The 144,179-nt window shown below is 42.6% G+C and overlaps 3 protein-coding genes and 1 long non-coding RNA gene across 8 annotated transcripts in view; 2 read left to right on the forward strand and 2 right to left on the reverse strand.

Annotated features, from left to right (window-relative positions):
• Positions 1-10,706: 10,706 nt before the first annotated feature.
• pgap6 (post-glycosylphosphatidylinositol attachment to proteins 6) lies at positions 10,707-30,469 on the forward strand. Of its 3 annotated transcripts, none has more exons than XM_090194607.1 (13): positions 10,707-11,051; positions 12,773-12,956; positions 13,429-13,633; positions 13,874-13,998; positions 19,090-19,355; positions 19,441-19,754; positions 19,839-19,932; positions 20,919-21,033; positions 21,281-21,414; positions 25,839-26,017; positions 26,597-26,743; positions 27,463-27,579; positions 29,548-30,469. In XM_090194607.1, exons 1-13 carry the CDS (start codon positions 10,925-10,927, stop codon positions 29,836-29,838), a joined length of 2,298 nt encoding a protein of 765 aa, XP_090050733.1. In that variant the 5' UTR covers positions 10,707-10,924; the 3' UTR covers positions 29,839-30,469. The 3 variants fall into 3 exon arrangements, with proteins under 3 accessions (XP_090050733.1, XP_090050734.1, XP_090050735.1); XM_090194608.1 differs by having other exon boundaries at positions 10,722-11,051; positions 29,461-29,949; XM_090194609.1 differs by lacking the exons at positions 20,919-21,033; positions 21,281-21,414; positions 25,839-26,017; ... (1 more) ...; positions 27,463-27,579; positions 29,548-30,469 and adding an exon at positions 20,178-20,254 and having other exon boundaries at positions 10,821-11,051.
• Positions 30,470-42,091: 11,622 nt separating this feature from the next.
• LOC149978375 (uncharacterized) lies at positions 42,092-42,478 on the reverse strand. The gene is made up of 2 exons (XR_016485474.1): positions 42,357-42,478; positions 42,092-42,254 (listed from the first exon to the last, which is right to left on the reverse strand). It is a non-coding gene; the product is annotated as an uncharacterized LOC149978375 (long non-coding RNA).
• A 5,683-nt stretch (positions 42,479-48,161) lies between these two features.
• Positions 48,162-115,527, reverse strand: rgs11 (regulator of G protein signaling 11). 3 transcript variants are annotated; one of them, XM_090194612.1, is made up of 17 exons: positions 115,016-115,527; positions 108,882-108,978; positions 103,085-103,135; positions 102,860-102,966; positions 99,693-99,744; positions 95,511-95,569; positions 94,700-94,776; positions 94,523-94,604; positions 86,598-86,666; positions 85,180-85,203; positions 84,998-85,059; positions 80,511-80,624; positions 79,489-79,604; positions 78,810-78,897; positions 77,448-77,586; positions 77,109-77,191; positions 48,162-48,878 (listed from the first exon to the last, which is right to left on the reverse strand). In XM_090194612.1, exons 1-17 carry the CDS (start codon positions 115,076-115,078, stop codon positions 48,743-48,745), a joined length of 1,419 nt encoding a protein of 472 aa, XP_090050738.1. In that variant the 5' UTR covers positions 115,079-115,527; the 3' UTR covers positions 48,162-48,742. The 3 variants fall into 3 exon arrangements, with proteins under 3 accessions (XP_090050738.1, XP_090050739.1, XP_090050737.1); XM_090194613.1 differs by lacking the exons at positions 102,860-102,966; positions 103,085-103,135; positions 108,882-108,978; positions 115,016-115,527 and adding an exon at positions 102,629-102,803; XM_090194611.1 differs by lacking the exons at positions 86,598-86,666; positions 94,523-94,604; positions 94,700-94,776; ... (4 more) ...; positions 108,882-108,978; positions 115,016-115,527 and adding an exon at positions 85,623-86,498 and having other exon boundaries at positions 85,180-85,208.
• Positions 115,528-125,101: 9,574 nt separating this feature from the next.
• ints15 (integrator complex subunit 15) overlaps positions 125,102-144,179 on the forward strand; it is a 20,583-nt gene continuing 1,505 nt past the window's right edge. Inside the window, exons 1-9 of the mRNA XM_036973599.2 lie at positions 125,102-125,243; positions 126,392-126,458; positions 126,610-126,717; positions 127,039-127,153; positions 128,949-129,055; positions 133,484-133,652; positions 137,634-137,911; positions 140,057-140,282; positions 140,365-140,404. Of these exons, the coding sequence (XP_036829494.1) occupies positions 126,399-126,458; positions 126,610-126,717; positions 127,039-127,153; positions 128,949-129,055; positions 133,484-133,652; positions 137,634-137,911; positions 140,057-140,282; positions 140,365-140,404 (1,103 nt within the window). The 5' untranslated portion in view covers positions 125,102-125,243; positions 126,392-126,398. The remainder of the gene's footprint in view (positions 125,244-126,391; positions 126,459-126,609; positions 126,718-127,038; positions 127,154-128,948; positions 129,056-133,483; positions 133,653-137,633; positions 137,912-140,056; positions 140,283-140,364; positions 140,405-144,179) is intronic.

Below are 144,179 nucleotides of genomic sequence, written 5' to 3' on the forward strand. Positions count from 1 at the left end.
AGCTGCCTTTAACTCTACTAACCCAGTTGTCAGATGATAACCTAGCTGGTGATAACCTAGCTGCCTCTAAATCTACTAACCCAGTTGTCAGATGATAACCTAGCTGGTGATAACCTAGCTTCCTCCTCTAACTCTACTATCCCAGTTGTTAGATGATATCCTAGCTGCCTCTAAGTCTACTAACCCAGTTGTTAGATGATAACCTAGCTGATGATAACCTATCTGCCTCCTCTTACTCTACTAACCCAGTTGTTAGATGATAACCTAGCTGCCTCTAACTTCACCAACCCAGTAGTTAGATGATAACCTAGCTGATGATATCCTTGCTGCCTTTAACTATACTAACCCAGTTGTCAGATGATAACCTAGCTGGTGATAACCTAGCTGCCTCTAAGTCTACTAACCCAGTTGTTAGATGATAACCTAGCTGATGATAACCTAGCTGCCTCCCCTAACTCTACTATCCCAGTTGTTAGATGATATCCTAGCTGCCTCTTACTCTACTAACCCAGTTGTTAGATGATAACCTAGCTGTCTCCTCTAACTCTACTAACCCAGTTGTTAGATGATAACCTAGCTGATGATAACCTAGCTGCCTCTAACTCTACTAACCCAGTTGTCAGATGATAACCTAGCTTATGATAACCTAGCTGCCTCCTCTAACTCAACTAACCCAGTTGTTAGATGATAATCTAGCTGCCTCTAACTCCACTAACCCAGTTGTTAGATGATAACCTAGCTGATGATAACCTAGCTGCCTCCTCTAACTCTACTAACCCAGTTGTTAGATGATAACCTAGCTAATAATAACCTAGCTACCTCCTCTAACTCTACTAACCCAGTTGTTAGATGATAACCTAGCTAATAATAACCTAGCTACCTCCTATAACTCTACTAATCCAGTTGTTAGATGATAACCTAGCTGATGATAACCTAGCTGCCTCCTCTAACTCTACTAACCCAGTTGTTAGATGATAACCTAGCTGATGATAACCTAGCTGCCTCCTCTAACTCTACTAACCCAGTTATTAGATGATAACCTAGCTGATGATAACCTAGCTGCCTCCTCTAACTCTACTAACCCAGTTGTTAGATGATAACCTAGCTGATGATAACCTAGCTGCCTCTAACTCTACTAACCCAGTTGTTAGATGATAACTGAGTTGCCTCCCTAACTCTACTAACCCAGTTGTTAGATGATAACCTAGCTGATGATAACCTAGCTGCCTCTAACTCTACTAACCCAGTTGTCAGATGATAACCTAGCTTATGATAACCTAGCTGCCTCCTCTAACTCAACTAACCCAGTTGTTAGATGATAACCTAGCTGATGATAACCTAGCTGCCTCTAACTCTACTAACCCAGTTGTCAGATGATAACCTAGCTTATGATAACCTAGCTGCCTCCTCTAACTCAACTAACCCAGTTGTTAGATGATAATCTAGCTGCCTCTAACTCCACTAACCCAGTTGTTAGATGATAACCTAGCTGATGATAACCTAGCTGCCCCTGACTCTACTAACCCAGTTGTTAGATGATAACCTAGCTAATAATAACCTAGCTACCTCCTCTAACTCTACAAACCCAGTTTTCAGATGATAACCTAGCTGATGATAACCTAGCTGTCTCCTCTAACTCTACTAACCCAGTTGTTAGATTATAACCTAGGTGATGATAACCTAGCTACCTCCTCTAACTCTACTAACCCAGTTGTTAGATGATAACCTAGCTGATGATAACCTAGATAACCTAACCTCTAACTCTACTATCCCAGTTGTTAGATGATATCCTAGCTGCCTCTAACTCTACTATCCCAGTTGTTAGATGATAACCTAGCTACCTCCTCTAACTCTACTAACCCAGTTGTTAGATGATAACCTAGGTGATGATAACCTAGCTACCTCCTCTAACTCTACTAACCCAGTTGTTAGATGATAACCTAGCTGATGATAACCTAGCTACCTCCTCTAACTCTACTAATCCAGTTGTTAGATGATAACCTAGCTGATGATAACCTAGCTGTCTCCTCTAACTCTACTAACCCAGTTGTTAGATGATAACCTAGCTGATGATAACCTAGCTGCCTCCTCTAACTCTACTAACCCAGTTGTTAGATGATAACCTAGCTGATGATAACCTAGCTGCCTCCTCTAACTCTACTAACCCAGTTGTTAGATGATAACCTAGCTGATGATAACCTAGCTGCCTCTAACTCTACTAACCCAGTTGTTAGATGATAACTGAGTTGCCTCCCTAACTCTACTAACCCAGTTGTTAGATGATAACCTAGCTGATGATATCCTAGCTGCCTCTAACTCTACTAACCCAGTTGTTAGATGATAACCTAGCTGATGATAACCTAGCTGCCTCCTCTAACTCTACTATCCCAGTTGTTAGATGATATCCTAGCTGCCTCTAACTCTACTATCCCAGTTGTTAGATGATAACCTAGCTGATGATAACCTATCTGCCTCCTCTTACTCTACTAACCCAGTTGTTAGATGATAACCTAGCTGTCTCCTCTAACTCTACTAACCCAGTTGTTAGATGATAACCTAGCTGATGATAACCTAGCTGCCTCTAACTCTACTAACCCAGTTGTCAGATGATAACCTAGCTTATGATAACCTAGCTGCCTCCTCTAACTCAACTAACCCAGTTGTTAGATGATAACCTAGCTGATGATAACCTAGCTGATGATAACCTAGCTGCCTCCTCTAATTCTACTAACCCAGTTGTTAGATGATAACCTAGCTGATGATAACCTAGCTGCCTCCTCTAATTCTACTAATCCAGTTGTTAGATGATAACCTAGCTGATGATAACCTAGCTGTCTCCTCTAACTCTACTGAACCAGTTGTTAGATGATAACCTAGCTGATGATATCCTAGCTGCCTCTAACTCTACTAACCCAGTTGTTAGATGATAAAATAGCTGATGACAACCTAGCTGATGATAACCTAGCTGCCTTTAACTCTACTAACCCAGTTGTCAGATGATAACCTAGCTGGTGATAACCTAGCTGCCTCTAAATCTACTAACCCAGTTGTCAGATGATAACCTAGCTGGTGATAACCTAGCTTCCTCCTCTAACTCTACTATCCCAGTTGTTAGATGATATCCTAGCTGCCTCTAAGTCTACTAACCCAGTTGTTAGATGATAACCTAGCTGATGATAACCTATCTGCCTCCTCTTACTCTACTAACCCAGTTGTTAGATGATAACCTAGCTGCCTCTAACTTCACCAACCCAGTAGTTAGATGATAACCTAGCTGATGATATCCTTGCTGCCTTTAACTATACTAACCCAGTTGTCAGATGATAACCTAGCTGGTGATAACCTAGCTGCCTCTAAGTCTACTAACCCAGTTGTTAGATGATAACCTAGCTGATGATAACCTAGCTGCCTCCCCTAACTCTACTATCCCAGTTGTTAGATGATATCCTAGCTGCCTCTTACTCTACTAACCCAGTTGTTAGATGATAACCTAGCTGTCTCCTCTAACTCTACTAACCCAGTTGTTAGATGATAACCTAGCTGATGATAACCTAGCTGCCTCTAACTCTACTAACCCAGTTGTCAGATGATAACCTAGCTTATGATAACCTAGCTGCCTCCTCTAACTCAACTAACCCAGTTGTTAGATGATAATCTAGCTGCCTCTAACTCCACTAACCCAGTTGTTAGATGATAACCTAGCTGATGATAACCTAGCTGCCTCCTCTAACTCTACTAACCCAGTTGTTAGATGATAACCTAGCTAATAATAACCTAGCTACCTCCTCTAACTCTACTAACCCAGTTGTTAGATGATAACCTAGCTAATAATAACCTAGCTACCTCCTATAACTCTACTAATCCAGTTGTTAGATGATAACCTAGCTGATGATAACCTAGCTGCCTCCTCTAACTCTACTAACCCAGTTGTTAGATGATAACCTAGCTGATGATAACCTAGCTGCCTCCTCTAACTCTACTAACCCAGTTATTAGATGATAACCTAGCTGATGATAACCTAGCTGCCTCCTCTAACTCTACTAACCCAGTTGTTAGATGATAACCTAGCTGATGATAACCTAGCTGCCTCTAACTCTACTAACCCAGTTGTTAGATGATAACTGAGTTGCCTCCCTAACTCTACTAACCCAGTTGTTAGATGATAACCTAGCTGATGATAACCTAGCTGCCTCTAACTCTACTAACCCAGTTGTCAGATGATAACCTAGCTTATGATAACCTAGCTGCCTCCTCTAACTCAACTAACCCAGTTGTTAGATGATAACCTAGCTGATGATAACCTAGCTGCCTCTAACTCTACTAACCCAGTTGTCAGATGATAACCTAGCTTATGATAACCTAGCTGCCTCCTCTAACTCAACTAACCCAGTTGTTAGATGATAATCTAGCTGCCTCTAACTCCACTAACCCAGTTGTTAGATGATAACCTAGCTGATGATAACCTAGCTGCCCCTGACTCTACTAACCCAGTTGTTAGATGATAACCTAGCTAATAATAACCTAGCTACCTCCTCTAACTCTACAAACCCAGTTTTCAGATGATAACCTAGCTGATGATAACCTAGCTGTCTCCTCTAACTCTACTAACCCAGTTGTTAGATTATAACCTAGGTGATGATAACCTAGCTACCTCCTCTAACTCTACTAACCCAGTTGTTAGATGATAACCTAGCTGATGATAACCTAGATAACCTAACCTCTAACTCTACTATCCCAGTTGTTAGATGATATCCTAGCTGCCTCTAACTCTACTATCCCAGTTGTTAGATGATAACCTAGCTACCTCCTCTAACTCTACTAACCCAGTTGTTAGATGATAACCTAGGTGATGATAACCTAGCTACCTCCTCTAACTCTACTAACCCAGTTGTTAGATGATAACCTAGCTGATGATAACCTAGCTACCTCCTCTAACTCTACTAATCCAGTTGTTAGATGATAACCTAGCTGATGATAACCTAGCTGTCTCCTCTAACTCTACTAACCCAGTTGTTAGATGATAACCTAGCTGATGATAACCTAGCTGCCTCCTCTAACTCTACTAACCCAGTTGTTAGATGATAACCTAGCTGATGATAACCTAGCTGCCTCCTCTAACTCTACTAACCCAGTTGTTAGATGATAACCTAGCTGATGATAACCTAGCTGCCTCTAACTCTACTAACCCAGTTGTTAGATGATAACTGAGTTGCCTCCCTAACTCTACTAACCCAGTTGTTAGATGATAACCTAGCTGATGATATCCTAGCTGCCTCTAACTCTACTAACCCAGTTGTTAGATGATAACCTAGCTGATGATAACCTAGCTGCCTCCTCTAACTCTACTATCCCAGTTGTTAGATGATATCCTAGCTGCCTCTAACTCTACTATCCCAGTTGTTAGATGATAACCTAGCTGATGATAACCTATCTGCCTCCTCTTACTCTACTAACCCAGTTGTTAGATGATAACCTAGCTGTCTCCTCTAACTCTACTAACCCAGTTGTTAGATGATAACCTAGCTGATGATAACCTAGCTGCCTCTAACTCTACTAACCCAGTTGTCAGATGATAACCTAGCTTATGATAACCTAGCTGCCTCCTCTAACTCAACTAACCCAGTTGTTAGATGATAATCTAGCTGCCTCTAACTCCACTAACCCAGTTGTTAGATGATAACCTAGCTGATGATAACCTAGCTGCCCCTGACTCTACTAACCCAGTTGTTAGATGATAACCTAGCTAATAATAACCTAGCTACCTCCTCTAACTCTACAAACCCAGTTTTCAGATGATAACCTAGCTGATGATAACCTAGCTGTCTCCTCTAACTCTACTAACCCAGTTGTTAGATGATAACCTAGCTGATGATAACCTAGCTGCCTCCTCTAACTCTACTAACCCAGTTGTTAGATGATAACCTAGGTGATGATAACCTAGCTACCTCCTCTAACTCTACTAACCCAGTTGTTAGATGATAACCTAGCTGATGATAACCTAGCTACCTCCTCTAACTCTACTAATCCAGTTGTTAGATGATAACCTAGCTGATGATAACCTAGCTGTCTCCTCTAACTCTACTAACCCAGTTGTTAGATGATAACCTAGCTGATGATAACCTAGCTGCCTCCTCTAACTCTACTAACCCAGTTGTTAGATGATAACCTAGCTGATGATAACCTAGCTGCCTCCTCTAACTCTACTAACCCAGTTGTTAGATGATAACCTAGCTGATGATATCCTAGCTGCCTCTAACTCTACTAACCCAGTTGTTAGATGATAACCTAGCTGATGATAACCTAGCTGCCTCCTCTAACTCTACTATCCCAGTTGTTAGATGATATCCTAGCTGCCTCTAACTCTACTATCCCAGTTGTTAGATGATAACCTAGCTGATGATAACCTATCTGCCTCCTCTTACTCTACTAACCCAGTTGTTAGATGATAACCTAGCTGTCTCCTCTAACTCTACTAACCCAGTTGTTAGATGATAACCTAGCTGATGATAACCTAGCTGCCTCTAACTCTACTAACCCAGTTGTCAGATGATAACCTAGCTTATGATAACCTAGCTGCCTCCTCTAACTCAACTAACCCAGTTGTTAGATGATAATCTAGCTGCCTCTAACTCCACTAACCCAGTTGTTAGATGATAACCTAGCTGATGATAACCTAGCTGCCCCTGACTCTACTAACCCAGTTGTTAGATGATAACCTAGCTAATAATAACCTAGCTACCTCCTCTAACTCTACAAACCCAGTTTTCAGATGATAACCTAGCTGATGATAACCTAGCTGTCTCCTCTAACTCTACTAACCCAGTTGTTAGATGATAACCTAGCTGATGATAACCTAGCTGCCTCCTCTAACTCTACTAACCCAGTTGTTAGATGATAACCTAGGTGATGATAACCTAGCTACCTCCTCTAACTCTACTAACCCAGTTGTTAGATGATAACCTAGCTGATGATAACCTAGCTACCTCCTCTAACTCTACTAATCCAGTTGTTAGATGATAACCTAGCTGATGATAACCTAGCTGTCTCCTCTAACTCTACTAACCCAGTTGTTAGATGATAACCTAGCTGATGATAACCTAGCTGCCTCCTCTAACTCTACTAACCCAGTTGTTAGATGATAACCTAGCTGATGATATCCTAGCTGCCTCTAACTCTACTAACCCAGTTGTTAGATGATAACCTAGCTGATGATAACCTAGCTGCCTCCTCTAACTCTACTAACCCAGTTGTTAGATGATAACCTAGTTGCCTCCCCTAACACACACACTTTACATATATGTTTCTATTGTGTTATTGACTGAATGTTTGTTTATTCCATGTAACTCTGTGTTTTTCTTTTTGTCCCACTGCTTTACTTTATCTTGGCCAGGTCGCAGTTGTAAATGAGAACTTGTTCTCAACTGGCCTACCTGGTTAAATAAAGGCGAAATTAAAATAAATAAATACATTCCATTTGTACTGACTGGATGAGCTAGCCTGGGAATCAGTCTCCTTAGCTAATCCACTCCCTGTACTCCCTGGGTGTTTCTCAATAGGACCCACTGGAGCCCATTCCATTTGTACTGACTGGATGAGCTAGCCTGGGAATCAGTATCCTTAGCTAATCCACTCCCTGTACTCCCTGGGTGTTTCTCAATAGGACCCACTGGAGCCCATTCCATTTGTACTGACTGGATGAGCTAGCCTGGGAATCAGTCTCCTTAGCTAATCCACTCCCTGTACTCCCTGGGTGTTTCTCAATGTGCATACTACCTGCTCCACACTCTCATCCTCCCTACTGTATTACCTCACGCTCCATCGCCCCATTCACTGAACCTTATTCCAGCCAGGACAATGGGAACAAGAGAGATGAAACAAGATATACATAAAGCAAACGTTTTACTTCAGAATTATCAGCTACATCTGTGAATCGTAATCTATCTAGGCAGCTAGATATGTGAATCGTAATCTATCTAGGCAGCTAGATATGTGAATCGTAATCTATCTAGGCAGCTAGATGTGTGAATCGTAATCTATCTAGGCAGCTAGATGTGTGAATCGTAATCTATCTAGGCAGCTAGATGTGTGAATCGTAATCTATCTAGGCAGCTAGATATGTGAATCGTAATCTATCTAGGCAGCTAGATATGTGAATCGTAATCTATCTAGGCAGCTAGATGTGTGAATCGTAATCTATCTAGGCAGCTAGATGTGTGAATCGTAATCTATCTAGGCAGCTAGATGTGTGAATCGTAATCTATCTAGGCAGCTAGATATGTGAATCGTAATCTATCTAGGCAGCTAGATGTGTGAATCGTAATCTATCTAGGCAGCTAGATGTGTGAATCGTAATCTATCTAGGCAGCTAGATGTGTGAATCGTAATCTATCTAGGCAGCTAGATATGTGAATCGTAATCTATCTAAGCAGCTAGATATGTGAATCGTAATCTATCTAGGCAGCTAGATATGTGAATCGTAATCTATCTAGGCAGCTAGATATGTGAATCGTAATCTATCTAGGCAGCTAGCTAGTGTTTTTACTTTTATTTTACCGTTATTTTACCAGTTGACTGAGAACACATTCTCATTTACAGCAACGACCTGGGGAATAGTTACAGGGGAGAGGAGGGGGATGAATGAGCCAAATGTAAACTGGGGATGATTAGGTTAAACAGCTAGTTACAAATTACCTAAAACTAATGTTTTGCAAGGTAGAAGTCAATTATTCGTGGCTAGCTAGCTAGCCAGTTAACCCTACTGACTTACTATGGACTTACTGTACCCATTCACTCAACCTTCCTTCCCCTAGCCAGGACAATGGCCATAGAGATGAAACAAGATGTACACAAAGCAAATATTTTACTACATAACTATCAGTTAGCAATATGTAAATCATAATAATGTAGCTAACCAGATAGTATAACAGGCAAAAATGATCTATAACCAATGTTATCCAAGGTAGATGTCAATTATATGTGGGTAGTTAGCCACAAAGAATTGTTAGCTATCTGGCTAGCTAACAGTAGTAGCTAGCCAGTTAGCTCTATTGACTTACTATGGGCTTATGACCTACGTACACTACAGTGGGTATTGTAGGCAGGTAACCGTGCCAAAATTAACACATCATGTATTAATTAACGTAGCAAGATAAAATATTGTAGTTAGGCAACATTTGATTCTGAAGTCGGAGTGTATTTTCGCTCGCTTCAGCTCAAATAATGGCCGCAGTTGATTTCAAGAGAATGTGCATAATATTTACATTACGTCATATTTCTTTGCATACTTTCCGTTGAAGCTTGCATGCATGCTTCAAAATACACTCCACAAATTTCTTGTTAACAAACTATAGTTTTGGCAAGTTGGTAAGGACATCTACTTTGTGCAGGACACAAGTCATTTCTCCAAAAATTGTTGACAGACGGATAATTTCACTTATAATTCACTGTATCACAATTCCAGTGGGTCAGCAGTTTACATACATTAAGATGACTATACCTTTAAACAGCTTGGAAAATTCCAGAAAATTATGTCATGGCTTTAGAAGCTTCTGATAGGCTAATTGACATAATTTGAGTCAATTGGAGGTGTACCTGTGGATGTATTTCAAGGTCTACCTTCAAACAGTGCCTCTTTGCTTGACATTATGGGAAAATCAAAATAAATCTGCCAAGACCTCAGAAAAAAAGTCTGGTTCATCCTTGGGAGCAATATCCAAATGCCTGAAGGTACCATGTTCATCTATACAAACAATAGTACGCAAGTATAAACACCATGGGACCACGCAGCCGTCATACCGCTCAGGAAGGAGACGCATTCTGTCTCCTAGAGATGAACGTACTTTGGTGCGAAAAGTGCAAATCAATCCCAGAACAACAGCTAAGGACCTTGTGAAAATGCTGTTCGAAACAGGTACAAAAGTATCTATATCCACAGTAAAACGAGTCCTATATCGACATAACCTGGAAGGCCACTCAGCAAGGAAGAAGCCACTGCTCCAAAACCTCCATAAAAAAGCCAGACTACGGTTTGCAACTGCACATGGGGACAAAGATCGTACTTTTCAGATAAATGTTCTCTGGTCTGATGAAACAAAAATATGACTGTTATACCTTAAGTCATGCCTTATTGAAATGGATTTATTGATCATATCTGTGGGGAAAAGTTTGGATGTTGCCACACACATACCTACTTGTTAACAAAATTAAGGAAGTTTCCTTTAAAATTATTCATATATATTATTATTATTAACAATATGTGAAGAATTTTAAGGATTTTAAGGATAACAACTCCTTTTGTAATTACAGTGTTGCATCTTTTTGGGCATTGTATTCATGTAAGAAAACTGTGGCAAGACATCAGTAGGATTTCTAATTGAACACATTTATGAAGATTTTACACTATTGTGGAGAGATGTATTGTTTGGATTCTTTACGTAAGATAAGATGAATAAGATGAATAAGATGAAACATTTTTATGTAATTAATTTCATTCTTATTCTTCTGGCCAAAATTCATATACACAAATGTAAATTTACAAACAAAAAAACACATTTTGTTACCCTACAAAAAGAAATTGAACTGTATTTTAAGACAGTTAAATACTCTACTAACAAAAAAGCTGTTAGAACTGTAAGTGTATGTATGTCCCTTAAGGTCCTTGCGTAATTGTAATGTGATATTGTACCCCCTAGCCCCAACCCCAGTCCGCCCCAACCCCGCCCCTAGATCGATTGTCCATTGTATATAATCTATATGTACTTTTGATCCCTCATGTACTTTCTGTATTGATTTGTTGTTAATAAAAAAAAGAATAATAAGAATTTAAAAAACAACAACTCCACCGGACTTCCTGGAACCGCGCAAGGCTTTGTGGGGCTTGTAGACCAACTCCGTCCGGGTCAACTCGGGAGCTGCTAAACCCGGTATGAGATGTGATGCTTTGGAGGAAAATAAACGCGTTTTTGTGAGAGAAAAAAACAACAACAACATGGAAATTCACTTCCTGCCAAGTTTGCTGGTGTTGTCTTTCATAGCCACCGCTTTCGGCGACGGTAAGTCATTAGAAACGACAACATTTCCCCGAGCATTGCTCTGGTAGCTGACGTTAGCTTAGCCAGCTGTGTTGTTGGGACGTCGGAGTGGATCAAATCAAAGTTTATTTGTCATGTGAGCCAAATACAACCGGTGTAGTAGACCTCACAGTGAAATGATGAATACAACAGGTGTAGTAGACCTGACAGTTAAATGCTGAATACAACAGGTGTAGTAGACCTTACAGTGAAATGCTGAATACAACAGGTGTAGTAGACCTCACAGTGAAATGCTGAATACAACAGGTGTAGTAGACCTCAGTGAAATGCTGAATACAACAGGTGTAGTAGACCTCACAGTGAAATGATGAATACAACAGGTGTAGTAGACCTCACAGTGAAATGCTGAATACAACAGGTGTAGTAGACCTCACAGTGAAATGCTGAATACAACAGGTGTAGTAGACCTCACAGTGAACTGCTGACTTACAGGCTCTAACCAACAGTGTAATGTTTAAGTACAAATAGGCATTATGTGAACAATAGGTAAGTAAGAAAATAAAGAACAACAGTGAATAATAACAGGAGAGGCTGTATACAGTAGAGAGGCTATATACAGTAGAGAGGCTATATACAGTAGAGAGGCTATATACAGTAGAGAGGCTATATACAGTAGAGAGGCTATATACAGTAGAGGGGCTATATACAGTAGAGGGGCTATATACAGTAGAGGGGCTATATACAGTAGAGGGGCTATATACAGTAGAGGGGCTGTATACAGTAGAGGGGCTGTATACAGTAGAGGGGCTGTATACAGTAGAGGGGCTGTATACAGTAGAGGGGCTGTATACAGTAGAGAGGTTCTATACAGTAGAGAGGCTGTATACAGTAGAGGCTGTATACAGTAGAGGTTGTATACAGTAGAGAGGTTCTATACAGTAGAGAGGCTCTATACAGTAGAGGCTATATACAGTAGAGAGGCTATATACAGTAGAGAGGCTGTATACAGTAGAGAGGCTATAGACAGTAGAGAGGCTATAGACAGTAGAGGCTATAGAGAGTAGAGAGGCTACATACAGTAGAGAGGCTATATACAGTAGAGAGGCTATAACAGTAGGGAGGATATATACAGGCTATATACAGTAGAGAGGCTCTATACAGTAGAGGCTATATACAGTAGAGAGGCTATATACAGTAGAGAGGCTCTATACAGTAGAGAGGCTACATACAGTAGAGAGGCTATAGAGAGGCTCTATACAGTAGAGAGGCTATAACAGTAGAGAGGCTCTATACAGTAGAGAGGCTACATACAGTAGAGAGGCTACATACAGGCACCGGTTAGGCGGGCTAATGAGGTAGTATGTACATGAATGTATAGTTAAAGTGACTATGCATGTATGATAAACCGAGAGTAGCTGCAGTGTAAAGAGTGTGGGGGGGGAACACAATGCAAATAGTCTGGGTAGCCATTTGGTTACATGTTCAGGAGGCTTATGGCTTGGGGGTAAAAGCTGTTGAGAAGCCTCTTGGACCTCGACTTGGCGCTCCGGTACCTCTTGCCATGCGGTAGTAGAGAGAACAGTCAATGACTGGGGTGGCTGGGGTCTTTGACAATTTTTTTTGTGTGTGTGTGTGTGTACGACCCTCCTATGGACGGTGGTCTCAGAGCCGTGTAACTATCACGCCGGACTGTCTCCTCTCGGTGTCTGTGGACTTAAGCTTTAATATGTGTGTCCCTCTAGGTGGTGAGCTGACGTTAGTTCAGGAGTTGTCCTCCAAGCCGGCCCAGAAGCTGTCAAGATACGGTTGGTATGGCAACATCAGGCTGACCATGTTCCATATCCCGGACGACACTGTCGTCGCCCGCTGGCTGTTCACTGTAACCAGGGGCAGCGGTTTCAACTGTGGAACACACAACGTCACCATGTAAGTCTATGACAGTACTGGTTCAACTGTGGAACACACAATGTCACCATGTCAGTCTATGACTGCTTCCTTTCTATTGTTTCTAATGTTGACTGTCAGGGACTCTAAAGCTCAGCGCTGCTCATTGCTCAACATGGGAACTCTGTGAACTTGGTCTCTAGATGTGTCTCTCTCTCTCTCTCTCTCTCTCTCTCTGGGGGCAACACATGACAGCCCTCTCTCTCTGGGGGCAACACATGACAGCCTGTCTCTACCGGCAATAACATGTTTCTACTAGGTGTTCTCTATCTAACCCTACACTTCTCCCTCCATCTCTCCCTCCCCTCTCGCTCCACCCCTCCCTCCCTCCCTCCTCCCTCCCTCACCCTCCCTCCTCCTCTCTCCACCCCTCCCTCCTCCTCCCTCCCTCACCCTCCCTCCTCCTCTCTCCACCCCTCCCTCCTCCTCCCTCCCCCCCCCTCCTCTTCCTCAGGTACATGCGTTGGGGAGCTCCTCCAGTCATTGACCCAGTAGGACGGCTGTTTCCTAACAACACTGTGACATCACCAGTCCTCTCGCTCAACCTGCCCATGACATCATCACAAAGCAACACAACCTTTAACCTCTCTAACCCCGCCCCCGGAGACTGGTACCTGGCAGCTCACCTGCCCCGAGACGATGGACGCATCGAACACAAGGTGAGGAGTTTTTATAGTGTGTTCTGTGTGTGTGTGTATTGTGTGTGTGTATTGTGTGTGTTTATAATGTGTGTGTTCTGTGTGTATTGTGTGTGTGTATTGTGTGTGTGTTTATAATGTGTGTGTTCTGTGTGTATTGTGTGTGTGTATTGTGTGTGTGTTTATAATGTGTGTTTGTGTGTGTAATCTGTGTATTGTGTGTGTGTGTATTGTGCGTGTTTGTGTATTGTGTGTGTGTAGGGATTCCCGTCCTGCTCTTACCTCTTCCAGCCCCAGCTGTCAGTCAGGAGAGCAGTGGACACACCCATCCTCCAGGCCACGCCCCTAACCCAGAGCGCCTCCCCTGACAGACCTGCACGACTCAGGTAAGGACCGTTACGCTAACCCTAACCTCTGACCTTAACCCCTGACCCTGTCACAACTGAAAGCCCGTTGGGCTAATGTCTCTTCTGCCAACCTTGATCCCAGTTCCCGCAGGACTGACAGCTGTGTTGACATGACAACTGGGTCAGAATTCAGAACCTGTTCATTGGATCATGCGACAAAAGTATTCGTTTCGATGCAACCGAGATGCAGATGAGTTGCAGGGGGATGTTTCTCAAGAAGCAACTCGGCTGCTTGGACCTGAAGTTGTGTGAAAGTTGCTTGATGTAACTCCAGCTTTAGAGAGCAATGAGGAAGAGATTTGAGATTTGATTTGAACAGTCAGCATCATGATAAAAACCAGTCACACCTGAAAGTCTGTCTACTATAACAATACCCTATGTCTCTCTCTCTCTGACTGTCTACTTCGGTCTAACAACCCAACTAGCACATTCGCTCCCTTGGAAGTTGTGGGAACGTGTGTTTTTGGTTCGCATTGGTTGTGGGAACAAAGCCATACGTTTCCTGACTGGTAAAACTGTTTTTTAAACGTTCTGAGAACAGAAGTTAACCTACCTGAACCTGTACCTGAACGTACATTTTTAGGTTGCACAGAGGTTCTTTGAACATTTGACTCTGTTTCCCTGAAAGTTTTCCTGGGAATATTTTAGAAATATTTGAATATTATTACACTAAATAACTCAATAATAAGCATAACATTCACAACATTTTGAATGTTTTCTTAACGTTAAGAATGAAATGTAAAAAGGTTATTTGGAGGTTTTTGAATAATTTCCTTAACTTTCAAGTGAATGCTTCACTGAGACATTTAGTAACACTGCTTATTTTGGGTTAACTGTTTTGAGCTCCAAGCACAGAAAAAGTCCTACATTGATTTGCTTTGGCATTAATCAACAAAACAGTTTGGTTTATTTTTTAATTGTGACACGGAGTCAGCGAGATTCAAACCTATGAGCTTGTGTTCTCTATCCCTGGAATTAGTCCACTGGGCCACCAGGATGTTTATGCATACAAAGCTGTTCATTTTAGTCTATTCAAACAGACAACATTTCAAAGGAAACGAGCACTATGAACATCAGGTGTGGCCAGTTAGTGGGCTTGGCAACACACCTGAACACACTTAACTAGAGGATAGAGAGAGTTTTGTCAAGGCTGAGAACAGAATGTAGATGTCTTGAAATAACTTTCTTAGAACATGACTAAATAGAACTATGAGAAAACCTGCAGAAAACATGCTGAAGGACTGAAATTCCCACAGTAGGACGTTGTTTTTTAGTGTTCTCTGAACTATTCCCCATGTCAAATCAGTTGGAGAACATTCCTAATACACATTAGATGCTATCTGGGCTCTCCCGAGAATAATAATGACGGGTCCTGTGGACCAATAGTTTTCTTGTGTTTTTTATGGAAAGTTTCCTTCACGTTCTGAGAATTGAATGTAGAGCTAACTGATGTTAACAGCCCAAAAACATAGCTGATAAGTCTGACTTGCTTAAACAAATGTGGTTTCTACTGATAATTGAGATGTACAAACTATGGCATAAGGGAAGGACGAGCGGATAAGAGGCCATCCATCATAAAGATGAAGACATTACTGAGCGAGGTAAGACGGACTGAGAATCGTAGGATAAATAAAGGGGGCAGACAATGTATATATGTATTATTATTATTATATATATATATAGACGTATATAAAATGTATTATTATTATAATATATAGACGTATATAATATGTATTATTATTATTATAATATGTATTATTATTATAATATATATAGACGTATATAATATGTATTATTATTATAATATATATAGACGTATATAATATGTATTATTATTATTATAATATGAACATTATTATAATATATATAGACGTATATAATATGTATTATTATTATTATAATATGTACATTATTATAATATATATAGACGTATATAATATGTATTATAATATATATAGACGTATATAATATGTATTATAATATATATAGACGTATATAATATGTATTATTATTATAATATATATAGACGTATATAATATGTATTATAATATATATAGACGTATATAATATGTATTATAATATATATAGACGTATATATGTATTATTATTATTATATATATATATAGACGTATATAAAATGTATTATTATTATAATATATAGACGTATATAATATGTATTATTATTATAATATGTATTATTATTATAATATATATAGACGTATATAATATGTATTATTATTATAATATATATATATAGACGTATATAATATGTATTATTATTATACTATATATAGACGTATATAATATGTATTATTATTATTATAATATGTATTATTATTATAATATATATAGACGTATATAATATGTATTATTATTATAATATGTATAGACGTATATAATATGTATTATTATAATAATGTGTATTATTATAATATGTATTATTATTATAATATATATAGACGTATATAATATGTATTATTATTATAATATATATATATAGACGTATATAATATGTATTATTATTATACTATATATAGATGTATATAATATGTATTATTATTATAATATATATAGACGTATATAATATGTATTATTATTATTATAATATGTATTATTATTATAATATGTATAGACGTATATAATATGTATTATTATAATAATGTGTATTATTATAATATGTATTATTATTATAATATATATAGACGTATATAATATGTATTATTATTATAATATATATAGACGTATATAATATGTATTATTATTATTATAATATGTACATTATTATAATATATATATAGACGTATATAATATGTATTATAATATATATAGACGTATATATGTATTATTATTATTATATATATATATAGACGTATATAAAATGTATTATTATTATAATATATAGACGTATATAATATGTATTATTATTATAATATGTATTATTATTATAATATATATAGACGTATATAATATGTATTATTATTATAATATATATATATAGACGTATATAATATGTATTATTATTATACTATATATAGACGTATATAATATGTATTATTATTATTATAATATGTATTATTATTATAATATATATAGACGTATATAATATGTATTATTATTATAATATGTATAGACGTATATAATATGTATTATTATAATAATGTGTATTATTATAATATGTATTATTATTATAATATATATAGACATATATAATATGTATTATTATTATAATATGTATAGACGTATATAATATGTATTATTATTATAATATGTATTATTATTATAATATATAGACGTATATAATATGTATTATAATATATATAGACGTATATAATATGTATTATTATTATAATATGTATAGACGTATATAATATGTATTATTATAATATGTATTATATATATATATATATATTTATATATATATATATATATATATATATATATATATATATATATATATATAGACGTATATAATATGTATTATTATTATAATTATATATATATATATATAGATGTATATAATATGTGTTATTATTATAATATATATAGACGTATATAATATGTATTATTATAATATGTATTATTATTAGAATATGTATAGACGTATATAATATGTATTATTATAATATGTATTATTATTATATATATATATATATATATATAGAGACCTATATAATATGTATTATTATTATAATTATATATATATATATAGATGTATATAATATGTATTATTATTATAATATATATAGACGTATATAATATGTATTATTATAATATGTATTATTATTATAATATGTATAGACGTATATAATATGTATTATTATAATATGTATTATTATTATAATATGTATAGACGTATATAATATGTATTATTACAGTAAGTTATGAGGGGGACAGGGACCAGATGATTAGTGTGAGGTACATGGGCTACGACACAACATACACGTAGTGTTGCTTTATTAGGGCTGTAGCGCCCCCCATTTTTGTCATCCGGTGATAACAAATAACTGTTTGCTTGACAATCACGGTAATTAACCGTTAACCGTTAAATGACCGTTAATTAACATAAACATAAATGTTTTACTATTTTCTACATTGTAAATAATAGTGACGACATCAAAACTATGAAATGACACATATACGTGTCAAAAAAAATATCTCTGCCAGAATAACATTTCTGTACAATAATAGAAAGTGTCAACTCAAACACGGTATAGAAATAAAAACAAAATTCAAACATATGTACATCATGTAGTAACCAAAAAAGTGTTAAACAAATCAAAATATATTTTAGATTCTTCAAAGTAGCCACCCTTTGCCTTAATGACAGCTTTGCACAACCTTGGCATTCTCTCAACCAGCTTCATAAGGAATAATTTTCCAACAGTCTTGAAGGAGTTCCCACATATGCTGAGCACTTGTTGGCTGCTTTTCCTTCACTCTGCGATCCAACTCATCCCAAACCATCTCAATTGGGATGAGGTTGGGTGATTTTGGATGCCAGCTCATCTGATGCAGCACTCCATCCACTCTCCTTCATGGTCAAATAGCCCCAACACAACCTGGAGGTGTGTTGGGTCATTGTCCTGTTGAAAAACAAATGATAGCCCCACTAATAGTCCCTCAAACCAGATGAGATGGCGTATCGCTGCAGAATGCTCTAGTAGCCATGCTGGTTAAGTGTGCCTTGAAATGTAAATATATCACTGACCGTGTCACCAGCAAAGCACCATCACACCTCCTCCTACTCAGTGCTTCACGGTGGGAACCACACATGTGGAGATCATCCGTTCACCTACTCTGCGTCTCACAAAGACACAGCGGTTGGGACCAAAAATCAAAAAATTGGACTCGGAGCAATGTCAAACCTCCTGGCGTTGACAACTTAGAAGGCTACTGAGGATGGTGGCTGAGTCCTGTCTGTCATCTTTATATACATTCAATGCTTTAGGACCATGTAAATATAATACATTGGAAGGTTGTGTGGGACTATGGTAGAAGAAGGCATCCATTTATCTTTTCAGACTGTTAGAGTAGTTGGTTAGTTAATAGATATCTCTCTCTCTCTGTCAGGGTGTTTGTTCCAGAGTTCGTGTCGTCTCTCTCGGTGTCTGTGAGTGGCTGTACCTGGGGGGAGGGACTTATGAACGGAGACTGTTCATTGTCTCTCACGCTGGGCTCCTCCTCCCCCCAGGGGGGGCTTGTGAGGGTGAACTGTTCTCTGATTGGCTGCTCGGCCGTTCTCCTCGCTCCCCCATGGAATACCTGGATACGAGTCACCGTGGATAGTTACCATAGCAACCGAACCACAGCCTTCAGCATCTCAGTCAACTACACAGGTACGCACTACACACACACACACACACACACACACCATATGTGAGGTGATGCGGTAACAGTGGTTGTACCATGTGTGTGTGTCAGTGGGTTGTAAGCCTCAGAGCGTGGGTATGTCTGGAGACGATTACATTAACAGGCTCCATGGCAACAGCAGCACGACAACATCACCAGGCAACGGTTCTGTGGTTGCCGAAGCAGGTCGTCATAACAACGTGTCGTCGGAGTGTGTGTGGAGTGTCCCGGTGCTCCGTGAGGAACTAGACGTTCTGTCTGTCCGGTTCTCTCCCATTAATGGACCTAATGTAACGGTCACACACACACACCCCACGCTCCTCACCTACCCACTTAACACACAGTCTACTGGAGGGACCTTGAACCTGGAGATTACACTCAACACTGTGAGTAACACACACACACGACGAAATACAATTTTTTTCTGTAAACTGATGTAACGGGTGTGTGTGTGTGTGTGTGTATTGTAGACTAATGCAACGTTAGGAAACAGCAGTGTGATGGCCTGTCTCTCTTCCTGGGCTCCTGTCCTCGCACTCAACTACTCCCATCCCTGTCACACAGGTAGGACACACACATACCAGACATAGGCACGCCCAATTTTTCAGTTTTTGATTTGTTAAAAAAGTTTGAAATATCCAATAAATGTCGTTCCACTTCATGATTGTGTCCCACTTGTTGTTGATTCTTCACAAAAAAATACAGTTTTATATCTTTATGTTTGAAGCCTGAAATGTGGCAAAAGGTCGCAAAGTTCAAGGGGGCCGAATACTTTCGCAAGGCACTGTATATATATGTTTTGTGTGTAGGGTTGTTCTCAGCCGTTGGGTTAGATAGTTTGCCTGGTACTATATATATGTTTTGTGTGTAGGGTTGTTCTCAGCCGTTGGGTTAGATAGTTTGCCTGGTACTATATATATGTTTTGTGTGTAGGGTTGTTCTCAGCCGTTGGGTTAGATAGTTTGCCTGGTACTATATATATGTTTTGTGTGTAGGGTTGTTCTCAGCCGTTGGGTTAGATAGTTTCCCTGGTACTATATATATGTTTTGTGTGTAGGGTTGTTCTCAGCCGTTGGGTTAGATAGTTTCCCTGGTACTATATATATGTTTTGTGTGTAGGGTTGTTCTCAGCCGTTGGGTTAGATAGTTTGACTGGTACTACATATATGTTTTGTGTGTAGGGTTGTTCTCAGCCGTTGGGTTAGATAGTTTGACTGGTACTATATATATGTTTTGTGTGTAGGGTTCTCAGCCGTTGGGTTAGATAGTTTGACTGGTACTATATATATGTTTTGTGTGTAGGGTTGTTCTCAGCCGTTGGGTTAGATAGTTTGCCTGGTACTATATATATGTTTTGTGTGTAGGGTTGTTCTCAGCCGTTGGGTTAGATAGTTTGACTGGTACTATATATATGTTTTGTGTGTAGGGTTGTTCTCAGCCGTTGGGTTAGATAGTTTGACTGGTACTATATATATGTTTTGTGTGTAGGGTTGTTCTCAGCCGTTGGGTTAGATAGTTTGCCTGGTACTATATATATGTTTTGTGTGTAGGGTTGTTCTCAGCCGTTGGGTTGAGTGTGAACGTCAGTGTTCCTGGGACCGTCATCAGACTTCCCTTCCCTCAGGCTGCTACCTGGTACCTCACCTTACAACTCTTCTGCAACAGGTACCGTCCTCACCACAGCTGTCTGGATGTAATGTCTCTACAGTAGTGACTGGTAATATAACACCACAGCTGTCTGGATCTAATGTCTCTACAGTAGTGACTGGTAATATAACACCACAGCTGTCTGGCTCTTATGTCTCTACAGTAGTGACTGGTAATATAACACCACAGCTGTCTGGATCTTATGTCTCTACAGTAGTGACTGGTAATATAACACCACAGATGTCTCTATCTAATGTCTCTACAGTAGTGACTGTGGTAACGTGACAGTAACACCACAGCTCCATGTATCAGCCTGTATCGAGGACTGTGGGACCTATGGAGAGTGTCGACTGTTGAGGTCCTTCAGCTATCTCTACGCTGCCTGTGTCTGCAAAGCCGGTAGGTCTCTCTCTCTCTCTCTCTGTCTGTCTCTGTCAATTCAATTCAATTCAAGGGCTTTATTGGCATGGGAAACGTGTTAACATTGCCAAAGCAAGTGAGGTAGACAACATACAAAGTGAATATATAACGTCTCTGTCTCTCTCTGTCTGTCTCTGTCTCTCTCTCTGTCTCTCTCTCTCTCTCTGTCTCTCTCTCTCTCTGTCTCTCTCTCTCTGTCTCTCTCTCACACACACACACACTTCTCATAGTGTATATCTATCATTCAAAAGTGTGGACACCTAATTATTTCAGGGTTTTTATTTTTTTTACTATTTTCTAGATTGTAAAGTAATATTGAAGACATCAAAACTATGAAATGACACATATGGAATCATGTAGTAACCAAAAAAGTGTTAAACAAATCAAAATATATTTTATATTTGAGATTCATCAAAGTAGCCACCCTTTGCCTTGATGACAGCTTTGCACACTCTTGGCATTCTCTCAACCAGCTTCATGAGGTAGTCACCTGGAATGCATTTAAATTAACAGTTGTGCCTTGTTAAACGTTCATTTGTGGAATTTCTTTCCCTCTTAATTATTTAACTTCTTGCTCCTACTTGAGACGCAGACGTCTCAAGTAGGCACCTGGAAATACAAATGCGCTACGCTAAATGCTAAATGTACTCGTTAAAACTCAAACGTTCATTAAAATACACATGCAGGGTATTGAATTAAAGCTACACTCGTTGTGAATCTAGCCAACAAGTCAGATTTTTAAAATGCTTTTCGGCGAAAGCATGAGAAGCTATTATCTGATAGCATGCAACACCCCAAAATGCCTGAAGGCGACGTAAACAAAAGAATTAGCGTAGCCGGCGCTACACAAAAACGCAGAAATAAAATATAAAACATTCATTACCTTTGATGATATTCTTTGTTGGCACTCCTATATGTCCCATAAACATCACAAATTGGTATTTTTCCCGATTAAATCCGTCCATGAATGCCCAAAATATCCATTTGTATAGATAGCCTGTCTGCATCACGAAAAAAGCTCTCTTTTTTCAGATTTCAGTGACCAGTTTTTCTTGCGCTTTTCAATGAAACACACGCTCTGTTATAGTCACAGCCGTGATTTAACCAGTTTTAGAAACTTCAGAGTGTTTTCTATCCACACATACTAATTATATGCATATACTATATTCCTGGCATGAGTAGCAGGACGCTGAAATGTTGCGCGATTTTTAACAGAATGTTCGAAAAAGGAGGGGGTAGGATAAAGAGGTTAAGGTAGGGGTGGTACACAGAAGATAGCCCTATTTGGTAAAATACCAAGTCCATATTATGGCAAGAACAGCTCAAATAAGCAAAGAGAAATGACAGTCCATCATTACTTTAAGACTTTAAGACATGAAGGTCAGTCAATCCGGAACATTTCAAGAACTTTGAAAGATCCTTGCTTGGTCCAAGAAACACGAGCAATGGACATTAGACCAGTGGAAATCTGTCCTTTGGTCTGATGAGTCCAAATTTGAGATTTTTGGTTCTAACCGCCATGTCTTTGTGAAACACAAAGTAGGTGAACGGATGATCGCCACATGTGTGGTTCCCACCGTGAAGCATGGAAGAGGTGGTGTGATGGTGCTTTGCTGGTGACACTATCAGTGATTTATTTAGAATTCAAGGGACACTTAACCAGCATGGCTACTAGAGCATTCTGCAGCGATACGCCATCTCATCTGGTTTGAGGGACTATTAGTGGGGCTATCATTTGTTTTTCAACAGGACAATGACCCAACACACCTCCAGGTTGTGTTGGGGCTATTTGACCAAGAAGGAGAGTGGATGGAGTGCTGCATCAGATGACCTGACCTCCACAATCACCCGACCTCAACCCAATTGAGATGGTTTGGGATGAGTTGGATCGCAGAGTGAAGGAAAAGCAGACAACAAGTGCTCAGCATATGTGGGAACTCCTTCAAGACTGTTGGAAAAACATTCAAGGTGAAGCTGGTTGAGAGAATGCCAAGAGTGTGCAATGCTGTCATTAAGGCAATTTGTTTAACACTTTTTTGGTTACTACATTATTCCATATGTGTTATTTCATAGTTTTGATGTCTTCACTATTATTCTACATTGTAGAAAATAGTAAAAATAAAGAAAAACCCTTGAATGAGTAGGTGTGTCCAATTTTTTGACTGGTGCTGTATGTGTATATACACTCAGTGACCAGTTTATTAGGCACACCCATATAGTACAGTGTCGGACCCCCCTTTGCCTCCAGAACAGTCTGACTTTGTTGTGGCATGGAAATGTTGTTAGCGGCCCTCCTGTAGTGCGGTGGTGTACCTAATAAACTGGCCTCTGACTGTATATACAGTGGGGCAAAAAAGTATTTAGTCAGCCACCAATTGTGCAAGTTCTCCCACTTAAAAAGGTGAGAGAGGCCTGTAATTTTCATCATAGGTACACTTCAACTATGACAGACAAAATGAGAGAAAAAAATCCAGAAAATCACATTGTAGGATTTTTTATGAATTTATTTGCAAATTATGGTGGAAAATAAGTATTTGGTCACCTACAAACAAACAAGATTTCTGGCTCTCACAGACCTGTAACTTCTTCTTTAAGAGGCTCCTCTGTCCTCCACTCGTTACCTGTATTATTGCCACCTGTTTGAACTTGTTATCAGTATAAAAGACACCTGTCCACAACTTCAAACAGTCACACTCCAAACTCCACTATGGCCAAGACCAAAGAGCTGTCAAAGGACACCAGAAACAAAATTGTAGACCTGCACCAGGCTGGGAAGACTGAATCTGCAATAGGTAAGCAGCTTGGTTTGAAGAAATCAACTGTGGGAGCAATTATTAGGAAATGGAAGACATACAAGACCACTGATAATCTCCCTCGATCTGGGGCTCCACGCAAGGTCTCACCCCGTGAGGTCAAAATGATCAGTGAGCAAAAATCCCAGAACCACACAGGGGGACCTAGTGAATGACCTACAGAGAGCTGGGACCAAGGTAACAAAGCCTACCATCAGTAACACACTACACCGCCAGGGACTCAAATCCTGCAGTGCCAGACGTGTCCCCCTGCTTAAGCCAGTACATGTCCAGGCCCGTCTGAAGTTTGCTAGAGAGCATTTGGATGATCCAGAAGAAGATTGGGAGAATGTCATATGGTCAGATGAAACCAAAATATAACGTTTTGGTAAAAACTCAACTCGTCGTGTTTGGAGGACACAGAATGCTGAGTTGCATCCAAAGAACACCATACCTACTGTGAAGCATGGGGGTGGAAACATCATGCTTTGGGGCTGTTTTTCTGCAAAGGGGCCAGGACGACTGATCCGTGTAAAGGAAAGAATGAATGAGGCCATGTATCGTGAGATTTTGAGTGAAAACCTCCTTCCATCAGCAAGGGCATTGAAGATGAAACGTGGCTGGGTCTTTCAGAATGACAATGATCCCAAACACACTGCCCAGGCAACGAAGGAGTGGCTTCGTAAGAAGCATTTCAAGGTCCTGGAGTGGCCTAGCCATTCTCCAGATCTCAACCCCATGGACTTTCAACTCCCTCCAAAGATTTTCTGTGTTGCCCAGCAACAGCCCCAAAACATCACTGCTCTACAGAAGATCTGCATGGAGGAATGGAGGAAGACTTACAGAAAACGTTTGACATCTGTCATTGCCAACAATGTTTGTTGGAAATATTGTCCTATTGTCTCTTCTACATATTGTTATTTATGTTATTTATTTATTTATTTATATATATATATATATATATATATATATATATATATATATATATATATATACTAACCCCAACCTATTGTCCTGTTCTTCTCTACTGTGAGTATTGAGATAAACTTTTGTTATTGACCAAATACTTATTTTCCACCATCATTTGCAAATAAATTCATTAAAAATCCTACAATGTGATTTTCTGGATTTTTTTTCTCTCATTTTGTCTGTCATAGTTGAAGTGTACCTATGATGAAAATTACAGGTCTCTCTCGTCTTTTTAAGTGGGAGAACTTGCACAATTGGTGGCTGACTAAATACTTTTTTGCCCCACTGTGTGCGTATATGAGAGAGACCTGTAGTTTCCATCATAGGTACACATCAACTATGACACACAAAAAAAAATCCAGAAAATCACATTGTAGGATTTTTAATGAATTTATTTGCAAATGATGGTGGAAAATAAGTATTTGGTCAATAACAAAAGTTTATCTCAATACTCACAGTAGAGAAGAACAGGACAATAGGTTGGGGTTAGTGTATATAGTATATATAGTGTATATATAGTACATGTAGTGTGGTGGTGTACCTAATAAACTGGCCTCCGACTGTATGTATATATATAGTATATGTAGTGTGGTGGTGTACCTAATTAACTGGCCCATGACTGTATATATTGTGTGTGTTCAGGTTGGAGTGGGTGGGGCTGTACTGATGACATCACAGCCCAGTCGTACGGTCGTCAGCTGACAGCAGTTCTACTGCTCACGCTCAGTAACCTCCTCTTCATCCCGCCCATCGTCATCGCTGTCCGACGCTGTTACATCACTGAGGCCTCTGTCTACCTCTTTACCATGTTCTTCTCTACTGTGAGTTATATATACACACTAACCCCAACCTATTGTCCTGTTCTTCTCTACTGTGAGTTATATATACACACTAACCCCAACCTATTGTCCTGTTCTTCTCTACTGTGAGTTATATATACACACTAACCCCAACCTATTGTCCTGTTCTTCTCTACTGTGAGTTTTATATATATATATACACACTAACCCCAACCTATTGTCCACTGTCCTCCTTTTATATTGTCTTTATGCTCTCTCACATTTCAGTATCAATTTAAAGGGCTTTATTGTCACGGGAAACACACTGATGATATTTTTGCAGAATTCTGCATGCAGAGTCTCAATTTGGTGTTTGTCCCATTTTGTGAATTCTTGGTTGGTGAGCGGACCCCAGACCTCACAACCATAAAGGGCAAAGGTTCAACTGATTCAAGTATTTTTAGCCAAATCCTAATCTCCATCTCTTTGTATCTCGCTCCCTCTCTCTCATCCACTGTCTCCTCTCCTCTCCTCTCCTCTCCTCTCCTCTCCTCTCCTCTCCTCTCCTCTCCTCTCCTCTCCTCTCCTCTCCTCTCCTCTCCTCTCCTCTCCTCTCTCTAGTTCTACCATGCATGTGACCAGCCTGGTTTAACAGTGATGTGTATCATGGATTACGACACTCTCCAGTACTGTGACTTCCTGGGTTCAGTCTGTTCTATCTGGGTCACTGTTCTCTGCATGGCCCGAGTCAGAGACACATTCAAACACGTACGTTAACACACACACTCACAGACCGACTACACACACACACACACACACACACACACACGCACACACACACACTCACAGACCAACTACAAACACACACTCACAGACCTACTACAAACACACACTCACAGACCTACTACAAACACACACACTCACAGACCTACTACAAACACACACACTCACAGACCTACTACAAACACACACACTCACAGACCTACTACAAACACACACTCACAGACCTACTACAAACACACACACTCACAGACCTACTACAAACACACACACTCACAGACCTACTACACACACACACACTCACAGACCTACTACACACACACACACTCACAGACCTACTACAAACACACACACTCATAGACCTACTACACACAGTGTCACAGACCTACTATACACACACACACTCACAGACCGACTACACACACACACACTCACAGACCGACTACACACACACACACTCATAGACCTACTACACACACACACACTCACAGACCTACTACAAACACACACACTCACAGACCTACTACACACACACACTCACAGACCTACTACAAACACACACACAGACCTACTACAAACACACACACTCACAGACCTACTACAAACACACACACTCACAGACCTACTACATAAACACACACACTCACAGACCTACTACAAACACACTCAGACTTGATATGTGATGCTAACGCTTGTTGTGTGTGTAGATGTTGTTCATGCTCGGTACTCTGCTGATAGCGATGTCCATGCAGCTGGACCGGAGAGGACTGTGGAACATGCTGGGACCCATCCTCTGTGCTGTACTGGCCATGGTGACCTCCTGGGTAACTATATATCCATGTATCCATGTTGACCTCCTGGATAACTATATATCCATGTATCCATGGTGACCTCCTGGGTAACTATATATCCATGTATCCATGGTGACCTCCTGGGTAACTATATATCCATGGTGACCTCCTGGGTGTCTATATATCCATGGTGACCTACTGGGTAACTATATATCCATGTATCCATGGTGACCTCCTGGGTAACAACACATCCATGGTGACCTCCTGGGTAAACTATACATCCATGTATCCATGGTGACCTCCTGGGTAACAACACATCCATACATTCAGTACCAGTCAAAAGTTTGGACACACCTACTCATTCCAGGGTTTTTCTTTATGTGTACTATTTTCTACCATGTAGAAATATGGATTCATGGAGTAACCAAAAAAGTGTTAAACAAATTAAAATATATTTGAGATTCTTCAAAGTAGCCAACCTTTGCCTTGATGACAGCTTTGCATACTCTTGCCATTCTGTCAACCAGCTTCATGAGGTAGTCACCTGGAATGCATTTCAATTAACAGGTGTCTTGTTAGTTTGTGGAATTTCTTTCCTTAATGCGTTTCATCCAATCAGTTGTGTTGTTAGGGGTGCAGAAGATAGCCGTATTTGGTAAAAGACCAAGTCCATATTTTGGCTCAAACAACAACAAAGAGAAACGACATCAATACTTTAGGACATGAAGTTCAGTCAATCCGGAAAATGTCTTGAACTTTGAAAGTTTCTTCAAGTTCAGTGGCCAAAACCATCAAGCACTATGATGAAACTGTCTCTCATGAGGACCGCCACAGGAAAGGAAGACCCAGAGTTACCTCTGCTGCAGAGGATGAGTTCATTAGAGTTACCAGCCTCAGAAATTGCAGCACAAATAAATGCTTCTCAGAGTTCAAGTAACAGACACATCTCAACATCAACTGTTCAGATGAGACTGCGTGAATCAGGCCTTCATGGTCGAATTGCTGCAAAGAAACCACTACTAAAGGACACCAATAAGAAGAAGAGACTTGCTTGGGCCAAGAAACACGAGCAATAGACATTAGACCAGTGGTAATTGACCGGTGAAAAACCGTGAAGCATGGAGGAGGAGGTGTGATGGTGCTTTGCTAGTGACACTGTCAGTTATTTATTTAGAATTCAAGTCACACTTAACCAGCATGTGGCTACCACAGCATTCTGCAGCAATACGCCATCCCATCTGGTTTGAGCTTAGCGGGACCATCATTTGTTTTTCAACAGGACAATGACCCAAAACACACCTCCAGGCTGTGTAAGGGCTATTTGACCAAGAAGGAGAGTGATGCAGTGCTGCATCAGATGACCTGGCTTCCACAATCACCCAACCCCAACCCAAATGAGTTGATTTGGGATGAGTTGGACCACAGAGTGAAGGAAAAGCAGCCAACAAGTGCTCAGCATATGTGGGACCTCCTTCAAGACTGTTTGAAAAGCATTCCTGAAGCTGTTTGAAAGAATGCCAAGAGTGTGCAAAGCTGTCATCAAGGCAAAGGGTGGCTACTTTGAAGAATCTCAAATATAGTATATATTTTGCTTTGTTTAACACTTTTTTGGTTACTACATGATTCCATATGTGTTATTTCATAGTTTTGATGTCTTCACTATTATTCTACAATGTAGAAGATAGTCAAAATAAAGAAAAACCCTGGAATGAGTAGGTGTGTCCAAACTGTTGACTGTTACTGTATCTCGAGAGCTGAAGAGGAGACAGTGTTTAGCCTCCTGCCAGGGTTAAGGTTGTGTGTAACTGTATAATGTGTGTGTTTCCAGGTGTATCGAGAGCTGAAGAGGAGACAGTGTTTAGCCTCCTGCCAGGGTTAAGGTTGTGTGTAACTGTATAATGTGTGTGTTTCCAGGTGTATCGAGGGCTGAAGAGGAGACCGTGTTTTAGCCTCCTGCCAGGGTTAAGGTTGTGTGTAACTGTATAATGTGTGTGTTTCCAGGTGTATCGAGGGCTGAAGAGGAAACAGTGCTACCCCCCTTCTTGGCGGCGTTGGGTACTGTTTCTCCTCCCAGGCCTGGCCTCAGCGCTGGTCGGTGTGTGTGTGTACGTGTTTGCTGAGACGGAGGACAACTACCTGTACACACACTCTCTATGGCACGTCCTGGTTGCCTCTAGTGTGGTGTTCCTTCTGCCTCCCAGAGAGACAGACTCCATGAACACCTGGAGCCCTGGAGTCTGTGGTTACACACTCTGTCACAGCACCAAGGAGGAACTATATGCTGTCACCTGACCTCTGACCCTGGACCTGTGGAGACCAACACTGTCACATAGGTTTAAGGCTGTGACCATACCAGTATTGACAGATTTTTTTTCCATGACAAAAATGAATATCTGAAACAGACACCTCTTTTGTCCTTTAATAACCCGCTGGATGTAAAATCTAGTGTTTTATAGCCTGGAAAAACATTAATGAAAACATAATGATGTTTAACCTGCTGGATGTAAAATCTAGTGTTTTATAGCCTGGAAAAACATGAATGAAAACATAATGATGTTTAACCCGCTGGATGTAAAATCTAGTGTTTTATAGCCTGGAAAAACATGAATGAAAACATAATGATGTTTAACCCGCTGGATGTAAAATCTAGTGTTTTATAGCCTGGAAAAACATTAATGAAAACATAATGATGTTTCCAATATTAGGGCTGTTTTCCTAAAGAAGTTACATCCTCTTGGTGTTTCCTTGATACTATGAAGTAATACTGGTGTGGTCCCAGCTCTGCTAGCTGTATGTTGGTGTGTGTGTATATAATCCTGGTGTGGTCCCAGTATGTATATATATATATATATATATATATATATATGACATATATTTCTGGTCAAGGATATGAATGTTTTCATAATAATATATTTATATGACATCACTGCCTGCTAATCCATCATGTCTTGCCCCTCCCTCTTCCTCCTCGTCCTCCTCTAGTTTAGATTCACTACTAGATCTGTCGTTCTGCCCCTGAACAGGCAGTTAACCCACTGTTCCCAGGCCGTCATTGAAAATAAGAATTTGTTCTTAACTGACTTGCCTGGTTAAATAAAGGTAAAATAAAAAATAAAATAAAAAAGATAGAGGAAGACTGCTAGTAAAAGCAGGGGTGAGTGTAATTAACTTACAGAAACAGGAGTGTTTCGGGCCTCCAGAACCAGAACTGAACAGCCCTGAGTAAAGAATAGTGCCAGATTCTAGCAATTAAGATGTTTTTTCTCATTGATACAATTTATTTCTCTGTGTGTAGTTTGGAGGAAGTTAAAAGTCGTTTCAATGCTAACTAGCATTAGCAGAATGAGTGGAAGTCTACCAGCACAGCTAGCACCTGTAGACTCACGTTATCTGTCTCGATTCAAACACTATAATGGTATATTTACTCATAGGAACCCTTTCCCTTGAGCAAGGCAGTTTACCCCCAACAACAACTGCTCCCCGGGTGCCGATGTTGTGGACGTTGATTAAGGCAGCCACCCCCCCGCACCTCTGATTCAAATGGGTTAAATGCATTCAGCCCCCCCCCCCCCCCCCCCCCCCCCCCGCACCTCTGATTCAAATGGGTTAAATGCATTCAGCCCCCCCCCGCACCTCTGATTCAAATGGGTTAAATGCATTCAGCCTCCCCCCGCACCTCTGATTCAAATGGGTTAAATGCATTCAGCCCCCCCCTCGCACCTCTGATTCAAATGGGTTAAATGCATTCAGCGCCCCCCCCCTCGCACCTCTGATTCAAATGGGTTAAATGCATTCAGCCCCCCCCCCCCCCCCCCCCCCCCGCACCTCTGATTCAAATGGGTTAAATGCATTCAGCTGATCAACTGACTAGGGTTCCATTTCCCACACCTCAATGGGCCCTGTTCCAATTCTATATCCTCCCTCCGTTCCTTACTCCCTTCATTCTCCTTAAAGCACTTTAATGACTAAGTGTAATAATGTAATTTTAATGACAAATGTAATTTGTGTAGAGGTCTTTCTCTGAATGTGTATTTTGAAACAAATCAGATTGTGTATCCAGTGCCTCTCCACTCTCTGTGTGTTCTGCAAGACCAGTTCCACCATTCCTCTTATTCTCTGGTCATACTGCTTTTATTTCACAATGATATTAAGTTAGAATGAAGCATTTTAATGTTCTGGTGTTGGGTTAATAATAATGTTTTTATGTTCTGAAAGAGTTTTTGATCCCTCATGATCACCTGTTATGTTAATGAGATGTTAATGTAATGTTTCTGATATGGTAAATATATGGTAATTTTCATGGGATGCTGATGGACTTTTCCTCTGATACTTTACATGTTTTATGTGCGGCTTGACATTCTAGACATTCTACCATCCATCTAGACATTCTACCGTGCATCTAGACATTCTACCATCCATCTAGACATTCTACCGTGCGTCTAGACATTCTACCGTGCATCAAGACATTCTACCGTGCATCTAGACATTCTAGCGTGCATCTAGACATTCTAGCGTGCATCTAGACATTCTAGCGTGCATCTAGACATTCTACCGTGCGTCTAGACATTCTAGCGTGCATCTAGACATTCTACCGTGCGTCTAGACATTCTAGCGTGCATCTAGACATTCTACCGTGCGTCTAGACATTCTACTGTGCGGCTAGATATTCTACCGTGCGGCTAGACATTCTACCTTGCAGCTAGACATTCTAGACATTCTACCGTTCATCTAGACATTCTAGACATTCTACCATCCATCTAGACATTCTACTGTGCAGCTAGACATTCTACCGTTCATCTAGACATTCTACCGTTCATCTAGACATTCTACCGTGCAGCTAGACATTCTAGACATTCTACCGTGCATCTAGACATTCTAGACATTGTACCGTGCGGCTAGACATTCTAGACATTCTACCGTGCATCTAGACATTCTACCGTGTGGCTAGACATTCTACCGTGCGGCTAGACATTCTACCATCCATCTAGACATTCTACCATCCATCTAGACATTCTACCGTGCATCTAGACATTCTACCGTGCATCTAGATATTCTACCGTGCGGCTAGATATTCTACTGTGCGGCTAGACATTCTACCGTGCAGCTAGACATTCTAGACATTCTACCATCCATCTAGACATTCTACCGTTCATCTAGACATTCTAGACATTCTACCATCCATCTAGACATTCTACTGTTCATCTAGACATTCTACCATCCATCTAGACATTCTACCGTGCGGCTAGACATTCTACCGTGCGTCTAGACATTCTACCGTGCATCTAGACATTCTAGACATTCTACCGTGCGGCTAGACATTCTAGACATTCTACCGTGCATCTAGACATTCTACCGTGTGGCTAGACATTCTACCGTGCGGCTAGACGTTCTACCATCCATCTAGACATTCTACCGTGCATCTAGACATTCTACCGTGCGGCTAGACATTCTACCGTGCGTCTAGACATTCTACCGTTCATCTAGACATTCTAGACATTCTACCGTGCGGCTAGACATTCTAGACATTCTACCGTGCATCTAGACATTCTACCGTGCATCTAGATATTCTACCGTGCGGCTAGATATTCTACCGTGCATCTAGACATTCTAGCGTGCATCTAGACATTCTAGCGTGCATCTAGACATTCTACCGTGCATCTAGACATTCTACCATCCATCTAGACATTCTACCATTCATCTAGACATTCTACCATCCATCTAGACATTCTACCGTTCATCTAGACATTCTAGACATTCTACCATCCATCTAGACATTCTACCGTGCATCTAGACATTCTAGACATTCTACCGTGCATCTAGACATTCTACCGTGCAGCTAGACATTCTACCGTTCATCTAGACATTCTAGACATTCTACCATCCATCTAGACATTCTACCGTGCGTCTAGACATTCTAGACATTCTACCGTGCATCTAGACATTCTACCGTGCAGCTAGACATTCTACCGTGCGTCTAGACATTCTAGACATTCTACCGTGCATCTAGACATTCTACCATCCATCTAGACATTCTACCATGCATCTAGACATTTTAGACATTCTACCGTGCATCTAGACATTCTACCGTGCAGCTAGACATTCTACCGTGCATCTAGACATTCTACCGTGCATCTAGACATTCTACCGTGCGTCTAGACATTCTACCGTGCGTCTAGACATTCTACTGTGCGGCTAGATATTCTACCGTGCTTCTAGACATTCTACCTTGCAGCTAAACATTCTAGACATTCTACCGTTCATCTAGACATTCTACCATCCATCTAGACATTCTACTGTGCAGCTAGACATTCTACCGTTCATCTAGACATTCTACCGTTCATCTAGACATTCTAGACATTATACCGTGCGGCTAGACATTCTAGACATTCTACCGTTCATCTAGACATTCTACTGTGCAGCTAGACATTCTACCGTTCATCTAGACATTCTACTGTGCAGCTAGACATTCTACCGTTCATCTAGACATTCTACCGTTCATCTAGACATTCTACCGTGCAGCTAGACATTCTAGACATTCTACCGTGCATCTAGACATTCTAGACATTGTACCGTGCGGCTAGACATTCTAGACATTCTACCGTGCATCTAGACATTCTACCGTGTGGCTAGACATTCTACCGTGCGGCTAGACATTCTACCATCCATCTAGACATTCTACCATCCATCTAGACATTCTACCGTGCATCTAGACATTCTACCGTGCATCTAGATATTCTACCGTGCGGCTAGATATTCTACCGTGCGGCTAGACATTCTACCGTGCAGCTAGACATTCTAGACATTCTACCATCCATCTAGACATTCTACCGTTCATCTAGACATTCTAGACATTCTACCATCCATCTAGACATTCTACTGTTCATCTAGACATTCTACCATCCATCTAGACATTCTACCGTGCGGCTAGACATTCTACCGTGCGTCTAGACATTCTACCGTGCATCTAGACATTCTAGACATTCTACCGTGCGGCTAGACATTCTAGACATTCTACCGTGCATCTAGACATTCTACCGTGTGGCTAGACATTCTACCGTGCGGCTAGACGTTCTACCATCCATCTAGACATTCTACCGTGCATCTAGACATTCTACCGTGCGGCTAGACATTCTACCGTGCGTCTAGACATTCTACCGTGCATCTAGACATTCTAGACATTCTACCGTGCGGCTAGACATTCTAGACATTCTACCGTGCATCTAGACATTCTACCGTGCATCTAGATATTCTACCGTGCGGCTAGATATTCTACCGTGCATCTAGACATTCTAGCGTGCATCTAGACATTCTAGCGTGCATCTAGACATTCTACCGTGCATCTAGACATTCTACCATCCATCTAGACATTCTACCATTCATCTAGACATTCTAGACATTCTACCATCCATCTAGACATTCTACCGTTCATCTAGACATTCTAGACATTCTACCATCCATCTAGACATTCTACCGTGCATCTAGACATTCTAGACATTCTACCGTGCATCTAGACATTCTACCGTGCAGCTAGACATTCTACCGTTCATCTAGACATTCTAGACATTCTACCATCCATCTAGACATTCTACCGTGCGTCTAGACATTCTAGACATTCTACCGTGCATCTAGACATTCTACCGTGCAGCTAGACATTCTACCGTGCGTCTAGACATTCTAGACATTCTACCGTGCATCTAGACATTCTACCATCCATCTAGACATTCTACCATGCATCTAGACATTTTAGACATTCTACCGTGCATCTAGACATTCTACCGTGCAGCTAGACATTCTACCGTTCATCTAGACATTCTACCATCCATCTAGACATTCTACCGTGCATCTAGACATTCTACCGTGCGTCTAGACATTCTACCGTGCGTCTAGACATTCTACTGTGCGGCTAGATATTCTACCGTGCGGCTAGACATTCTACCTTGCAGCTAAACATTCTAGACATTCTACCGTTCATCTAGACATTCTACCATCCATCTAGACATTCTACTGTGCAGCTAGACATTCTACCGTTCATCTAGACATTCTACCGTTCATCTAGACATTCTAGACATTATACCGTGCGGCTAGACATTCTAGACATTCTACCGTGCATCTAGACATTCTACCGTGTGGCTAGACATTCTACCGTGCGGCTAGACATTCTACCATCCATCTAGACATTCTACCATCCATCTAGACATTCTACCGTGCATCTAGACATTCTACCGTGCATCTAGATATTCTACCGTGCGGCTAGACATTCTACCGTGCAGCTAGACATTCTAGACATTCTACCATCCATCTAGGACATTCTACCGTTCATCTAGACATTCTAGACATTCTACCATCCATCTAGACATTCTACTGTTCATCTAGACATTCTACCATCCATCTAGACATTCTACCGTGCAGCTAGACATTCTAGACATTCTACCATCCATCTAGGACATTCTACCGTTCATCTAGACATTCTAGACATTCTACCATCCATCTAGACATTCTACTGTTCATCTAGACATTCTACCATCCATCTAGACATTCTACCGTGCATCTAGACATTCTAGACATTCTACCGTGCGGCTAGACATTCTAGACATTCTACCGTGCATCTAGACATTCTACCGTGTGGCTAGACATTCTACCGTGCGGCTAGACGTTCTACCATCCATCTAGACATTCTACCGTGCATCTAGACATTCTACCGTGCATCTAGACATTCTGCCGTGCGGCTAGACATTCTACGGTGCGGCTAGACATTCTAGACATTCTACCGTGCATCTAGACATTCTACCGTGTGGCAAGACATTCTACCGTGCGGCTAGACGTTCTACCATCCATCTAGACATTCTACCGTGCATCTAGACATTCTACCGTGCATCTAGACATTCTACCGTACATCTAGACATTCATAGCGCCCTTCCATCCTAGTCTCCATGGCAACATGATCTAGTACAGTAGGACTGTTTCCATAGCGCCCTTCCATCCTAGTCTCCATGGCAACATGCCTTGGTATGGTAGGACTGTTTACATAGTGTTTCTATGGGATGTCTCGGTTGTGTGAAGCTGTTCAGCATTGATTGGTGTATGTTTGTGTGTGATTCACCAGAGGAAGTAAGATTGGAGGATTACCCATAATCCCTGCTACAGTGTGCTCATCTAGACAGTGTGTGTGCTTGGTATCCAGCTGTGTGTGTTAATCTGTTTACAACCATTAGGGAATCTGATGGATTCTCTGGACCTGCAGGGCTGTTAAATAATGAATAGAACCTCTTCCTCACATTAACACAGTAACATGAATAGAACCTCGTGTTAACACACAGTAACATGAATAGAACCTCTTCCTCACATTAACACAGTAACATGAATAGAACCTCGTGTTAACACACACAGTAACATGAATGGAACCTTTTCCTCACGTTAACACACAGTAACATGAATAGAACCTCACGTTAACACAGTAACATGAATAGAACCTCATGTTAACACACAGTAACATGAATAGAACCTCTTCCTCACGTTAACACACAGTAACATGAATAGAACCTCATGTTAACACACAGTAACATGAATAAAACCTCTTCCTCACGTTAACACACAGTAACATGAATAGAACCTCATGTTAACACACAGTAACATGAATAGAACCTCTTCCTCACGTTAACACACAGTAACATGAATAGAACCTTGTGTTAACACACAGTAACATGAATAGAACCTCATGTTAACACACAGTAACATGAATAGAACCTCTTCCTCATGTTAACACACAGTAACATGAATAGAACCTCACGTTAACACACAGTAACATAAATAGAACCTCTTCCTCATGTTTTCACACAGTACCATGAATAGAACCTCATGTTAACACACAGTAACACAAATAGAACCTCTTCCTCATGTTAACACACAGTAACATGAATAGAACCTCTTCCTCATGTTAACACACACAGTAACATGAATAGAACCTCATGTTAACACACATTAACATGAATAGAACCTCTTCCTCACGTTAACACACAGTAACATGAATAGAACCTCTTCCTCATGTTAACACACAGTAACATGAATAGAACCTCACGTTAACACACAGTAACATGAATAGAACCTTGTGTTAGCACACAGTAACATGAATAGAACCTCATGTCAACACACAGTAACATGAATAGAACCTCATGTTAATACACAGTAACATGAATAGAACCTCATGTTAACACACAGTAACATGAATAGAACCTCATGTTAACACACAGTAACATGAATAGAACCTCTTCCTCATGTTAACACACAGTAACATGAATAGAACCTCATGTCAGCACACAGTAACATGAATAGAACCTCTTCCTCATGTTAACACACAGTAACATGAATGGAACCTCATGTTAACACACATTAACATGAATAGAACCTCTTCCTCACGTTAACACACAGTAACATGTATAGAACCCTCTTCCTCATGTTAACACACAGTAACATGAATAGAACCTCTTCCTCATGTTAACACACAGTAACATGAATAGAACCTTGTGTTAACACACAGTAACATGAATAGAACCTCTTCCTCACGTTAACACAGTATCATGAATAGAACCTCTTCCTCACGTTAACACACAGTATCATGAATAGAACCTCTTCCTCATGTTAACACACAGTAAAATGAATAGAACCTCTTCCTCATGTTTTCACACAGTAACATGAATAGAACCTCATGTTAACACACAGTAACACGAATAGAACCTCTTCCTCATGTTAACACACAGTAACACGAATAGAACCTCTTCCTCATGTTAACACACAGTAACATGAATAGAACCTCATGTTAACACAGTAACATGAATAGAACCTCATGTTAACACACAGTAAAATTAATAGAACCTCTTCCTCATGTTAACACACACAGTAACATGAATAGAACCTCATGTTAACACACAGTAACATGAATAGAACCTCATGTTAACACACAGTAACATGAATCGAACCTCTTCCTCATGTTAACACACACAGTAACATGAATAGAACCTCTTCCTCATGTTAACACACAGTAACATGAATCAAACCTCTTCCTCATGTTTTCACACAGTAAAATGAATAGAACCTCATGTTAACACACAGTAACATGAATAGAACCTCATGTTAACACACACAGTAACATGAATAGAACCTCATGTTAACACACAGTGACATGAATAGAACCTCTTCCTCATGTTAACACACAGTAACATGAATCGAACCTCTTCCTCATGTTTTCACACAGTAAAATGAATAGAACCTCATGTTAACACACACAGTAACATGAATAGAACCTCATGTTAACACACAGTAACATGAATAGAACCTGTTCCTCATGTTAACACACAGTAACATGAATAGAACCTCATGTTAACACACAGTAACATGAATAGAACCTCTTCCTCATGTTAACACACACAGTAACATGAATAGAATCTCATGTTAACACACACAGTAACATGAATAGAACCTCATGTTAACACACAATAACATGAATAGAACCTCTTCCTCACGTTAACACACAGTCCCATGAATACAACCTCTTCCTCACGTTAACACACAGTAACATGAATAGAACCTCATGTTAACACACAGTATCATGAATAGAACCTCTTCCTCATGTTAACACACAGTAACATGATTAGAGCCTCATGTTAACACACAGTAACATGAATAGAACCTCATGTTAATACAGACAGTAACATGATTACAACCTCTTCCTCACGTTAACACACAGTAACATGAATACAAACTCTTCCTCACGTTAACACACAGTAACATGAATAGAACCTCTTCCTCACGTTAACACACAGTAACATGAATAGAACCTCATGTTAACACACAGTAACATGAATAGAACCTCATGTTAACACACAGTAACATGAATAGAACCTCATGTTAACACACAGTAACATGAATAGAACCTCATGTTAACACACAGTCCCATGAATATAATCTCATGTTAACACACAGTAACATGAATAGAACCTCTTCCTCATGTTAACACACACAGTTACACGAATAGAACCTCTTCCTCATGTTAACACACAGTAACATGAATAGAGCCTCTTCTTCACGTTAACACACAGTAACATGAATAGAACCTCTTCCTCATGTTAACACACAGTAACATGAATAGAATCTCATGTTAACACACAGTAACATGAATAGAACCTCTTCCTCATGTTAACACACAGTAACATGAATAGAACCTCATGTCAACACACAGTAACATGAATAGAACCTCATGTTAACACACAGTAACATGAATAGAACCTCATGTTAACACACAATAACATGAATAGAATCTCATGTTAACACACAGTAACATGAATAGAACCTCTTCCTCACGTTAACACACAGTAACACGAATAGAATCTCATGTTAACACACAGTAACATGAATAGAACCTCTTCCTCATGTTAACCTACAGACAGTAACATGATTTAGGCCGAGAATACGATGTGTGCCCACAGACATGGCACCCTTTATTGATTCGCGAGGCCGACCAATCAGCCTGGTACAAGTGCTTATCAAACTTTTGGGGAAAAAAAATAAAGTTTGTTCAAATACAAAGTTATTTTACAGAAAACAAATTAACAACAGACTTCCAGCATGTTTATAGGGAAGGGCACTCAACATATTGACACAAATGACTGATGATTGGCTGGATGAAATTGATAGTAAGACGATTGTGGGATCTGTTCTGTTAGACTTCAGTGCAGCTTTTGATGTCATTGATCATAACCTGTTGCTGAGAAAACAGGTGATATCATCCTCTGCCTTATTATGGATGAAGAGTTATCTATCTAATACAACACAGTTATCTATCTAATACAACACAGAGTTACCTATCTAGTACAACACAATTTAGACAAATTGTAAACCCTGTTCATTATCCGTCATTTTAGACTTAAGCAGAATCATCCAGCGATCATCCAGAGGGCAGCGCTACCGACGTAAAGGCTCATCTAACATCTACAGAAAAGACAGAAATGCCAACGGGGGCGATGTTACGGTCTATTTTCAGAACCACGTTCCTGTTAAGCTTAGAGAGGATCTCATGTTAAATAGTGTTGAAGTAATATGGCTACAGGTTCATCTGCCTAACCTAAAGCCCATTCTGGTGGGAAGCTGCTATAGACCACCAAGTGCTAACAGTCAGTATATGGACAATGTGTGAAATGCTTGATAACATACAGAGCCTCCGGAAAGTACAGCCTTATTCTGAAATTGATTAAATAAATTAAAACTCAGCAATCTATACACAATACCCCATAATGACATCACAATACCCCATAATGACATCACAATACCCCATAATGACATCACAATACCCCATAATAACCCCACAATACCCCATAATATGGTCTGATGAAACCATGATTGAACTATTTGGCCTGAGTGCCAAGTGTCACGTCTGGATGAAACCTGGCACCATCCCTACGGTGAAGCATGGTGGTGGAAGCATTATGCTGTGGGGATGTTTTTCAGCATCAGGGACTGGGAGACTAGTCATGATCGAGGCAAAGATGAACGGAGTAAAGTACAGAGAGATCCTTGATGAAAACCTGCTCCAGAGTGCTCAGGACCTCAGACTGGGGCGAAGGTTCACCTTCCGACAGGACAACGACCCTAAGCACACTGCCAAGACAACGCAGGAGTGGCTTCGGGACAAGTCTCTGAATGTCCTTGAGTGGCCCAGCCAGAGCCTGATCGAACATCTCTGGAGAAACTTAAAAATAGCTGTGCAGCGATGCTCCCCATCCAATCTGACAGAGCTTGAGAGGATCTGCAGAGAAGAACAGAGAAACTCCCCAAATGCAGGTGTGCCAAGCTTGTAGCCTCATACTGTTTCCATGATGGCGTAGCAATGCAGACATGGTTTGTTGTCCTCTCGTTTACTTTTTGTATTTTTCATATTTTTTTGTATATATTCCAATTTATTTTTCAATCACTTTTCCATTTTTAAATGAAATATACCTTCCGGTAAACTGCTTCACTCAATGTGACACAGATCCGCAATTTTTTTTTAGACCTTATAGCCAGAACCTCCATCAGAAGCTAGGCATCAGAAACTAACCAGCTAATTAGCTACTAGCTATTTAGTCATTGTTAGCCACTGCTAGCGGCCTTTACCTTCTGCAGAGGCACCAGTTGTTTTTTTAGCCTGGATAATACCAACCAGCCTCGGACTGTTTTTCTCCACTACAACACCGGATTCCTGCCGCAAATCCTGGACCATTACTCCTGATCATCACAGCTAGCTAGCTGCCACCGAGTGGCCCAGCCCCGAAGCTATCTCTGAGCCAGGCCCACCTCACCCGGCTACTCAGATCAAATAAAATCAAGTCAGTTTATTTGTCACATGCACTGAATACAACAGATCTTACATTGAAATGCTTACTTACATTTTTTGCACTATTGGTTAGAGCCTGTATTAGGTGAACAATAGGTAGGTAAAGAAATTAAACAATAGTAAGAAGACAGGCTGTCACGATTCTTCAAAGTCGAACCCAGAAGCAGACCAGGACAAGGAGAGTAGGAAAAAGGTGAGTATTTATTTACAAGTGAATGGGTAGATATATCCAGGTGGTGTAGCGGGTAGCGGTGATGAGTTGATGGGAATAAATAGGTGGATCCAATGGGGAAGCGGAATCTTCTGACGACCAGGCGGGAATGGGGTAAATGATCCGGGTGAGTAACTGAAGACAGAACAAACAGAGGTAAGTTCAAGGCAAGCAATACGTAACAAACAACAAAACAACTTCTATCCAACTTGAGGCTGATACTCTGGCACAACATACTGTTCATGGCTAACGATCCGGCAGGGAATGGATGTCAGGTCCGGGCTTATGAAGAGGAGAGATGATGATCAGGACCAGGTGTGCAGATAGCTGATGGGATACAGGTGCGGATAATCAGAAACCCCAACTGGCTACATTGCCCGGCAACCAGACAGGGTGCGTTCCAGGACGCCGGAAAAACTCTCCAGGACAGAACATAGGCAAAAAAAAACAGACTCAGGAAACGGGATTCGTGACACAGGCTTTATACAGTAGCGAGGCAAAAGAAGTAGCGAGGCTACATACAGACACCAGTTAGTCAGGCTGATTGAGGTAGTATGTACATGTAGGTATGGTTAAAGTGACTATGCATATATGATGAACAGAGAGTAGCAGTAGCGTAAAAGAGGGGTTAACGGGTGGTGGGTGGGACACAATGCAGATAGCCCGGTTAGCCAATGTGCGGGAACACTGGTTGGTTGGCCCAATTGAGGTAGTATGTACATGAATGTATAGTTAAAGTGACTATGCATATATGATAAACAGAGAGTAGCAGCAGCATAAAAAGAGGTGTTGGGGGGGCACACAATGCAAATAGTCAGGGTAGCCATTTGATTACCTGTTCAGCCGATGCCTCCCGGACTCTACACCCAACACGGCTAGAATCCACTACTCCACCGGATCCTTGCCATAATCTCTGGACCTTTGCATCAGATCATCGCTGCTACCGAGTGGCTATAGTGGCTAACGCCCCTGTCCTGAAGCTAGTACCAGTTAGCTGCGAGCCAGGCGCATCTCCTGGTTAGCATACGGAATTACTACAACTACAATACCTCTTTCGCCAACTGGCCTGGTCCCTTTTGTCGACACGATGCCCCGCCGTACCACCACGACTGGTCCGCCAACGTAACTCCATCCGCCCTCAACCGGTCTTTGCCGGATGTCCGACGCTTCTACTTGCCTGCTAACTTTAAAAGCTGTGTCTCCTGTGTGCTAGCGTAGTAACGACTACCAAGCTGCTTCCCTGTTCCATATATTGTTGGACCCTATAACCACTTGGATACATAGCTGATGCCTGCTGGACTGTTCATTAATCACGGAACTTCACTTTGTTTACCTTGGTTCATCTGTCGGCCCTAGCCCCGTACTCAGGCCCTGTGTGTAGTTAATCGATCATCTCTGCCCATTCAACGCCATTTTACCTGTTGTTGTTGTCTTTAAGACTCGGTTAAAATGTCAATATGCCTTGTAAACTGTTGTTTGGGATAGTTATCATTGTTTTAGTTCACTTCGGAGCCCCAAGTCCGACTCAACATGCCTCATATACCTCTTTTGTCCCACCTCCCACACATGCGGTGACCTCACCCAGCATAACTAGCGTGTCCAAAGATGCAACCTCTCTTATCATCACTCAATGCCTAGGTTTACCTCCACTGTACCCGCAGCCCACCATACCCCTGTTTGCACATTATGCCCTGAATCTATTGTACCAGGCCCAGAAATCTGCTCCTTTTATTCTCTGTCCCCAACGCACTAGACGACCAGTTTTGATAGCCTTTAGCCGTACCCTCATCCTACTCCTCCTCTGTTCCTCAGGTGATGTGGAGGTTAACCAAGGCCCTGCATGTCCCCAGTCACTCTCATTTGTTGACTTCTGTAATTGAAAACGCCTTGGTTTCATGCATGTTAACATCAGAAGCCTCCTCCCTAAGTTTGTTTTACTCGCTGCTTTAGCACACTCCGCCATAGCTTGCAAAGTTCTGTCATACTTTCCAGGTCTATGCCCAAACAGTTCGAGCTTCTAATTTTAAAAATGAATCTCTCCAGAAATAAGTCTCTCACTGTTGCTACCTGTTATAGACCCCCCTCAGCTCCCAGCTGTGCTCTGGACACCATATGTGAATTGAGTGCCCCCATCTATCTTCAGAGTTATTTCTGTTAGGTGACCTAAACTGGGATATGCTTAACACCCTGGCAGTTCTACAATCTAAACTAGATGCCCTCAATCTCACTCAAATCATCAAGGAACCTACCAGTTACAACCCTAAATGCGTAGCCATGGACACCCTCTGAGAAATCATCCTGACCAACCTGTCTTCTAAATACACCTCTGCTGTCTTCAACAAGGATCTCAGCGATCACTGCCTCATTGCCTGAGTCCGTAATGGGTCCACAGTCAAACGACCACAAACGACCTCATCACAGTCAAACGCTCCCTTAAACACTTCAGCGAGCAGGCCTTTCTAATCGACCTGGCCCAGGTATCCTGGAAGGATATTGACCTCCTCCCGTCAGTCGAGGATGCCTGGTACTTCTTTAAAAGTAATTTCCTCACCATCTTAAATAAGCATGCCCCTTTCAAAAAATGTAGAACTAAGAACAGATATCCAGATATCACTCCAGACCTGACTGCCCTCGACCAGCACAAAAACATCCTGTGGCGGACTTCAATAGTATCGAATAGTCCCAGCGATATGCAACTGTTCAGGGAAGTCAGGAACCAATACACGCAGTCAGTCAGGAAAGCAAAGGCTAGCTTTTTCAAACAGAAATTTGCATCCTGTAGCACTAACTCCCAAAGGTTTTGGGACACTGTAAAGTCCATGGAGAATAAGAGCACCTCCTCCCAGCTGCCCACTGCACTGATTCTAGGTAACACGGTCAACATCGATCAATCCATGATAATCGTAAATTTCAACATACATTTCTTTACGGCTGGCCATGCTTTCCTCCTGGCTACCCCAATACCGGCAAACAGCTCTGCACCTCCCACAGCTACTTGCCCGAGCCTCCCCAGCTTCTCCTTCACCCAAATCCAGATAGCAGATGTTCTGAAAGAGCTGCAAAACCCGGACCCGTACAAATCAGCTGGGCTAGACAATCTGGACCCTCTTTCTAAAATGATCCGCCGCCATTGTTGCAACCCCAGTTACCAGTCTGTTCAACCTCTCTTTCGTATCGTCCGAGATCCCTAAGATTGGAAAGCTGCCGTGGTCATCCCCCACTTCAAGGGGGTGACACTCTAGGCCCAAACTATTTTAGACCTATATCCATCCTGCCCTGCCTTTCTAAAGTCTTCGAAAGCCAAGTTAATACACAGATCACTGGCCATTTCGAATCCCACCGTACCTTCTCCGCTGTGCAATCCGGTTTCCGAGCTAGTCACGGGTGCACCTCAGCCATGCTCAAGGTACTAAATGATATCATAACCCCAATCGATAAAGACAGTACTGTGCAGCCGTCTTCATCGACCTGCCCAAGACTTTCTACTCTGTCAATTACCGTATCCTTTTCGGCAGACTCAATAGCCTTGGTTTCTCAATTGACTGCCTCGCCTGGTTCACCAACTACTTCGCAGACACAGTTCAGTGTGTAAAATCAGAGGGCCTGTTGTCCGGACCTCTGGCAGTCTATGGGGGTACCACAGGGTTCAATTATTGGGCTGACTCTTTTCTCTGTATATATCAATGATGTTGCTCTTGCTGCAGGTGATTCCCTCATCCACCTCTACGCAGACGACACTGTTCTGTATACATCTGGAAATTCTTTGGACACTATGGTAACTAACTTCAAAACAAGCTTCAATGCCGTACAATACCCCTTGCGTGGCCTCCAACTGCTCTTACACGCTAATAAAACCAAATGCATGCTATTCAACCGTTCGCTGCCTGCACCTGCCCGCCCGACTAGCATCACTACTCTGGACGGTTCTGACCTAGAATATGTGGACAATTATAAGTACCTAGGTGTCTGGCAAGACTTTAAACTCTCCTTCCAGACTCATATTAAACATCTCCAATCCAAAATAAAATCAAGAATCGGCTTTCTATTTTGCAACAAAGCCTCCTTCACCCCTGCCGCCAATCTTACCCTAGTAAAACCGACTATCCTACTGTCGTGTCTTTGGCATCATTAAACTGAAGACTTATTAGTAGTTTATCAAATCAATTCTCTGTAATTATTATTACGTCATTAACTAATCAGGTAGATGTAACTAACAAGGAAGTCGGGGAACCAAGGAAAATATTCAGATTACTAAGTTATAATTTTCCTAATATAACTTTCAGATATTTTAATATCTAATCAATTAGCCTTCTCATTAATGAATTATTCTTTACCTCACGTTAGTTAATAATTAAAGTTGATCATAAATAGTTTCATCTTTACTCATTCATCCCATACAACAATAAGATGCAAGCCGCACAACCGAGACTGTTGTATAAACAGGGTTATGGTAATGTGGCTGTACTGTCTCTCATGAGTTTCACAAAATTGTACCAAATAGACCAGTTTGTAGCTGGCTACTTTACCAACCTTTTATACATTCTCCGGAACATGAATATTGTTCAGTTCTCAAGTTCTGTGAGGTGGAAGAAATTCCTTTGTTCTCTCTATGAAAACTTACTCTCTCTCTATACTCTCTGGCCATGAGGAAGAATCTTCTCCAAAAATGTATGACCTCTGACCACAGCAGCCTGAGTGTAGGAGAGAGAGAGGGTGATGGTGCAGAGGTAGGGGGATGGTGCAGAGGTAGGGGGATGGTGCTCGCTGTACCCAAAGAAGGCAACGTCATGACTACCGATCCTCGACTTCGGCAATGTCATCTACAAAATAGCTACCAATACTCTACTCATCAAACTGGATGCAGTCTATCACAGTGCCCTCCGTTATGTTACCAAAGCCCCTTATACAGTTATTATGATGAGGTATGACAGTTATTATGATGAGGTATGACAGTTATTATGATGAGGTATGGCAGTTATTATGATGAGGTATGGCAGTTATGATGAGATATGACAGTTATTATGATGAGGTATGACAGTTATTATGATGAGGTATGACAGTTATTATGATGAGGTATGACAGTTATTATGATGAGGTATGGCAGTTATTATGATGAGGTATGGCAGTTATTATGACGAGGCATGACAGTTATTATGATGAGGTATGGAAGTTATTATAATGAGGTATGACAGTTATTGTGATGAGGTATGACAGTTATTATGATAAGGTATGACAGTTATTTTGATGAGGTATGACAGTTATTATGATGAGGTATGCCAGTTATTATGATGAGGTATGGCAGTTATTATGATGAGGTATGACAGTTATTATGATGAGGTATGCCAGTTATTATCATGAGGTATGCCAGTTATTATGATGAGGTATGACAGTTATTATGATGAGGTATGACAGTTATTATGAGGTATGACAGTTATTATGATGAGGTATGACAGTTATTATGATGAGGCATGACAGTTATTATGATGAGGTATGGCAGTTATTATGATGAGGTATGACAGTTATTGTGATGAGGTATGACAGTTATTATGATGAGGTATGACAGTTATTTTGATGAGGTATGACAGTTATTATGATGGGGTATGACAGTTATTTTGATGAGGTATGTCAGTTATTATGATGAGGTATGCCAGTTATTATGATGAGGTATGCCAGTTATTATGATAGATATGACAGTTGACTGATCACCTGTAACTGTTATTGGTGTTCATCAGTCATGTTGTTCTAAATTAAGGGGTAGTCTAAAGGCTGGTTTACACTCTGTCTGTGGACATATCGACAGTTGTCATCTGACTTCAAACTTCGTTTTCATTATGAAAAAGTATAAGCACAAAACGACAGCCTTTGCATGACATCTGCATCCCGGTGCTCCAAATAGTAGACTTTCTCTAGCACCAATAAACCCGTTTAAAAATGAATTCAGTTAAATGTGAACCTAGCAAGCCAGGCAACTAAAAGCTATTTTCAAAACAATGTTTTGGTTAGTTGCTAGCTAGTTAGCCAGTTCAAATAATGACCAGAGTATAGCTGACAACGTCTTACTACTTTTTATTCATTATTACAGAAACACAAACCCACAACATCGTTATTTAAAAGATAATTGTGAGCCGACAGAAAATAGCTGACTGCCACAGAGTGACGGAATAAAACTAGGTCATTCTATTTGAGAATTATAGAACTACAGCATCATCGTGTCACAGTCCGGTAACCACGACAACGGACGTTGCGACAGTCGCAGAGACGGGAACTTTTTTCATGTCTCTGCAACAAGGAAACTAACAGTCGCAACGACAGTCTACAGACATTCCACAGGAGTATAAATTAAAAGTTGTTTTGACCAGCGACTCTTGTCACATTATAATTGTCCATAGACATGTTATTAGACCAAGTATAAACTGGCCTTAAATCTACATTAAATTAATAGTGTAAATCTTTCAGATTGTCTTTGTAAACTATACCTATAGTTCTATATTCATAAATATAACTACTAGACCATATTATAACTTCTAGAAGTAGATGCAGGGTCTTGAATGGTTGCTATAGTGATACAATGGTGACCAGATCTGGGTGTCATGAACATGATGGTTGTGGTATTCCCATGGCGATCAGATCTGAGAGTTGGTTGTGGAGCTTGTTCCTGTTGGTCCCGCCCCTTTAGCCTTTCCATCATCTTCTGTCGCTTGGGTAACCATGGCAGGAGAGGGGCTAGAGTGACGCTGTCGCCTCATGAAGGGAAATACACTGAAAGGAGGAAGGGAGAGAGGATGGAGAGAGGGAGGGAGAGAAAGGAAGGAAGGAGAGAGGAAATGATATAGGGAAGGAGATGGGAGAGGCAGGGAGAAAGGGAAAGAAGCAGAGAGGAAGGAGGGAGAGGGAGAGAGGATGGAGAGAAAGGAAGGCAGGGAGAGAAGAAAGGAGATAGGGAGAAGCAGGGAGAGGGAGAGAGAGCGTAAAGAGAGCGGGAAGTACGAGCAAGAGCATCGTTGGATATAGTAAATACAGTATATACAGTATATCACAAAAGTGAGTACACCCCTCACATTTTTGTAAATATTTGAGTATATATTTTCATGTGACAACACTGAAGAAATGACACTTTGCTACAATGTAAAGTAGTGAGTGTACAGCTTGTATAACAGTATAAATTTGCTGTCCCCTCAAAATAACTCAACACACAGCCATTAATGTCTAAACCGCTGGCATCAAAAGTGAGTACACCCCTAAGTGAAAATGTTCAAATTGGGCCCAATTAGCCATTTTCCCTCCCCGGTGTCATGTGACTCCCTCATACTGACTGGTCACTGGAAGTCTGAAAAAAATGATTGTTGCTCTACATAAAGATGGCCTGGACTATAAGAAGATTGCAAAGACCCTGAAACTGAGCTGCAGCACGGTGGCCAAGACCATACTGCGGTTTAACTGGACAGGTTCCACTCAGAACAGGCCTTGCCATGGTCGACCAAAGAAGTTGAGTGCATGTGCTCAGCGTCATATCCAGAGGTTGTCTTTGGGAAATAGACGTATGAGTGCTGCCAGCATTGCTGCAGAGGCTGAAGGGGTGGGGGGTCAGCCTGTCAGTGCTCAGACCATACGCCGTACACTGCATCAAATTGGTCTGCATGGCTGTCGTCTCAGAAGGAAGCCTCTTCTAAAGATGATGCACAAGAAAGCCCGCAAACAGTTTTCAGAAGACAAGCAGACTAAGGACATGTCCTAACCATGTCCTGTGGTCTGATGAGACCAAGATAAACTTATTTGGTTCAGATGGTGTCAAGCGTGTGTGGTGGCAACCAGGTGAGGAGTACAAAGCCAAGTGTGTCTCGCCTACAGTCAAGCATGGTGGTGGGAGTGTCATGGTCTGGGGCTGCATGCGTGCTGCCGGCACTGGGGAGCTACAGTTCATTGAGGGAACCATGAATGCCAACATGTACTGTGACATACTGAAGCAGAGCATGATCCCCTCCCTTCGGAGACTGGGCCGCAGGGCAGTATTCCAACATGATAACGACCCCAAACACACCTCCAAGACGACTACTGCCTTGCTAAAGAAGCTGAGGGTAAAGGTGATGGACTGGCCAAGCATGTCTCCTAAACCCTATTGAGCATCTGTGGGGCATCCTCAAACGGAAGGTGGAGGAGTGCAAGGTCTCTAACATCCACCAGCTCCGTGATGTCGTCATGGAGGAGTGGAAGAGGACTCCAGTGGCAACCTGTGAAGCTCTGGTGAACTCCATGCCCAAGAGGGTTAAGGCAGTGCTGGAAAATTATGGTGGCCACACAAAATATTAACACTTTGGGCCCAATTTGGACATTTTCACTTAGGGGTGTACTCACTTTTGTTGCCAGCGGTTTAGACATTAATGGCTGTGTGTTGAGTTATTTTGAGGGGACAGCAAATGTACACTGTTATACAAGCTGTACACTCAATACTTTACATTATAGCAAAGTGTCATTTATTCAGTGTTGTCACATGAAAAGATATACTCAAATGTTTACAAAAATGTGAGGGGAGTACTCACTTTTGTGATATACTGTAAATGAATATAGTGAGTATATTGTAGTATATAAGGGGTATATACAGTAGTGAGTATATATTGTTAACATAATGAGAATATTATAGTATATGAGGAGTATATATTCTAAATATAGTGAGTATGTTGTATAAAAATAGTATATATTTTTAATATAGTGAGTATGTTGTTGTGTATAAGGAGTATATATTGAAGAGTATATATATTGTTAATATAGAGAGTATATTGTAGTATTCAAGGAGTATATATTGAAGAGTATATATTGTTAATATAGTGAGTATATTGTAGTATTTAAGGAGTATATATTGAGGAGTATATATTGTTAATATAGTGAGTACATTGTAGTATTTAAGGAGTATATATTGAGGAGTAAATATTGTTAATATAGTGAGTACATTATAGTATTTAAGGAGTATATATTGAGGAGTATATATTGTTAATATAGTGAGTATATTGTAGTATTTAAGGAGTATATTGAGGAGTATATATTGTTAATATAGTGAGTATATTGTAGTATTTAAGGAGTATATATTGAGGAGTATATATTGTAATGTAGTATATTTTGAGGAGTATATAGTGAGGGGCTGAAATAATTGAGACCCTTGATAAAGATGAGCAAAAATTATTGTATAAAATAATTCAAGGTTGTCAATCACTTCGGACCCCACAGTATCCGGCCAACTTGACACAACTGTGGGAAGCATTGGAGTCAACATGGACCAGCATCCCTGTGGAATACTTTAGATACCTTATAGAGTCCATTTCTTGATGAATTGAGACGTTTCTGAGGGCAAAAGGGAGTACAACTCAAAATATATCATGTTTTGTCCACTCAGTGTATGTTGAGTATGTATTGTAGAATATATTGAGGACAGTCGAGGCTCCTCAGAGGAGGAAGTGAATTTCATAAAAATAAAAATAGTGAAACATAAAAAAAAGTTATCCTTTTTAGATAAAACTTTACTAAATATATTCACGTCACCAAATAATTTATTTAAACACACTGTTTTGCTATGAAGGTCGACAGTAGCCTCAACAGCACTCTGTAGGGTAGCACCATGGTGTAGCCGGAGGACATTTAGTGCCCATCCTCCTCTGGGGGACTTCAATACAAAACCTAGGAGGCTCATGGTTCTCACCCCCTTCCATAGACTTACACAGTAATGATGACAACTTCCGGAGGACGTCCTCCAACCTATCAAAGCTCTTGCAGAAAGAACTGACATGTTGTCCACCCAATCAAAGGATCAGAGAATGAATCTAGTATACGCTACAGCTAGCTAGCACTGCAGTGCATAAAATGTGGACAGTTTTGGACAAATATGTTTCTGTCACTTTCATTTACTTAACTATAAAATGTAACTATAAAATGTAGCTAGCTAGTTTATCCTACTCAAACACCCGGCTCAAACAGAGAGGGATGCTATGTTAGCTAGCTGGCTATGGCTATCAAACAGAGAGGGATGCTATGTTAGCTAGCTGGCTATGGCTATCCAACAGAGAGGGATGCTATGTTACCTAGCTGGCTATGGCTATCCAACAGAGAGGGATGCTATGTTAGCTAGCTGGCTATGGCTATCTAACGGAGAGAGATGCTATGTTAGCTAGCTGGCTATGGCTATCCAACAGAGAGGGATGCTATGTTAGCTAGCTGTCTATGGCTATCCAACAGAGAGAGATGCTATGTTAGCTAGCTGGCTATGGCTATCCAACACTGGAACTCTTCCAAGTCAAGGTAAGCTTTGTATTAATTTATAGCCACCAGAGCTTGCCGGTGGCACTGCTAAACTGCTTGCTAACTATGCACTGTACTGTTTGATTGTAGCAGGTTCACTAAAGCGTTAGTTCTTGTAGCTGTGTTTTTGACTTGACGTTAGCTAATATGGTGACAACAACACAGGCTGTGTGCAGCGGTTAGCGGTTATGATATAAGGGTTTGGCTCGGAAAGGTTTTTCACCTGGTCACAGACAGCTGATCTGTTGTCCACTGAAGTCCACAAGCCAAGTGAAAAGGTGAGAGGAGGAGAACACGTAGACGCAAGAAGGAATTATACAACGATCTGGCTGCTACAAAAGTGAACTGCTTTTGTGTGTGATCAGGGGTGTATTCATTCAAATTTTCTTAAACGGAAGTAAACGGAACGAAACAAGGATAAACATACCTGAATAGAAAAACTTGTTTACAACTGTTGGACTAATGATTACACCCTAGATCAGCTGGATGCAGGCAAGATTGTGCAAGACGGTACTGAATGTGTCAATGTCTGTCACCTTGATTACTCAAATTTCTCTTGACCAGTACACCTACGCTGTAAACTTTCATTCATAGGCTAGGTTGTAGCAAACTCATGATCCAGCATGACTTTTGCAGAGTTCAAAACAAACAAGCTCCGACTGGGAAAATACGTTTTGAACGGTCATCCAGCTCGGAATTCCAAGTGAGCGCCGCGCCACCTTCCTGTTTAAGTGAGCACAGCACAACGAGGTGAGTCCAAACATGTCTTGTATGCTGCTACATAAATTATGTAATATGCCAGGGAGATATGTATACTGTAGCTGAGAAAGTAATACTAAGTGTATGTTGTGTAGCAAGCTGTTAGTAGCCCATGTACCTCACCCTAATAATTTGGTCCCTTTCGCCCTCATAACTTAGCCTACTGTTCTGACTTGATGGTGCGCATGCAGCCTATAGCCTGTTTTAGAGAAATGTAATCATCAATGTAAGAGCTTTCCTTGTCTGCTTATATACCCCCTCTATTTATCCTATGGTTCTGACTTGGTGTACAGGGAGAATACTGTAAGAACAGCCAATGTTCTGATTCTGTCGCTGTACATTTCAAAAGTGCTGAACAAATCGTTATATTGACTACGTCCATCCTAGCTCGCTCATTAATGTCTTAACTTCTTCGAGATAGGGGGCGCTCTTTTAATTTTTGGATAAAAACGTTCCCGTTTTAAACAATATATTTTGTCACGAAAAGATGCTCGACTATGCATGTAATTGACAGCTTTGGAAAGAAAAAACTCTGACGTTTCCAAAACTCCAAAGATATTATCTGTGAGTGCCCCAGAACTAATGCTACAGGCGAAACCAAGATGAAGTTTCATACAGGAAATGCCCCAGATTCTGAAGGCGCTGTGTTCCAATGTCTCCTTATATGGCTGTGAATGCGCCAGGAATGAGCCTGCCTTTTCTGTCGTTTCTCCAAGGTGTCTGCAGCATTGTGACGTATTTGTAGGCATATCATTGGAAGATTGACCATAAGAGACTACATTTACCAGGGGTCCGCCCGGTGTCCTGTGTCGAAATTATTGCGTAATCTCTAGGTCCATGCACGTTCAATTTCTTCAGAAGAGAAAGTCAACTGCCATGAAGGATTTATCATCGATAGATATGTGAAAAACACCTTGAGGAATGATTCTAAACATCGTTTGCCATGTTTCTGTCGATATTATGGAGTTAATTTGGAAAAAAGTTCGCGTTTTAATGATTTGTATTTATTTTTTCTTACCCAAACGTGATGAAGAAAACGGAGCGATTTGTAAACACAAATAATCTTTTTGTAAAAACGGAACATTTGCTATCTAACTGAGAGTCTCCTCATTGAAAACATCTGAAGTTCTTCAAAGGTAAATTATTTTATTTGAATGCTTTTCTGGTTTTTGTGAAAATGTTGCATGCTGAATGCCAGGGATAATCCTATGCTAGGCTATCAATACTGTTACACAAATGCTTGTTTAGCTATGGTTCAAAAGCATATTTTGAAAATCTGAGATGACAGTGTTGTTAACAAAAGGCTAAGCTTGAGAACAAATAGATTTATTTCATTTCATTTGCGATTTTCATGAATAGTTAACGTTGCGTTATGCTAATGAGCTTGCGGATAGATTTACACAATCCTGGATACAGGTTTTTTTCGTAGCTAAACGTGACGCAGAAAACGGAGCGATTTGTCCTAAACAAATAATGTTTCAGGAAAAACTGAACATTTGCTATCTAACTGAGAGTCTCCTCATTGAAAACATCCGAAGTTCTTCAAAGGTAAATGATTTTATTTGAATGCTTTTCTGGTTTTTGTGAAAATGTTGCCTGCTGAATGCTAAATGCTACGCTAAATGCTACGCTAGCTATCAATACTGTTACACAAATGTTTGTTTTGCTATGGCTGAGAAGCACATTTTGAAAATCTGAGATTACAGTGTTGTTAACAAAAGGCTAAGCTTGAGAGCTAGCATATTGATTTCATATTGATTTTCATGAATAGTTAAGTTGCGTTATGGTAATGAGCTTGAGGCTGTAGTCACGATCCCGGATCCGGGATGGCTCGACGCAAAAAGTTGCAAAATGATGGATTGCCACTCGTCATCCCCTTATGCCATAGTTTGTGCATCTCCATTGTCAGTAGAAACCACATTTGTTTAAGCAAGTAAGCCATATCAGCTAAGTTTTATTTAAAGGCATTACATTATGCTGAATGAACTGTTTTGCTGCCAGACAAGGTTCTGCTGATAGCCAGGTGTAGTGGTGGTAAGGATTCACTCCACAGTGCTGAAAAGAAAGCTCTGCTGTTGGGGCAGCTTTATGTCGGCCTTAACAGCTTTATGTAGGCCCTACCAGCTTTATGTCGGCCCTACCAGCTTTATGTAGGCCCTACCAGCTTTATGTCGGCCTTACCAGCTTTATGTAGGCCCTACCACCTTCATGTAGGCCCTAATAGCTTTAAGTCGGCCTTAACAGCTTTATGTAGGCCCTACCAGCTTTATGTAGGTCCTAACAGCTTTATGTAGGCCCTAACAGCTTTATGTAGGACCCCTGACAGCTTTATGTAGGCCCTGACAGCTTTATGTAGGCCCTGACAGCTTTATGTAGGCCCTGACAGCTTTATGTAGGCCCTGACAGCTTTATGTAGGCCCTGACAGGTTTATGTAGGCCCTAACAGCTTTGTGTAGGCCCTAGCAGCTTTATGTAGGCCCTAGGAGCTTTATGTAGGCCCTAACAGCTTTATGTAGGCCTTTACAGCTTTATGTCGGCCTTAACAGCTTTATGTAGGTCCTAACAGCTTTATGTAGGCCCTAACAGCTTCATGTAGGACCCCTGACATCTTTATGTAGGCCCTGACAGCTTTATGTAGGCCCTGACAGCTTTATGTAGGCCCTGACAGATTTATGTAGGCCCTGACAGCTTTATGTAGGCCCTGACAGGTTTATGTAGGCCCTAACAGCTTTGTGTAGGCCCTAACAGCTTTATGTAGGCCCTAGCAGCTTTATGTAGGCCCTAGCAGCTTTATGTAGGCCCTAACAGCTTTATGTAGGCCCTAGCAGCTTTATGTAGGCCCTAACAGCTTTATGTAGGCCCTAACAGCTTTATGTAGGCCCTGACAGCTTTATGTAGGCTCTAACAGCTTTATGTAGGCTCTAACAGCTTTATGTAGTCCCTAACAGCTTTATGTAGGCCCTAGCAGCTTTATGTAGGCCCTAGCAGCTTTATGTAGGCCCTAACAGCTTTATGTAGGCCCTGACAGATTTATGTAGGCCCTGACAGCTTTATGTAGGCCCTAACAGCTTTATGTAGGCCCTAGCAGCTTTATGTAGGCCCTAACAGCTTTATGTAGGCCCTAACAGCTTTATGTAGGCCCTAGCAGCTTTATGTAGGCCCTAACAGCTTTATGTAGGCCCTGACAGCTTTATGTAGGCCCTAGCAGCTTTATGTAGGCCATAACAGCCTTATGTAGGCCCTGACAGCTTTATGTAGGCCCTGACAGCTTTATGTAGGCTCTAACAGCTTTTTGTAGTCCCTAACAGCTTTATGTAGGACCCCTGACAGCTTTATGTAGGCCCTGACAGCTTTATGTAGGCCCTAACAGCTTTATGTAGGCCCTAACAGCCTTATGTAGGCCCTGACAGCTTTATGTAGGCCCTGACAGCTTTATGTAGGCCCTGACAGCTTTATGTAGGCCCTGACAGCTTTATGTAGGCCCTGACAGCTTTATGTAGGCCCTAACAGCTTTATGTAGGCCCTAGCAGCTTTATGTAGGCCCTAACAGCTTTATGTAGGCCCTGACAGCTTTATGTAGGCCCTGACAGCTTTATGTAGGCTCTAACAGCTTTATGTAGGCCCTGACAGCTTTATGTAGGCCCTGACAGCTTTATGTAGGCCCTGACAGCTTTATGTAGGCCCTGACAGCTTTATGTAGGCCCTAACAGGTTTATGTAGGCCCTAACAGCTTTATGTAAGCCCTGACAGCTTTATGTAGGCCCTAACAGCCTTATGTAGGCCCTGACAGCCTTATGTAGGCCCTGACAGCTTTATGTAGGCCCTGACAGCTTTATGTAGGCTCTAACAGCTTTATGTAAGCCCTGACAGCTTTATGTAGGCCCTAACAGCCTTATGTAGGCCCTGACAGCCTTATGTAGTCCCTAACAGCTTTATGTATTCCCTATCAGCTTTATGTAGGCCCTAAAAAGCTTTATGTAGGCCCCCTGACAGCTTTGTGTAGGCCCTGACAGCTTTATGTAGGCCCTGACAGCTTTATGTAGGCCCTGACAGCTTTATGTAGGCCCTAACAGCTTTATGTAGGCCCTAGCAGCTTTATGTAGGCCCTAACAGCTTTATGTAGGCCCTGACAGCTTTATGTAGGCCCTGACAGCTTTATGTAGGCTCTAACAGCTTTATGTAGGCCCTGACAGCTTTATGTAGGCCCTGACAGCTTTATGTAGGCCCTGACAGCTTTATGTAGGCCCTGACAGCTTTATGTAGGCCCTAACAGGTTTATGTAGGCCCTAACAGCTTTATGTAAGCCCTGACAGCTTTATGTAGGCCCTAACAGCCTTATGTAGGCCCTGACAGCCTTATGTAGGCCCTGACAGCTTTATGTAGGCCCTGACAGCTTTATGTAGGCTCTAACAGCTTTTTGTAGTCCCTAACAGCTTTATGTAGGACCCCTGACAGCTTTATGTAGGCCCTGACAGCTTTATGTAGGCCCTAACAGCTTTATGTAGGCCCTAACAGCCTTATGTAGGCCCTAACAGCCTTATGTAGGCCCTGACAGCTTTATGTAGGCCCTGACAGCTTTATGTAGGCCCTGACAGCTTTATGTAGGCCCTGACAGCTTTATGTAGACCCCCTGACAGCTTTGTGTAGGCCCTGACAGCTTTATGTAGGCCCTGACAGCTTTATGTAGGCCCTGACAGCTTTATGTAGGCCCTAACAGCTTTATGTAGGCCCTAGCAGCTTTATGTAGGCCCTAACAGCTTTATGTAGGCCCTGACAGCTTTATGTAGGCCCTGACAGCTTTATGTAGGCTCTAACAGCTTTATGTAGGCTCTAACAGCTTTATGTAGTCCCTAACAGCTTTATGTATTCCCTATCAGCTTTATGTAGGCCCTAAAAAGCTTTATGTAGGCCCTAACAGCTTTATGTAGGACCCCCGACAGCTTTATGTAGGCCCTGACAGCTTTATGTAGGCCCTGACAGCTTTATATAGGCCCTGACAGCTTTATGTAGGCCCTGACAGCTTTATGTAGGCCCTAACAGCTTTATGTAGGCCCTAACAGCTTTGTGTAAGCCCTGACAGCTTTATGTAGGCCCTAACAGCCTTATGTAGGCCCTGACAGCCTTATGTAGGCCCTGACAGCTTTATGTAGGCCCTGACAGCTTTATGTAGGACCTGACAGCTTTATGTAGGCCCTGACAGCTTTATGTAGGACCTGACAGCTTCATGTAGGCCCTGACAGCTTTATGTAGGCCCCGACAGCTTTATGTAGGCCCTGACAGCTTTATGTAGGCCCTGACAGCTTTATGTAGGCCCTGACATCTTTATGTAGACCCCCTGACAGCTTTGTGTAGGCCCTGACAGCTTTATGTAGGCCCTGACAGCTTTATGTAGGCCCTGACAGCTTTATGTAGGCCCTGACAGCTTTATGTAGGCCCTAACAGCTTTATGTAGGCCCTTACAGCTTTATGTAGGCCCTGAAAGCTTTGTGTAAGCCCTGACAGCTTTATGTAGGCCCTGACAGCTTTATGTAGGACCTGACAGCTTCATGTAGGCCCTGACAGCTTTATGTAGGCCCCGACAGCTTTATGTAGGCCCTGACAGCTTTATGTAGGCCCTGACAGCTTTATGTAGGCCCCGACAGCTTTATGTAGGCCCTGACAGCTTTATGTAGGCCCTGACAGCTTTATGTAGGCCCTGACATCTTTATGTAGACCCCCTGACAGCTTTGTGTAGGCCCTGACAGCTTTATGTAGGCCCTGACAGTTTTATGTAGGCCCTGACAGCTTTATGTAGGCCCTGACAGCTTTATGTAGGCCCTAACAGCTTTATGTAGGCCCTTACAGCTTTATGTAGGCCCTGAAAGCTTTGTGTAAGCCCTGACAGCTTTATGTAGGCCCTAACAGCTTTATGTAGGCCCTGACAGCTTTATGTAGGCCCTGACAGCTTTATGTAGGCCCTGACAGCTTTATGTAGGCCCTAACAGCCTTATGTAGGCCCTGACAGCTTTATGTAGGCCCTGACAGCTTTATGTAGGCCCTGACAGCTTTATGTAGGCCCTGACAGCTTTATGTAGGCCCTGACAGCCTTATGTAGGCCCTGACAGCTTTATGTAGGCCCTGGCAGCTTTATGTAGGCCCTGACAGCTTTATGTAGGCCCTGACAGCTTTATGTAGGCCCTGACAGCTTTATGTAGGCCCTGGCAGCTTTATGTAGGCCCTGACAGCTTTATGTAGGCCCTGACAGCTTTATGTAGGCCCTAACAGCTTTATGTAGGCCCTTACAGCTTTATGTAGGCCCTGAAAGCTTTGTGTAAGCCCTGACAGCTTTATGTAGGCCCTGACAGCTTTATGTAGGACCTGACAGCTTTATGTAGGCCCTGACAGCTTTATGTAGGCCCTGACAGCTTTATGTAGGCCCTAACAGCTTTATGTAGGCCCTTACAGCTTTATGTAGGCCCTGAAAGCTTTGTGTAAGCCCTGACAGCTTTATGTAGGCCCTGACAGCTTTATGTAGGACCTGACAGCTTCATGCAGGCCCTGACAGCTTTATGTAGGCCCCGACAGCTTTATGTAGGCCCTGACAGATTTATGTAGGCCCTGACAGCTTTATGTAGGCCCTGACATCTTTATGTAGACCCCCTGACAGCTTTGTGTAGGCCCTGACAGCTTTATGTAGGCCCTGACAGCTTTATGTAGGCCCTGACAGCTTTATGTAGGCCCTGGCAGCTTTATGTAGGCCCTGACAGCTTTATGTAGGCCCTGACAGCTTTATGTAGGCTCTAACAGCTTTGTGTAGGCTCTAACAGCTTTATGTAGTCCCTATCAACTTTATTTAGGCCCTAACAGCTTTATGTAGGCCCTGACAGCTTTATGTAGGCCCTGACAGCTTTATGTAGGCCCTGACAGCTTTATGTAGGCCCTGACAGGTTTATGTAGGCCCTAACAGCTTTGTGTAAGCCCTGACAGCTTTATGTAGGCCCTGACAGCTTTATGTAGACCCTGACAGCCTTATGTAGGCCCTGACAGCTTTATGTAGGCCCTGGCAGCTTTATGTAGGCCCTGACAGCTTTATGTAGGCCCTGACAGCTTTATGTAGGCCCTGACAGCCTTATGTAGGCCCTGACAGCTTTATGTAGGCCCTGGCAGCTTTATGTAGGCCCTGACAGCTTTATGTAGGCCCTGACAGCTTTATGTAGGCCCTGACAGCTTTATGTAGGCTCTAACAGCTTTGTGTAGGCTCTAACAGCTTTATGTAGTGCCTATCATCTTTATGTAGTCCCTATCAACTTTATTTAGGCCCTAACAGCTTTATGTAGGCCCTGACAGCTTTATGTAGGCCCTGACAGCTTTATGTAGGCCCTGACAGCTTTATGTAGGCCCTGACAGGTTTATGTAGGCCCTAACAGCTTTGTGTAAGCCCTGACAGCTTTATGTAGGCCCTAACAGCCTTATGTAGGCCCTGACAGCTTTATGTAGGCCCTGACAGCTTTATGTAGGCCCTGGCAGCTTTATGTAGGCCCTGACAGCTTTATGTAGGCCCTAACAGCCTTATGTAGGCCCCGACAGCTTTATGTAGGCCCTGACAGCTTTATGTAGGCCCTAACAGCTTTATGTAGGCCCTGACAGCTTTATGTAGGCCCTGATAGCTTTATGTAGGCCCTGACAGCTTTATGTAGGCCCTGACAGGTTTATGTAGGCCCTAACAGCTTTGTGTAAGCCCTGACAGCTTTATGTAGGCCCTAACAGCCTTATGTAGGCCCTGACAGCTTTATGTAGGCCCTGACAGCTTTATGTAGGCCCTGACAGCCTTATGTAGGCCCTGACAGCTTTATGTAGGCCCTGGCAGCTTTATGTAGGCCCTGACAGCTTTATGTAGGCCCTGACAGCTTTATGTAGGCCCTGACAGCTTTATGTAGGCTCTAACAGCTTTGTGTAGGCTCTAACAGCTTTATGTAGTGCCTATCATCTTTATGTAGTCCCTATCAACTTTATTTAGGCCCTAAAAAGCTTTATGTAGGCCCTACCAGCTTTATGTAGGACCCCTGACAGCTTTATGTAGGCCCTAACAGCTTTATGTAGGCCCTGACAGCTTTATGTAGGCCCTGACAGCTTTATGTAGGCCCTGACAGCTTTATGTAGGCCCTAACAGCTTTATGTAGGCCCTAGCAGCTTTATGTAGGCCCTAACAGCTTTATGTAGGCCCTGACAGCTTTATGTAGGCCCTGACAGCTTTATGTAGGCTCTAACAGCTTTATGTAGGCTCTAACAGCTTTATGTAGTCCCTAACAGCTTTATGTATTCCCTATCAGCTTTATGTAGGCCCTAAAAAGCTTTATGTAGGCCCTAACAGCTTTATGTAGGACCCCCGACAGCTTTATGTAGGCCCTGACAGCTTTATGTAGGCCCTGACAGCTTTATATAGGCCCTGACAGCTTTATGTAGGCCCTGACAGCTTTATGTAGGCCCTAACAGCTTTATGTAGGCCCTAACAGCTTTATGTAGGCCCTGACAGCTTTATGTAGGCCCTGACAGCTTTATGTAGGCCCTGACAGCTTTATGTAGGCCCTAACAGCTTTATGTAGGCCCTAGCAGCTTTATGTAGGCCCTAACAGCTTTATGTAGGCCCTGACAGCTTTATGTAGGCCCTGACAGCTTTATGTAGGCTCTAACAGCTTTATGTAGGCTCTAACAGCTTTATGTAGTCCCTAACAGCTTTATGTATTCCCTATCAGCTTTATGTAGGCCCTAAAAAGCTTTATGTAGGCCCTAACAGCTTTATGTAGGACCCCCGACAGCTTTATGTAGGCCCTGACAGCTTTATGTAGGCCCTGACAGCTTTATATAGGCCCTGACAGCTTTATGTAGGCCCTGACAGCTTTATGTAGGCCCTAACAGCTTTATGTAGGCCCTAACAGCTTTGTGTAAGCCCTGACAGCTTTATGTAGGCCCTAACAGCCTTATGTAGGCCCTGACAGCCTTATGTAGGCCCTGACAGCTTTATGTAGGCCCTGACAGCTTTATGTAGGACCTGACAGCTTTATGTAGGCCCTGACAGCTTTATGTAGGACCTGACAGCTTCATGTAGGCCCTGACAGCTTTATGTAGGCCCCGACAGCTTTATGTAGGCCCTGACAGCTTTATGTAGGCCCTGACAGCTTTATGTAGGCCCTGACATCTTTATGTAGACCCCCTGACAGCTTTGTGTAGGCCCTGACAGCTTTATGTAGGCCCTGACAGCTTTATGTAGGCCCTGACAGCTTTATGTAGGCCCTGACAGCTTTATGTAGGCCCTAACAGCTTTATGTAGGCCCTTACAGCTTTATGTAGGCCCTGAAAGCTTTGTGTAAGCCCTGACAGCTTTATGTAGGCCCTGACAGCTTTATGTAGGACCTGACAGCTTCATGTAGGCCCTGACAGCTTTATGTAGGCCCCGACAGCTTTATGTAGGCCCTGACAGCTTTATGTAGGCCCTGACAGCTTTATGTAGGCCCCGACAGCTTTATGTAGGCCCTGACAGCTTTATGTAGGCCCTGACAGCTTTATGTAGGCCCTGACATCTTTATGTAGACCCCCTGACAGCTTTGTGTAGGCCCTGACAGCTTTATGTAGGCCCTGACTGTCATGTATTGTCATGTTGTGTCTTTCTGTCCTTTCCTTTCACCCTGTCTCCCTCTGCTGGTCGTATTAGGTTACCTTTTCTCCCCCGCTTTCCCCCAGCTGTTCCTTGTCTCCTCTTGACTACCTCGTCACCCCTTCTCCCACCTGTTCCCCTTTTCCCTCTGATTAGTCCCCTATATCTCTCTCTGTTTTTGTTCCTGTCCTTGTCGGATTCTTGTTTGTTGTGTTTCATGCCTGAGCCAGACTATCGTCATGTTTGCTGTAACCTTGTCCTGTCCTGTCGGAATCTGCCGGTCTATCTGAGCCTACCACAGTTTGGTTATTAAAGAAGCTCTGTTTAAGTTAGTTCGCTTTTGGGTCCTCATTCACTCACCGTAACACTGACAGCTTTATGTAGGCCCTGACAGCTTTATGTAGGCCCTGACAGCTTTATGTAGGCCCTAACAGCTTTATGTAGGCCCTTACAGCTTTATGTAGGCCCTGAAAGCTTTGTGTAAGCCCTGACAGCTTTATGTAGGCCCTAACAGCTTTATGTAGGCCCTGACAGCTTTATGTAGGCCCTGACAGCTTTATGTAGGCCCTGACAGCTTTATGTAGGCCCTAACAGCCTTATGTAGGCCCTGACAGCTTTATGTAGGCCCTGACAGCTTTATGTAGGCCCTGACAGCTTTATGTAGGCCCTGACAGCCTTATGTAGGCCCTGACAGCTTTATATAGGCCCTGGCAGCTTTATGTAGGCCCTGACAGCTTTATGTAGGCCCTGACAGCTTTATGTAGGCCCTGACAGCTTTATGTAGGCCCTGGCAGCTTTATGTAGGCCCTGACAGCTTTATGTAGGCCCTGACAGCTTTATGTAGGCCCTAACAGCTTTATGTAGGCCCTTACAGCTTTATGTAGGCCCTGAAAGCTTTGTGTAAGCCCTGACAGCTTTATATAGGCCCTGACAGCTTTATGTAGGACCTGACAGCTTCATGCAGGCCCTGACAGCTTTATGTAGGCCCCGACAGCTTTATGTAGGCCCTGACAGCTTTATGTAGGCCCTGACAGCTTTATGTAGGCCCTGACATCTTTATGTAGACCCCCTGACAGCTTTGTGTAGGCCCTGACAGCTTTATGTAGGCCCTGACAGCTTTATGTAGGCCCTGACAGCTTTATGTAGGCCCTGACAGCTTTATGTAGGCCCTAACAGCTTTATGTAGGCCCTTACAGCTTTATGTAGGCCCTGACAGCTTTGTGTAAGCCCTGACAGCTTTATGTAGGCCCTAACAGCTTTATGTATGCCCTGACAGCTTTATGTAGGCCCTGACAGCTTTATGTAGGCCCTGACAGCTTTATGTAGGCCCTAACAGCCTTATGTAGGCCCTGACAGCTTTATGTAGGCTCTGACAGCTTTATGTAGGCCCTGACAGCTTTATGTAGGCCCTGACAGCTTTATGTAGACCCTGACAGCCTTATGTAGGCCCTGACAGCTTTATGTAGGCCCTGGCAGCTTTATGTAGGCCCTGACAGCTTTATGTAGGCCCTGACAGCTTTATGTATGCCCTGACAGCTTTATGTAGGCCCTGACAGCCTTTGTAGGCCCTGACAGCTTTATGTAGGCCCTGGCAGCTTTATGTAGGCCCTGACAGCTTTATGTAGGCCCTGACAGCTTTATGTAGGCCCTGACAGCTTTATGTAGGCTCTAACAGCTTTGTGTAGGCTCTAACAGCTTTATGTAGTGCCTATCATCTTTATGTAGTCCCTATCAACTTTATTTAGGCCCTAACAGCTTTATGTAGGCCCTGACAGCTTTATGTAGGCCCTGACAGCTTTATGTAGGCCCTGACAGCTTTATGTAGGCCCTGACAGGTTTATGTAGGCCCTAACAGCTTTGTGTAAGCCCTGACAGCTTTATGTAGGCCCTGACAGCTTTATGTAGACCCTGACAGCCTTATGTAGGCCCTGACAGCTTTATGTAGGCCCTGGCAGCTTTATGTAGGCCCTGACAGCTTTATGTAGGCCCTGACAGCTTTATGTAGGCCCTGACAGCTTTATGTAGGCCCTGACAGCTTTATGTAGGCCCTGACAGCTTTATGTATGCCCTGACAGCTTTATGTAGGCCCTGACAGCCTTTTGTAGGCCCTGACAGCTTTATGTAGGCCCTGGCAGCTTTATGTAGGCCCTGACAGCTTTATGTAGGCCCTGACAGCTTTATGTAGGCCCTGACAGCTTTATGTAGGCTCTAACAGCTTTGTGTAGGCTCTAACAGCTTTATGTAGTGCCTATCATCTTTATGTAGTCCCTATCAACTTTATTTAGGCCCTAACAGCTTTATGTAGGCCCTGACAGCTTTATGTAGGCCCTGACAGCTTTATGTAGGCCCTGACAGCTTTATGTAGGCCCTGACAGGTTTATGTAGGCCCTAACAGCTTTGTGTAAGCCCTGACAGCTTTATGTAGGCCCTGACAGCTTTATGTAGACCCTGACAGCCTTATGTAGGCCCTGACAGCTTTATGTAGGCCCTGGCAGCTTTATGTAGGCCCTGACAGCTTTATGTAGGCCCTGACAGCTTTATGTAGGCCCTGACAGCTTTATGTAGGCCCTGACAGCCTTATGTAGGCCCTGACAGCTTTATGTAGGCCCTGGCAGCTTTATGTAGGCCCTGACAGCTTTATGTAGGCCCTGACAGCTTTATGTAGGCCCTGACAGCTTTATGTAGGCTCTAACAGCTTTGTGTAGGCTCTAACAGCTTTATGTAGTGCCTATCATCTTTATGTAGTCCCTATCAACTTTATTTAGGCCCTAACAGCTTTATGTAGGCCCTGACAGCTTTATGTAGGCCCTGACAGCTTTATGTAGGCCCTGACAGCTTTATGTAGGCCCTGACAGGTTTATGTAGGCCCTAACAGCTTTGTGTAAGCCCTGACAGCTTTATGTAGGCCCTAACAGCCTTATGTAGGCCCTGACAGCTTTATGTAGGCCCTGACAGCTTTATGTAGGCCCTGGCAGCTTTATGTAGGCCCTGACAGCTTTATGTAGGCCCTAACAGCCTTATGTAGGCCCCGACAGCTTTATGTAGGCCCTGACAGCTTTATGTAGGCCCTAACAGCTTTATGTAGGCCCTGACAGCTTTATGTAGGCCCTGATAGCTTTATGTAGGCCCTGACAGCTTTATGTAGGCCCTGACAGGTTTATGTAGGCCCTAACAGCTTTGTGTAAGCCCTGACAGCTTTATGTAGGCCCTAACAGCCTTATGTAGGCCCTGACAGCTTTATGTAGGCCCTGACAGCTTTATGTAGGCCCTGACAGCCTTATGTAGGCCCTGACAGCTTTATGTAGGCCCTGGCAGCTTTATGTAGGCCCTGACAGCTTTATGTAGGCCCTGACAGCTTTATGTAGGCCCTGACAGCTTTATGTAGGCTCTAACAGCTTTGTGTAGGCTCTAACAGCTTTATGTAGTGCCTATCATCTTTATGTAGTCCCTATCAACTTTATTTAGGCCCTAAAAAGCTTTATGTGGGCCCTACCAGCTTTATGTAGGACCCCTGACAGCTTTATGTAGGCCCTAACAGCTTTATGTAGGCCCTGACAGCTTTATGTAGGCCCTGACAGCTTTATGTAGGCCCTGACAGCTTTATGTAGGCCCTGACAGGTTTATGTAGGCCCTAACAGCTTTGTGTAAGCCCTGACAGCTTTATGTAGGCCCTAACAGCCTTATGTAGGCCCTGACAGCTTTATGTAGGCCCTGACAGCTTTATGTAGGCCCTGGCAGCTTTATGTAGGCCCTGACAGCTTTATGTAGGCCCTAACAGCCTTATGTAGGCCCCGACAGCTTTATGTAGGCCCTGACAGCTTTATGTAGGCCCTAACAGCTTTATGTAGGCCCTGACAGCTTTATGTAGGCCCTGACAGCTTTATGTAGGCCCTGACAGCTTTATGTAGGCCCTGACAGCCTTATGTAGGCCCTAACAGCTTTGTGTAAGCCCTGGCAGCTTTATGTAGGCCCTAACAGCCTTATGTAGGCCCTGACAGCTTTATGTAGGCCCTGACAGCTTTATGTAGGCCCTGGCAGCTTTATGTAGGCCCTGACAGCTTTATGTAGGACCCCTGACAGCTTTATGTAGGCCCTAACAGCTTTATGTAGGCCCTGACATAATTATATAGACCCTGACAGCTCTATGTAGGCCCTGACAGCTTTATGTAGGCCCTGACTGCTTTATGTAGGCCCTAACAGCCTTATGTAGGCCCTGACAGCTTTATGTAGGCCCTGACAGCTTTATGTAGGCCCTGACAGCTTTATGTAGGCCCTAACAGCTTTATGTAGGCCCTTACAGCTTTATGTAGGCCCTGACAGCTTTGTGTAAGCCCTGACAGCTTTATGTAGGCCCTAACAGCTTTATGTAGGCCCCGACAGCTTTATGTAGGCCCTGACAGCTTTATGTAGGCCCTAACAGCTTTATGTAGGCCCTGACAGCTTTATGTAGGCCCTGATAGCTTTATGTAGGCCCTGACAGCTTTATGTAGGCCCTGACAGGTTTATGTAGGCCCTAACAGCTTTGTGTAAGCCCTGACAGCTTTATGTAGGCCCTAACAGCCTTATGTAGGCCCTGACAGCTTTATGTAGGCCCTGACAGCTTTATGTAGGCCCTGACAGCCTTATGTAGGCCCTGACAGCTTTATGTAGGCCCTGGCAGCTTTATGTAGGCCCTGACAGCTTTATGTAGGCCCTGACAGCTTTATGTAGGCCCTGACAGCTTTATGTAGGCTCTAACAGCTTTGTGTAGGCTCTAACAGCTTTATGTAGTGCCTATCATCTTTATGTAGTCCCTATCAACTTTATTTAGGCCCTAAAAAGCTTTATGTAGGCCCTACCAGCTTTATGTAGGACCCCTGACAGCTTTATGTAGGCCCTAACAGCTTTATGTAGGCCCTGACAGCTTTATGTAGGCCCTGACAGCTTTATGTAGGCCCTGACAGCTTTATGTAGGCCCTGACAGGTTTATGTAGGCCCTAACAGCTTTGTGTAAGCCCTGACAGCTTTATGTAGGCCCTAACAGCCTTATGTAGGCCCTGACAGCTTTATGTAGGCCCTGACAGCTTTATGTAGGCCCTGGCAGCTTTATGTAGGCCCTGACAGCTTTATGTAGGCCCTAACAGCCTTATGTAGGCCCCGACAGCTTTATGTAGGCCCTGACAGCTTTATGTAGGCCCTAACAGCTTTATGTAGGCCCTGACAGCTTTATGTAGGCCCTGACAGCTTTATGTAGGCCCTGACAGCTTTATGTAGGCCCTGACAGCCTTATGTAGGCCCTAACAGCTTTGTGTAAGCCCTGGCAGCTTTATGTAGGCCCTAACAGCCTTATGTAGGCCCTGACAGCTTTATGTAGGCCCTGACAGCTTTATGTAGGCCCTGGCAGCTTTATGTAGGCCCTGACAGCTTTATGTAGGACCCCTGACAGCTTTATGTAGGCCCTAACAGCTTTATGTAGGCCCTGACATAATTATATAGACCCTGACAGCTCTATGTAGGCCCTGACAGCTTTATGTAGGCCCTGACTGCTTTATGTAGGCCCTAACAGCCTTATGTAGGCCCTGACAGCTTTATGTAGGCCCTGACAGCTTTATGTAGGCCCTGACAGCTTTATGTAGGCCCTAACAGCTTTATGTAGGCCCTTACAGCTTTATGTAGGCCCTGACAGCTTTGTGTAAGCCCTGACAGCTTTATGTAGGCCCTAACAGCTTTATGTAGGCCCTGACAGATTTATGTAGGCCCTGACAGCTTTATGTAGGCCCTGGCAGCTTTATGTAGGCCCTGACAGCTTTATGTAGGCCCTAACAGCCTTATGTAGGCCCTGACAGCTTTATGTAGGCCCTGACAGCTTTATGTAGGCCCTGGCAGCTTTATGTAGGCCCTGACAGCTTTATGTAGGCCCTAACAGCCTTATGTAGGCCCTGACAGCTTTATGTAGGCCCTGGCAGGTTTATGTAGGCCCTAACAGCTTTGTGTAAGCCCTGACAGCTTTATGTAGGCCCTAACAGCCTTATGTAGGCCCTGACAGCTTTATGTAGGCCCTGACAGCTTTATGTAGGCCCTGGGAGCTTTATGTAGGCCCTGACAGCTTTATGTAGGCCCTAACAGCCTTATGTAGGCCCCGACAGCTTTATGTAGGCCCTGACAGCTTTATGTAGGCCCTAACAGCTTTATGTAGGCCCTGACAGCTTTATGTAGGCCCTGACAGCTTTATGTAGGCCCTGACAGCTTTATGTAGGCCCTGACAGCTTTATGTAGGCCCTAACAGCTTTGTGTAAGCCCTGGCAGCTTTATGTAGGCCCTAACAGCCTTATGTAGGCCCTGACAGCTTTATGTAGGCCCTGACAGCTTTATGTAGGCCCTGGCAGCTTTATGTAGGCCCTGACAGCTTTATGTAGGACCCCTGACAGCTTTATGTAGGCCCTAACAGCTTTATGTAGGCCCTGACATAATTATATAGACCCTGACAGCTCTATGTAGGCCCTGACAGCTTTATGTAGGCCCTGACTGCTTTATGTAGGCCCTAACAGCCTTATGTAGGCCCTGACAGCTTTATGTAGGCCCTGACAGCTTTATGTAGGCCCTGACAGCTTTATGTAGGCCCTAACAGCTTTATGTAGGCCCTTACAGCTTTATGTAGGCCCTGACAGCTTTGTGTAAGCCCTGACAGCTTTATGTAGGCCCTAACAGCTTTATGTAGGCCCTGACAGATTTATGTAGGCCCTGACAGCTTTATGTAGGCCCTGGCAGCTTTATGTAGGCCCTGACAGCTTTATGTAGGCCCTAACAGCCTTATGTAGGCCCTGACAGCTTTATGTAGGCCCTGACAGCTTTATGTAGGCCCTGACAGCTTTATGTAGGCCCTGACAGCTTTATGTAGGCCCTGACAGCCTTATGTAGGCCCTGACAGCTTTATGTAGGCCCTGGCAGCTTTATGTAGGCCCTGACAGCTTTATGTAGGCCCTAGCATCTTTATGTAGGCCCTGACAGCTTTATGTAGGCCCTGACAACTTTATGTAGGCCCTAACAGCTTTATGTAGGCCCTGACCAGGTGATTCCAGCTTTCACCTGGATTCCCCTGGTCATTCTGTTTCAGCTTTCACCTGGATTCACCTGCTCAGTCTGTGTCAGTGAAAACGCAGGTGTTCCTAATGTTTTGAACACACACTGTATATTGTAATGCTATATATATATATATATTTACGAGTGTATATATTGTAATGCAGCATATCTTGAGGAGTATATATTGTATTGTAGTATATTGCAGAGTTTATATTGAGGAGTATATATTTGAAGAGTATATACTTAATATTTATTGAGTATATTTTGAGTTGTATAGATTGTAATTGAGTATATATTGAATATATATTCAGGAGTATATATTTGATGAGTATATATTGTGATTGAGTGTATATTAACTATATATCTGTCACGTTCTGACCTTTATTTCCTTTGTTTTGTCATTATTTAGTATGGTCAGGGCGTGAGTTGGGGTGGGCAGTCTATGTTTGTTTTTCTATGATTTTGGGGATTTCTATGTTTCGGCCTAGTATGGTTCTCAATCAGAGGCAGGTGTCATTAGTTGTCTCTGATTGAGAATCATACTTAGGTAGCCTGGGTTTCACTGTTTGTTCGTGGGTGATTGTCTATGTTAGTTGCTTGTGTCAGCACAGTTCTCATTATAGCTACATGGTCGTTATTTCATTTATTGTTTTGTGTAGTTTGTATTCAGTGTTCAGTGCTTTCTTTTATTAAAAAATCATCATGAACACATACCACGCTGCATTTTGGTCCGCTTCATACGACGATCGTGACAATATCCAGGAGTATATATTGTAATTGAGTATATATTGAATATATATTCAGGAGTATATATTGCAGTGTAGTATATATTGAATATATATTCAGGAGTTTATGTTGCAGTGTAGTATATATTGACTATATATCCAGGAGTATATATTGTAATTGAGTATATATTGACTATATATCCAGGAGTATATATTGTAATTGAGTATATATTGAATATATATTCAGGAGTATATATTGCAGTGTAGTATATCTTGACTATATAGTCTTGAGTATATATTGTAATTGAGTATATATTGAATATATATTCAGGAGTATATTACAGTGTAGTATATTGAATATATATTCAGGAGTATATATTGCAGTGTAGTATATATTGAATATATATTCAGGAGTATATTGCAGTGTAGTATATATTGAATATATATTCAGGAGTATATTGCAGTGTAGTATATATTGAATATATATCAGGAGTATATATTGCAGTGTAGTGTACATATCAGGAGTATATATTGCAGTGTAGTATATATTGAGTATATATCCAGGAGTATATATTGAGTATATATTGCAGTGTAGTATATATTGAGTATATATTCAGGAGTATATATTGAGTATATATTCAGGAGTATATATTGGGTATATATATTGCAGTGTAGTATATATTGAGTATATATTCAGGAGTATATATTGCAGTGTAGTATATATTGACTATATATCCAGGAGTATATATTGCAGTGTAGTATATATTGTGTATATATTCAGGAGTATATATTGCAGTGTAGTATATATTGAGTGTATATTCAGGAGTATATATTGCAGTGTAGTATATATCGAGTATATATTCAGGAGTATATATAGCAGTGTAGTATATATTGAATATATATTCAGGAGTATATATTGAGTATATGTCCAGGAGTATATATTGAGTATATATTGCAGTGTAGTATATATTGAATATATATTCAGGAGTATATTGCAGTGTAGTATATATTGAATATATATTCAGGAGTATATTGCAGTTTAGTATATATTGAGTATATATTCAGGAGTATATATTGCAGTGTAGTATATATTGAGTATATATTCAGGAGTATATATTGCAGTGTAGTATATATTGAGTATATATTCAGGAGTATATATTGCAGTGTAGTATATATTGAGTATACATCAGGAGTATATATTGCAGTGTAGTGTATATATCAGGAGTATATATTGCAGTGTAGTATATATTGAGTATATATCCAGGAGTATATATTGAGTATATATTGCAGTGTAGTATATATTGAGTATATATTCAGGAGTATATATTGAGTATATATTCAGGAGTATATATTGGGTATATATATTGCAGTTTAGTATATATTGAGTATATATTCAGGAGTATATATTGCAGTGTAGTATATATTGACTATATATCCAGGAGTATATATTGCAGTGTAGTATATATTGAGTATATATTCAGGAGTATATATTGCAGTGTAGTATATATTGAGTATATATTCAGGAGTATATATTGCAGTGTAGTATATATCGAGTATATATTCAGGAGTATATATAGCAGTGTAGTATATATTGAATATATATTCAGGAGTATATATTGAGTATATGTCCAGGAGTATATATTGAGTATATATTGCAGTGTGGTATATATTGAGTATATATTCAGGAGTATATATTGAGTATATATTCAGGAGTTTATATTGAGTATATATTGCAGTGTAGTATATATTGAGTATATATTCAGGAGTATATATTGCAGTGTAGTATATATTGAGTATATATTCAGGAGTATATATTGCAGTGTAGTATATATTGAGTATATATTCAGGAGTATATATTGCAGTGTAGTATATATTGAGTACATTCGGAAAGTATTCGGACCCATTGACTTTTTCCACACTTTGTTAAATTACAGATTAAATTTAAAAACAATCCTCAGCAACACAATGTTACATTACAGTCTCATTCCAAAATCCAAAACAGCAACCTACACACAGTACCCACAAAGTGAAAACAGGATTTTAGAATATTTGGTTGTTGATGAAAAAACAGAAATACCTTATTTACATAAGTATTCATCATAATAACTGTCATACCTCGTCATAATAACTGGCATATCTCATCATAATAACTGCCATACCTCATCACAATAACTGTCATACCTCATCATAATAACTGTTATACCTCATCATAATAACTGTCATACCTCATCATAATAACTGTCATATTTACATAAGCATTCAGATCCTTTGCTTTGAGACTCTCAGGTGCATCCTGTTTCCATTGATCATCCTTGAGATGTTTCTACAACTTGATTACAGTCCACCTGTGGTAAAGTCAATCTACCTGTCTATATACAGTGGGGCAACAAGGTATTTAGTCAGCCACCAATTGTGCAACACTTCCCACTTAAAAAGATGAGAAGCCTGTAATTTTCATCATAGGTACACTTCAACTATGACAGACAAAATGAGGAAAAAAATCCAGAAAATCACATTGTAGGATTTGTTATGAACTTATTTGCAAATTATGGTAGAAAATAACTATAGCCTGCGTCTGTAATGGGTCTGCAGTCAAACGACCACCCCTCATCACTGTCAAGCGCTCCCTAAAACACTTCAGCGAGCAGGGCCTTTCTAATCGGCCAGGGTATCCTGGAAGGATAATGACCTCATTCCAACAGTAGCATTGAATAGGCCCCGCGATATGCAACTGTTCAGGGAAGTTAGCAACCAATATACCCAGGCAGTTAGGTAGGCAAAGGCTAGCTTTTTCAAACAGAAATTTGCATCCTGTAGCACAAACTTGAAAAAGTTCTGGGACACTGTAAAGTCCATGGAGAATAAGAGGACCTCCTCCCAGCTGCCCACTGCACTGAGGATAGGAAACACTGTCACCACCGATAAATCCATGATAATTTAGAATATCAATAAGCATTTTTTCTAAGGCTGGCCATGCTTTTCACCGCTACCATGGTCAACAGTTCCTCCCCCTACAGCATCTTGCCCAAGCCTCCCCATTTCTCCTTCACCCAAATCCAGATTGCTGATGTTCTGAAAGAGCTGCAAAATCTGGAACCCTACAAATCAGCTGGGCTAGACAATCTGGACCCTCTCTTTCGAAAATTATCCGCCACAATTGTTGCAACCCCTATTACTAGCCTGTTCAACCTCTCTTTTATATAGTCTGAGATCCCCAAAGATTGGAAAGCTGCCGCAGTCATCCCCCTCTTCAAAGGGGGAGACACTCTAGACCCAAACTGTTACAGATCCATATCCATCCTACCCTGCCTTTCTAAGGTCTCCGAAAGCAAAGTTAACATACAGATCACAGACCATTTCGAATCCCACCGTACCTTCTCCGCTATGCAATCTGGTTTCAGAGCTGGTCATGGGTGCACCTCATTCACACTCAAGGTCCTAAACGATATCATAACCGCCATTGATAAAAGACAATACTGTGCAGCCGTCTTCATCAACCTGGTCAAGGCTTTCGACTCTGTCAATCACCGCATTCTTATCGGCAGACTCAACAGCCTTGGTTTCTCAAATGACTGCCTCACCTGGTTCACTAACTACTTCTCAGATAGAGTTCAGTATGTCAAATTGGAGGGCCTGTTGTCCAGACCTCTGTCAGTCTCTAGGGGTGCCACAGGGTTCAATTCTCGGGCAGACTATTCTCTGTATACATCAATGATGTTGCTCTTGCTGCTGGTGAGTCTCTGATCCACCTCTATGCAGACGACACCATTCTGTATACTTCTTGCACTTCTTTGGACACCGTGTTACCTAACTTCCAGACGAGCTTCAATGCCATACAACACTCCTTCCGTGGCCTCCAACTACTCTTAAATGCAAGTAAAACTAAATGCATGCTCTTCAACTGATCGCTGCCCGCACCTGAACGCCAGTCTAGCATCGCTCTGTACGGTTCTGACCTAGAAAATGTGAACAACTGCAAATATCTAGGTGTCTGGTTAGGCTGTAAACTCTCTTTCCAGACTCATATTAAGCATCTCCAATCCAAAATTAAATCTAGAATCGGCTTCCTATTTCGCAACAAAGCATCCTTCACTCATGCTGTTAACATACCCTCGTAAAATTGACTATCCTGCCGATCCTTGACTTCGGTGATGTCATTTACAAAACAGTCTCTAACACTCTACTCAGCAAATTGGATGCAGTCTATCACAGTGCTATCCGTTTTGTCACCAATGCCCCATATACTACCCACCATTGCGACCTGCATGCTCTCATTGGCTGGCCCTCGCTTCATTTTCGTCGCCAATCCCACTGACTCCAGGTCATCTATACGTTTTTGCTAGGTAAAGCCCCGCCTTATCTCAGCTCACTGGTCACCATAGCAACACCCACCCATTGCACGTGCTCCAGCAGGAATATTTCACTGGTCACCCCCAAAGCCAATTCCTCATTTGGCCGCCTTTCCTTCCAGTTCTCTGCTGCCAATGACTGGAATGAATTGCAAAAATCTTTAAAAAAAAAAAATCTCCACTAAAGCTGGAGACCCATATCTCCCTCACTAACTTTAAGCATCAGCTGCCAGAGCAGCTTATAGATCATTGAACCTGTACATAGCCCATCTGTAAATAGCCCACCCAACTACCTCATCCCCATATTGTTGTTTTATTTTTTGCTCCTTTGTACCCCAGTATCTCTACTTGCACAATCATCTTCTGCACATCTATCACTCCAGTGTTTAATTGCTAAATTGTAATTATTTTGCCACTTTGGCCTATTTATTGCCTTACCTCCCTAATCTTACCTCATTTGCACACACTGTATTTACACTTTTCTATTGTGTTATTGACTGTACTTTTGTTTATTCCATGTGTAACTCTGTGTTGTTGTTTGTGTCGCACTGCTTTGCTTTATCTTGGCCAGGTCGCAGTTGTAAATGAGAACTTGTTCTCAACTGGCCTACCTGGTTAAATAAAGGGGAAATAAATTAAATAAAAGATTGAACTCTTTGGCCTGAATGTCAAGCGTCACGTCTGGAGAAAGCCTGGAACCATCTCTACGGGGAAGCATGGTGGTGGCAGCATCATGCTGTGGGGATATTTTTCAGTGGCAGGGACTAGTCAGAATCCCGGGGAAAGATGAACGGAGCAAAGTACAGGGAGCTCCTTGATGAAAATCTGCTCCAGAGCGCTCAGGACCTTCGCCCCCAGTCTAATGTTTACCTTCCAACAGGACAACGACCCTAAGCATACAAGCCAAGACAACGCAGGAGTGGCTTTGGGACAAGTCTCTGAATGTCCTTGATGGCCCAGCCAGAGCCTGGACCCGATTGAACATCTCTGGAGAGACCTGAAATTATCTTTGCAGCGACGCTCCCCATCCAAATTGACAGAGCTTGAGAGGATCTGCAGAGAAGAATGTGAGAAACTCCCCAAATACAGGTGTCCCAAGCTTGTAGCGTCATACCCAAGAAGACTCAAGGCTGTAATTGCTGCCAAAGGTGCTTCAACAAAGTACTGAGTAAAGGCTCTGAATACTAAAATAAATGTGATATTTCCAATTTTTTTCTTATAAATTAGCAAAAATGCTTAAAAACTTGTTTCTGCCTTTTTATTATGGCGTACTGTTTGTAGATTGATGAGGAAAAAAACAGTTGAATCAATTTTAGAATAAGGCTCTAACCTAACAAAATGTGGAAAAAGGCAAGGGGTCTGACTACTTTCCAAAGGCACTGTACATTGTAATGTAGTATATTGGGGAGTATATATTTAAGCAATAAGGCCCAAGGAGGTGTGGTATATGGCCAACATACCACAGCTAAGGGATGTTCTCATGAGAAACACGGAGTGCCTGGACACAGCCCTTAGCCGTGTTATATTGGCCATATTTGACATGTATAATGAGGTGTATATATTGTAATATAGTTTATTCGGGAGGTTGTATTGGAGAGTATATATTGTAATGTAGTATATTGAGGAGTATATATTGTAATGTAGTATATTGAGGAGTATATACTGTAATGTAGTATTTTGAGGAGTCTATATTGTAATGTAGTATATTGAGAAGTACATATTTTAATGTAGTATATTGAGGAGTATATATTGTAGTATATTGAGGAGTATATATTTTAATAAAGTATATTGAGGAGTATATATTGTAATGTAGTATATTGAGAAGTATATATTTTAATGTATTATATTGAGAAGTATATATAGTGTAATGTAGTATATTGAGGAGTATGTATTGTAATGTAGTATATTAAGAAGTATTAATTTTAATGTAGTATATATTTTAAAGTAGTATATTGAGAAATATATATTGTAATGTAGTATATTGAAGGGTATATATAGTAATGTAGTATATTGAGGAGTATATATTGTAATGTAATATATTGAGGAATATCTATTGTAATGTAGTATATTGAGAAGTATATATTGTAATGCAGTATTTTGAGGAGTATATATTGTGTTGTAGTATATTGAAGATTATACATTGTAATGTAGTATATATTGTAATGTAAAATTTCCTGAGTACCTCTTCTTGGTCTCCTGGGGAACGATGGCTTTGGCCAGCATGTTCTTATACAGCTCAGACTTCAGATACCTGGGGTAGGAGTCCTACAAATCAGAGGTTTGAGGTTAGATACCTAGGGTAGGAGTCCTAGAGGTTAGAGGTTAGATTCCTGGGGTAGGAGTACTAGAGGTTAGAGGTTAGATACATGGGGTAGGAGTCCTAGAGGTTAGAGGTTAGATTCCTGGGGTAGGAGTACTAGAGGTTAGAGGTCAGATACCTGGGGTAGGAGTACTAGAGAGGTTACGGTTTACAGTTCAGGGGTTAGAGGTCAGGGTTCAGGTGTTTGAGGTCATGGGTTACCTTCTTCATGAGGAAGTAGATGTGCATCTGGGCGTCGTCCATAATGAAGCGATGAGGTCGTTTGATTCCCTCCAGTGTTCTCTCCATGGTCTTACTATCGATGTTCACCCAGCGAGCTGCCCCAGGGGCCAGAAAGTTCCTACACACACACACAGATCATAATACCAAATACTCAGATCACAGTACCACATCACTCAGTCATAATACCACATCACTCAGTCATAATACCACATCACTAAGTACCACATCACTCAGTCATAATACCACATCACTCAGTCATAATACCACATCACTCAGTACCACATCACTCAGTACCACATCACCCAGTCATAATACCACATCACTCAGTCATAATACCACATCACTCAGTACCACATCACTCAGTCATAATACCACATCACTCAGTACCACATCACTCAGTACCACATCACTCAGTCATGGTACCACATCACTCAGTCATAATACCACATCACTCAGCACCGTATCACTCAGTACCACATCACTCAGTCATAGTACCACATCACTCAGTACCACATCACTTAGTAATAATACCACATCACTCAGTACCACCTCACTCAGTACCACATCACTCAGTCATAATACCACATCACTCAGTCATAGTACCATATCACTCAGTACCACATCACTCAGTCATAGTACCACATCACTCAGTACCACATCACCCAGTCATAGTACCACATCACTCAGTACCACATCACTCAGTCATAGTACCACATCACTCAGTACCACATCACCCAGTCATAGTACCACATCACTCAGTACCACATCACTCAGTCATAATACCACATCACTCAGTCATAATACCACATCACTCAGTCATAATAACACATCACTCAGTACCACATCACTCAGTACCACATCACTCAGTACCATATCACTCAGTACCACATCACTCAGTCATAGTATCACATCACTCAGTAATAATACCACATCACCCAGTACCACATCACTCAGTCATAGTACCACATCACTCAGTACCACATCACTCAGTACCACATCACTCAGTAATAATACCACATCACTCAGTACCACATCACTCAGTACCACATCTCTCAGTATCACATCACTCAGTCATAATACCACATCACTCAGTACCACATCACTCAGTCATAATACCACATAACACAGTATCACATCACTCAGTACCACATCACTCAGTACGTCGATCTTTCCTCAATAAAGCAGCTATCAGTCAAATCACTGAAAGTTAGAAAATGGTGTTGGTTTTACTCCATGGGTAGACCTGTTTGTGCTTGTCTGTGTGTCTGTGTGTGTGTGTGTGTGTGCGTGTGTGTGTGCGTGTGTGTGTGTGCGTGTGTGTGTGTGTGTGTGTAAACCTACTTGTAAACCTCCTCTACTTTCAGGATGATCTTGGAGCTCTCTCCATGTCTCAGGTCCTCACAGGCCACCCAAAAACACAGGTTCTCCGCTGAAACACACACACACACACACACACACACACACACACACACACACACACACACACACACACACACACACACGCACACACACGTGACTAGAGAACTAACCTAGAGATCACTTTGGATGAAGATATCTTCCTGACATCAGAACAGAGATCACTAACCTCCGTTTGGATGAAGATATCTTCCTGACATCAGAACAGAGATCACTAACCTCCGTTTGGATGAAGATATCTTCCTGACATCAGAACAGAGATCACTAACCTCCGTTTGGATGAAGATATCTTCCTGACATCAGAACAGAGATCACTAACCTCCGTTTGGATGAAGATATCTTCCTGACATCAGAACAGAGATGACTAACCTCCGTTTGGATGAAGATATCTTCCTGACATCAGAACAGAGTTCACTAACCTCCGTTTGGATGAAGAGATGAAGAACTGGAATATCAATATTGACTGGAATCTGGCTGAACAGAGATAATATACATCCGGCTGGTTTCTATCAGCAGGACAGAACGGCAGAGCTCAATGGGGGAGGTGTGTGTGTGTGTTTGTGGTGTGTGTGTGTGTGTTGTGTGTGTGTGTGTGGTGTTTCACCACTGAATTCTTTCTCCAGGTAGATCATAAACTCTCGTCTTCCCATCGAGTCGTTCAGAAGTTCCATGAAGCTGAAACTCCAGCGCTCCACTCTCAACCTGGTTGGAGTGCCCACCCTGCGCACACACACACACACACACACACACACACACACAGACCACACACACACACACACACACAGACCACACACACACACACACACACACACACACACACACACACACACACACAGACCACACACACACACACACACACACACACACACACACACACAGACCACACACACACACACACACATAGACCACACACACACACACACACACAGACCACACACACACACACACACAGACCACACACACATACCACACACACACACACACACAGAACACACACACACACACACACAGACCACACACACATACCACACACACACACACACACAGAACACACACAACACATGCACGAATAAACACACATGTTTTAAGTGTTAGTTGTGTCTGTGTAGGTTTTTGTGTGTGTCTGTTTATGTGTCTGTGTTGGTGTGTGTGTGTGTGTCTGTTGGTGTGTGTGTGTGTTTGTTGGCGTGTGTGTGTCTGTGTTGGCGTGTGTGTTGTGTGTCTGTGTTGGCGTGTGTGTGTCTGTGTTGGCGTGTGTGTGTGTTTGTGTCTGTGTTGGCGTTTGTGGTGTGTGTGTGTGTTGGCATGTGTGTGTCTGTGTTGGCGTGTGTGTGTGTGTCTGTGTTGGCGTGTGTGGTGTGGTGTGTGTGTGTGTTGGCATGTGTGTGTCTGTGTTGGCGTGTGCGGTGTGTGTGTGTGTGTGTTGGCGTGTGTGTGTGTGTTTGTGTGTTGGTGAGTGTGTGTGTGTGTGTGTGTGTGTGTGTGTGTTTGTGTGTGTGTGTGTGTGTGTGTGTGTGTGTGTTGGCGTGTGTTTGTGTGTTGGTGAGTGTGTGTGTGTGTTGGTGGGTGTGTGTGTGTGTGTGTTGGCGTGTGTGTGTGTGGTGTGGTGTATGTGTGTGTGTTTACATGTCAGTGTTGATGGTCCAGTGTGCGGTGTCGTCAGAGATCCAGGGGTTGCTAGGGAGACAGCCTGACATGATGGGGTCATGGTGGAGGTACTGCTCACTGTACTTCATGAAGCTACACACACACACACACAGACAGACACACACACAGACAGACACGCACACAAACACACACACAGACACACACACACACAGACACACACACACACACACCCTGTTAGCATCAATCTGCCTGAGGAGACATCCATTAGAGGCTCATAGAGACATAGAGAGAGTGTGTGTGTGTGAGAGAGAGAGAGAGAGAGAGAGAGAGAGAGAGAGAGAGAGAGAGAGAGAGAGAGAGTGTGTGTGTGTGTCTGTGTGTGTATTTGTGAGTGTATATGTGTGTGTGAGAATGTGTGTATGAGTGTGTGTTTACATGTGTGTGTGAGAAGGTGTGTCTGTGTGTATATGTGTGTGTGAGAATGTGTGTATGAGTGTGTGTTTATATGTGTGTTTGAGTATGTGTGTATGAGTGTGTATTTGTGAGTGTGAGAATGTGTGTCTGTGTGTGTGTTTATATGTGTGTTTGAGTATGTGTCTGTGTGTGTGACAATGTGTGTATGAGTGTGTTTATATGTGTGCTTCTGTGTGTGTGAGAATGTGTGTGTGACTGTGTATATGTGTGTGCGAGTGTGTGTGTATGAGTGTGTGTTTATATGTGTGTGTATGAGTGTGTGTTTATATGTGTGTGTGTGTATGAGTGTGTTTATATGTGTGTGTGGGTGTGTTTATATTATTGTGTTTATGTGTGTGTGAGTGCTACCAGCATTAGACAGTCAAATTTTCTCAAACATCAAATTTCAACGTGTTTAGTGTTAAGTTCAGGCATGAAATCTGAATGGTTACGGTTAGGTATTAACTGAATGGTTAAGGTTAGTTATTAACTGAATGGTTAAGGTTAGGTATTAACTGAATGGTAAAGTTAGGTATTAAGGTTAGGTATTAGCGGAATGGTTAAGGTTAGATATCAAGGTTAGGTATTAACTGACTGGTTAAGGTTAGGTATTAACTGTATGGTTAAGGTTAGGTATTAACTGAATGGTTAAGGTTAGGCATTAACTGAATGGTTAAGGTTAGGTATTAAGGTTAGGAAGTAACTGAATGGTTAAGGTTAGGTATTAAGTTTAGGCATGAACTGAATGGTTAAGGTTAGGTATTAAGGATAGGTGTTAACTGAATGGTTAAGGTTAGATATTAAGGATAGGTATTAACTGAATGGTTAAGGTTAGGTATTAAGTTTAGGTATTAACTGAATAGTTAAGGTTAGGTATTAAGGTTAGGTATGAACTGAATGGTTAAGGCTAGTTATTAACTGAATGGTTAAAGTTAGGCATTAACTGAATGGTTATGGTTAGGTATTAAGTTTAGTTATTAACTGAACGGTTAAGGTTAGGTATTAAGGTTAGGTATGAACTGACTGGTTAAGGTTAGGTATTAAATGAATGGTTAAGGTTAGGTATTAAATGAATGGTTAAGGTTAGGTATTAACTGAATGGTTAAGGTTAGGTATTAACTGAATGGCTAAGGTTAGGTGTTCACTGCATGGTTAAGGTTAGGTATTACGGTTAGGTATTAACTGAACGGTTAAGGTTAGGTATTAACTGACTGGTTAAGGTTAGGTATTAACTGAATGGTTAAGGTTAGGTATTAAGGTCAGGTATTAACTGAATGGTTAAGGTTAGGTATTAAGGTTAGGTATTAACTGACTGGTTAAGGTTAGGTATTATCTGAATGGTTAAGTTAGGTATTAAGGTTAGATATTATCTTAATGGTTAAGGTTAGATATCAAGGTTAGGTATTAACTGCATGGTTAAGGTTAGATATTAACTGCATGGTTAAGGTTAGGTATTAAGTTTAGGTATTAACTGAATGGTTAAGGTTAGGTTTTAACTGAATGGTTAAGGTTAGGTATGAACTGAATGGTTAAGGTTAGATATTAAGGTTAGGTATTAACTGAATGGTTAAGATTAGGTATTAAGGTTAGGTATTAACTGAAAAGTTAAGGTTAGATATTAAGGTTAGGTATTATCTGAATGGTTAAGGTTAGGTATTAACTGCATGGTTAAGGTTAGGTATTAACTGAATGGTTAAGGTTAGATATTGAGGTTAGTTATTAACTGAATGGTTAAGGTTAGGTATTAACTGAATGGTAAAGTTAGGTATTAAGGTTAGGTATTAGCGGAATGGTTAAGGTTAGATATCAAGGTTAGGTATTAACTGCATGGTTAAGGTTAGATATTAACTGCATGGTTAAGGTTAGGTATTAAGGTTAGGTATTAACTGCATGGTTAAGGTTAGGTATTAACTGAATGGTTAAGATTATGTTTTAACTGAATAGTTAAGGTTAGGTATGAACTGAATGGTTAAGGTTAGATATTAAGGTTAGGTATTAACTGAATGGTTAAGGTTAGGTATTAACTGCATGGTTAAGGTTAGGCATTAACTGAATGGTTAAGGTTAGGTATGAACTGAATGGTTAAGGTTAGATATTGAGGTTAGTTATTAACTGAATGGTTAAGGTTAGGTATTAACTGAATGGTTAAGGTTAGATATTAAGATTAGGTATTAACTGAATGGTTAAGGTTAGGTATTAACTGAATGGTTAAGGTTAGGTATTAACTGAATGATTAAGGTTAGGTATTAACTTACTGGTTAAGTTTAGGTATTAACTGAATGGTTAAGGTTAGGTATTAACTGAATGGTGAAGGTTAGGTATTAAGGTTAGGTATTAACTGAATGGTTAAGTTTAGGTATTAACTGCATGGTTAAGGTTAGGTATTAAGGTTAGGTATTAACTGACTGGTTAAGTTTAGGTATTAACTGAATGGTTAAGGTTAGGTATTAACTGAATGGTTAAGGTTAGGTATTAAGGTTAGGTATTAACTGAATGGTTGAGGTTAGATATTAAGGTTAGGTATTAACCGACTGGTTAAGGTTAGGTATTAAGGTTAGGTATGAACTGAATGGTTAAGGTTAGATATTAAGGTTAGGTATTAACTGAATGGTTAAGGTTAGATATTAAGTTTAGGTATTAACTGAATGGTTAAGGTTAGGTATTAACTGACTGGTTAAGGTTAGTTATTAAGGTTAGGTATTAACTGAATGGTTAAGGTTAGGTATTAACTGAATGGTTAAGGTTAGGTATTAAGGTTAGGTGTTAACTGAATGGTTAAGGTTAGGTATTAAGGTTAGGTATTAACTGAATGGTTAAGTTTAGGTATTAACTGCATGGTTAAGGTTAGGTATTAACTGACTGGTTAAGTTTAGGTATTAACTGAATGGTTAAGGTTAGGTATTAACTGAATGGTTAAGGTTAGGGATTAAGGTTAGGTATTAACTGAATGGTTATGGTTAGATATTACGGTTAGGTATTAACTGAATGGTTAAGGTTAGATATTAAGGTTAGGTATTAACTGACTGGTTAAGGTTAGGTATTAAGGTTAGGTATGAACTGAATGGTTAAGGTTAGATATTAAGGTTAGGTATGAACTGAATGGTTAAGGTTAGATATTAAGGTTAGGTATTAACTGAATGGTTAAGGTTAGGTATTAACTGACTGGTTAAGGTTAGTTATTAAGGTTAGGTATTAACTGAATGGTTAAGGTTAGGTATTAACTGAATGGTTAAGGTTAGGTATTAAGGTTTGGTATTAACTGAATGGTTAAGGTTAGGTATTAACTGAATGGTTAAGGTTAGGTATTAACTGACTGGTTAAGTTTAGGTATTAACTGAATGGTTAAGGTTAGGTATTAACTGACTGGTTAAGGTTAGGTTTTAACTGAATGTTTAAGGTTAGGTATTAACTGAATGGTTAAGGTTAGGTATTAAGGCTAGGTATTAACTGACTGGTTAAGGTTAGGTATTAACTGAATGGTTAAGGTTAGGTATTAACTGAATGGTTAAGGTTAGGTATTAACTGAATGGTTAAGGTTAGGTATTAAGGTTAGGTATTAACTGAATGGTTAAGGTTAGGTGTTAAGGTCAGGTATTAACTGAATGGTTAAGGTTAGGTATTAAGGTTAGGTATTAACTGAATGGTTAAGGTTAGGTGTTAAGGTCAGGTATTAACTGACTGGTCAAGGTTAGGGTTAGATATTAAGGTTTGGGATTTCACATCACTCTGTCTTTAAACTAAAATATCAAAAACAACTTTCTATTGCTGGATTTAAGCTTGCAATCTTTGGAATCAGAGGCAAATGCTTATGTCTACCATCCCCATCCCAACACCCAAACCTACTTGAAGGTAACATAATGGTTAAGGTTAGGAATTAACAAGCACACTATCCACCATCCCCGTCCCAACACCCTAGAAACACCCAAACCTACTTGAAGGTAACAGCCCCCCTAGTGGCCGGTTTCACGTCATCCCCCAACATCCTCTGACATGGATGGACATCAAATACCAACTTGTATCACGGGTGACCAAGCTGTGTTTTTGTAACATACCTCTCAAGACAGATGGAGGACTTGACACGGTTTCTCCCCAGAGCTCTTCTACTGTGTTCAATCTGTAACCATCAAACACACAAACACACACAAACACACACACACATACACAAACACGGTCAGAAGAATGTTTGTTTGTTATACAGTATTAGAAACAGTATTTGTTATGTTGAGATGTTTACCTCTCTCTTGTAGTGGTCAGCGTTCTGGTCTGGATTGAGGAGGAGGAGGAGTAAGTGGTAGGAGGAGGAGGAAACAGTGAGAGGAGGAGGAGACAGTGAGAGGAGGAGGATGAGACAGTGAGAGGAGGAGGAGGAGACAGTGAGAGGAGGAGGAGGAAACAGGGGGAGGAGGAAGAGACAGTGAGAGGACGAGGAGGAGACAGTGAGAGGAGGAAGAGGAGACATTTAGAGGTGAGAGGAGACAGTGAGGAGGGGGAGGAGGGAGAGGAGGAGGAGGGGGAGAGAGTCTAGTGAGTAGTCATAATAAACACATTGGGGTTGTCATTTGTAAATGCAGTCAGTGTTAGTCATTATTGTAACTATAGTTGGTGTTACTATGATGACGACAGAAGGCGTAAGTTAGTATGGTGACTAGGTGTTTGTTCTCTGTTAGGAACACTTACTATGGACCTCGCGTGCAGCACCAGAGAGACGATAGTGAGAGATATAAAAGAGAAGGAGAGAGACATAGAGAGATAGAGAGAGAAGGGGCGAGAGGAGAGATGAGATAGAGACATGAAGAGATAGAGAGAGAGGGGAAAAGAGGAGATAGAGATGAGGAGATAGAGAGAGGGGGTAAGAGGAGAGAGAAAAGGGGAGAGAGGAGAGAGGAGATAGAGACATGGAGAGATAGAGGGGGGAAAGTGGAGAGAGGAGATGGAGACATGGAGAGACAGAGAGCGGGAAATAGGAGAGAGGAGATGGAGAGAGAGAGGGGGAAAGAAAGATGGAAAGAGGAGATAGAGACATGGAGAGATAGAGAGAGAGGGGGAAAGATGAGAGAGAAAGGGGGAGTGAGGAGAGAGGAGATAAAGAATGGAGAGATAGAGAGGGGGAACGAGGAGAGAGGAGATAGAGAAATGGAGAGAGGAGATAGAGACATGGAGAGATAGAGAGGGGGAAAGAGGAGAGAGGAGATAGAGACATAGAGAGATAGAGAGGTAGAGACATGGAGAGATAGAGAGGGGGAAAGAGGAGAGAGGAGAGTGATATGGAAAGAGGAGTGAGAAAAGAGGAGAGAGGAGATGGAGAGATAGAGAGAGGGAAAGAGGAGAGAAGAGATAGAGACATGGAGAGATGGAGAGGGGAAAAGAGGAGAGAGAAGATAGAGACATGGAGAGATAGAGAGGGGGAAAGAAAGATGGAGAGAGAGAGGAGATAGAGAGACATGGAGAGATAGAGATGGAGAAAGAAAGATGGAGAGAGGGAGAGATAGAGAGATACATGGAGAGAGGAGAAAGAGAAATAGAGAGAGAAAACAAAAGAGAAAGTGAGAGAGAAGGACAGAGAGAAGGAGATAAGTTAGTTTTATTACTGAGCAACATGTTTCAGGTCTGAGTGGTTATTGAGGTCTGTGGTCAGAGTTACAGGTTACTGACCAGTGCGACTCGGGAGCTGAGGACGTTGCATCTCTCAGGTCCCAGATCCAACACGTCAAATGCCCCCGGCTGCAACACACACACACACACACACACACACACACACACACACACACACACACACACACACACACACACACACTTTATTTTATTTATTTTTATTTCAACTTTAATTAACCAGGTAGGCCAGTTGAGAAGAAGTTCTCATTCATAACTGCGACCTGGCCAAAATAAAGCAAAGCAGTGCGAGAGAGGGTCCAGATTGTCCAGCTGATTTGTAGGGTCCAGATTGTCCAGCTGATTTGTAGGGGTCCAGATTGTCCAGCTGATTTGTAGGGTCCAGATTGTCCAGCTGATTTGTAAGGTCCAGATTGTCCAGCTGATTTGTAGGGGTCCAGATTGGCCAGCCCAGCTGATTTGTAGGGGTCCAGATTGTCCAACTGATTTGTAAGGGTCAATATTGTCTAGCACAGCTGATTTGTAGGGGTCCAGATTGTTTAGCCCAGTTGATTTATAGGCGTCCGGATTGTTTAGCCGAGCTGATTTGTAGGGTCCAGATTGTCCAGCTGATTTGTAGGGTCCAGATTGTCCAGCCCAGTTGATTTGTAGGCGTCCGGATTGTTTAGCCGAGCTGATTTGTAGGGTCCAGATTGTCCAGCTAATTTGTAGGGTCCAGATTGTCCAGCTGATTTGTAGGGGTCCAGATTGTCCAGCTGATTTGTAGGGTCCAGATTGTCCAGCTGATTTGTAGGGGTCCAGATTGCCCAGCTGATTTGTAGGGTCCAGATTGTCCAGCTGATTTGTAGGGGTCCAGATTGTCCAGCTGATTTGTAGGGGTTCAGATTGCCCAGCTGATATGTATGGCTCCAGATTGTCCAGCTGATTTGTAGGGGTCCAGATTGTCCAGCTGATTTTTAGGGGTCCAGATTGCCCAGCTGAATTGTAGGGTCCAGATTGTCCAGCTGATTTGTAGGTTTCCAGATTGTCCAGCTGATTTGTAAGGGTCCCGATTGTCCAGCTGATTTTTAGGGGTCCAGATTGTCCAGACGAAATGTAGGGGTCCAGATTGTCCAACTGATTTGTAGGGGTCCAGATTGTCCAGCTGATTTGTGGGGGTCCAGATTGTCCAGCTGATATGTAGGGTTCCAGTTTGTCCAGCTGATTTGTAGGGTTCCAGATTGTCCAGCTGAATTGTAAGGGTCCAGATTGTCCAGCTGATTTTTAGGGGTCCAGATTGTCCAGTCGAAATGTAGGGGTCCAGATTGTCCAACTGATTTTTGGGGCGTCCAGATTGTCCAGCTGATTTGTAGGGGTCCATATTGTCCAGCTGAAATGTAATTAATTGTGTATACATTTAGCTTAGAACTATAACTAAACAGAATACTACTCTTACTGTATGAATGTATGAATCTTATTATAATCATAACACTGAATATAATGTGTGTAGTTTTAGTCAAGAATTAGAACAAGGACTTTCTGTTCCTACCCAGGGAGGGGAGAGACCTTGGGCTTGTAGTAGATTGTCTAACAGGTGGCAGACAATGTGAGAAGGCTTGTGAACTATATTGTCGTTGTATCTGAGAGGAGGAGGGACATTTATGATGAAATGTGAGGTATATAAACCAATGTACATGATATTATGACCAGAGCTCTCGCGAATAAACGCCTTAGGCTAATTTTGGTTGACTGGTCTCTGTCTATTTTATGCAAATAAGAACCTTACAAATTCTTAGAAACTGACAGAGTGTTTTAATTGAATTGGTTAATGAACACATAAGAACTATGTGAATTCATCTAACGGGAATACTGAAGTATAATTACAAGCATTTCATAAGTGTCAAAGGCCTTTATTGACAATTACATGAAGTTGATGCAAAGAGTACATTTTTGCAGTGTTGACACTTCTTTTTCAAGACCCCTGCAGTCCATGCTGTCAATTAACTTCTGGGCCACATTCTGACTGATGGCAGCCCATTCTTGCATAATCAACGCTTGGAGTTTGTCAGAATTTGTAGGTTTTTGTTTGTCCACCCGCCTCTTGAGGATTGACCACAAGTTTTCAGTGGGATTAATGTATGGGGAGTTTCCTGGTCATGGACCCAAAATATCGATGTTTTGTTCCCCAAGCCACTTAGTTATCACTTTTGCCTTATGGCAAGGTGCTCCATCGTGTTGGAAAAGGCATTGTTCGTCACCAAACTGTTCCTGGATGGTTGGGAAAAGTTGCTCTTGGAGGATGTGTTGGTACCATTCTTTATTCATTGTTGTGTTCTTAGGAAAAAGTGTGAGTGAGCCTACTCCCTTGGCTGAGAAGCAACCCCACACATGAATGGTCTCAGGATGCTTTACTGTTGGCATAACACAGGACTGATGGTAGCGCTCACCTTGTCTTCTCCAGACAAGCTTTTTTCCGGATGCCCCAAACAATCGGAAAGGGGATTCATCAGTGAAAATGACTTTACCTCAGTCCTCAGCAGTCCAATCCCTGTACCTTTTGCAGAAAATCAGTCTGTCCCTGATGTTTTTCCTGGAGAGAAGTGGCTTCTTTGCTGCCCTTCTTGACACCAGGCCGTTCTCCAAACGTCTTTGCCTCACTGTGCGTGCAGATGCACTCACACCTGCCTGTTGCCATTCCTGAGCAAGCTCTGTACTGGTGGTGCTCCGATCACGCAGCTGAATCAACTTTAGGAGACAGTCCTACCGCTTGTTGGACTTTCTTGCGCGCCCTAAAGCCTTCTTTACAACAATTGAACCACTCTCTTTAAAGTTCTTGATGATCCGATAAATGGTTGATTTAGGTGCAATTTTACTGGCAGCAATATCCTTGCCTGTGAAGCCCTTTTTGTGCAAAGCAATGACGACAGCACGTGTTTCCTTGCAGGTAACCATGGTTGACAGAGGAATAACAATGATTCTAAGCACCACCCTCCTTTTGAAGCTTCCAGTCTGTTATTCGAACTCAATCAGCATGACAGAGTGATCTCCAGCCTTGTCCTCGTCAACACTCACACCTGTGTTAACGAGATAATCACTGACATGAGGTCAGCTGGTCCTTTTGTGGCAGGGCTGAAATGCAGTGGAAATGTTTTTTTGCGATTCAGTTAATTTGCATGGCAAAGAGGGACTTTGCAACTAATTGCAATTCATCTGATCACTCTTCATAACGTTCTGGAGTATATGCAAATTGCCATCATACAAACTGAGGCAGCAGACTTTGTGAAAATGAATATTTGTCATTCTCAAAACTTTTGGCCACGACTGTACACGGGACAAGACAAAAACAGAAGTTCAACTGCTACGCCATCTTGGTCAGCTGACACACACACACACACACACACACGCACACACACACACACACACACACACACACACACACACACACACACACACACACACACACACACACACATACACACACACACACACACACAGTCAGCTCTGAGAGAGAGTGTGAGCACTTAGCCCTGCTCATGTTTTCCACTCTATTTCCTCCATCTTTATTCCCTCCATTCTCTCTCTCCACTCCTCTTCACTCTTTTCCTCCGCTCCTCCTCTTTAATTCATGAGAATTAAGGAACAGAAGAGAAAGTGCGCCCTCCCCTCCACTCTCTCCTGCTCTCCCTCTATACCCTCTCTCCTCCTCTCCCTCAACTCCACTCTCTCCTCCCCTCACTGCTCCTCCTTGTCTCTATACCCCCTCCCTCCCTCTCCCCCCTCCCTCCCTCTCTCCCTACCTCTCTCTCCCTCACTCCCCTTATATATTTTTTCTAGCTGAAGGTTTTAACAGATGAAATCTTCATATTTTGTGTCTGAGACAGTTAAACTGGTCTGGGTTAGATGGATCTGGTCTGGGTCTGGGTTAGACTGATCTGGTCTGGGTTAGACTGGTCTGGGTCTGGGTTAGACTGGTCTGGGTCTGGGTTAGACTGATTTGGTCTAGGTCTGGGTTAGACTGATCTGGTCTGTAGTGGTACTACTAGTATAGTAGTAGTAGTAGTAGTAGCAGTATAGCAGTAGTATCAGTGTAGTAGTAGTAATAGTAATAATAGTAGTCCAGTAGTAGTAAAGTAGTAGCGCAGTAGTAGTAATATTAGCAGTATAGCTATACTAGTATAGTAGTAGTAACATAAATAGTATAGCAGCCGTATAGTAGTAATATTAGTAGTATAGTAGTAGTAATATTAGCAGTATAGCGATAGTAGTATAGTAGTAGTAACATAAATAGTATAGCAGTCGTATAGTATTAATATTAGTTGTATAGTTGTATAGTAGTAATATTAGTAGTATAGTAGTAGTAGTATGAGTAGTATGGTAGTAGTAATATTGGTTGTATAGTGATAGTGGTATAGTAGTATAGTAGTAGCAGTGCAGTAGCAGTAGTGTTAGTAGTATGTCGATGGTAGTATAGTAGTAATATTAGCAGTATAGTTATAGTAGTATAGTATTAGTAGTAGTAATAGTAGTATAGTAGTAGTAGTAGTCTAGTAATGGTAATATTAGTAGTATAGTAGTAGCAGTACAGTAGTAGTAATATTAGTAAAATTAGTAGTAGTAGAAATAGTAATAGTCATAGTGTAGTAGTAGTAGTCATAATATAGTCGTAGTATAGTAGTAGTAGTAGAAATAGTAATAGTCATAGTGTAGTAGTACTAGTAGTAGTCATAGTATAGTCGTAGTATAGTAGTAGTAGAAGTAGAAATAGTAATAGTCATAGTGTAGTAGTACTAGTAGTAGTCATAATATAGTCGTAGTATAGTAGTAGTAGTAGTAGAAATAGTAATAGCCGTAGTGTAGTAGTAGTAGTAGTAGAAATAGTAATAGCCGTAGTGTAGTAGTAGTAGTAGTAGAAATAGTAATAGTCATAGTGTAGTAGTAGTCATAGTGTAGTCATAGTGTAGTAGTAGTAGCAGTAGTAGTCATAGTTGTAGTATATAATTATAGTTGTAGTATAGTAGTAGTAGTAGTTGTCTAGTAGTAGTAGAAGCATAGTAGTAGAAATAGTAATAGTTGTAGTATAGTAGTAGTCAAGTAGTAGTATAGCAGTAGTAATATTAGTAGCCATAGTAGTAGTAACAGTAGTAGCAGTTTAGTAATAGTAATATTTGTAAAATTAGTAGTAGTAGTAGTAGCAGTAGTAGTAGTAATAATTATAGTAGTAGTGGTAGAATAGTACTAGAAGTAGTAGCAGTACTTGTAGTAGTAGTAGTATTAGTAGCAGCAGTAGTATAGTAGTAATAGTGGTAGTAGTAGTCATAGTTGTATTATAGTAGTCTGGTAATATTATAGTAGTAGTATAGCAGTAATATATTAGTATTATAGTAGTAGTATAGTAGTATTATAGTAGTAATATAGTAGTAGTATAATAGTATTATGGTAGTAGCCATAGTTGTATTATAGTAGTATAGTAGTAGTATAGTGGCGGTATTCATAGGTGTATTATAGCAGTATACTGGTAGTATAGTAGTAGTATATTAGCATTACAGTAGTAGTATACAGTGCCTTGCGAAAGTATTCGGCCCCCTTGAACTTTGCGACCTTTTTCCACATTTCAGGCATCAAACATAAAGATATAAAACTGTATTTTTTTGTGAAGAATCAACAACAAGTGGGACATAATCATGAAGTGGAACGACATTTATTGGATATTTCAAACTTTTTTAACAAATCAAAAACTGAAAAATTGGGCGTGCAAAATTATTCAGCCCCTTTACTTTCAGTGCAGCAAACTCTCTCCAGAAGTTCAGTGAGGATCTCTGAATGATGCAATGTTGACCTAAATGACTAATGATGATAAATACAATCCACGTGTGTGTAATCAAGTCTTCATAGAAATGCACCTGCACTGTGATAGTCTCAGAGGTCCGTTAAAAGCGCAGAGAGCATCATGAAGAACAAGGAACACACCAGGCAGGTCCGAGATACTGTTGTGAAGAAGTTTAAAGCCGGATTTGGATACAAAAATATTTCCCAAGCTTTAAACATCCCAAGGAGCACTGTGCAAGCGATAATATTGAAATGGAAGGAGTATCAGACCACTGCAAATCTACCAAGACCTGGCCGTCCCTCTAAACTTTCAGCTCATACAAGGAGAAGACTGATCAGAGATGCAGCCAAGAGGCCCATGATCACTCTGGATGAACTGCAGAGATCTACAGCGGAGGTGGGAGACTCTGTCCATAGAACAACAATCAGTCGTATATTGCACAAATCTGGCCTTTATGGAAGAGTGGCAAGAAGAAAGCCATTTCTTAAAGATATCCATAAAAAGTGTTGTTTAAAGTTTGCCACAAGCCACCTGGGAGACACACCAAACATGTGGAAGAAGGTGCTCTGGTCAGATGAAACCAAAATTGAACTTTTTGGCAACAATGCAAAACGTTATGTTTGGCGTAAAAGCAACACAGCTGAACACACCATCCCCACTGTCAAACATGGTGGTGGCAGCATCATGGTTTGGGCCTTCTTTTCTTCAGCAGGGACAGGGAAGATGGTTAAAATTGATGGGAAGATGGATGGAGCCAAATACAGGACCATTCTGGAAGAAAACTTGATGGAGTCTGCAAAAGACCTGAGACTGGGACGGAGATTTGTCTTCCAACAAGACAATGATCCAAAACATAAAGCAAAATCTACAATGGAATGGTTCAAAAATAAACATATCCAGGTGTTAGAATGGCCAAGTCAAAGTCCAGACCTGAATCCAATCGAGAATCTGTGGAAAGAACTGAAAACTGCTGTTCACAAATGCTCTCCATCCAACCTCACTGAGCTCAAGCTGTTTTGCAAGGAGGAATGGGAAAATATTTCAGTCTCTCGATGTGCAAAACTGATAGAGACATACCCCAAGCGACTTACAGCTGTAATCGCAGCAAAAGGTGGCGCTACAAAGTATTAATTTAAGGGGGCTGAATAATTTTGCACGCCCAATTTTTCAGTTTTTGATTTGTTAAAAAAGTTTGAAATATCCAATAAATGTCGTTCCACTTCATGATTGTGTCCCACTTGTTGTTGATTCTTCACAAAAAAATACAGTTTTATATCTTTATGTTTGAAGCCTGAAATGTGGCAAAAGGTCGCAAAGTTCAAGGGTGCCGAAAACTTTCGCAAGGCACTGTAGTAGTAGTAGCCATAGTTGTAGTGTAGTAGTATAGTGGTAATATAATAGTAGTATAGTAGTATTACAGTAGTAGTATAGTAGTAGTAGTCATAGTTGTATTATAGTAGTAGTATAGTAGTAGTATAGTAGCAGTATAGTAGAAGTAGTCATAGTCCAAGTACAGTAGCAGCATAGTAGTATATTGGTAGTATAATAGTAGTATAGTAGTAGTATAGTAGTAGTAGTCATAGTTGTATTATAGTAGTAGTATAGTAGTAGTATAGTAGCAGTACAGTAGAAGTAGTCATAGTTCAAGTATAGCAGCAGCATAGTTAGTATAGTGGTAGTATAGTAGTAGTATAGCGGCAGAAGTCATACTTGTACTATAGTAGTATAGTAGTAGTATAGTAGTAGTATAGCAGTAGTATGGTAGTAGTGTAGTAGTAGTAGTCATAATTGTATATAATAGTATAGTAGTAGTGTAGTAGTATAGTAGTAGTAGTCATAGCTGTATTATAGTAGTAGTATAGTAGTAGTATAGTAGCAGTATAGTAGCAGTACAGTAGAAGTAGTCATAGTTCAAGTATAGCAGCAGCATAGTTAGTATAGTGGTAGTATAGTGGTAGTATAGTAGTAGTATAGCGGCAGAAGTCATACTTGTACTATAGTAGTATAGTGGTAGTATGGTAGTAGTATAGCAGTAGTATGGTAGTATTATGGTAGTAGTTTAGTAGTATAGTAGTAGTAGGCATAGCTGTATTATAGTAGTATAGTAGTAGTATCTTAGTTGTATAGTAGTAGTATAGTGGTAGTATAGTGGCATATTTACACATGGTTTGTTGATCAGCCAGTAGGCTTGCTCCTGACACTCCAGAACGATACGGTCAGCCTTCCTTCTCTGCTTAGAGGCCCTACACACACACACAGAGAGAGACACACAGGGTTAAGAGAGGTGAGTGTGTGTTTGTGTGTCTGAGTGTGTCTGAGTGTGTGTGTGTGTAGTTACCTGAGCTGTTCTCTAGCCTGCATCACCACAAAGTCCCAGGTGTGGTTAATCCTCTTGTGCAGGATGCTGTAGTTCTCCTGAAGAGGAGAGGGGATGAGAAGGACAGGAGGACGGTTAGTGATCCTACTGATGGACAGACAGATAGTGGAGATAGGAAAGGTGTACTAAAGGTTTGGGAAAGGTTTACTAAAGGTTTACTAAAGGTTTAGGAAAGGTTTACTAAAGGTTTAGGAAAGGTTTACTAAAGGTTTACTAAAGGTTTAGGAAAGGTTTACTAAAGGTTTAGGAAACGTTTACTGAAGGTTTACTAAAGGTTTAGGAAAGGTTTACTAAATGTTTACTAAAAGTTTACTAAAGGTTTAGGAAAGGTTTACTAAACGTTTAGGAAAGGTTAGTAAATGTTTAGTAAATGTTTAGTAGGGTTAATACAGGTTTAGTAAAGGGTTAATACAGGTTTAGTAAAGGGTTAATACAGGTTTAGTAAATGTTTAGTAGGGTTAATACAGGTTTAGTAAATGTTTAGTAAATGTTTAGTAAAGGGTTAATACAGGTTTAGTAAAGGGTTAATACAGGTTTAGTAAAGGTTTAGTAAAGGTTTAGTAAAGGGTTAATACAGGTTTAGTAAAGGTTTAGTAAAGGTTTAGTAAAGGGTTAATACAGGTTTAGTAAAGGTTTAGTAAATGTTTAGTAAATGTTTAGTAAATGTTTAGTAAAGGTTTAGTAAAGGGTTAATACAGGTTTAGTAAAGGGTTAATACAGGTTTAGTAAAGGTTTAGTAAAGGTTTGGTAAATTATAGGTTAGAATAATCACCTTCTCATAGTCCACCAGCTCCCCCTGTTTCCTGATGTTCTTCTTAGCCAGATAGATTGCTGGACAGAGATAAGATGACCAGTTTAGACCATACAAACTGTAGTCAAATAAATGACAGAAGTCACAACATACCCTCAATGCCTAACCTTTAACCCTTAACCCTCAACTCTTAACCATCAACCCTCAACTCTTAACCCTCGACCCTCAATCGTCAACTCTTAACTCTTAACCTTTAACCCTCAACTCTTAATCCTCAACTCCTAACCCTCAGCCCTTAACCCTTAACCCTCAACTCTTAGCCCTTAACCCTTAACCCTCAACCCTCAACTCTTAACCATTAACCTCTCTTAACCCTTATCCCTCAACCCTCAACTCTTAACCCTTAACATTTAACCTTTAACCCTCAACTCTTAACCCTCAATCCTCAACTCTTAACCCTTAACCTCTCTTAACCCTTATCCCTCAACCCTCAACCCTTAACCCTTAACCTTTAACCTTTAACCCTCAACTCCTAACCCTCAACCCTCAACTGTTAACCCTTAAGGAGCGACTGTCACTACTTATCCTTTTGAAAACGGCCTATAAGGCATTGATATGAGTCAGAAACATTTTTGTGTCAACATTTATTACAAAGTGTAAATAGGATAAATATGGGCACAGTCAGTCTTGTCTAAAGTGTAGTTTGGAACCTGAGTGGGTCACAACGAGTAAATTAAGGTACGTTTTGGATTAGAATTATGTAAACAATTCATGCCCCCTTTTCCCAAGCTCAACGCTCAAATCACTCCTCCTTTATTGAATGGCTCTGTTGTTTTATTGCCCCCAATGAGTTCAAAGGATCACGGACATTTGAGACAGAAAAGCCATATACGGATTGACCACAGCCAACTATGGTTAGGGTTAGAACCCAAAGGATCACGGCCGTTTGAGACTGAAAAGCCCTATACAGATTGACCACAGCCAACTATGGTTAGGGTTAGGGTTAGGGTTAGGGTTAACCCTAACCCAAAGGATCACGGCCATTTGAGACTGAAAAGCCCTATACAGATTGACCACAGCCAACTATGGTTTGCATGCCCTTCCGAAGTACCCTAATATCCTACCATTCGGAATACGTGGTTGGGGTTCATTGGTCCCCAGTGGTGGTGAGAATACCGTTAGCTAGACCATAGATTGCTGATTATGTATATTTTGATAATCATTATCCCTATCATCGCTAGTATAGCTGACATTGGCTTGTTAGCTACCTAACTAGCTAGCTAGCTAAAGTTAGCCTACCTCAAAACAACTCAGATTTGGCTTGGAAACACAATTTGCCAAAAGGCACCTAAAGGAAAGATGAACAGAGCAAAGTACAGAGAGATCTTTAAACGCTCCAGAGCGCTCAGGACCTTCCAGCTCGGGGTGGCAGGGTAGCCTAGTAGTTAGAGCATTGGACTACAACCGAAGGTTGCAAGTTCAAACCCCCGAGCTGACAAGGTACAAATCTGTCGTTCTGCCCCTGAACAGGCAGTTAACCCGCTGTTCTTAGGCCGTCATTGAAAATAAGAATTTGTTCTTAACTGACTTGCCTAGTTAAAAAAAGGTAAAATAAAAACAGGACAACGACCCAAGAACAAACAGCCAAGACAACGGAGCTCATTCTCTCCCTCATCGATTTTGAGGGACCAGCCGAGACATCTGCCACGGGCCAACTGAAGGGACAGTTCGAGAGGATGCAAACTTGAAAGCCGCCGCGGCCCAAGTGATAGTGGTGGATGGCCAGCTACTTCAGGGGTGAGTGACTGGCTATACCGTCATTTCCAAATCAAGCCTTTTGTATCAGGTGTCGCACCAACAGGGGGAACTTCGAGAGGTGCTGTTTGCTGCTCCAACGAAAAGTGGGAACTGTTCTCGAGCTGGCCCGCACCCATCTGTTGGGGGTGTACCTGGGAATGGAGAAGACCCGGGAACAGGTTGGCGCCCAGTTCCACCGGAAGACTTTTGCCACAGCTGCCCGGAGTGTCAAATCACCGCCCCAAATGCACACTTCCCAAACCCGCTGGTCCCGCTACTGATCATCAGGTTGCCATTTGAACGGATCGCAATGGACATAGTGGGGCCACTGGTAAAAATGGCACCAGGACACTGGTACATCCTGGTAATAGTAGATTATGCCACCCGATATCCCTACGGGCGGCGGTCTCCAGGGGAATCGCCCGGGAGCTATTCCACCTCTTTAACCAGGTGGGCATCCTGAACGAGATCCTAACCGGCCAAGGTATGAAAGCAGATCTTGACCTCCGTCTTTCACCCGCAGAGAGATGGGATCGTCAATTGTTTGGGGGGTATTAGACAGAGTTTTCGACACCAGACAGCTTATATCAGTACCGGGTCCTCCCATTCAATCTCAACGGAGCCCTACCCATGTTCCAGCACCTGATGGATCAAGTCCTCTGACCCCACCAACAGTGGGCAGCGGCCTATATGGATATATGGTAAGCCGGGTTGACAGCAAACCCCAAGAAATGCAAGCTGGGGTTTGAGGAGGTGGAGTACCTGGGGTATTTGATCAGACGGGGGAAAGTCAAGCCCCAGGAGAGGAAGCTCCAAGCGGTACGTGACTGGCCCGTTCCACGCACCAAGACACAGGTCAAGTCCTTCCCGGGGCTGGATGGGATACTACAGCCAGTTTATCCCCAACTTTGCAGCTAGCGCCTCCCCCTTGCCAATCTAACCAGGGCCCACCTCCTGAAAACAGTGAACTGGTCAGACGAGACCGAAGCCGCATTCAGGCACCTGAAGGAAGCGCTTTGCTCCCATCCAGATCTAGTAACGCCCGATGTTGGTCCAGACGGACACCAGCGACACAGGACTAGGGGCCGTCCTGTCCCAGGTACAGGGGACTAGGGGCCGTCCTGTCCCAGGTACAGGGGACCAGGGGCCTTTCTGTCCCAGGTACAGTATCTGTCTCGGCTGGGAATGACAGTATCTGTATCTGGGAATGACAGTATCTGTATCAGCTGGGAATGACAGTTCTCTGTATCTGGGAATGACAGTATCTGTATCTGGGAATGACAGTATCTGTATCAGCTGGGAATGACAGTATCTGTATCAGCTGGGAATGACAGTATCTGTATCTGGGAATGACAGTATCTGTATCAGCTGGGAATGACAGTATCTGTATCAGCTGGGAATGACAGTATCTGTATCGGCTGGGAATGACAGTATCTGTATCGGCTGGGAATGACAGTATCTGTATCTGCTGGGAATGACCGTATCTGTATCAGCTGGGAATGACAGTATCTGTATCTGCTGGGAATGACAGTATCTGTATCTGGGAATGATAGTATCTGTATCGGCTGGGAATGACATTATCTGTATCTGGGAATGACAGTATCTGTATCTGGGAATGACATTATCTGTATCTGGGAATGACAGTATCTGTATCGGCTGGGAACGACAGTATCTGTATCTGGGAATGACAGTATCTGTATCTACTGGGAATGACAGTATCTGTATCTGGGAATGACAGTATCTGTATCGGCTGGGAATGACATTATCTGTATCTGGGAATGACAGGATCTGTATCGGCTGGGAATGACAGTATCTGTATCTGGGAATGACAGTATCTGTATCGGCTGGGAATGACATTATCTGTATCTGGGAATGACAGGATCTGTATCGGCTGGGAATGACATTAAAAGGTGCACATTGTTATATCAGCAGAACACTGCTTCTATGGTTTTATGTAAAGGGATGTTTATTCTACATGAACCTGTCACTACATGTGAAAGTTATCAAAGCACTTATTTTAGAATATCTACATAAATTCCCCAATTGCATTCTTCTCATATTACTCTGTAGGCTACTGACCTATTCAAAGCTTCCTCCGGTATCTCACCATATAGTTATCTCACCTGTAGTTATTGAGCTCAACCTGCTTGTTCTTTGTTGTGATTGAGTGGGAGAAACAGCTGAGGTCAAGGTTCTGACAGATGGGTATGTCTTGGTGATGGCAAGGAGACACACAAGAAACACCCCCATCAAACCACACCCCCATCAAACCACACCCCCATCAAACCACCCCCCCAATCCAACTAATGTATGACTTCTGTCATGGCCGCCAGTATTTCTTGAGGAGGAAGCCAGAAAACAAGGTAGAATCAGCGGATGCAGTTCCCACTTAACCCTTAACCTCACCATAGTCCAGCTCTGAGGCAGGCCAGCGGCTACTGGTCCAGAAATATGGAGTCTGAGAGAGAGTGAGAGAGAGAGATGTTCAGAAAGAGGGAGATGTCTGCGTGAGGCCAAACCACACGACCAACAACATTGGACACTTTATGAAACCTATAGCCTTCACTATCTCATCCTGGAATATCCAAGGCCTGAGGTCATCTGCCTTTGGCCTAAAGAGCAGGAACCTGGAATTCATCAAAGAAATCAGAAATACAGACATTGTCATCCTACAAGAAACCTGGTATAGAGGAGACGGACCCACTGGTTACCCTCTAGGTTACAGAGAGCTGGTAGTCCCATCCACCACACTACCAGGTGGGTGGTATAGAGGACACGGACCCACTGGTTACCCTCTAGGTTACAGAGAGCTGGTTGTCCAATCCACCAAACCACCAGGATGAAACAGGGAAGGGACTCCGGGGATATGCTCATTTGGTATAGACCAGACCTAAGACCTAACTCACTCTATTAAATTAATCAAAACAGGAACATTTTACATCTAGCTAGAAATTCAAAAGGAAATTATCTTAATAGAGAAAAATGTCCTCCTGTGTGCTACCTATATCACCCCACTAGAATCCTCATACTTTAATGAAGACAACTTCTCCATCCTGGCTGGGGAAATCAATCATTTCCAGGCCCAGGGACGTGTACTAGTCTGTAGCAACCTAAATGCTAGAACCGGACAAGAACCTGACACCCTCAGCACACAGGGGGACAAACACCTGGCTGCAGGTGACAGCATTCCCTCCCCCATATGCCCCTGTACCACACAACTATGACAACATAACCAATAAAAACAGTCCACAACTCCTGCAGCTCTGTTACACGCTGGGTATGTACATAGTCAATGGTAGGCTTTGAGGGGCCTCCTATGGTAGGTAACCACCCCTATCAGATCACAGTCAGCCCACTGACACCCCTATCAGACCACAGTCAGCCCACTGACACCCCTATCAGATCTCAGCAGTCTACTTGAACAGAGGAATACTCAATGATGAGGCATCAAAACCAAAGGAACTGAGTAATTTTAAGAAATGCTATAGATGGAAGGAATGTAGTGTGGAAACCTACCAAAAAACAATTAGGAAACATCAAATTCAATCCCTTTTAGACAACTTCCTGGACAAAACGTTCCACTGTAATAATGGTGGTGTAAACATGGCAGTAGAAAATCTTAACAGTGTATTTGACCTCTCAGCTTCCCTATCAAATCTAAAAATGTCAAACAGAAAACCGAAGAAACTAATCAACAATGACAAATGATTTGATGAGGAATGCAAAAACATAAGAAAGAAATTGAGAAACTTCTGCAACCAAAAACATAAGAGACACAGAAAACCTGAGTCTACGCCTTCACTATGGTGAATCACTAAAACAATACAGAAATACACTACGGAAAACAAACAACAACACAAATAATTATCTATCCAAAATGGAGATGTGTGGGTTAACCACTTCTCCAATCTTTTGTCTCTATAACAAAGAACAAACAGCAAAAACATATATACATGATCAAATGCAGATCTTAGAATCAACAATTAAAGACGACCAGAACCCACTGGATTCCAGAACACACTGGATTCCAGAACCCACTGGATTCCAGAACCCACTGGGTTCTCCAATTCCCTTGAATGAACTACAGGACAAAATAAAAACCCTCCAACCCAAAAATGCTGTGGTGTTGATGGTATCCTTAATGAAATGATCAAATATACAGACCACAGATTCCAATTGGCTATACTAAAACTCTCATCATCCTTAGCTCTGGCATCGTCCCCAATATTTGGAACTAAGTACTGATCACCCCAATCCACAAAAGTGAAGACAAATATGACCCCATATATGCGTCAACAGCAACCTTGGGAAATTCCTCGGCATTATCATTAACAGCAGACTCGTATATTTCCTCAGTGAAAACAATGTACTTAGAAAATGTCAAATTGGCTTTTTACCAAATTATGTTATGACAGAACATGTATTTACCCTGCACACCCTAATTGACAAACAAACCAAAACAAAGGCAAAGTCTTCTCATGCTTTGTTGATTTCAAAAACGGATTCGACCAAGAATTCACAAAATAGGACAAAGACCAAATTGAGACTCTGCATGCAGAATTCTGCAATAATATCATCAGTGTACAACGTAAAAACCAAATAATGCATGCAGAGCAGAATTAGGCCGATACCCGCTAATTATCAAAATCCAGAGAAGAGATGTTAAATTCTACAACCACCTAAAAGGAAGAGATTCCCAAACCTTCCATAACAAAGACATCACCGACAGAGAGATGAACCTGGAGAAGAGTTCCCTAAGCAAGCTGGTCCTGGGGCTCTGTTCACAAACAGACCCCACAGAGCCCCAGGACAGCAACACAATTAGACCCAACCAAATCATGAGAAAACAAAAATTGGAAAGAATTAACAAAAAATCTGAGCAAACTAGACTGCTATTTGGCCCTAAACAGAGAGTACACAGTGGCAGAATACCTGACCACTGTGACTGAACCAAACTTAAGGAAAGCTTTGACTATGTACAGACTCAGTGAGCAAAGCCTGAGAGGGGGTAGAGAGGAGAGAGGAGAGAGAGGAGTAGAGTATAGAGAGAGAGCGGGGGTAGAGTGAAGAGAGAGGGGGGGTAGAGAGGAGAGAGAGACATGTCTGCATGTGTAGAGAGAGAGAGGGGAGTAAAGAGGAGAGAGAGGAGTAGAGTGGAGAGAGAGGGGGGGGAGTAGAGGAGAGGAGAGAGAGACATGTCTGCATGTGTAGAGAGAGAGGGGAGTAAGAGGAGAGAGAAGAGTAGAGTGGAGAGAGAGAGGGGGGAGTAGAGAGGAGAGAGGAGAGAGAGGAGTAGAGTGGAGAGAGAGAGTGAGATGTCTGTGTGTGTCTGTGTGTGTTACCTGGAAGCGGTAAGGAGAGTCATCAGATCTCAGCATTAGAGAGGATAGAGAGTTAGGGAGATGTCTGTGTGTGTTACCTGGAAGCGGTAAGGAGAGTCATCAGATCTCAGCAGTAGAGAGGATAGAGAGTTAGGGAGATGTCTGTGTGTGTTACCTGGAAGCGGTAAGGAGAGTCATCAGATCTCAGCAGTAGAGAGGATAGAGAGTTAGGGAGATGTATGTGTGTGTTACCTGGAAGCGGTAAGGAGAGTCATCAGATCTCAGCAGTAGAGAGCGCGGATCCCTCAGAGGATAGATGTACCCATACTGCACCAGGAGTCCTCCCAGGTGGCGAGCCTCTACACACACATTCCCAAGAAGTGACACATTGCAGCTTTGAGACAAAGATATGGTATAAAACTAGACATAGTGACAGGAGGAATACATCCACAGTGAATAAGGAACAACAAGACTTACCTTCCTCTGTTATGTTGTATTTCTGAATCAGCCATTCAATGACATCATTACCTAAAGAGAAAGAGACGTTTGCCCCGTTTATACCTGGTTCTAACATGCATCCTTTGTCCTGATCTGGTCAGCATGCTGATTGTGCCCACGTTGCCAGATAGGTGTAGACGATTAAAACAGGCATTGTGATGTGACTGTGATCAGATCTTCCTGACCCCCTCCGGAGGTATTCAGGGACCCGTTGTGTCTGGATAAATGCCAAGTGTAGATGGATCTGGATAAATGCCAAGTGTAGAGGGGTCTGGATAAATGCCAAGTGTAGAGGGATCTGGATAAATGCCAAGTGTAGAGGGATCTGGATAAATGCCAAGTGTAGAGGGGTCTGGATAAATGCCAAGTGTAGAGGGATCTGGATAAATGCCAAGTGTAGAGGGATCTGGATAAATGCCAAGTGTAGAGGGATCTGGATAAATGCCAAGTGTAGAGGGATCTGGACAGATCACAAACCTTTTGATCATCACTATCCTTTTAAAATCATTACAGGTGGCGTTAATATTCACGACCGTTCAAACCTTTGGGGTCACTGACAGGTGGCATTAATATACACAACCTTTCAAACCTTTGGGGTCACTGACAGGTGGCATTAATATACACGACCTTTCAAACCTTTGGGATCACTGACAGGTGGCGTTAATATTCACGACCGTTCAAACCTTTGGGGTCACTGACAGGTGGCGTTAATATACACGACCTTTCAAACCTTTGGGGTCACTGACAGGTGGCGTTAATATTCACGACCGTTCAAACCTTTGGGGTCACTGACAGGTGGCGTTAATATACACGACCTTTCAAACCTTTGGGGTCACTGACAGGTGGCATTAATATACACAACCTTTCAAACCTTTGGGATCACTGACAGGTGGCGTTAATATACACGACCTTTCAAACCTTTGGGGTCACTGACAGGTGGCGTTAATATTCACGACCGTTCAAACCTTTGGGGTCACTGACAGGTGGCGTTAATATACACAACCTTTCAAACCTTTGGGATCACTTAGAAGTGTCTTTGTTTTTTGAAAGAAAAGCACATTTTTCATTCATTAAAATTGATCAGAAGTACAGTGCAGACATTGTTAATGTTGTAGCTGTAGTAACTAACTTAGTCTCTCATATCTATTGTAGCTGTAGTAACTAACTAACTCTCTCATTTCTATTGTAGCTGTAGTAACTAACTAACTCTCTCATTTCTATTGTAGCTGTAGTAACTAACTAACTCTCATTTCTATTGTAGCTGTAGTAACTAACTAACTCTCTCATTACTATTGTAGCTGTAGTAACTAACTAACTCTCTCATTACTATTGTAGCTGTAGTAACTAACTAACTCTCTCATTTCTATTGTAGCTGTAGTAACTAACTAACTAACTAACTAGTGTTGTAAATGACTTGTAGCTGTAGTAACTAACTAACTCTCTCATATCTATTGTAGCTGTAGTAACTAACTAACTCTCTCATTTCTATTGTAGCTGTAGTAACTAACTAACTCTCTCATTTCTATTGTAGCTGGAAACGGCATTTTATTAAATAGAATATCTACATAGGCGTACAGAGGCCCGTTATCAGCAACCATCACTCCTGTGTTCCAATGGCACGTTGTTTTAGCTAATCCAAGTTTATCATTTTAAAAAGGAAACCCTGTTGTTAGCACAGCTAAAAACTATTGTTCTAATTAAAGAAGCAATAAAACTGTCCTTCTTTAGACTAGTTGAGTATCTGGAGCATCAAACAGACCCCACAAGCCCCAGGACCAATATTACCTCTAAGCTGCATGCCTGAGCAGGCTCGCAGCTCCCCAGGACTGCCGTGCAAAATAAATATCAGCACAGAGAAGCACGAGATTGAAATTCACTCAACTTTCTACTTTCCCCCTTAGTTAAAACTATCAATGTTTCCCTTTACTGTGGGAATTGTGATAGGTTCAACAATGCAACAATGTAATAGGTTTCAATGCAACATACTGAAACAAAACAAACTATGCATGAGATTTTGTTGCAGGCAGAACGCATCGGAGTAGGATTCTATTGCACTGACATGCACTACTCAGCATGAGCGGTCGTGAGTAGATGCACTGGACTGTGTTTACAGCATGAGCGGTCGTGAGTAGATGCACTGAACTGTGTTTACAGCATGAGCGGTCGTGAGTAGATGCACTGGACTGTGTTTACAGCATGAGCAGTCGTGAGTAAATGCACTGGACTGTGTTTACAGCATGAGTGGTCGTGAGTAGATGCACTGGACTGTGTTTACAGCATGAGTGGTCGTGAGTAGATGCACTGGACTGTGTTTACAGCATGAGTGGTCGTGAGTAGATGAACTGGACTGTGTTTACAGCATTAGCGGTCGTGAGTAGATGCACAGGACTGTGTTTACAGCATGAGTGGTCGTGAGTAGATGCACTTGTTTTGAGATCAAAGCGAGAGCTGCATGTAGCCACGTGTGTACATTGTTCATATCCTGAACTAGTTAGTGAGTTATTATCCTAGTTATAGATCATTTGTAGTCAGCAATGGGTGACTTGATTGCTTCCTACAAGAGCACAAAACATTTACATTTCTAGACCTCTAGTGAGTGTTGTATTTTGTGACAGGCTTGAATAAGCTAAGTAGCCAATAGGCAGAGGGTAGTATAACTTGTCTGATTCTCCGTAATAATGGTATGAGAATAATAATGAATTTTATTTTGTAAAGTGGTTTCTTGCTTCTAACAACATTTTCAGTCCCCTCCTTGTCTGAAGGACAAGTGGATAAACAGGTATAACAGTGATGAGGACCTAGAGGTCATGGTGGGGTGGTATAACAGTGATGAGGACCTAGAGGTCATGGTGGGGTGGTATAACAGTGATGAGGACCTAGAGGTCATGGTGGGGTGGAATAACAGTGATGAGGACCTAGAGGTCATGGTGGGGTGGAATAACAGTGATGAGGACCTAGAGGTCATGGTGGGGTGGTATAACAGTGATGAGGATCTAGAGGTCATGGTGGGGTGGAATAACAGTAATGAGGACCTAGAGGTCATGGTGGGGTGGTATAACAGTGATGAGGTCCTAGAGGTCATGGTGGGTTGGAATAACAGTGATGAGGACCTAGAGGTCATGGTGGGATGGAATAACAGTGATGAGGACCTAGAGGTCATGGTGGGGTGGTATAACAGTGATGAGGACCTAGAGGTCATGGTGGGGTGGTATAACAGTGATGAGGACCTAGAGGTCATGGTGGGGTGGAATAACAGTGATGAGGAACTAGAGGTCATGGTGGGGTGGAATAACAGTGATGAGGACCTAGAGGTCATGGTGGGGTGGAATAAAAGTGATGAGGACCTAGAGGTCATGGTGGGGTGGAATAACAGTGATGAGGACCTAGAGGTCATGGTGGGGTGGAATAACAGTGATGAGGACCTACCGGTCATGGTGGGGTGGTATAACAGTGATGAGGACTAGAGGTCATGGTGGGGTGGAATAACAGTGATGAGGACCTAGAGGTCATGGTGGGGTGGAATAACAGTGATGAGGACCTAGAGGTCATGGTGGGGTGGTATAACAGTGATGAGGACTAGAGGTCATGGTGGGGTGCTATAACAGTGATGAGGACTAGAGGTCATGGTGGGGTGGTATAACAGTGATGAGGACCTAGAGGTCATGGCGTGTTTTATGAAGGTGATGAGGACCTAGAGGTCATGGTGTGGTAACCTAGGTAATATACCAGTCATGGCGTGTATTATAACGGTGATGAGGACCTAGAGGTCATGGTGTGGTGGTATAAAAGTGATGAGGACCTAGAGGTCATGGTAGGGTGGTATAACAGTGATGAGGACCTAGAGGTCATGGTGGGGTGGAATAACAGTGATGAGGACCTAGAGGTCATGGTGGGTGGTATAACAGTGATGAGGACCTAGAGGTAATGGTGGGTGGTATAAGTGATGAGGACCTAGAGGTCATGGTGGGTGGTATAACAGTGATGAGGACCTAGAGGTCATGGTGGGTGGTATAACAGTGATGAGGACCTAGAGGTCATGGTGGGTGGTATGACGGTGATGAGGACCTAGAGGTCATGGTGGGGTGGTATACAGTGATGACGACCTAGAGGTCATGGTGGGGTGGTGTAACAGTGATGAGGACCTAGAGGTCATGGTGGGGTGGTATAACAGTGATGAGGACCTAGAGGTCATGGTGGGTGGTATAACAGTGATGAGGACCTAGAGGTCATGGTGGTTGGTATGACGGTGATGAGGACCTAGAGGTCATGGTGGGGTGGTATAACAGTGATGAGGACCTAGAGGTCATGGTGGGGTGGTATAACAGTGATGAGGACCTAGAGGTCATGGTGGGGTGGTATAACAGTGATGAGGACCTAGAGGTCATGGTGGGGTGGTATAACAGTGATGAGGACCAAGAGGTCATGGTGTGGTAACCTAGGTAATATACCAGTAATGGAATGTATTATAACAGTGATGAGGACCTAGAGGTTATGGTGGGGTGGTATAAAAGTGATGAGGACCTAGAGGTCATGGTGGATGGTATAACAGTGATGAGGACCTAGAGGTCATGGTGGGGTGGTATAACGGTGATGAGGACATAGAGGTCATGTTATTGCAACCTTGGTATCCTACCGGTCATGGCGGGGTGGTATAACGGTGATGAGGTCCTAGAGGTCATGGTGGGGTGGTATAACGGTGATGAGGACATAGAGGTCATGTTATTGCAACCTTGGTATCCTACCGGTCATGGTGGGGTGGTATAACGGTGATGAGGTCCTAGAGGTCATGGTATTGCAACCTTGGTAACCTACCGGTCATGGCATGTGGTATAAGGATGATGAGGTCCTAGAGGTCATGGTATTGCAACCTTGGTAACCCACCGGTCATGGTGGGGTGGTATAACAGTGATGAGGACCTAGAGGTCATGGTGGGGTGGTATAACAGTGATGAGGACCTAGAGGTCATGGTGGGTGGTATAACAGTGATGAGGACCTAGAGGTCATGGTGGGGTGGTATAACGGTGATGAGGTCCTAGAGGTCATGGTATTGCAACCGTGGTAACCTACCGGTCATGGCATGTGGTATAATGGTGATGAGGTCCTAGAGGTCATGGTATTGCAACCTTGGTAACCTACCGGTCATGGCATATGGTATAACGGTGATGAGGTCCTAGAGGTCATGGTATTGCAACCTTGGTAACCTACCGGTCATGGTGGGGTGGTATAACAGTGATGAGGTCCTAGAGGTCATGGTATTGCAACCTTGGTAACCTACCGGTCATGGCATGTGGTATAACGGTGATGAGGTCCTAGAGGTCATGGTATTGCAACCTTGGTAACCTTTTATTTATTTATTTTTATTTTACCTTTATTTAGACCTACCGGTCATGGTGGGGTGGTGTAACAGTGATGAGGACCTAGAGGTCATGGTGGGGTGGTATAACGGTGATGAGGTCCTAGAGGTCATGGTATTGCAACCTTGGTAACCTACCGGTCATGGCATGTGGTATAACGGTGATGAGGTCCTAGAGGTCATGGTATTGCAACCTTGGTAACCTACCGGTCATGGCATGTGGTATAACGGTGATGAGGTCCTAGAGGTCATGTTATTGCAACCTTGGTAACCTACCGGTCATGGCGTGTGGTATAATGCTGATGAGGTCCTAGAGGTCATGGTGGGGTGGTATAACAGTGATGAGGACCTAGAGGTCATGGTGGGGTGGTATAACGGTGATGAGGTCCTAGAGGTCATGGTATTGCAACCTTGGTAACCTACCGGTCATGGCGTGTGGTATAACGGTGATGAGGAGTCTCTGGTTTCTCATCTTCACCCCCATGTCAGGATCTTGCATTGCTACGATCACTCTCTCCATCTACACACACACACACACACACACACACACACACACACACACACACACACACACACACACACACACACACAAACACATAGGGGTTAGGGAGACACACACTCAGAAACTTTGAGCTCTAGGGAGTAGGGAGTAGGGGATAGGGAGTAGGGGTTAGGGAGTAGGGGTTAGGGGATAGGGGTTAGGGGATAGGGGTTAAGGGTTAGGGAGTAGGGGATAGGGGTTAGAGAGTAGGGAGTAGGGTTTAGGGTTAGGGAGAAGGGGTTAGGGTTTAGGGGTTAGGGTTACAGAGTAGGGAGTAGGGGTTAGGAAGTAGGGGTTAGGGAGTAGGGTTTATTGTTTAGGGGATAGTGAGTAGGGGTTAGGGTTACAGAGTAGGGAGTAGGGGTTAGGGGGTTAGGGTTTAGGGGTTAGGGTTTAGGGGATAGTGAGTAGGGGTTAGGGTTACAGAGTAGGGAGTAGGGGTTAGGGTTACAGAGTAGGGAGTAGGGGTTAGGGAGTAGGGGTTAGGGATTAGGGAGTAGGGGTTAGGGTTACATAGTAGGGAGTAGGGGTTAGGGAGTAGGGGTTAGGAATAGGGTTTAGGGATAGGGATTAGGGGTTAGGGAGTAGGGGTTAGGGAGTAGGGTTACATAGTAGGGAGTAGGGGTTAGGGAGTAGGGGTTAGGAATAGGGTTTAGGGATAGGGATTAGGGGTTAGGGTTTAGGGGTTAGGGAGTAGGGGTTATGGAGTAGGGGTTAGGGTTTAGGAATTGGATTTATGGGATAGGGTTAGGGAGTAGGGGTTAGGGTTATTGAGTAGGGGTTAGGGAGTAGGGGTTAGGGTTATGGAGTAGGGGTTAGGGTGTAGGGAGTAGGGTTAGTAGGAGTTAGGGTTTACGCCCCTGTCCCGAAGCTAGCACCACTTAGCCGCGAGCCAGGCGCATCTCCTGGTTAGCAAACAAAATTACTACAACTACAATACCTCTTCCGCCAACTGGCCTGGTCCCTTTGTCGACACGATGCCCCGCCGTACCACCACGACTGGTCCGCCAACGTAACTCCATCCGCTGTGCCCTCAACCGGCCGTCGGAGCAGACGCTTCTACTAGCCCCGGCCTGCTAACTTTAAACGGCGTGTCTCCCGCTTGCTAGCGTAGTAACGACTACCCCGGCTTCCCTGTTTCATCTATTGCTGTTCACTGGACCCAATGTTCACTTGGCTACATAGCTGATGCCTGATGGACTGTTCATTCATCCCGGTACTCCATTTAGTTTATTTAGTTTATTTTCTTTGTTTATCTGTCGGCCACTTTGTTTACCTTTGTTTATCTGTCGGCCACTTTGTTTACCTGTCTATCTGTCGGCCACTTTGTTTACCTTTGTTTATCTGTCGGCCACTTTGTTTACCTTTGTTTATCTGTCGGCCTCAGCCACGAACTCAGGCCCTGTGTGTAGTTAACCGACACTCTCTGCCCATTCATCGCCATTTTACCTGTTGTTGTTGTCTTAGATGATTAGCTGTTGTTGTCTTACCTGTTGTTGTCTTAGCTATCTCTCCCAATCTACACATGTGAAGCATCGCTTTATGTCTCTCTCAAATGTCAATATGCCATAGCTACTGTTGTTTAGGATAGTTGTCATTGTTTTAGTTCACTGCGTAGCCCCAAGTCCCACTCAACATGCCTCATATACCTCTTTTGTCCCACCTCCCACACATGCGGTGACCTCACCCAGCATAACTAGCGTGTCCAAAGATGCAACCTCTCTTATCATCACTCAATGCCTAGGTTTACCTCCACTGTACCCGCACCCTATCATACCCCTGTCTGTACATTACGCCCTGAATCTATTCTACCACGCCCAGAAATCTGCTCCTTTTATTCTCTGTCCCCAACGCACTAGACGACCAGTTTTGATAGCCTTTAGCCGTAACCTCATCCTACTCCTCCTCTGTTCCTCGGGTGATGTGAGGGTTAACCCCGGCCCTGTGTGTCCCCAGGCACTCTCATGTGTTGACTTCTGTAACCCAAAAAGCCTTGGTTTCTTGCATGTTAACATCAGAAGCCTCCTCCCTAAGTTTGTTTTACTCACTGCTTTAGCACACTCCGCCAACCCTGATGTTCTTGCAGTGCCCGAATCCTGGCTTAGGAAGGCCACCAAAGAGTTCTGAGATTTCCATCCCCAACTACAACATTTTCCGTCAAGATATAACTGCCAAAAGAGGAGGAGTTGCAATCTACTGCAGAGATAGCCTACAAAGTTCTGTCATACTTCCCAGGTCTATGCCCAGACAGTTCTAGCTTCTAATTTAAAAAATGAATCTCTCCAGAAATAAGTCTGTCACTGTTGACACCTGTTTTTTATTTTTATTTTATTTATTTTATTTCACCTTTATTTAACCAGGTAGGCTAGTTGAGAACAAGTTCTCATTTGCAACTGCGACCTGGCCAAGATAAAGCATAGCAGTGTGAACAGACAACACAGAGTTACACATGGAGTAAACAATTAACAAGTCCATAACACAGTAGAAAAAAAGGAGAGTCTATATACATTGTGTGCAAAAGGCATGAGGAGGTAAGCGAATAATTACAATTTTGCAGATTAACACTGGAGTGATAAATGATCAGATGGTCATGTACAGGTAGAGATATTGGTGTGCAAAAGAGCAGAAAATAAAATAAATAAAAACAGTATGGGGATGAGGTAGGTAAAAATGGGTGGGCTATTTACCGATAGACTATGTACAGCTGCAGCGATCGGTTAGCTGCTCAGATAGCAGATGTTTGAAGTTGGTGAGGGAGATAAAAGTCTCCAACTTTAGCGATTTTTGCAATTCGTTCCAGTCACAGGTAGCAGAGAACTGAAACGAAAGGCGGCCAAATGAGGTGTTGGCTTTAGGGATGATCAGTGAGATACACCTGCTGGAGCGCGTGCTACGGGTTGGTGTTGCCATCGTGACCAGTGAACTGAGATAAGGCAGAGCTTTACCTAGCATGGACTTGTAGATGACCTGGAGCCAGTGGGTCTGGCGACGAATATGTAGCGAGGGCCAGCCGACTAGAGCATACAGGTCGCAGTGGTGGGTGGTATAAGGTGCTTTAGTGACAAAACGGATGGCACTGTGATAAACTGCATCCAGTTTGCTGAGTAGAGTGTTGGAGTTCGCCGAAGTCGAGGATCGGTAGGATAGTCAGTTTTACTAGGGTAAGTTTGGCGGTGTGAGTGAGGGAGGCTTTGTTGAGGAATAGAAAGCCGACTCTAGATTTGATTTTCGATTGGAGATGTTTGATATGAGTCTGGAAGGAGAGTTTACAGTCTAGCCAGACACCTAGGTACTTATAGATGTCCACATATTCAAGGTCGGAACCATCCAGGGTGGTGATGCTAGTCAGGCGTGTGGGTGCAGGCAGCGAACGGTTGAAAAGCATGCATTTGGTTTTACTAGCGTTTAAGAGCAGTTGGAGGCCACGGAAGGAGTGTTGTATGGCATTGAAGCTCGTTTGGAGGTTAGATAGCACAGTGTCCAAGGACGGGCCGGAAATATATAGAATGGTGTCGTCTGCGTAGAGGTGGATCAGGGAATCGTCCGCAGCAAGAGCAACATCATTGATATATACAGAGAAAAGAGTCGGCCCGAGAATTGAACCCTGTGGCACCCCCATAGAGGCTGCCAGAGGACCGGACAGCATGCCCTCCGATTTGACACACTGAACTCTGTCTGCAAAGTAGTTGGTGAACCAGGCAAGGCAGTCATCAGAAAAACCGTAATAGACCCCCCTCAGCTCCCAGCTGTGTCCTGGACACCATATGTGAATTGATTGCACCCCATCTATCTTCAGAGTTCGTTCTGTGAGGTGATTTAAACTGGGATATGCTTAACGCCCCGGCAGTCCTAAAATCTAAGATTATCACAAATTATCAACGAACCCACCAGGTACAACCCTAAATCCTTAAACATGGGCACCCACATAGATGTTATCCTGACCAACTAGCCCTCCAAATACACATCTGCTGTTTTCAATCAGGATCTCAGATAAATATGCATGCCCCATTCAAAATAAGCATGCCCCATTCAAAAAATGTAGAACTAAGAACAGATATAGCCAGACCTGACTGCCCTTGACCAACACAAAACATCCTGTGGCGGACTGCAATAGCATTGAATAGTCCCTGAGATGTGTAACTTTTCAGGGAAGTCAGGAACCAATACACACAGTCAATAATGAACGCAAAGGCAAGACATTTCTGACACAAATTTGCATCCTGTAGCTCTAATTTCAAAAAATGTTGGGACACTGTAAAGTCCATGGAGAATAAGACCACCTCCCAGCTGCCCACTGCACTAAGGCTAGGTAACACTGTCACCACCGATAAATCCACCATAATCGAGCATTTCAATAAACATTTCTCTACGGCTGCCCATGCTTTCCTCCTGGCTACCCAAACCCCGGCCAACAGCTCCGCACCCCCCGCAGCTACTTGCCCAAGCCTCCCCAGCTTCTCCTTCACTCAAATGCAACCACTATTACTAGTCTGTTCAACCTCTCTTTTGTATCATCTGAGATCTCCAAAGATTGGAAAGCTGCCACGGTTATCCTCCTCTTAAAAGGGGGTGACACTCTAGACCCAAACTATTATAGACCTATATCCATCATGCCCTGCCTTTCTAAAGTCTTCAAAAGCAAAGTTAATAAACAGATCACTGACCATTTCGAATCCCACCGTACGTTCTCCTCTGTGCAATCCGGTTTTCCGAGCTGGTCACGGGTGAACCTCAGCCACGCTCAAGGTACTAAACGATATCATAATAGCCATCAATAAACGACAGTACTGTGCAGCTGTCTTCATCGACCTGGCCAAGGCTTTCGAATGTGTCAATCAACGTATTCTTATCGGCAGACTCAACAGCCTTGGTTTCTCAAATGACTGCCTCGCCTGTTTCACCAACTACTTCTCAGACAGAGTTAGTCTATGCTAGCTAAAGCTCCGCCTTATCTCAGCTCACTGGTCACGATAAAAACACCCACCCGTAGCACGCACTCCAGCAGGCATATCTCACTGGTCATCCCCAAAGCCAACACCTCCTTTAGCCGCCTTTCCTTCCAGTTCTCTGCTGCCAACGACTGGAACAAATTGCAAAAATCGCTGAAGCTGGAGACTTCTATTTCCCTCACTAACTTTAAACATCATATATATGAGCAGCTAACCGATCGCTGCAGCTGTACATAGCGCATCTGTAAATAGCCCATCCAATCTACCTACCTCATCCCCCTATTGTTTTTATTTAATTTTCTGCTCATTTGCACACCAGTATTTCTACTTGCACATCACCATCTGCTTATCTATCACTCCAGTGTTAATCTGCTAAATTGTAATTACTTCGCTACTATGGCCGATTTACTGCCTTACCACCTCACGCCATTTGCGTACGGTATATAGACTTTCTTCTTTTTCTATTGTGTTATTGACTGTACTCTTGTTTATTCCATGTATAACTCTGTGTTGTTGTTTGTGTCGCACTGCTTCGCAGTTGTAAATGAGAACTTGTTCTCAACTAGCTTACCTGGTTAAATAAAAAAATAGAGAGTAGGGGTTAGGGAGTAGGGGTTAAGGACAGGGTTTAGGGGTAAGGGAGTGGGGGTTAGGGAGCAGGGGTTAGGGGTAAGGGAGTGGGGGTTAGGGAGCAGGGGTTAGGGACAAGGTTTAGGGGTTAGGGAGTGGGGGTTAGGGTTTAGGGAGCAGGGGTTAGGGACAGGGTTTAGGGGTTAGGGTTAGCGAGTAGGGTTTAGGGAGTAGGGGTTAGGGACAGTGTTTAGGGGTAAGGGAGTGGGGGTTAGGGTTTAGGAAGCAGGGGTTAGGGACATGGTTTAGGGGTTAGGATTAGCGAGTAGGGTTTAGGGAGTAGGGGTTAGGGGCAGGGTTTAGGGGATGGGGTTAGGGTTTAGGGGATGGGGTTAGGGTTTAGGGTGTAGGGGTTAGGGGCAGTGTTCAGGGTTAGTAGTAAGGTTTAGGGGTTATGGTGTAGGAGTAGTGAGTAGGGTTTAGTGTAGTTACGGTACCTTTCTGAGGCAATACATCTGCTCCCTCTGAGCTCCTCCTTTTGTCAGCGTGTTGATGGTCATCTTCTCTCTCTCCGTCTCTCTCCCTCTCTCTCTATCTCTCTATCCCCTCTCTATATATCTCTCTTTCTCTCTTTAGCTCTCTCTCTCTTTATATATATCTGTCTCTCTCCGTCTCTCTCTCTCCGTCTCTCTATATATCTCTCTCTCTCCGTCTCTCTCTCTCTATCCCTCACTCTCTATATCTATTTTTCTCTCTTTAGCTCTCTCCTTCTCTATCTCTCTTTCAGTAGAAGTGCTGTCTAGATGTCTCTGTCTCTTTTCAGTAATCGGAGGTAGCAGGCAGCAGCAGGACAGTAAAGTGCAGAAATGAACCGAGCTGCACGAGAGCATCCAGCACCCTCCCTCCCTCTCTTTCTCCATCCACCTTTTATCTCTCTCACTCCATCCCCTCCCCCTTCTATCTCTCTCTTTCCATCCAACCTCTCACTCTCTCATCCCCTCCCCCTTCTATCTCTCAGACTGGTGATGCTGCCATTCTGCGGATTAATGAGGATTATATTATACTGCATATTTATTAATTCATTTATGTTCACCGTGGAAACATTTATGATATGGGAATGTTAAAAGACATCATCATAAGTAGTAATACTTTATTAATATATGAATATATTTAGTAGATACATTTATGTTAGTAATACTTTATTAATATATTTAGTAGGTATATTTGTGTTAGTAATATTTTATTAATATATTTAGTAGGTATATTTATGTTAGTAATACTTTATTAATACATTTAGTAGGTATTGTTATGTTAGTAATACTTTATTAATATATTTAGTAGGTATATTTATGTTAGTAATACTTTATTAATATATTTAGTAGGTGTATTTATTTTAGGAATACTTTATTAATATATTTAGTAGATACATTTATGTTAGGAATACTTTATTAATATATTTAGAAGATATATTTATGTTAGGAATACTTTATTAATATATTTAGTAGATACATTTATGTTAGAAATACTTTATTAATACATTTAGTATGTATATTTATGTTAGTAATACTTTATTAATATATGAATATATTTAGTATGTATATTTATGTTAGTAATAATTTATTAATACATTTAGTAGGTATATTTATGTTAGTAATACTTTATTAATATATTTAGTAGGTATATTCATGTTAGGAATACTTTATTAATATATTTATTAGGTATATTCATGTTAGGAATACTTTATTAATATATGAATATATTTAGTAGATACATTTATGTTAGTAATACTTTATTAATACATTTTGTGGGGGTGTATTTATGTTAGGAATACTTTATTAATACATTTAGTAGGTATATTTATGTTAGTAATACTTTATTAATATATTTAGTAGATATATTTATGTTAGGAATACTTTATTAATACATTTAGTGGGTATGTATTTATGTTAGTAATACTTTAATAATATATTTAGTAGATACATTTATGTTAGTAATACTTTATTAATATATTTAGTAGGTATATTTATGTTAGAAATACTTGTAATATGTTTAGTAGATATATTTATGTTAGGAATACTTTATTAATACATTTAGTATTTTCTAAGGCTCATCATCCAGGCAGCAGTGTTAGGGTAACCTAGGCAGCAGCCTTACCACACCACAGAGTAGTTGCAAACAAGAAAGTAGTCCCAGGGCGCTAGGAGAGAGAGAGTAATCCCCGAGCAGCCGCCTCGCCCCCATGTCTTCTTTCACTGATACTTCTAACCCTGTTCCTAGGATACAAGTTCCACTGCTGTCAGACCTAAGAAACTAGTTTCATACACATCAGGTGCATCTATATGGGCTCCCTAGTGGCACAGTGGTCTAAGGCACTGCATCTCAGTGCAAGAGGTGTCACTACAGTCCCTGGTTCAAATCCATTTTGATTGGGAGTCCCATAGGGCGGTGCACAATTGGCCCAGCGTTGCTGGGGTAGGCCGTCATTGTAAATAAGAATTTTTCTTACCTGACTTGCCTAGTTAAAAAATATATTTTAAACCTTTTTAAAGACATGCTTGGGAACAACTACTATGTATTATATAATCCTCTTTAGTCATACATGCTGAATCTATTAGCAGAATTACTGTCTTGGGTTAGCTATGAAATCACTATCTTGAAAGCGACTGTTTTTCTGGAAGCTGTGCTGTGCCATTTCCCCCTACATTTTCCCCCACGTGGGCCAGCACCCCTAGCAATTTGAGTTCTAGCCAATGAGCTTCAGCCCCTCGCCTTTTGCGAGGGGCTGCGCACATGAGGCGGAGCGAGACCAATGAAGTCGTGCACATATCTGCACATATGTGATGTTGTACTCAATTTTCAGCAAACCACTTTGGGCTCGTGGGCACTACTTTAAGAACTACTGGTAAGTATAGAAAAGTACCGGAGAATCTCTTTAACATTAAAGGGTCTTCTTCTTGTCTTATTTCCTTATTCCTCTCCTTGTTACATTTACATTTTAGTAATTTAGCAGACACTCTTATCCAGAGTGACTTACAGTTAATGCATTCATCTTAAGACCTTTTTATTTAACCCTTATTTTACCAGGTAAGTTGAGTGAGAACACATTCTCATTTACAGCAATGACCTGGGGAATAGTTACAGGGGAGAAGAGGGGGGATGAATGAGCCAATTGGAAGCCTGATGGTAGCTAGGTGGGACAACCACATATAAGTCATAGTAAGTCCATTTTTCTTCAATAAATAACTATCAGCAAAGTCAGAGCTGGTAAGGAGGAAGAAAGTCAAGTGCAAGTGTTAGTTCACGAAATACATATGATCTTTTATTGTTATTATATATTTTGGGGGTGTTAGTTCACGAAATACATATGATCTTTTATTGTTATTATATATTTTGGGGGTGTTAGTTCACGAAATACATATTATCTTTTATTGTTATTATATATTTTGGGGGTGTTAGTTCACAAAAGGCATATTATTTTTATTGTTATTATTAATTTGTTTAAACATTGGGGGGGTCTGGATGAGGAGGAGGTGCAAGGGGGATGCTGTGAGATTATTTAAGATATTCTTTGAAGCGGTTTCACATGTTTCCGGAAGATGGGCAAGGACTCTGCTGTCCTAGCTTCAGGGAAAGGGGTGGGAGGGCCTAGAGACCAGAGGTGGGCATAGCCTGAAGGTAGGGAGGGGGACTCTGCTGTCCTAGCTTCAGGGAAAGGGGTGGGAGGGCCTAGAGACCATAGGTGGGCATAGCCTGAAGGCAGGGAGGGGAGTTCCTCTTGCTGCTCTGTAGGCAGTACCATGGTTTTGTAGCGAGCTTCAACAGGAAGCCAGTGGAGGCACGGAGAAGTGGTGTGACATGCGAGAACTTGGGAAGGTTGAACATGGGAGAACTTGCCTCCATTCCTTGTTCATTTGCTTGTCTCCTCTCCTCATTCCTATCCTTGTCTTCTCTGTATCACTCTCCTTGTCTAATATTAAAGAAGGTATTGTTCGCCTGAGGAAGAATACCTTATGGTAAGCTGTAGAACACACTATCTACCAAGAAAGTTCTCATCTGTGTTATTCGTAGCCGTCAATTTACCACCACAGACCAATGCTGGCACAAAGACAGCACTCAAACAACTCTATAAGGCCATAAGCAAACAAGAAATTGCTCACCCAGAAGCGGTGCTCCTAGTGGCTGGGGACTTTAATGCAGGCAAACGTAAATCAGTTTAACCAAATTTTTACCAGCATGTCACATGTGCAACCAGAGGAAAAAAAACTCTAGACCACCTTTACATCACACACAGAGATGCATACAAAGCTTTCCCCCGCCCTCCATTTGGCAAAACATACCATAATTATATCCTCCTGATTCCTGCTTACAAGCAAAAACTAAAGAAGGAAGTACCAGTGACTGGTTCAATACGGAAGTAGTTAGATAACGCAGATGCTAAACTACAGGACTGTTTTGCAGCACAGACTGGAATATATTCCTGGATTCATCCAATGGCACTGAGGAGTATCCCACATCAGTCACCAGCTTAATCAATAAGTGCATCGATGACGTCGTCCCCACAGTGACCGTACGTACATTTCCCAACCAGAAGCTATGGATTACAGGTAACATCCACACGAGCTAAAGGCTAGAGCTGCCGCTTTCAAGGAGCGGGATACTAATCTGGATGCCTAAGAAAGAAATCCCGCTATGCCCTCAGACGAACCATCAAACAAGCAAAGCATCAATACGGACGACAAAGGGAAATCCAGACACGAGCTGTCCAGTGATGGGAGCCTACCAGATGAGCGAAATGCCTTTTATGCTCGCTTCGAGGCTAAAAACACTGAAGCATGCACAAGAGCACCAGCTGTTCTGGTTGACTATGTGATAACGCTCTCTGTAGCCGATGTGAGCAAGACCTTTAAACAGGTCAACATTTACAAGGCCGCAGGGCCAGATGGATTACCAGGACTGGTACTCAAAGCGTGCGCTGACCAACTGGCAAGTGTCTTCCCTGACATTTTCATCCTCTCCCTGACTGAGTCTCTAATACCTACATGTTTCAAGCAGACCACCATAGTCCCTGTGCCCAAGGAAGCGAAGGTAACCTGCCTAAATGATTACCGTCCCGTGGCACTTACGTCGGTAGCCACGAAGTGCTTTGAAAGGCTGGTCATGGCTCACATCAACAGTATCCTCCGGATACCCTAGACCCACCCCAATTCGCATACAGCCACAACAGATCCACAGATGACGCAATCTCAATCGCACTCCACACTGCCCCTCAGGGGTGTGTATTTAGTCCCCTTCTGTACTCCATGTTCACACACGACTGAGTGGCCGAACACGACTCCAACACCATCATTAAGTTTGCTGACGACACAACAGTGGTAGGCCTGATCACCGACAACGATGAGACAGCCTTTAGGGAGGAGGTCAGAGAACTGGCAATGTGGTGCCAGGACAACAACCTCTCCCTCAATGTGATCAAGACAAAGAAGCTGATCGTGGACTACAGGAAAAGGAGGGCCGAACAGGCCCCCATTAACATCGATGGAGATGTAGCGGAGCGGGTCGAGAGTTTCAAGTTCCTTGGTGTCCACATCACTAACAAACTATCGTGGTCCAAACACACCAAGAAAGTCGTGAAGGGGCACTACAAAACGTTTTCCCCCTCAGGAAACTGAAAAGATTTGGCATGGGTCCCCAAATCCTCAAAAACTTCAACAGCTGCACCATCGAGAGCAGCCGCCGCCTGGAATGGCAACTGCTCGGCATCTGACTGTAAGGCACTACAGAGGGTAGAGCGCACGGCCCAGTACATCACAGGGACCAAGTTTCCTGCAATCCAGGACCTATATAATAGGCGGTGTAAGAGGAAAATCCATAAAATTGTCAGAGACTCAAGTCATCAATGTCATAGACTGTTTTCTCTGCTACCGCACGACAAGAGGTACCGGAGCGCCAATTCTAGGACCAAAAGGCTCCTTAACAGCTTCTATCCCCAAGCCATAAGACTGCTGAACAATTAATCAAATGGCCACCGGACTATTGACATTGACCCCCCTCCATTTGTTTTGTACACCGCTGCTACTCTCTGTTTATTACTATTACTATATAACTATATTATTATTATGACTCTGTACCGTAACCCCCTGTATATAGCCTCCACATTGACTCTGTACCGTAACCCCCTGTATATAGCCTCCACATTGACTCTGTACCGTAATACCCTGTATATAGCCTCCACATTGACTCTGTACCGTAATACCCTGTATATAGCCTCCACATTGACTCTGTACTGGTACCCCCTGTATATAGCCTCCACATTGACTCTGTACCGTAACCCCCTGTATATAGCCTCCACATTGACTCTGTACCGTAATACCCTGTATATAGCCTCCACATTGACTCTGTACCGTAACACCCTGTATATAGCCTCCACATTGACTCTGTACTGGTACCCCCTGTATATAGCCTCCACATTGACTCTGTACTGGTACCCCCTGTATATAGCCTCCACATTGACTCTGTACTGGTACCCCCTGTATATAGCCTCCACATTGACTCTGTACTGGTACCCCCTGTATATAGCCTCCACATTGACTCTGTACTGGTACCCCCTGTATATAGCCTCCACATTGACTCTGTACCGGTACCCCCTGTATATAGCCTCCACATTGACTCTGTACCCCCTGTATATAGTCTCCACATTGACCCTGTACCGTAACACCCTGTATATAGCCTCCACATTGACTCTGTACTGGTACCCCCTGTATATAGCCTCCACATTGACTCTGTACTGGTACCCCCTGTATATAGCCTCCACATTGACTCCGTACCGGTACCCCCTGTATATAGCCTCCACATTGACTCTGTACCGGTACCCCCTGTATATAGCCTCCACATTGACTCTGTACTGGTACCCCCTGTATATAGCCTCCACATTGACTCTGTACTGGTACCCCCTGTATATAGCCTCCACATTGACTCTGTACCGGTACCCCCTGTATATAGCCTCCACATTGACTCTGTACCCCCTGTATATAGTCTCCACATTGACCCTGTACCGTAACACCCTGTATATAGCCTCCACATTGACTCTGTACTGGTACCCCCTGTATATAGCCTCCACATTGACTCTGTACCGGTACCCCCTGTATATAGCCTCCACATTGACTCTGTACCGGTACCCCCTGTATATAGCCTCCACATTGACTCTGTACCGGTACCCCCTGTATATAGCCTCCACATTGACTCTGTACCAGTACCCCCTGTATATAGCCTCCACATTGACTCTGTACTGGTACCCCCTGTATATAGCCTCCACATTGACTCTGTAACCCCTGTATATAGTCTCCACATTGACCCTGTACCGTAACACCCTGTATATAGCCTCCACATTGACTCTGTACCGGTACCCCCTGTATATAGCCTCCACATTGACTCTGTACCAGGTACCCCCTGTATATAGTCTCCACATTGACTCTGTACTGGTACCCCCTGTATATAGTCTCCACATTGACTCTGTACTGGTACCCCCTGTATATAGCCTCCACATTGACTCTGTACCAGGTACCCCCTGTATATAGCCTCCACACTGACTCTGTACCGGTACCCCCTGTATATAGCCTCCACATTGACTCTGTACTGGTACCCCCTGTATATAGCCTCCACATTGACTCTGTACCCCCTGTATATAGCCTCCACATTGACTCTGTACTGGTACCCCCTGTATATAGCCTCCACATTGACTCTGTACCCCCTGTATATAGCCTCCACATTGACTCTGTACTGGTACCCCCTGTATATAGCCTCCACATTGACTCTGTACCGGTACCCCCTGTATATAGCCTCCACACTGACTCTGTACCCCCTGTATATAGCCTCCACATTGACTCTGTACTGGTACCCCCTGTATATAGCCTCCACATTGACTCTGTACTGGTACCCCCTGTATATAGCCTCCACATTGACTCTGTACTGGTACCCCCTGTATATAGCCTCCACATTGACTCTGTACCCCCTGTATATAGCCTCCACATTGACTCTGTACTGGTACCCCCTGTATATAGCCTCCACATTGACTCTGTACCGGTACCCCCTGTATATAGCCTCCACATTGACTCTGTACCAGTACCCCCAGTATATAGCCTCCACATTGACTCTGTACCCCCTGTATATAGCCTCCACATTGACTCTGTACTGGTACCCCCTGTATATAGCCTCCACATTGACTCTGTACCGGTACCCCCTGTATATAGCCTCCACATTGACTCTGTACCGGTACCCCCAGTATATAGCCTCCACATTGACTCTGTACTGGTACCCCCTGTATATAGCCTCCACATTGACTCTGTACCGGTACCCCCTGTATATAGCCTCCACATTGACTCTGTACTGGTACCCCCTGTATATAGCCTCCACATTGACTCTGTACCAGTACCCCCTGTATATAGCCTCCACATTGACTCTGTACTGGTACCCCCTGTATATAGCCTCCACATTGACTCTGTACTGGTACCCCCTGTATATAGCCTCCACATTGACTCTGTACCGGTACCCCCTGTATATAGCCTCCACACTGACTCTGTACCGGTACCCCCTGTATATAGCCTCCACATTGACTCTGTAACCCCTGTATATAGTCTCCACATTGACCCTGTACCGTAACACCCTGTATATAGCCTCCACATTGACTCTGTACCGGTACCCCCTGTATATAGCCTCCACATTGACTCTGTACCAGGTACCCCCTGTATATAGTCTCCACATTGACTCTGTACTGGTACCCCCTGTATATAGTCTCCACATTGACTCTGTACTGGTACCCCCTGTATATAGCCTCCACATTGACTCTGTACCAGGTACCCCCTGTATATAGCCTCCACACTGACTCTGTACCGGTACCCCCTGTATATAGCCTCCACATTGACTCTGTACTGGTACCCCCTGTATATAGCCTCCACATTGACTCTGTACCTCCTGTATATAGCCTCCACATTGACTCTGTACTGGTACCCCCTGTATATAGCCTCCACATTGACTCTGTACCCCCTGTATATAGCCTCCACATTGACTCTGTACTGGTACCCCCTGTATATAGCCTCCACATTGACTCTGTACCGGTACCCCCTGTATATAGCCTCCACACTGACTCTGTACCCCCTGTATATAGCCTCCACATTGACTCTGTACTGGTACCCCCTGTATATAGCCTCCACATTGACTCTGTACTGGTACCCCCTGTATATAGCCTCCACATTGACTCTGTACTGGTACCCCCTGTATATAGCCTCCACATTGACTCTGTACCCCCTGTATATAGCCTCCACATTGACTCTGTACTGGTACCCCCTGTATATAGCCTCCACATTGACTCTGTACCGGTACCCCCTGTATATAGCCTCCACATTGACTCTGTACCAGTACCCCCAGTATATAGCCTCCACATTGACTCTGTACCCCCTGTATATAGCCTCCACATTGACTCTGTACTGGTACCCCCTGTATATAGCCTCCACATTGACTCTGTACCGGTACCCCCTGTATATAGCCTCCACATTGACTCTGTACTGGTACCCCCTGTATATAGCCTCCACATTGACTCTGTACCAGTACCCCCTGTATATAGCCTCCACATTGACTCTGTACTGGTACCCCCTGTATATAGCCTCCACATTGACTCTGTACTGGTACCCCCTGTATATAGCCTCCACATTGACTCTGTACCGGTACCCCCTGTATATAGCCTCCACACTGACTCTGTACCGGTACCCCCTGTATATAGCCTCCACATTGACTCTGTACCGGTACCCCCTGTATATAGCCTCCACATTGACTCGATACCGGTACACCCTGTATATAGCCTCCACACTGACTCGATACCGGTACCCCCTGTATATAGCCTCCATACTGACTCGGTACCAGTACCCCCTGTATATAGCCTCCACACTGACTCGATACCGGTACCCCCTGTATATAGCCTCCACACTGACTCGATACCGGTACCCCCTGTATATATCCTCGTTATTGTTAGTTTATTGTGTTACTTTTTATTCTTTTTTACTTTAGTTTATTTGGTAGATATTTTCTTAACTCTTCTTGAACTGCACTGTTGGTTAAGGGCTTGTAAGTAAGCATTTCACGGTAAAGTCTACACTTGCTGTATTCGGCGCATGTGACAAATAAAGTTGAATTTGATTTATCTCCTTATTCCCCTCGTCTCCTCTCCTTATTCCTCTCAACTGAGAGATAATTCCAAGCAAACAATACTCTCACCTAGGAGAGGAGATGAACAGAGAGGTGGAGAGAAATGTTCTCAAACTATTTGTGTGTATTGTTGTGAATTTGTTAGATATTACACAACATCTGCTAAATATGTGTATGGACCAATACAATTTGAATTGATTTTAGATAAACCCATATATCCATTTGGTTAAGCAGCCAGCAGCCCATTAGTTTCCACTCGAGGTAAAGTCAGTTAAATGTAGAACTATCTGTCATCATACTCAGTGTGTTTTCTGGTTCAGTACCAACTAACATAATCAAACGTTGAATGCTGATGAACCCCATCAGAACAGAACTAAACGTTGGATGCTGATAAACCCCATCAGAACAGAACCAAACGCGTTGTGACGGACGGGGCAGTTGTCCTCTGTTTGTACTTCATGGGTTTCCGTAGTTGAAAGTGTAAACAGTGGCGCATGCACCCTGTCGCTTTAAAATATCTTCTCTTTCAAGGTAAGAAAACGTTTATATATTAACTGCGTAACTCGTGTAGTTACACAAACTCGTTGTAATAGAGCAAACAACAGCAATCATAGCTAGTTAGTTTCTAGGATACAAACAAACCGACTATAACTCGCCTCCGTGGTTTGCTTGTTAAGCAGAGAGTATTGTAGTTTTGGGACACAACATGGGGAGTCTGTATATTGGTTGGGATGCCTTTTTGGCCGTTTTGGGATGGCAGTAATGACTAGTTGTTTAGCGTACCTCCGTTATTTGGTGGTATGAGCCTTACCAAACATCTTCACATTATTCAGCTTGAATAGCTGGTCCAAGTTGAATGGCGGCTTCCTGGGCATTAAGAAGGATCTGCATGTTCAACTTCTCCTGTACGGACAGATTCTGGTTCACTATACTGGATAGCTCCCCTGAGTGATGACTGGCAGATACACTAGCTAGTTCCCCTGAGTGATGGCTGGCAGATACACTAGCTGGCTAGATAGCTCCCCTGAGTGATGGCTGGCAGATAGCTCCCCTGAGTGATGGCTGGCAGATACACTAGCTAGCTAGATAGCTCCCCTGAGTGATGGCTGGCAGATAGCTCCCCTTAGTGATGGCTGGCAGATACACTAGCTAGCTAGATAGCTCCCCTGAGTGATGGCTGGCAGATAGCTCCCCTGAGTGATGGCTGGCAGATATGCTAGCTAGCTCCCCTGAGTGATGGCTGGCAGATACACTAGCTAGCTAGATAGCTCCCCTGAGTGATGGCTGGCAGATAGCTCCCCTGAGTGATGGCTGGCAGATAGCCCCCCTGAGTGATGGCTGGCAGATAGCTCCCCTGAGTGATGGCTGGCAGATAGCTCCCCTGAGTGATGGCTGGCAGATACACTAGCTAGCTAGCTAGCTAGCTAGCTCCCCTGAGTGATGGCTGGCAGATACGCTAGCTAGCTAAGTGCAGCAAGTGAAGTTTTAAAACACTGTTCCATCTAGTTTATCAATGCTTTGCTATGTAAGATCACTCTATCTTGTTTAATGGAGCTGCTGTTGAGTGTGTTACTGTGTGTTCTGATGTTTCAGGGACCTGATGATGAGTGTGTTACTGTGTGTTCTGATGTTTCAGGGACCTGATGATGAGTGTGTTACTGTGTGTTCTGATGTTTCAGGGACCTGATGATGAGTGATATGCGTCAGTCGTTGCTACGTCGAGATGCGCTGAGCGCCGCTAAAGAGGTTCTGACCATGTCTGGATATTATCAGTCTGCTAATGTGTTGTAATGATTCTGGGTTAGTTGGAGGAAGCCCAGTTAGTGGTTATTAATGTGTTGTAATGATTGTAGGTTAGCTGCAGGAAGCCCCGTTAGTGGTTGTTAATGTGTTTCAGGTGCTGTACCATCTGGATATCTACCTGTCTGGCCAGGTTCAGAATAACCCCTCCCCCTCGGTGGACACGCCCACTCTGGAGCTAGTGGAAGAGTTTATCCTGCACAGGGTACCACACACCACACACACACACACACACACACACACACACACACACACACACACACACACACACACACACACACACACACACACACACACACCACACACTGAAACTGGTGGAGGAGTTTATACTGCACAGGGTACCACACACACACACACACACACACACACGCACACACACTGAAACTGGTGGAGGAGTTTATACTACACAGGGTACCACACGCACACACACTCTCTCTCAATGTTGCCTCTTTAGGTTGCCTTTATGTCCTGTCTCCATGGTTTCACAAGTGTGTGTGTGTGTGTATGTGTGTGTGTGTGTGTGTAGAGGATGAGTGCCTTACAGGAGCTGCAGCTGTTGGAGATCATGTGCAGCTGTTTCCAGGAACAGAGTCGAGACGCTGTGAGACAACTCATCTTCTCTGCCCTGTTCACTCTACAAGGTGATCTTTAACCCTGACCCTAACTCATCTTCTCTGTTCACTCTACAAGGTGATCTTTAACCCTGACCCTAACTCATCTTCTCTGTTCACTCTACAAGGTGATCTTTAACCCTGACCCTAACTCATCTTCTCTGTTCACTCTACAAGGTGATCTTTAACCCTGACCCTAACTCATCTTCTCTGTTCACTCTACAAGGTGATCTTTAACCCTGACCCTAACTCATCTTCTCTGTTCACTCTACAAGGTGATCTTTAACCCTGACCCTAACTCATCTTCTCTGTTCACTCTACAAGGTGATCTTTAACCCTGACCCTAACTCATCTTCTCTGTTCACTCTACAAGGTGATCTTTAACCCTGACCCTAACTCATCTTCTCTGTTCACTCTACAAGGTGATCTTTAACCCTGACCCTAACTCATCTTCTCTGTTCACTCTACAAGGTGATCTTTAACCCTGACCCTAACTCATCTTCTCTGTTCACTCTACAAGGTGATCTTTAACCCTGACCCTAACTCATCTTCTCTGTTCACTCTACAAGGTGATCTTTAACCCTGACCCTAACTCATCTTCTCTGTTCACTCTACAAGGTGATCTTTAACCCTGACCCTAACTCATCTTCTCTGTTCACTCTACAAGGTGATCTTTAACCCTGACCCTAACTCATCTTCTCTGTTCACTCTACAAGGTGATCTTTAACCCTGACCCTAACTCATCTTCTCTGTTCACTCTACAAGGTGATCTTTAACCCTGACCCTAACTCATCTTCTCTGTTCACTCTACAAGGTGATCTTTAACCCTGACCCTAACTCATCTTCTCTGTTCACTCTACAAGGTGATCTTTAACCCTGACCCTAACTCATCTTCTCTGTTCACTCTACAAGGTGATCTTTAACCCTGACCCTAACTCATCTTCTCTGTTCACTCTACAAGGTGATCTTTAACCCTGACCCTAACTCATCTTCACTCATCTGTGTGTAATTTGTCCCATTTAAAATTGTATTTCCTTTTACATATTTTTTTATACAGAATGTTTTCAGATCTTCAACCAAAACTTCATATTAGATCAAAGGAACTTGAGTGAACATATAACACAACAATTACATACTTATTTCATTTATTATATAAACAACTTTATGCAACACCCAGTGCCCCTGTGTGAAAAGTAGGTTGTGCAATCTTTGGCTGCAATGACTCCAACCAAACACTTCCTGTAGTTGTTGATCAGGCCACCTTTAGCTGCAATGACTCCAACCAAACACTTCCTGTAGTTGTTGATCAGGCCACCTTTAGCTGCAATGACTCCAACCAAACACTTCCTGTAGTTGTTGATCAGTCCCCCTTTAGCTGCAATGACTCCAACCAAACACTTCCTGTAGTTGTTGATCAGGCCACCTTTAGCTGCAATGACTCCAACCAAACACTTCCTGTAGTTGTTGATCAGGCCACCTTTAGCTGCAATGACTCCAACCAAACACTTCCTGTAGTTGTTGAGACCATCTCGTCCAGTTAACCCCAGCTTGTCAAAAAGCACCTGGATGATCATCAAGAGTTAAGGGCTGGTCAGTCAGCATTTCACTGTGAGGTCTACACCTGTTGGTTAAGGGCTGGTCAGTCAGCATTTCACTGTGAGGTCCACACCTGTTGGTTAAGGGCTGGTCAGTCAGCATTTCACTGTGAGGTCCACACCTGTTGGTTAAGGGCTGGTCAGTCAGCATTTCACTGTGTGTGTGTCTTCAGTGTGTTTGTGTTCAAGTTGTATTGAATCTGTGTTTTACTTTTCCTTCTGTCGCCAAGGTAACCAGGCTGACGAGAGTCGCATGGCGTTGCTAGGCAAGCTAGTCTCCATGGCGATCGCTGTGGGCAGGGTCCCCATCCTGGAGTGTGCTGCTACCTGGTTACAGGTTAGAACACAATAACACACACCTTCACTTACCGTGGACAGGACAGGTCTATGGAGTGATTTAGGTATAGGTTATCAATAACACACACCTTCACTTACCGTGGACAGGACAGGTCTATGGAGTGATTTAGGTATAGGTTATCAATAACACACACCTTCACTTATCGTGGACAGGACAGGTCTATGGAGTGATTTAGATATAGGTTATCAATAACACACACCTTCACTTATCGTGGACAGGACAGGTCTATGGAGTGATTTAGGTATAGGTTATCAATAACACACACCTTCACTTACCGTGGACAGGACAGGTCTATGGAGTGATTTAGGTATAGGTTATCAATAACACACACCTTCACTTACCGTGGACAGGACAGGTCTATGGAGTGATTTAGGTATAGGTTATCAATAACACACACCTTCACTTATCGTGGACAGGACAGGTCTATGGAGTGATTTAGGTATAGGTTATCAATAACACACACCTTCACTTACCGTGGACAGGACAGGTCTATGGAGTGATTTAGGTATAGGTTATCAATAACACACACCTTCACTTATCGTGGACAGGACAGGTCTATGGAGTGATTTAGGTATAGGTTATCAATAACACACACCTTCACTTACCGTGGACAGGACAGGTCTATGGAGTGACTTAGGTATAGGTTATCAATAACACACACCTTCACTTACCGTGGACAGGACAGGTCTATGGAGTGATTTAGGTATAGGTTATCAATAACACACACCTTCACTTACCGTGGACAGGACAGGTCTATGGAGTGATTTAGGTATAGGTTATCAATAACACACACCTTCACTTACCGTGGACAGGACAGGTCTATGGAGTGATTTAGGTATAGGTTATCAATAACACACACCTTCACTTATCGTGGACAGGACAGGTCTATGGAGTGATTTAGGTATAGGTTATCAATAACACACACCTTCACTTACCGTGGACAGGACAGGTCTATGGAGTGATTTAGGTATAGGTTATCAATAACACACACCTTCACTTATCGTGGACAGGACAGGTCTATGGAGTGATTTAGGTATAGGTTATCAATAACACACACCTTCACTTACCGTGGACAGGACAGGTCTATGGAGTGATTTAGGTATAGGTTATCAATAACACACACCTTCACTTACCGTGGACAGGACAGGTCTATGGAGTGATTTAGGTATAGGTTATCAATAACACACACCTTCACTTACCGTGGACAGGACAGGTCTATGGAGTGATTTAGGTATAGGTTATCAATAACACACACCTTCACTTACCGTGGACAGGACAGGTCTATGGAGTGATTTAGGTATAGGTTATCAATAACACACACCTTCACTTATCGTGGACAGGACAGGTCTATGGAGTGATTTAGGTATAGGTTATCAATAACACACACCTTCACTTATCGTGGACAGGACAGGTCTATGGAGTGATTTAGGTATAGGTTATCAATAACACACACCTTCACTTACCGTGGACAGGACAGGTCTATGGAGTGATTTAGGTATAGGTTATCAATAACACACACCTTCACTTACCGTGGACAGGACAGGTCTATGGAGTGATTTAGGTATAGGTTATCAATAACACACACCTTCACTTACCGTGGACAGGACAGGTCTATGGAGTGATTTAGGTACAGGTTATCAATAACACACACCTTCACTTATCGTGGACAGGACAGGTCTATGGAGTGATTTAGGTATAGGTTATCAATAACAGAGTTTTGGCCTGCCTGGTGATAAATTAGATAATAGACCAATAAGAAAGAGCTTTCCCAACCTTTCTGCCAATAACGACTAGTTTTATGTTTTCACATCCCCACTCAGACCACTCCCAGACAGTCTGTTTTCCCCTCCCCCTCAGACCACTCCCAGACAGTCTGGTTTCCCCTCCCACTCAGACCACTCCCAGACAGTCTGTTTTCCCCTCCCACTCAGACCACTCCCAGACAGTCAGTTTTCCCCTCCCACTCAGACCACTCCCAGACAGTCTGTTTTCCCCTCCCACTCAGACCACTCCCAGACAGTCTGTTTTCCCCTCCCACTCAGACCACTCCCAGACAGTCTGTTTTCCCCTCCCACTCAGACCACTCCCAGACAGTCTGTTTTCCCCTCCCACTCAGACCACTCCCAGACAGTCTGTTTTCCCCTCCCACTCAGACCACTCCCAGACAGTCTGTTTTCCCCTCCCACTCAGACCACTCCCAGACAGTCTGTTTTCCCCTCCCACTCAGACCACTCCCAGACAGTCAGTTTTCCCCTCCCACTCAGACCACTCCCAGACAGTCTGTTTTCCCCTCCCACTCAGACCACTCCCAGACAGTCTGTTTTCCCCTCCCACTCAGACCACTCCCAGACAGTCTGTTTTCCCCTCCCACTCAGACCACTCCCAGACAGTCTGTTTTCCCCTCCCACTCAGACCACTCCCAGACAGTCTGTTTTCCCCTCCCACTCAGACCACTCCCAGACAGTCTGTTTTCCCCTCCCACTCAGACCACTCCCAGACAGTCTGTTTTCCCCTCCCACTCAGACCACTCCCAGACAGTCTGTTTTCCCCTCCCACTCAGACCACTCCCAGACAGTCTGTTTTCCCCTCCCACTCAGACCACTCCCAGACAGTCTGTTTTCCCCTCCCACTCAGACCACTCCCAGACAGTCTGTTTTCCCCTCCCACTCAGACCACTCCCAGACAGTCTGTTTTCCCCTCCCACTCAGACCACTCCCAGACAGTCTGTTTTCCCCTCCCACTCAGACCACTCCCAGACATTCGTAGCTAAATTCTTTCATGAGAAGTTGCTCTTTGCTAAGAAGCTATTTTTATTTCTTTTTGACCATTTTAATGTAAAACAATCACAGTGAGGTACTGAGGTACTGAATTGTTAACCAGAAATTAATTGATATTGTGTGTGTGTTCGTGTGTTCCAGCGGTCCCATCCTGTCTACTGTAGAAATGTTAAAGGAATTTGTTTCCTATATGTTTATTAACCAATTCAATTAGAACACTCTGCCCATTCCTAAGAATTTGTAAGATACTTATTTGCATAAAATGGACAGAGGCCAGTCTCAAAATCAATCAATAGCATTTATTCTCGAGAGTACTGATCATGGTACAATTTACAACCAGTTATAAACTAAATATGACGTCATAGGTTTTAAACTGTCCTTCCTCCACTCCGATACAATGGCTGTATAGTTCACAAGCCTTCCCACATTGTCCACCACCTGTTAAATAATCTACTGCTAGCCCAAGGTCTCTCCTCTCCCTGTGTAGAGACAGGATGTCCTGTAAGGAACACAGCATTCCAGCCAGTCTGACGATAGCTCCGTTAGTTTCTAACAAGGAACAGACAGTCCTTCCAATTCTGGACGAAAACTACACACATTACATTCAGTATTATGATTATAATAAGATTCATACATCCATACAGTAACATAGTAGTATTCTGTTTAGTCATAGTTCTGATTGAAATGCATACATAATTTGGTCATTATTCATAAAAATCCCTTAGCCAGAGTGTGTGTGTGTTCCAGCGGTCCCATCCTGTCTACTGTAGAAGACTAGCCAGAGTGTGTGTGTGTGTTCCAGTGGTCCCATCCTGTCTACTGTAGAAGACTAGCCAGAGTGTGTGTGTGTTCGTGTGTTCCAGTGGTCCCATCCTGTCTACTGTAGAAGACTAGCCAGAGTGTGTGTGTGTTCCAGTGGTTCCATCCTGTCTACTATAGAAGACTAGTCAGAGTGTGTGTGTGTGTGTGTGTGTTCCAGTGGTCCCATCCTGTCTACTGTAGAAGACTAGCCAGAGTGTGTGTGTGTTCCAGTGGTCCCATCCTGTCTACTGTAGAAGACTAGCCAGAGTGTGTGTGTGTTCCAGTGGTCCCATCCTGTCTACTGTAGAAGACTAGCCAGAGTGTGTGTGTGTGTGTGTGTGTGTTCCAGCGGTCCCATCCTGTCTACTGTAGAAGACTAGCCAGAGTGTGTGTGTGTGTGTGTGTGTGTTCCAGCGGTCCCATCCTGTCTACTGTAGAAGACTAGCCAGAGTGTGTGTGTGTTCGTGTGTTCCAGTGGTCCCATCCTGTCTACTGTAGAAGACTAGCCAGAGTGTGTTTGTGTGTTTCAGTGGTCCCATCCTGTCTACTATAGAAGACTAGCCAGAGTGTGTGTGTGTGTGTGTGTGTTCCAGTGGTCCCATCCTGTCTACTGTAGAAGACTAGCCAGAGTGTGTGTGTGTGTTCCAGTGGTCCCATCCTGTCTACTGTAGAAGACTAGCCAGAGTGTGTGTGTGTTCGTGTGTTCCAGTGGTCCCATCCTGTCTACTGTAGAAGACTAGCCAGAGTGTGTGTGTGTGTGTGTTCCAGTGGTCCCATCCTGTCTACTGTAGAAGACTAGCCAGAGTGTGTGTGTGTTCGTGTGTTCCAGCGGTCCCATCCTGTCTACTGTAGAAGACTAGCCAGAGTGTTGGTGGATGACTATTGTTCCCTACTTCCTGGTTCCATGGTTCCAACCCTCAACAACCTCAGCTGTTCCTGTCCTCCATTCTGCTGCCAGTTCATCACTGCTGTTACCACCCTGTATGACCTCTCTACAGGTACACACACTGTTGTTACCACCCTGTATGACCTCTCTACGCACCGTTAGGAAAATGTGGTGCCAGACATTTTACAGTTTTAATTGAACAGACTCATATGCATTGGGTGCGTAACCTGATTAGTAACGCTGTGCGTCCTGACTGGAATCCCACTTTAAAGATGTTAGAAGAACTGGCCACACGTACTGTTCCTCAGCCAACAAGATGAGTAACAAACAGCTAAATCACTACCCTGTCAATCTACTATCAGCCAACAAGATGAGTAACGAACAGCTAAATCACTAGCCAACAAGATGAGTAACGAACAGCTAAATCACTACCCTGTCAATAAACTATCAGCCAACAAGATGAGTAACAAACAGCTAAATCACTAGCCAACAAGATGAGTAACAAACAGCTAAATCACTACCCTGTCAATAAACTATCAGCCAACAAGATGAGTAACAAACAGCTAAATCACTAGCCTGTCAATCTACTATCAGCCAACAAGATGAGTAACAAACAGCTAAATCACTAGCCAACAAGATGAGTAACTAACAGCTAAATCACTACCCTGTCAATCTACTATCAGCCAACAAGATGAGTAACAAACAGCTAAATCACTACCCTGTCAATAAACTATCAGCCAACAAGATGAGTAACAAACAGCTAAATCACTAGCCAACAAGATGAGTAACAAACAGCTAAATCACTACCCTGTCAATAAACTATCAGCCAACAAGATGAGTAACAAACAGCTAAATCACTAGCCTGTCAATCTACTATCAGCCAACAAGATGAGTAACAAACAGCTAAATCACTAGCCAACAAGATGAGTAACTAACAGCTAAATCACTACCCTGTCAATCTACTATCAGCCAACAAGATGAGTAACAAACAGCTAAATCACTACCCTGTCAATCTACTATCAGCCAACAAGATGAGTAACAAACAGCAATATCACTAGCCAACAAGATGAGTATCGAACAGCTAAATCACTACCCTGTCAATCTACTATCAGCCAACAAGATGAGTAACGAACAGCTAAATCACTACCCTGTCAATCTACAATCAGCCAACAAGATGAGTAACGAACAGCTAAATCACTAGCCAACAAGATGAGTAACGAACAGCTACAGTGCCTTGTGAAAGTATTCGGCCCCCTTGAACTTTGCGACCTATTGCCACATTTCAGGCTTCAAACATAAAGATATAAAACTGTATTTTTTTGTGAAGAATCAACAACAAGTGGGACACAATCATGAAGTGGAACGACATTTATTGGATATTTCAAACTTTTTTAACAAATCAAAAACTGAAAAATTGGGCGTGCAAAATTATTCAGCCCCCTTAAGTTAATACTTTGTAGCGCCACATTTTGCTGCGATTACAGCTGTAAGTCGCTTGGGGTATGTCTCTATCAGTTTTGCACATCGAGAGACTGACATTTTTTCCCATTCCTCCTTGCAAAACAGCTCGAGCTCAGTGAGGTTGGATGGAGAGCATTTGTGAACAGCAGTTTTCAGTTCTTTCCACAGATTCTCGATTGGATTCAGGTCTGGACTTTGACTTGGCCATTCTAACACCTGGATATGTTTATTTTTGAACCATTCCATTGTAGATTTTGCTTTATGTTTTGGATCATTGTCTTGTTGGAAGACAAATCTCCGTGCCAGTCTCAGGTCTTTTGCAGACTCCATCAGGTTTTCTTCCAGAATGGTCCTGTATTTGGCTCCATCCATCTTCCCATCAATTTTAACCATCTTCCCTGTCCCTGCTGAAGAAAAGCAGGCCCAAACCATGATGCTGCCACCACCATGTTTGACAGTGGGGATGGTGTGTTCAGCTGTGTTGCTTTTACGCCAAACATAACGTTTTGCATTGTTGCCAAAAAGTTCAATTTTGGTTTCATCTGACTAGAGCACCTTCTTCCACATGTTTGGTGTGTCTCCCAGGTGGCTTGTGGCAAACTTTAAACAACACTTTTTATGGATATCTTTAAGAAATGGCTTTCTTCTTGCCACACTTCCATAAAGGCCAGATTTGTGCAATATACGACTGATTGTTGTCCTATGGACAGAGTCTCCCACCTCAGCTGTAGATCTCTGCAGTTCATCCAGAGTGATTATGGGCCTCTTGGCTGCTCCCTGATCAGTCTTCTCCTTGTATGAGCTGAAAGTTTAGAGGGACGGCCAGGTCTTGGTAGATTTGCAGTGGTCTGATACTCCTTCCATTTCAATATTATCGCTTGCACAGTGCTCCTTGGGATGTTTAAAGCTTGGGAAATCTTTTTGTATCCAAATCCGGCTTTAAACTTCTTCACAACAGTATCTCGGACCTGCCTGGTGTGTTCCTTGTTCTTCATGATGCTCTCTGCGCTTTTAACGGACCTCTGAGACTATCACAGTGCAGGTGCATTTATACGGAGACTTGATTACACACAGGTGGATTGTATTTATCATCATTAGTCATTTAGGTCAACATTGGATCATTCAGAGATCCTGAACTTCTGGAGAGAGTTTGCTGCACTGAAAGTAAAGGGGCTGAATAATTTTGCACGCCCAATTTTTCAGTTTTTGATTTGTTAAAAAAGTTTGAAATATCCAATAAATGTCGTTCCACTTCATGATTGTGTCCCACTTGTTGTTGATTCTTCACAAAAAAATACAGTTTTATATCTTTATGTTTGAAGCCTGAAATGTGGCAAAAGGTCGCAAAGTTCAAGGGGGCCGAATACTTTCGCAAGGCACTGTAAATCACTACCCTGTCAATAAACTATCAGCCAACAAGATGAGTAACAAACAGCTAAATCACTAGCCTGTCAATCTACTATCAGCCAACAAGATGAGTAACAAACAGCTAAATCACTAGCCAACAAGATGAGTAACTAACAGCTAAATCACTACCCTGTCAATCTACTATCAGCCAACAAGATGAGTAACAAACAGCTAAATCACTACCCTGTCAATCTACTATCAGCCAACAAGATGAGTAACAAACAGCAATATCACTAGCCAACAAGATGAGTAACGAACAGCTAAATCACTAGCCTGTCAATCTACTATCAGCCAACAAGATGAGTAACGAACAGCTAAATCACTACCCTGTCAATCTACTATCAGCCAACAAGATGAGTAACGAACAGCTAAATCACTACCCTGTCAATCTACTATCAGCCAACAAGATGAGTAACGAACAGCTAAATCACTAGCCAACAAGATGAGTAACGAACAGCTAAATCACTACCCTGTCAATCTACTATCAGCCAACAAGATGAGTAACGAACAGCTAAATCACTACCCTGTCAATCTACTATCAGCCAACAAGATGAGTAACGAACAGCTAAATCACTACCCTGTCAATCTACTATCAGCCAACAAGATGAGTAACGAACAGCTAAATCACTATCCTGTCAATCTACTATCAGCCAAAAAGATGAGTAATGAACAGCTAAATCACTAGCCAACAAGATGAGTAACGAACAGCTAAATCACTACCCTGTCAATCTACTATCAGCCAACAAGGTTAGTAACGAAAAGCTACATCACTAGCCTGTCAATATACTATCAGCCAACAAGATGAGTAACGAACAGCTAAATCACTACCCTGTCAATCTACTATCAGCCAACAAGATGAGTAACGAAAAGCTACATCACTAGCCAACAAGATGAGTAACGAAAACCCTGTACAGCTGTTACTAGGCTGTGTCATGTCAACATCTCTAAATATCTATCTCTTGGTGTGTGTTCGGTGTGTATAGAGGAGTTGACTCCCCCTGTACAGCTGTTACTAGGCTATGTCATGTCAACATCTCTAAATACCTCTTGGTGTGTATAGAGGAGTTGACTCCCCCTGTACAGCTGTTACTAGGCTGTGTCATGTCAACATCTCTAAATACCTCTTGGTGTGTATAGAGGAGTTGACTCCCCCTGTACAGCTGTTACTAGGCTATGTCATGTCAACATCTCTAAATACCTCTTGGTGTGTTTTCGGTGTGTATAGAGGAGTTGACTCCCCCTGTACAGCTGCTACAGATGGTGGTGTCCTGGATCCAAGACCAGCCTCGATTGGTCCTCATCACTCTGCTGAACACACCCCCCTCCTCCAGCCAGCCAATCGGCTCCCTGGACCTCACACCGCTGGCTGGGCTGGTGCGCTGGTGTGTCAAAGCCCCATTGGCTTACAGAAGAGACGGGAAGCAGGACTTGGCCAATGGGACGACAGAGACTGAGCTGGAGGCAGGGCCTCTCTTCTCTGAGCTACATCTCAGTGTCCTGCAGGTTTGTCCAGTATCAATGTCCAGTATCAATGTCCAGTATCAATGTACAGTATCAATGTCCATTATCAATGTCCATTATCAATGTCCAGTCTCAATGTCCAGTCTCAATGTCCAGTATCAATGTCCAGTCTCAATGTCCAGTATCAATGTACAGTCTCAAACCTGACTTTTGGGACATTTGTGTAACTGAGGTCGTCAGGACGTACATGAGGGTCGGGTTTGGATTACAAACCTTCATACAGTGAGACAGACCATCATAGCAGAAGAACCTCCAGACAGACCATCAGAGCAGCAGAACCTCCAGACAGTGAGACAGACCTGTCCATTACTCAGCACCTCGGACTTGTTTACATGCGACAACACTTTGCCAATATTATGAGAGAACACTTGGCCCTAATGGAGTGGCTACTTTCTGTATTTGATAGAGATCACTCCAGTCTGCCACTAACCAGGTTTCCATCCAATCTTACTGTATTTGATAGAGATCACTACAGTCTGCCACTAACCAGGTTTCCATCCAATCTTACTGTATTTGATAGAGATCACTACAGTCTGCCACTAACCAGGTTTCCATCCAATCTTACTGTATTTGATAGAGATCACTACAGTCTGCCACTAACCAGGTTTCCATCCAATCTTACTGTATTTGATAGAGATCACTACAGTCTGCCACTAACCAGGTTTCCATCCAATCTTACTGTATTTGATAGAGATCACTACAGTCTGCCACTAACCAGGTTTCCATCCAATCTTACTGTATTTGACAGAGATCACTACAGTCTGCCACTAACCAGGTTTCCATCCAATCTTACTGTATTTGATAGAGATCACTCCAGTCTGTGTCAATTTGAAGGAATCACATCTCTGTTTTTATGTGGATTTTAGAATATTGGCACGAAAATCTGTCTCCAACTGGATGGAAGCTTAGCTACTGTTTTGGGCCAAATCTGTCTCCAACTAGATGGAAGCTTAGCTACTGTTTTGGGCCAATGAGAATTAAGATGATGTGCACTTGCATCCCACTTGTCAAGATTCCAGAATTCTAAACCCATTGGCGAGTGTGTCCCGCTGCCAGCTGTTTATTTTCTTTTAAACAATTTAAATGTAACCTTTATTTCACTAGGCAATGTTATTTACAATGACAGCCCACACCGGCCAAACCTGGACCACTTGTATGCCGCCCTATGGGACTCCCAATCACGGTCGGTTGTGATACAGCCTGGATTCAAACCAAGGTGTCTGTAGTTACGCCTCTAGCACTGGGATGCAGTGCCTTAGACCCCTGCGCCACTCAAGAGCCCAGTAATATGATTCCCTATGAAACACTGCCAGACAGATGCACACTGGTAATCGATTGAGAGAAAGATGTAAAAACCAAACGTCACCACTTGCCAGTGACTTGATAAGCTGATTTAGCTAACGTGACCTGCTCATGGTGCCTGCTATTTACTAGCTTCATTGACAAGCAGAGATGGAACTTAGCGAACTGGTGATTTGGGGTTCTGATATATGGCTTGTAGCAGCTTTATTTAGGATCGTTTGACAGCTGGCTGATGAAGAACTTGTAGACATGTTCTCAGAAATCAGTCCTGAGCGCAGCCAGCAGCAACGGACTACATACTGTCTACTGATTCTTTCATGCACATGTTTTTATTTAACAAATACTGTATTAAACACCTTAGCTGCTTGACGTAAGCACTGGCAGAAACGTCAACATGAGTTACAGGTTAACAACAACAACTGCCAATAAAGCAAACATAAAGCACCCCCGTGGAACCGCACTCCTGTGGTACCGCACCCCTGTGGACCCGCACCCCCCGTGGAACTGCACTGGCAGAAACGTCAACATGAGTTACAGGATAACAACAATAACTGCCAATAAAGCAAACATAAAGCACCCCTGTGGACCCGCACCCCTGTGGAACCGCACCCCTGTGGAACCGCACCCCCGTGGTACCGCACCCCCGTGGTACCGCACCCCCGTGGAACCGCACCCCCGTGGAACCGCACCCCCGTGGTACTGCACCCCCGTGGTACCGCACCCCCGTGTTTAGAGGTCATCGACTCTTCCTCCCGGGAGTCCTGGGTCAGGGCCAGGTCATGTTTAGAGGTCAGAGGTGATGAACTCAACACTTATCTGTTCCAGGTGTTGCTGCTTCTCCCGGGCGTTCTGAGAGAGAAGGGGCTTCTGGGTCGTCTGGCGTTGCTGCAGCCCGACCAGCTGACTTCTCTGATCTCTGACCTCTCTGGTCTTCTGGAGGAGCTGAACCCTCTCCACTCCGATACACAAACACACATCCAGCTCACTCTGGATAGGCTGGCCCAGGCCCTGCAGGTGTCCATGGCAGCAGGGGCGCTGCTCTGCTCTAGAGGTAGGGATGTCATATCCTGTGTCTTTGACAGTTGTGATGTCCTGTGTCTTCTACAGTCTTATCCTGTGTATTCTCTCCACAGAGGACCTGAGAGCTCTCTGTTCCCGCCTCCCACACAACAAGTAAGAACCAGTCACAGTGTACCCCTAGCCCTCCCCACAACCAATCACAATGTACCCCTAGCCCTCCCCACAACCAGTCACAATGCACCCCTAAACCTTCCCCACAACCAGTCACAATGCGCCCCTAAACCTTCCCCACAACCAGTCACAATGTTCCCCTAGCCCTCCGCCACAACCAATCACAATGCAACCCTCCTCCTGTCAATATCTGTTCTTACCCTCCCCATGCTCAGACCTGTTCTGTCCTGTTTCCAGCCTAAGAGGTGTGTGTGTGTGATCTTCCCAAGTAGTGCATGATGTCATAGATCCTCATAGTTCCAGAATGTTATGATAATGGCAGCCATTTTGGCGAAGGAGAAATCCAAACCAGTTTAATACCCTCAATGCACATTCTACATTTGAACGTTCAAAGCCCTCTTCATTCATATCGGGGGAGTCGTTTCCTGTGCGTTGTCAGGCATTGCCAACAGGGAGAATATCTCGTTAAATATGGTTTAAATTAGTTAAAATTAGTAAATTACATTGAGGATTTAGAAGCTACAGCAATGCGCTTGTGAGAAAAATTTAAGAAAATTTGAAAACGAGTGTTTCAACATAGTAAAACTACTACATAGCTGATGCTAGCTAGCCTCTTACATAGACTTGACTGGTTAGCTAGCTAGAATCAGAGCCATCAGGATAATATCATAGACAGACTGGATCTAATGTTGTTTTACAGAGAAATAGGTCTATGTACTTGTCATGTTAGTTGCATCTAACATTAGTTTACAAAAGGATTGTTTGCTAAGGTGTAATCTAGGGCTCCCGAGTGGCGCAGCAGTCTAAGGCACTGCATCTCAGTGCTTGAGGCGTCACTACAGACACCCTGGTTCGATTCCAGGCTGTACATTTGTTTTATTGGTCACATACACGTGGTTAGCAGATGTTATTGTGAGTGTAGCGAAATTCTTGTGTTTCTAGTAACGACAGTGCAGTAATATCTAACAAGTAATATCTAACAATTCCACAACATCTCCCTAATACACACAAATCTAAGGAAAGGAATAAGAATGTATAAATATATGGATGAGCAATGTCAGAGCGGGATAGGCTAAGATGCAAAAGATAGTAAAGAATAGAGTTGAAGTCGGAAGTTTACATACTTAGGTTAGAGTCATTAAAACTAGTTTTTCTACACATTTTCTACACATTTCTACACATTTCTTGTGAACAAACTATAGTTTTGGCAAGTTGGTTAGGACATCTACTTTGTGCATGGCACAAATAATTTTTCCAACAATTGTTTACAGAGATTATTTCACTTATAATTCACTGTATCACAATTCCAGTGGGTCAGAAGTTTACATACACTAAGTTGACTGTACCTTTAAACAGCTTGGAAAATTCCAGAAAATTATGTCATGGCTTTAGAAGCTTCTGATAGGCTAATTGACATTTGAGTCAATTGGAGGTGTACCTGTGGATCTATTTCAAGGCCTACCTTCAAACTCAGTGCCTCTTTGCTTGACATCATGGAAAAATCAAAAGAAATCAGTCAAGACCTCAGAAAACAATTGTAGACCTCCACAAGTTTGGTTTATCCTTGGGAACAATTTCCAAATGCCTGAAGGTTCCACATTCATCTGTCCAAACAATAGTACGCAAGTATAAACACCATGGGACCACGCAGCCGTCATACCACTCAGGAAGGAGACGCATTTTGTCTCATAGATGAACGTATTTTTGTGCGAACAATGCAAATCAATCCCAGAACAGCAGCAAAGTACTTTCTGAAGATGCTGGAGGAAACGGGTACAAAAGTATCTATATCCACAGTAAAACGAGTCCTATATCAACATAACCTGAATGGCCGCTCAGCAAGAAAGGACACTGCTCCAAAACCGCCATAAAAACTACAGATTACGGTTTGCAACTGTACATGGGGACAAAGATTGTACTTTTTTGAGAAATGTCCTCTGGTCTGATGAAACAAAAATATAACTGTTTGGGTATAATGAACATCGTTATGTTTGGAGGAAAAAGGGGGAGGCTTGCAAGCCGAAGAACACCATCCCAACCGTGAGGTACGGGGGTGGCAGCATCATGTTGTTTGGGTGCTTTGCTGCAGGAGGGACTGGTGCACTTCACAAATAGATGGCATCATAAGGAAGTACATTTTGTGGATATATTAAAGCAACATCTCAAGACATCAAACAGGAAGTTAAAGCTTGGTTGCAAATTTTGTGGCAAAATAGCTTAAGGACAACAAGTCAAGGTATTGGCGTGGCCATCACAAAGCCCTGATCTCAATGGGAATGTGATGAAAGAAATAAAAGCTGAAATTAATCATTCTCTCTACTATTATTCTGACATTTCACATTCTTAAAATAAAGTGGTGATCCTAACTGACCTAAGACAGGGCATTTCTACTAGGATTAAATGTCAGGAATTGTGAAAAACAGAGTTTAAATGTATTTGGCAAAGGTGTATGTAAACTTCTGACTTCAACTGTACATATGAGATGAGTAATGCAAGATATGTGAACATTGTTAAAGTGGTATTATTAAAGTGATTCGTGTTCCATTTTATTAAAGTGGCCAATGACTTCAAGCCTGTATATAGCCTCTCTGTGCTAGTGATGGCTGTTTAACAGTCTAATGACCTTGAGATAGAAGCTGTTTTTCAGTCTCTCGGTCCCAGCTTTGATGCACCTGTACTGACCTCGCCTTCTGGATGATAGCTGGGAGTACAGGCAGTGGCTCGGGTGTTTTTTTTGTCCTTGATGATCGGGATGCGTTGTGCAAACCGCACCACCCACTTGAGAGCCCTGCAGTTGTGGGCGGTGCAATTGCTGTACCAGGCGGTGATACAGCCCGACAGGATGCTCTCAATGGTGCATCTGTAAAAGTTTGTGAGGGTTTTAGGTGACAAGCCACATTTCTTCAGCCTCCTTAGGTTGAAGAGGCGCTGTTGCGCCTTCTTCACCACACTGTCTGTGTGGGTGGAGCATTTCAATTTGTCAGTGATATGTACTCAGAGGAACTTAACTTTGCACCCTCTTCATTGCTGTCCTGTCGATGTGGATAAGGGGTGCTCCCTCTGCTGTTTCCTTAAGTCCAGGATCATCTCCTTTGTTTTGTTGATGTTGAGGGAGAGGTTATTTTCCTGACACCACACTCCGAAGCCCTCACCTACTCCCTGTAGATTGTCTTGTCGTTGTTGGTAGTCATGTCTACTACTGTTGTGCCATCTGCAAACTTGATGATTGAGTTGGAGGCGTTCATGGCCACGCAGTGAACAGGGAGTACAGGTGGGGGCTCAGAACACATCCTTGTGGGGCCCCAGTGTTGAGGATTAGTGAAGTGGAGATGTTGTTACCTACCTTCACCACCTGGGGGTGGCCCGTCAGGAAGTCCAGGACCCAATTGCACAGGGCGGGGTTGAAACCCAGGGCCTCAAGCTTAATGATGAGCTTGGAAGGTACTATGGTGTTCAATGCTGAGCTGTAGCCGATGAACAGCATTCTTACATAGGTATTCCTCTTGTCCAGGTGGGATAAGGCAGTATGCAGTGTGATGGCTATTGCGTCGTCTGTAGACCGAATGGGGCAGTAAGCAAATTGAAATGAGTTTAGCCGTAGCAACTAATGACAATAAACAATAGTAAATGAGACATCAGCTGATGTCACAAAGTACAGAAACCCAGCCTAAAACCCCAAGCAGCAAGCATTGCAGGTGTAGAAGCACGGTGGCTGGGAAAAACTCCCTAGAAAGGACAGAACCTAGGAAGAAACCTA

Source organism: Oncorhynchus mykiss, chromosome 13, assembly GCF_057628025.1.
Source record: "Oncorhynchus mykiss isolate SJ-2025 chromosome 13, ASM5762802v1, whole genome shotgun sequence".
NCBI lineage: Eukaryota > Metazoa > Chordata > Actinopteri > Salmoniformes > Salmonidae > Oncorhynchus > Oncorhynchus mykiss.

Excerpts from the sequence above, each read along its gene's own strand:
- pgap6 (XM_090194607.1), top strand. The coding sequence starts at position 10,925 with ATGAGATGTGATGCTTTGGAGGAAAATAAACGCGTTTTTGTGAGAGAA. Across the intron at positions 19,356-19,440 it reads CATCTCAGTCAACTACACAG|TGGGTTGTAAGCCTCAGAGC; the intron begins GTACGCACTACA and ends TGTGTGTGTCAG. Across the intron at positions 26,018-26,596 it reads TTACCATGTTCTTCTCTACT|TTCTACCATGCATGTGACCA; the intron begins GTGAGTTATATA and ends TCCTCTCTCTAG.
- rgs11 (XM_090194611.1), bottom strand. The coding sequence starts at position 86,388 with ATGTCTCTCTATCTCCTCTCTCTCTCCATCTTTCTTTCCCCCTCTCTA. Across the intron at positions 77,587-78,809 it reads AAAGTAGAGGAGGTTTACAA|GAACTTTCTGGCCCCTGGGG; the intron begins GTAGGTTTACAC and ends GTGTGTGTGTAG. Across the intron at positions 77,192-77,447 it reads TCTACTTCCTCATGAAGAAG|GACTCCTACCCCAGGTATCT; the intron begins GTAACCCATGAC and ends TCTGATTTGTAG.